The sequence below is a fragment of the Nicotiana sylvestris genome, chromosome 10, assembly GCF_000393655.2.
Source record: "Nicotiana sylvestris chromosome 10, ASM39365v2, whole genome shotgun sequence".
Lineage (NCBI taxonomy): Eukaryota > Viridiplantae > Streptophyta > Magnoliopsida > Solanales > Solanaceae > Nicotiana > Nicotiana sylvestris.
This window is the reverse complement of record NC_091066.1, coordinates 117,908,501-118,052,679: the sequence shown is the minus strand read 5'-3', so window position 1 is coordinate 118,052,679 and position 144,179 is coordinate 117,908,501. Positions and strand designations below refer to the sequence as shown.

Sequence of the window (144,179 nt, the reverse complement as noted above, 5' to 3'; positions counted from 1 at the left end):
CGAGGGTGACCCACCATCACTCAGCCAGTTTCCGACCCCATAGTGCTTAGTGTGCCTCAGGGAGCCCCTAAACTCTATTCTATGTTCTTTTGCATTGGGGACAATGCATGCTTTTTAGTTGGGGGTGGTAGCCTTGTATATATTTTCGTGAAATTGACAACTATTGTACATGTTTATGTTATAAGAAAACCTATGTACTCATTTGTGTTTTGTGATTCTGTATATATTGGTGTTTTGTGATTTCCGTACATAAGGGTTGTTATCCTTGTGTATATAAATAAAATGAAACAAAAACAAGTAGATAGTTGTCCATATTTAGTAATTAGCAATGAATTTCCCTTGGCTTTTCTTCACCCGGTTCTTTTCCAAGGGTCTAATAGTAGAACCAGGACAATAGAATGAAGCATGTTGACCGGTTTGGTATACTTGTGCAGGTTCAAGCATGTGTGTCTATATATAGCATTTACCCTTCCATCAATAAAAAAAAGAGATATCAATTGTGTCAACTTGAGGCTCGCTCTGTGACTCTATGTCTACCTAGAGTTATATATGTATATATGATGAAAGCTTTGAGTTGCCAAGTGTTGACTCGAGGGCTTCAAACTATGTAAGCCAAACAGTTCGTGTACCATGTGTGTGAGTTCTTTGTGTAAATAATTCTTGTGTTTACTTCTGCCATCTAGAACTTGCCCGGTTGGTTTTTTGATGCTTTTAATAAGTACATTTGGTTGGAGAAATGACCTTAGGCAGTCTTTGTGATTTTTGGAAAACCAGTTAGCCTTTCAAGCCACCCGTTGTTCAGATAGTATCACTAGTCACCACATTTGAGCCTTTAAACTTTTCTTTAGCTACCTCATTACAAACATTTCCCTTTTTGTAAAATAATTCCCTCTTTTGAACTCGTCCCTCCTTGATCATTGAGAATGAGGCTAAAAGCCTAAGTTGGGGGTGTGTGTCAAGGCGGAAATTATCAAGGTTGTGCAATGAGCATAGGAAAGTGTACCTCAAAATGTGAAACTACTCAAGCTCCAAAAGCAAAAAAAAAAGAGAAAAAAAAGTATATGAGTTGTGAGTGTTTATACATAAGGAGCCTTGAAGAGAATAAAAGAGGCAGTTGAGGTGGCTAAATGGTGTAAAAGTTGATGCTAATGAAGGCTTTGTGGTTTGAAAAGAAGCAAAGAGCACAAGAAAGAAAAATGTGATTAGTGTTCAAGGAGGGTGTAGTCACTTGTACCCAAATGCTTATCCGACCCTTCCCTAAACCTACATTACAAGCTTATAAAGTCCTTATGGGATATCCAACCAAGCGTTCTTAGAATAAAGCGATGAATTAAAATAAGGGCAAGCCTATGGTATGGTATGTTGTAACACTTGAAACTTTCTTTTTGAGGGTGAGTGTATTTGTGAATTCGTCCATTTTGCTGTCATTGTGAATGTTATGATTTTGGGACTTTCTTTCTAGTGAGGGCACATGAATTGTGCGGTTGGACAAAAGTTATGTTTTTGAGTCAAATGCAAGTGCACTCAACTGAGGGTAACATTTTGTCACATTGTTTGAGGCTCAAAGTTTCACAAGTTGATTAGTTTCCTTGTATATATTGATGGTTAAGGAAGGGCAAGACAATCAGCAATGCATGCTTGTAGTACCAACAACAAACACCGTCCAAGGTCAGTATTGTTTCATATCTTTCAGATGGAATCTAGAATAGGATAGTGTTGTCTTAGTTGCTTGAGAGCAAGAAAGAGTTTAAGTTGGGGTTGTTGATGTGCCGAAGAATTTCGGCACATTTGATACAAATTGCTTAGATTTTAGCTTGTTTTAGATGCAATTATCTTTTATACTTATGTAATTTTAGTGTTTTTGCAGAGTATGAGGTTTAAGGACTTAAGAGCATGGAAATGAATTCAAAAAGCCACAAAAAGACAAGAAAAGAGCAAAAAGGCATCACAAATGTGGATATGCGATCGCAAAGATAACAAGCGAGCTGCAAAATGAACCATGAAATCGCAAACCACAACAGTTTTCTGGGCAAAGTCCAGCGCACGAAATGCGGTCCAGTCTGCGATCGCATAACGTGTTTGCGAACCTCAGAATTCACCACAAACTTAGCATAAGGGTTGCTGAAGTTAGAAAATGCGACGCAAAATGCGATCGCATTACTACAATGCGGACCGCAAACAATAAATGCGATGAAGTCCTGGAAACTAGGGTTGAAATATGTGATGGCCATGTCAAGAATGCGAACCGCATGTCTGTTATGCGACAGACATGCGGTCGCATATTTAACCGGAAAGGGTATTTTTGTCCAAATTTTATCCCGAATTTTGACCCACTATAAATAGAGTTATTGGGGTTTTGTGGGGGCATCTTGTCTGATTTTGGGAGCTACAATACAAGGCTTTAATATTCCTCTCTTTTTGAAGCTTTTGGTTCAAGAATCTTTTACTTTGTAAGATTTATGGCATTAAATATTCTCTTCCTTTTATATTTTAGTATGTGTAGCTAACTTTAAATACTAAGGTTGTGGACCCTAAATGGGTGTTATGTTAATAGATATTTAACATTGAATATATGTATAATAGTTGGTTGATATTTATTCACTTCTCATTCTTCATTTATTGTTGGTGGTTGCAAACATTTACAAGTGCCATTAAATTCTTACACTGCTTGGGAAAGTAGGTTGGAATTTGGTAGAAGTAAATATCAAAGACTCAAGGCTTTAAACCTTGTTTAATAGAATCACTTAGGAATAAGTGGGTTTTATTTGGCATATATTGATTATTCTTAATTGCAACTCTTTTATATTTGGAAAAATCGTAAAGAGGAAATACGACCCAACTATTAGAAGAAATCATTTGGGAAGGCATGATAAACTTGGCTCTTTTATATCTGGTGCAACTCCTTTATATCTGGTTCCTGTGCTGCCTGAGCTGCAGAAATTGGCTCCTCCAAGAGTAGGTCTAATGGGATGTCTCCAACTGATCTAATCCTTTCAACCTCCTTCCTTAGCAGCTTTACTGACTCCTTTGAGCCCCGAGTCTTCTTCATTTCCTTTGTTTATTTTCCCAAGTCCGTGATTGCTTTTCCTTGTACTTCCAAAGTGGCCATGATAAACTTCTAGTTGTCCAAAAGCTTCTTTTGTTTGTCCATAAGCTCCTTTAGCGATTCCTCCACTGAAGTAGGCATCTGAGGCTATGCCGGAACTGACTGAGCTACCACTGTGCTAGATAGGACAAACAACTTTGATGTAGTAGCCTACATCCAGTTGTTGATGTTGGAAAAAGTCTGATTAACCCTCTGTGCAGTCAGAGGGTATGCTAATGAAGAAGGCATCGAAGAAGGCAACGAAGTAGATGGTCCGGAGGGAGGATATGGCATGGTAGTGAAAGGCTCGGAACCAGTGGCCACCACCCCTGGATCTTCAGACTGGCCAGTGGAAGTGGTTTCTTTTCCCTTGGACTTGGGGTTGTCTGTACCCTAAAGGATGTACCAGGAGAATGGCCTCTTTGGTTTCACTTTAGTGTCAAAGTCCCTTCCTTCGACTTCCTGATCCTTCGCGTACATGGTGAGGAAGTTTGGGAAAGGATATGAACTCTCATTCTTGTTAACCACTCTGGTAATCACCTTGGCCATAATATTCCCGACGTTGATCGGGTAACCCGTGTATACGGCGAATCCGGGGGCCCGATCTCTCTGTTATAAGGCCGTCTCACGGTCATGCCCCTTGAAGATCTAAGCCAAGGCCGAGACGCATCCTCAGGGTACGACAGATATCGGTCCGAAGGGCATCGCATTCCAACAAATATAGCGGTCTACAGTAGGCGAGGGGGGAGTCTCCAAGGCACGCAACTTAACCTGACAAGGCTGGCCTATCCAGGGCCTATTTTCAAGATATCACGTCTAATCATCTTATCTCCACACCTTCATGGTTAATACATTTTATATTATAACGGATTCCCCTCCTATATAAAGGGGGTCCCCTTCACTTTGTAAGCCCTCGATTGATGTTGCTCCATCTATTTATCTACAAGATCAATAATATCTCTCTCTCTTCTCTCTAATTCGCTTGCTCTCACTAGCTTGAGGCCACTTTAGCATTTATCTCTCTCTTACTTGTTCTCTATTTATCGCTTGGCCTTGGCCATATAGAGATTTGTTTGATCATAACCTTACTTTTATCCCATTCCCGAATATCCCCGATAGCTCGAGCTCGATCCGAATATCGACCCCGAGGTCCTCCATCGACCAGTCCTATACCCAGGCAGCAGGCCTCTCAGTTTGATTACTGCCTCGTTTTAGATTGCATTTCATCATTAAACTCCATATTCCTAGCATCATCTGCTCTAACAACTAGCATAAAAATAGATCACGTATTTTTAGAATGCCATTTACAAATTTAATTGTTGCTACCATTTTCACGGTAAACAGTTTCGCACCGACCGTGGGGCTAAAAATAATAGTGATTATTTTCTTGTTGGTTTCATTGAAAAAATGCAAGTTATCTTTCACACTTTTTCTTGCCCAAGATCTTCGATTTTAGGACAAAGCGCTTGGCTCGGCTAGTGAAATGGGAAATCGGAACCTCAAATGCGACATAGAAAAGGGCACAACTTCCCTAGCGGCCACTACACCACCGGGTTCAACCCAGATGGAAGGGAAGGTTCTCCATCATAATGTCCACATGATTATTGGGGGAACCAATGTTCCCCGAGGGCCCATGTCCAAACGAACGAGAACGTCCCCTATAGAAGACGGACCGACCCGAAAACACTTACTCGAATAAACCTTCATATTCAGTGAAGAGAATCTCGAGGCTATGATGGAACCGCACAACGACGCGCTAGTAATTTTGTTTCTCTTAAGCAACACCAGGATAAAGCGCGTGCTCGTGGATCCAGGCAACTCGACAAACATAATCAGGTCAGAAGTAGTAGAACAGCTAGGGCTGATCAATCAAGTTATTCCCACCCCTCGAATCCTCCACGAATTCAACATGATCGGAGAAGAAACGAAAGGATAGATCACCCTCCCGATCGACACGTCTGGCACAATCCAGAACACCGAGTTTCAGGTCATTGACGGCGACATGATATACAACGCCTTACTTGGCATGCCTTGGATACACAACATAAGGGCAGTGCCCTTGTCCTTGCACCAGGTGATAAGGTTTCCCACTAGGGATGGCATCACGACCATACATGGAGAACAGCGGGCAGCGAGGGAAATGTTCGCGGTCTACCACAAGAATCCAACCCCCACATGCCCAGTCTCGGACAAGGAGGGAAGCGTGCAGACCCTTGAAGACGATGAGGAAGACTTCTTCGCCCCCCGAACCTTTGTCGCCCCCGAGGAATCGGACACGACCAAGTCAATAGTCGAAGAGCTGGAGCAGACCATTTTGATCGAGTACCTCCCGGATCGCAAGGTATACCTGGCAACGGGGCTGACCTCCGAACTCAGGATAGGTTTTATTCAATTTCTCAGTAACAATATCGACTGTTTCGCCTGGTCCCACCTTTATATGACATGTATCCCACCAGAAATAACCTCTCATAGGCTAAGCGTTGATCCCAAATTCAAACCCGTGAAGTAAAAGAGAAGACCACAATCCGAGGTAAAACATGCCTTCATCAAAGAGAAGGTAGCAAAAATTCTTCAAGTAGGATTCATTAGGGAGGTAAAGTATCCCGAATGGCTAGCTAACGTAGTGGTAGTGCCGAAAAAGGGGAACAAGTTAATGATGTGCGTAGATTATAAAGATTTGAATAAAGCATGCCCCAAAGATTCCTTCCTGTTGCCTAATATCGATCGTTTGATTGATGCTACGGCCGGCTACGATACTCTTACTTTCCTCGATGCCTACTCGGGGTACAATCAAATCCAGATGAACCCCAAGGACAGGGAAAGGACCTCATTCATCACGAAATATGGTACATATTGCTATAACGTAATGCCCTTCGGGCTAAAAAAATGTGGGAGTAACATACCAACGCCTAGTTAATAAAATTTCCGAGCATCAAGTAGGTAAATCAATGGAGGTATATATTGATGATATGCTAGTCAAATCCTTGCGCGCAGAGGACCATCTGACCCATTTGCAGGAAACTTTCAACATCCTTACAAGCTACAACATGAAGCTCAATCCTAAGAAGTGTGCCTTCAGAGTAGGCTCGGGCAAATTCCTGGGCTTCATGGTTTCAAACAGGGGGATCGAGATGAACCCCGACAAAATAAAGGCCATCGAAGAGATCACAATTGTGAACAACGTAAAAGCCGTCCAACGGCTGAAATGGTACCTGTATAGCCCGCCTTTGCTGCACACACCCAAGGAGGATGAAATGTTATACTTGTACTTGGTCGTGTCCGAAATAGCGATAAGCGGCATACTGGCTCGAGAATAGCAAGGTACGCAATTTCCTATTTATTATGTAAGCCGAAACTTGGGGGACGCCAAAACCCGGTACCCCTATCTAGAAAAATTAGCTCTCGCACTGATAAGCACTTCGCGCAAGCTAAAGCCTTACATCCAGTGCCACCGTATATGTGTCCTGTCAACTTATCCCCTCCGGAGTGTACTGCATAAACCTGAGTTATCGGGTCGATTGGCCAAATGGTCCATTGAACTCGGGGGGTATGATATCGAGTATCAACCTCGGATGGCCATCAAGTCCCAAATACTGGAGGATTTCGTAGCTAATTTCTCGCCATCCATCGTGCACGAGGTAGAGAAGGAAATTTTATTAAAATCAGGCACATCATCCGAGGTATGGACCCTGTTCACATATGGTGCCACAAACATAAGAGGATTTGTACTTGGTATAGTCCTAAAGCTGCCTGTCGTCTGCATAATCAGGTAATCCATAAAAACCACAAAGATAACTAACAATGAAGCCGAGTATGAGGCTATGATTGCAGGTTTAGAGTTGGCTAAAAGTTTGGGAGCCGAGACTATCGAGGCAAAATGCGATTCTCTCCTCGTGGTAAGCTAAGTGAACGGAAGCTACGAAGCCCGAGAGGACATGATACAAAGGTACTTGGACAAAATCCAAATCACATTACGTCGCTTCAAAGAATGGACCTTAGTTCATGTACCTCGAGAGCGATACAGCAAGGCCGATGCCCTCGCAAACCTGGGGTCCTCCGCTGAAGAAGAAGACCTGCTCCCCGGAGATATCGTCCAACTGTTCAAATATGTGGTCGAGAAAGGTCACGCAGAAATTAACTCCACGAGCCTAACGTGGGATTGGAGAAACAAATACATCATTTATCTGAAGGACGGGAAGCTACCCGCAGATCTAAAAGAATTGAGGGCCCTACGAACTAAGGCGGCCTGGTTCTCGCTCGACGAAAATGGGGCTCTCTACAGGAGAACATTCAATGGCCCCCTGGCGATATGCTTGGGACTGGGCAACACAGATTATGTGCTCTAAGAGATACATGAGGGCACCTGCAGAAATCACTCCAGGGCTGACTCCTTAGTCCGAAAGGTGATCAGAGCGGGCTACTATTGGGATAGCATGGAAAATGATGCCAGGGAATTCATCCGAAATTGCGACAAGTGTTAGAGGTTTGATCCCATAATCCACCAGTCTGACGAACGACTGCATTTCGTTTTATCACCGTGGCCATTCATGAAATGAGGAATGGACATCGTCAGCCCTTTGCCGATGGCACCAGGTAAGGCTAGATTCATTCTATTTATGATTGATTACTTCTCAAAATGGGTGGAATTGCAGGCCTTAGAGAAAATAAGAGAGAAGGAAGTCATAAATTTTATATGGGAACACATCATATGCCGGTTCGGGATCCTGTCCGAAATAACATGCGACAACGGGAGGCAAATCATCAGTAGCAAGGTAACACAGTTCCTTGATGACAATAAAATCAAAAGAATCCTGTCAATGCCATACCACCCGTGTGCGAGCGGCCAGGCCGAATCTACGAATAAAACCATCATTCAAAACTTGAAAAAGAAATTGGAGAGCGCCAAAGGAAAATGAAGAGAAATGATGCTCGAGGTGCTATGGGCATATCAAACAACTCCAAAATCAAGCACCAGGGAGACACCCTCCTCTCTAGTATATGGCGCCGAAGCATTGACACCAATGGAGGTCGGGGAACCAAGTGCCAGATTCCGGCACACCAATGAGGGATCAAACAACGAAGCCATGGCAACAGCCCTCTAGCTCCTCGATGAAAGACGGGAAGCCTCGCTAGTTCAGATGGCTACCTAGAAGCAGAAAATCAAATGATACTACAATAGAAGAAGAAATCTCTGATACTTCGCGATCGGAGACTTGTTCCTAAGGAAGGTTACTCTCAACACCCGAAACCCTTATGATGGGAAGCTGGACCAGAATTGGGAAGGGTCGTACCGTATCCTTGGGATAGTTGGAAAAGGATCCTATAAGCTTGCCAACATAAAGGGCGAGCAACTTCCGAGTAACTGGAATGTATCGATGCTTAAGCGATATTACTGCTAGGGCATCCGGTTGTAAAACCCCACAAATATCCTCGAGCAAACGTCGCACTCTTTTCCTTCGACCGGGTTTTTTATCCCTAAACGGGTTTTTGCCAGAAAGGTTTTTAATGAGGCAATGTCCATGCACTTCCCAAGAAGGATTCAAAGAGCCTACAAGACTTCCTTTGCAATCAGCCTCTCCTCGGGAAAATGACGCACGAGGCTCCAATAAGAAATAATGTTTCGAATCAAACGGTCCAAGGAGCCGCGTCTGCTCGAGCCGAGATCACAACAACGAAGCAGCATGTACTTATGCCAAGCAATAAAAGAATATCTTTTAGCATCTCATACTCCAACAAAGGAAATCTCAGTATACTCTCGACAGGTATCCCTCCATCAAATGCGTCCTGAAATACGTCAACAATTTGCTACCCGCACGACCCCAGGGTCGAAACTCCGGGCTCATAAGGCCCCAACAAGGCAACTTCGAGCTCACGAATAGTGGCCTTCGAGCCTAAGAAAACTTGATGACTCGGAGACTGTCATCAATCGCCATGTATTGGAAAACCCAAAACTATAAGACCTCGAGCGGGCAGACTCGGCGTAACCAGATATATTCTACATAGCAACAAAAACTTTAAGACCTCAACAAGCATGACTAGCTGTAAGACCTCAAAAGGCATGACAAACTGTAAGACCTTAATAGGTATGAAATTTTTTTAAGACCTTACTATAGGCATAAAACTCAAAATCCGGAAGTTTAGGCTAGACGTCGCATTTGTAAGAATCCCGAAAGGGCATACCCTCGGTGTAGATGCCTAAAATATCACTCAGGATCAAAATGGCTCCGGAAAAACACATATGACCACGATTAAAATGGCTGATCCAACAACGCGACTCAGAGACACCCGACTGTCGCTAAACAAAATTGCAGGCCATTACTTCGAATATACTTCGGAAAGAACCGGTTAAAACAGGCTTCCCTCAATAGGAAAACGAGCTTCGACCATATCAGCTCCAAATCACAAGGCTTCGATCTACTCGACCTACAAGCTAAAAACCTTATGAGGTGCTCAAACATTGCCTCTAACGACTTGAGATCAAGGTTCTTCCCGAACCAACGACGGGTCAGGAAAAATTATTTCAAAAAAGGCCTTAACGAGAGGAATACAAAGCCTACAAAATGCATATGGGAAAAAGCGTAACAGTCATTGTCGCCAGCCAAATAAGCCTCAGGACCGCACATCAAAAGGTCTCAACGACCAAAATTACGTAAGAGCCACTATCGCCAGCATAGAAATTGAAAACTTGAGGATTAAAATGAGCTCGAGTCATAACCCGATTCGTAGATCAGATCCAAAATAGTTAAACTACAACATGCCTAAGGGCAGCGTAAGTGCCATTGTCGCCAGCCAAACGAGCCTCCGGGCTACCCAAGGAGCAAGAACCATCGCCATCCGCCCATGCAGGCACAAAAATCTTGAGGGTCAATTAAAGCTCGAGTCGCAACACGACTTGGAGACTGAAACCAAAAACAAGCCAAATACAAATGCCCAAGGGCAAGGGATAAGAACCATTATCATCCAACCGCGCAGGCACAGGAGAGCGGAAATCAATAAGGTTTGGGACAAACTTGGCCCCGAAACTCAACGTAAAAAGGCTGAGCAAAAGCGTAAGGTCCCTCACGGAAGCTCACACCATAGGCTGCATCGATCAGCCATATGACTACTCCCGAACCAGCCTAAACGGGCCACAGAGCTATATTACTAGTCTAAGGTTCTTTGGCCAATCCTTGTTGGATTCAAAGTAGAAAGGGGAATAAGGGAAACGAAGCCACATAATTCTCTTCATACATATGCCAAAATAAAAGTACTATATACTAATAGGGAGATCAATAGGAAAAAACAATAAGTCCTAATCTATTGCTAAACCGACATCCTTAAAGGTTGCTTTCAGGCGATTATGAGTCCCCTGACGGCCCCTTCTCGAAGGCGTCCCCTCTCTCCAGGGATCCACCCCTATTTTTAACACCGCTCGAGCTGCCTTCCAATGTGCCCCTGATGGTCAGCCTTCGGGACCCCGACCAAGTACGATCCGTGGCTTGAGGTAAAGTTAGGACAACCCCTCGAACGTCCTCTCAGTGCAAGAATCTGCAATGACCGTTCCTCCCCTATACAAAGATACAAGCGTCTGGGCCTTGGATTTGATCCGAAACAATGCAACCACTAGCTAAGAATGGAGGCCCTTATACTTGCCACTATCCTCCTTCGCATCCTGTAGCTGGCGCTCGATCAAGGTAGCTCTCCCCCAAGGTTGTCCCTCTCGGAAGCCACCTCACTCACATGTCGACTAAGCTTGGAGATTTCAGCATCTCTGGCCCGAAGCTCCCCTCTCAGTAGGGCTTTATCCTTTTCAAACTGCACAAATCGAGGCCCGAAGAGTTAAAAGCGATGGAATTTCACAAGGGCTCAAATGATAGTAAAAATAGGGGATGAATAACCTATTTGGTAAACTAAGCTTTCTCATGTTCATGACGGATCACCTCATCCTAATACTGGGCAAGAGCCTGGTTATAAAGCACATCGGCCTGAAATCGCATAAAAAGGTTAGGAGAATAAAGGCCGGAGAAGCCCAAAACAGCAAACAAGGCTAGCAGAAGTTACCCGCTCACAAAGCCTGCCCATCTCGCCAAAAATGAATAAGGCATTGGCCTTGGATTTATCCTCAAAAATGATCGCCGGTCTCTCTAGTGCATCTCCGTTTTTGATCAGTGCTCCTGCTATGGAAGGCTCCTTGTAAGACTCGTCTAGCCTTCCGTAAAATGGAAGGATCTCCCCCTTATGAGAATCAAAAATAACCAACGGGACAATGGGGTCAGCTGAAATCTCTGTCCTCTGTTCATCCCAGGTCCTAGATAGAGGCCCCTCCAAACTGCTTGCCAAAGGAGTCCTGGCTCAAGGAGGACTCAGGCCACCTGCCAATTCAAGCGTAGTGCTCGATACCCCATCCATTGTATTACCGCCATAAAGCTGGGCCGCACCAACATCAAACTCCTATCTGGAAGCATCTGTCCCTACGACTCGAGGATCAATCGATCCCAAACACTCTTCGGGAGGTGTTGAGAAGAAAGATTTCCCATCACCCCGGAGGTCGGAACCAATGCGTCAACCTTCGAATCCTCCACTTTGATCCTCTTGGGCTCCAGTGGCTCAGCCGATAGGCTCTCCTGCCTTTTCATCTCCTCGTCAAGCATCAGAGTGTCCCCTCCAACGGACGACACCTCCTTCGTCAATAGGATTCCTCCCAGACCTACAAAGATGCAGAGGTGAAATGCACGGGACGGAAAAAGCTACTAACAGCAAGCTACGACAAAATGCACGGATGCATCAAGGCTCAAGGCTCATCGTGCTCTTTAGCTTCCCACCTGGCTCGGGATAAATCCCACCATGCTCGATCGGTATACGAGCAGATTGAGTACACATGACCAACCTAACCTTGGAGATCCTACACCACACCAGGATAGATTGCTATGGCTAAAAAGACAAGAAAAGCAGAGTTAGACGCATAAGGAGAAATCACCAAGAATGGGCAAAGGCACCACATTTACTTATGCCTGACGTTCCACTTCTTAGAGAATGACATCTTTTCCACCGGGATCAAGTCAGACGTCCTCACTCGGACGAATCAGCTTAACCACCCGTCGTCCCCAAACTCCTCAATGGAGGCAAAAAGGGATCTCGAGGCTTGACAACGAAGCTTGATTAATCCCCCATGAAGGAGACGAGGACTATACATTCGGATCAAATAGTTTAGGGTGAAGGGCATTCCCTCTATCATGCTCGAGTAATGCTTGATCATATAAACCATACGGCAGAATGAAGGATGAACTTAACCCAGAGTTACCTGGTAACTCCAGCAGAAATCGAGAATCACAGGGTTGATTAGGGGCGAGCATGGACCCACCGGCTCCAAAGTGATGGGTAGGTGTACACACTCAGAAAGTCGTCCTTATGGGCTGTAATATCTTCATCCCAAGCAGGAATCTCCACGAGCACGGTATCTCCCCAGCAACAGTCAGCCTTCACTCATTCAATATCTATTATAGAGTTGATATAGAGTTACAGGCTCGTGGCACCTAACTTCAAGGAGGGTCTCTCGACCCTAAAATCGGAGGTCATCACAAAGGGTTCTAGGACGCACTCCTCGGCACGGGGGGGGGGTGTCTACTTCGTCTTGAGAGAAAAATGAAGAAGATGAGCTTGCAACCTCCTGTGAAGCAGAAGTGGAAATATTCGTCATCCTGTGCACTGTGCACATAGTGCCATAGTCAATGCTGAAATCTGCAGGAACTGTGCACATAGTGCACCTCGACATCTCGTAACCATTCGCAAGGACACCAGATGAAGCAGGAGTTCAGAACCATTTCTTATCATTTCTTGTCACGTTCACTCTAAGAAACGTGGAGACTATATGTATATGGCTAATCCGGGGGCTCGATTTCCCTTCATAAGGCCGTATGGAGGTCATGCCCCTCGAAGATCGAAGCCAAGGTCGAGACTCATCCTCGAGGTTCGACAGATATTGGTCTGAAGGGCATCGCATTTCGACAAATACAGCGGGACACAGTAGGCGAGGGGGAGTCCCCAAGGCACGCGACTTAACCTGACAAGGCTGGCCTATCCGGGGCCTATTTTCAAGATATCACGTCTAGCCATCCTATCTCCGTAACTTCACGGTTAACACGTTTTATATTATAACGGATTCCCCTTCTATATAAAGGGGGTCTCCATCACTTTGTAAGCCCCCGACTGATGTTGCTCCAACTATTTCTCTATATGATCAATAATATATCTCTCTCTTCTCTCCAACTCACTTGCTCTCACTGGCTCGAGGCCACTTTAGCATTTATCTCTTTCTGACTTGTTCTTTATTTATCGCTTGGCCTTGGCCATATAGAGATTTGTTTGGTCATAACCTAACTGTTATCCCATTCCCGACTATCCCTGATAGCTCGAGCTCGATCCGGATATCGACCCCGAGGTCCCCCATCGACCAGTCCTATACCTAGGAGAAGGCCTCTTGGTTTGATTACTGCCTCGTTTTAGCTTGCATTTCATCATTAAACTTCATATTCATCGCATCATCTACTCTAATAACTAGCATAAAAAACGATCAAGTATTTTTAGAATCCCATTTACAAATTTAATTGTTGTTACCATTTTCACAGTAAACACCCCGCCATGATAGCCACCACAATAATAGCCCAGGAGACCGGCATATCACTGTCATGCGTATTACGATCTAACCAGCTGCAAACAAAGGTTTCCCAACCCTTCGACTCGAAGCTCAAAGTGTTCCTGTAGATTGGGACCCTAGGTGTCAGCCAAGCTGGAGTAGTCCCCGGAGGAGCAATCACTGATGCAAACCACGGGCGGGATAACTCATCCATAGCCACCTGCTCCAGATACAAGAACTCATCCTCGTCATTGAACCCAACATAATCATTCAAAGTCTTGCCATCAAACTTAATCTTCTTATTCCTGACTTTGGTAAAAAATCTACCTTTTTGATGTGGGCGACATTAGCGTAAAACTCCTTGACCAAGTGTTCATTCGCATCTGGTAGGTTGCTGGTGAAGAACTTCCACCCCACTCTCTCATTGAAGTGCCTCTTGACATTCGGTTTGTGAGGTAGCAGATCTTGCTCAATAAAAAGCCTTTCATGTGTATGTGACCTCTGAGGCCACCACTCCCAAAACTTGTGGTATGTTTTTTCACTCACAAAATGGTCTTACCATACCACGGGTTCCTTCATCTAGTCAACCCTCTTGTCTGGGTGTCACCACCCCTCCCATTGTCAGGTACCTCAGCATCTACATCAATAGGGCCCATTTGTGAGGACAACAGTGAAGTAGGTGGAGAAGCTGATGCTGAAGCATCACTACTTTCCTCCTAGTCATCAAACGACTCAGAAGAAGTAGGGGAAGCTGGGGGTGTAAGCTCGTCTCTCAACTGAAATTTCCCTTGGAAGTCTACAGGAATATGTATTGGCCCCAAGTCTCCTTCTAAAACTTCCCTGTGAGGGACATACTAACTTCCTTTATAATGGGATGCGGCTTTGTCCGCAACTTTGATGGTCTTCCGCAACTTCCCTATAGATTTCTAGACCGCTAGTGGTAATTTGGTCATTCCTTATCCTCATTTTCCCCTGCCTCGAGAGGATTCAACCCTCCCTTTTTGTGTATCACCGACACATCTAGATCGGACTATTATCAATTATGAGATGTATAGTAAAAGATTAACTCTTGAGTAATTGATATGGAAAGACCACAATATGAGGATGAACAGTGTTTTTAGGTTCAGTGGGCATCTAGGGTTCGAAAAGGGTAAAACGGCTAATGAATTTCTATTTATACTAAAAACTATAGGGACCCATAGACCTTACCTGGCGTAGCTGCGGAATTCCACCGCGGACCGTGCTTTTACCTTTTTGAAGTACTGTTACGAAGAAGGAACCACTGAGAGCGGAAAAACTAGAGCGACCACAAAAGAGTGGTGTGGACCGCAAAATTTCAAGCGCGGACATGAATACAACTTCGAAGAGTTGATATTATAGACTTTTCAAGTCCGTGACCATTGGCTATTTATGCCCCTGCGAAAAACAACCGCTGACCACGAAATTCTGCGCACGGCAGCGTAATTCTCATGCTTAGGCAACTTTTCCTGCAACAGTCCTGCACGGCACAACAATTCCTACATAAACTTCACAACCAGTTAGTCCAAAACAAAGCCTAGACTAAGAAGAAAATCAAAAAGAAAGAAGAACACATGGGTTGCCTCCCAGGAAGCGCCTGATTTAATGTCGCGGCACGACGCATGTTACCATTATCATTTGAAGTTGATCAAGGCCACCAGGTGGCTGTCATCAAATTTTCCCAAGTAGTGTTTGACTCGGTGACTATTAACTTTGAAAACTTCTCAATTTTTATTCTTCAAATCAATAGCACCAAATGGAGTTACATGCACCACTTCAAAATGGCCACTCCATTTCGACTTGAGCTTTCTCGGAAACAGATGTAACTGAGTGTTGAATAGAAGAACCTAGTCATCCTCCTTGAATTCCTTGCTCCGGGCATATTTGTCATGTAAGTACTTCATCTTGTCCTTATACAAGGACGATCTGGAATAGGCATGAAACCAGAACTCATCTAGTTCATTAAGCTGCTCTACCCAAAGATTTGTTGCAACATCCCACTCAAGATTTAATCTCTTTAGAGCCCACACAGCCTTGTGCTCTAACTCAACCAGAAGATGGTATGCTTTAACAAAGATCAACCGGTACGGAAACATGTCAATCGGGGTCTTGTAAGCAGTCATGTAGGCCCAGAAAGCATCATCTAGTTTCCTGGACCAATCAGTTCAGTTTTCATTGATAGTTTTTGATAATATACTCTTTATCTCCCTGTTGGAGACCTCGACCTGTCCACTCACCTAGGGATGATAAGGGGTTGACACTTTATGATTGACACCATACTTAGACAGTAAAGTATCAAAGTCTTGTTGAAAAAATGAGACCCCCTATCACTGATAATCGCCCTTGGAGTGCCAAACCTTGTGAATATATTTTTCTTTAAGAATGCCACTGCGCTTCTTTCCTTATTGTTGGGCAAAGCCACAACTTCAACCCGCATAGAAACATAATCAACAACAACCAGAATGTAAGTGTTACCACATGAACTCACAAAAGGCCCCATGAAGTCTATGCCCCACACGTCAAAAATATCAACCTCAAGAATAGTGGTGAGAGGAATTTCATCCTTCTTGGAAATTCCACCAACTCTATGACACTCATCACATCTCTTAATAAGCTCACCAGTATCTTTATATAGAGTTGGCCAATAAAAACCACAGGTAAGAACCTTGAAGCAATTCTCGCCCCACCATGATGACCACCGTAGGGCAAGGGGTGGCAAACATCAAGAGTACTCATTTGCTCCACTTTTGGAACACATCTCCGGATCACACCATCAGTACAAATCTTTAAAAGATAGGGCTCATCCTAGTAATAATCCAAGCTGTTCCGTTTAAGCTTCTTCCTTTGGTTAGAAGAAAGCTCACTCGGGATAATACCGGTCTTAAGAAAATTGCCCACTTCGGCGAACCAAGGCATACTACTAAAAGACACTAAGAAGAGTTTTTCATCCGAGAATGCATCATTAATTTTGAGACCATCTTTGGGTCTCCCCTCCTCTTCCAAGCGGGACAAGTAGTCCGACACTTGATTCTCACTTCCTTTCTGATCAACAATCTCTAGGTCAAAATATTGAAGCAAAAGAACCTATCTCATCAACCTAGCCTTGGAATCCTTCTTTGTCATCAAATAATGGAGTGGTACATGATCAGCATGAACAATCACTTTGGCATCCATGAGATAAGGACTAAACTTTTCCACGGCAAACACAAATGCTAGCAACTCTTTCTCCGTCACCGTATAGTCAACCTGGGCATCATTCATAGTCTTGCTTGCATAGTACACCGGATGAAATGTCTTGTTCACCCTTTGCCCCAAACCACTCCTACTGCAACATCACTAGCATCACACATGAGCTCAAATGGCAAGCTCCAATTGGGTGAGGTGATGATGGGAGTGGTAGTAAATTTATACTTGAGAAGCTCAAAAGCTTTCATGCACTCATCATTAAAAACAAACTTTGCATACCTTTCCAACAATTTGCACAAGGGATTCACCACCTTGGAGAAGTCCTTGATGAACCTTCGGTAGAACCCTGCATGCCCAAAGAAAGCTCTGCACTCCTTTGATGGAAGTAGGAGGAGGGAGTTTTGAAATCACTTTAATCTTCGTTGTGTCCACTTCGATACCGTTCTTTGAGATCTTATGGCCGAGGGCAATGCTCTCCTCGACCATAAAGTGCCATTTTTTCTAATTTAGCACTAGATTTGTGTCTTCACATTGGGCCAACACATTGTCAAGATTAACAAACATTCTTCAAAAGCGTCACCCACAATACTAAAATTATCCATGAACACTTCCAAGAAGTACTCCACCATGTAAGTAAAGATAGTCATCATACGCCGCTGAAATGTAGCCGGTGCATTACACAAACCAAATGCCATCTGTGAGAATGCAAAGGTGTCATACGGACATGTGAAGGTGGTTTTCTCTTGGTCTTCTGGTTCAATCAAAATCTGGTTGTAATGCCCAGCAAGTCTATCCAGTATTTGGTCAAGAAAGGGCAATGAAAAATGGTCTTTGGTGGGTCACTTTGTTCAGCTTCCGGTAGTCCATGCATACCCTACATCCGGTGACAGTCCTAGTGGGGATCAACTCATTTTGCTCATTTGGGACCATTGTCATAACCCCATATTTTGGGCACACATTGTACCGGTGAAGTCCAATAAATATCTGAGATAGGGTACACAACCCCTGCATCTAACAACTTGATAAATTCCTTCTTGACGACCAAAGCCTCGTCCAACCTCCTTTGATGTTCCACAGAGGGTTTTGCATCATCCTCAAGTATAATCTTGTGCATGCAAAAGGTGGGGCTTATCCCCTGAATATCAGCTAGAGTCCATCCAATTGCCTTCTTTCTTCTTTGGAGCACCTCAAGGGTGGCATTTACCTGCACGTTAGTTATGCACGTAGAAAGAATAATATGTATATTTGAACAAGGGACTAAGAATTCATACCTAAGGTGTGGAGGCAAAGGCTTCAACTCCAATATGGGAGGTTCCTCGATTAAGGGCTTTGTTGGTGGAGTCTTTTTGTTCTCAAGATCCAAGGAGAGTTTACGGGGCTCATAGGAGTAAGAACCCATTCCTTGCAAGGAATTGACATACTATACCAAGCCTTAATTCCTCTACCACATCATGGTCCAACTGTACAGTTTCCAAAGGATCCTCCACATTGATCATGGCAATCGTGTCATCAACTATCACCTCCATCACTAGATCCACAAAAGAACAAACCTCAGTACTATTTGGATGCTTCACTGATTTGCACACGTGGAAGACAACATTTTCATCACCCACCAGGATGGTGAGTTCCCCTACTTCCACATCAACCAATGCCTTCCCTGTTTCTAGTAAAGTCCTTCCCAATATTATCGGCACCTCATAGTCTACTTCGTAGTCGAGAATCACAAAATCAGTAGGCAAAATAAACTTGTCAAACCGGACGAGAACATCATCAATAATACCAAACGGCCTCTTCATTATTCTATCCACCATTTGCAATATCATTCAAGTAGCTCTCGGTTGACCAATACCCAATGTTTTGAATACAGAGTAAGGCATCAAATTTATACTTTCTCCCAAATAACACAAGGCCTTTGCAAAATCCGCACTCCCAATGGTACATGGAATGGTAAATGTGTCGGGATCCTCAAGCTTTGGAGCAATCGAGTGCACAATAGCACTCAGTTGATGAGTCATTTTGATGGTCTCACAATCTATATATCTCGTTTTAGTTACCAAGTCTTTCATAAACTTAGGCATATCCTGGCATTTGCTCAATAGCTTCCACTAAGGGCACATTGATCAACAAACTTTTCATCATCTCAATAAACTTCAGGAACTGGTTTTCATTCTTCTGCTTTGCAAGTCTTTTAGGGTAAGGTTGAGGAGGCCTTGGCAAAGGAGCCTTGGTTTTAGGCATTACCATTTCCGGTATGTCTATCACGTATTCCCTAGACGGGTTCACGTCATTTTGAGTCTCCTCCTCATTGTAATGAATATCAATCCTCAACTCACCATCCAACATCTCTTCACTCACTTGCTCATCAACTATTGGATCATCGTCATTTTGCACTTCAATCTCATCACTCACAACTTCCTTTTGCTTGGAGGTACTTGTTTCACCACCTCTACCACTCCTTGTGGTCACCACCATAGAATGGCCAGTGTTGTTCCCTCCCTTCGGGTTTACTACCGTGTCACTATGTAGTGCCCCCTTAGGGCAAGTGTTCAAAGCTTACGAAATCTGGCCAAGTTGGACCTCCAGGTTGCGAGTAGAAGTATTATGGGACGACAATTGGGCATCGGAGTCGGCGTTTTTCTTCATCATTTTCTCAAATATTGACTTAATCCATCCCATCTCGATGTTCGACGAGCTAGGACCTTGGGATGTAAATGGAGGTGGATTGTTTGGTTGTGGAAACATTGGAGGCCTTTGAAAACCCGGCCCCCAATTACCTTGATTACCATTATTCCAACCCCCTTAGTTGTTTTTGCCACCCTAATTGCTATTGTTACCCCAATTCTTGTTATTGTTCCTCCCAATTGTTAGAGTTGTTATTGTTATTCCAATTTCCTTGGACTTGGTTTCCCCAATTTTGATTATTCCCTTGTGATCTCCATTGTTGATTTGGAGCATTACTCTGTTGTCCTTGATAGTTGTTGGCACACAAAACCTCTTCACTTTTCTCACCAAACCCATCATCTTGGTTGTAACCTCTAATACCTTGCTCATATTGATCTTGACTGCCTTACTTTTGTTGCACATGATGTCTCCTCTTGTTTACCAATAGATTAACCCCTTCTATTGCGTTTACTTGCTTTGGTCCCTAAATCTGCTGAAGCTGTGCTTTGGCTAACTGGTTCATAGTTGTTGTTAGTGGTCTTGAAGTTCTGTGTGAAGATTTATGACATGAGGGTCCCCCTGAGGAACATTTGCCCGACTCTGCCTATTTAAGGAAGTGTCAGCCATCTCATCAAGAATGTCAGAGGCCTCGGCATAAGGTAGCTTAATAAAATTACCCCCAGTTAGCTGGTTTATCACACATTGATTGTTCATGTTTATACTCCGATAAAATATCTATTGGATCATTGCTTCCATCATATCATTGTTAGGGCATACCTTGACCATAGTTCTATATCTATCCCAAATTTCATAGAGGAGTTCATTTGGTTCCTGTTTAAACATTAAGATCTCATCCCTTAATGCAGCCATATGTCCCGGTGAGAAAAACTTGGCTATAAACTTGTCGGCCAACTCATTCCATGTAGTGATAGAATTGTTGGGGAGTCTTTCAAGCTAGTCCAAAGCTTTCGCTCTAAGTGAAAAAGGGAACAATCTCATTCTCAATGCATCCTCCGAGACATTTTTTGTTTGCTTCCCCAGCAGGAATCCATAAAGCCCTTTAGATGTTTATATGTTTGTGATGTGGAGCACCTGTAAAGTACCCTCTTTGCTTCAATAAGGTCAGCATGACATTTGTAATCTAGAAATTGCCCTCCCGAATCCGAGGTGTGACAATTGCACTTGCGTACCCTTCATTTGGAAGCACCCGAGGAGCTACTCGTGGAGGAGCTAGGGGAAGGTATGGAATGTTTTCATTTTCCTGGCGGCCTCTTGTTTGAGCTTGAGGTACTAGAGGCACCTCATCTTCAACATTATCATCTACCTCCTCCCTCGGTAGAACATTTCTGATAAGATCATTATTTGCCATTTTTTACCTGAATCGATTAGCCCACACTAGTTAGTAAAATAGAAGGACTAAAATTGGAGAGTCTGATTTTAAGGTCATTATGGCGCTTCGTGAGACCACCCCTTGAAGCCCCGAGGCCCAGCTCATGGTTAGACCCCAAGGGTTCTCAATGATCGACCTCGAGGTAGCGCCAATCAATGTTTATGATGGACAAGCAGGAAGTTCCCAAGGCACGTGATTAAAGCTAACCAAGTCTATTAGGCTAGTTCAAGCCCGCACTGTGGCATTAAATGGTAGTACCAACCATATATCTTTGTAATAAATGCATTCGTACCATGTTGGGATTCCCCCTCATATATAAAGGGGACCCTTGTCATTTTGTAAAGAGGATACAATATACAATATTCAATACAAGAACATTCTCTGGTCTCTAACTTAAACACATTCTCCCTTGTTTCTATTATTTACATTTATTGCTTACATTTATTGTGTTTCATTAAGTGTTCTTCATTTATTGCTCATTATTGATCGTAAAGAGCTCAGATCAAATATCTTAGAATTGATAGTCCTTCATCGACCATTCACAGCCTAATGCTTAGCTCGACCCCGAGTCCCCGTATAGGCTAGCTCGAGGCTCTGATGCTCAGTCACTCGGTTTGCTTAACATACTACCTTCATGCTCTTATCTTATTTTTTAGTCTTACACTTAGCATCTACTGTCTAACAACTAGCATAAAAATAAATCACGTATTTTTAGAACCACAAAATCAAATCTAACTGTAATTACCATTTTCAAAGTAAACAGTTTGGCGCCCACCGTGGGGCTATAAATAATAGTGATTATTTTTTTGCTAGTTTACTACATAATGCAAGTTATCTTTCACACTTTTTCTTGCCCAAGAATCTTTGATTTCAGGTCAAAATGTCTAACTAAGTGAATTCACATGAAAACAATGGTCTTGAGGACCATGGGGAGAATAGTGTAGTTGTTCCAGGTATTGGTGTACCACCACGAAACCTTGAGGATGCACCAGAGCAGATGTGGTCTCACGCGATGCCCAACACGTCGACATAAGCTCCCACACTAATATGAGGGTACGCCAAGGAAACCAATAAGAAGCCCAGAAAACCCCAGCTCGGGAGGAACAAGAGGTTAGCCTTCAAGTTATTTTTGAGATGTTATAGGCACAGCAGCTGGCAATTGCTCAACTGCAAAGCCACCAAAAAACCCCAAGCACAGCGGCACCGAAAATAGCCTCTCGAACTGAATAGGTACCTAAAAGGTCAAGCAACAACGGGTCAGCAGCCGACCTCGCTATTATGAAAATGCTCAAGGACCTCATAAAGAAGATTGAGTCGGGAGAAAAGATGATAGAAGCTAATGACAAAAAGGTGGAGACCTATAATTCAAGGGTCGATCAGATCCCAGGTGCACCCCCGATCCTAAAGGGTGTTGATTCAAAGAAATTCGTGCAAAATCCATTCCCATCAAATGCTGCTCCAAAGCCCATCCCGAAGAAGTTCAGAATGCACAATCTTCTGAAGTACAATGGAATCTCGGACCCCAACAAGCACGTCATTGCTTGTACTTGTGCGGTGAAGGGCAATGACCTGAAGGACGACGAGATTGAATCTGTCCTGCTAAAAAGGTTCGGAGAAACACTTTTGAAAGGGGCCTTGATGTGGTATCATAACCTAGCCCCGAATTTGATAGACTCATTCGCCATGCTGGTAGATTCTTTCATAAAGGCACATGCCGGTTCCATCAAGGTTGATACAAGGAAATTCGACGTCTTCAAAATAAAACGATGGGAAAACGAGATGCTGCGGGAGTTTATATCTCGCTTTCAAATGGAGCGAATGGAATTTCCACCGGTCTCGAATAACTGAGCAATACAAGACTTCACTCAAGGTTTGAACGAGCGAAGCTCGGAGGCTTTGAAGCAGCTGAAGCAAAATTAGGTTGAATATCCCACCATGACTTGGTCGGATGTCCACAACCGATACTAATCAAAGATCATGGTCGAGGATGACCAACTAGGAGCCCCCTCGGGCTTAGTATATCCTAGCAGACTTCCGGCAAAGGAACCAAGGCCAAACAAGGAAAGGTACCAACCATACACCGAAGATAGGAGAAATACCCCAAGGCATAACATACCCCGAAATGATCGAAGGATAGATCGAGGTCAAAATCCTTGGGGACTCATAAATAGAGCCGGGTTTGATAGATACACAGGGCCGACTGAGGCACCCTGGTTATCCTAGTACAACTACAACGTCAATGTTTTGCACATCGTATTGGCCATAGGTAAAATCAAAGACACCAGATGGCCAAGGCCCGTACAATCAGATCTGTCACAGAGGAACCCTAACATGGTGTGAGACTTCCACGGTGCACACAGTCATAGGTCCGAAGATTACAGTCACCTTCGAGAAGAAGTAGCCCGACTACTTACCAAAAGACACCTCCGAGAGTTCCTCAGTGACCGAACCAAAAATCAATTTAGGGAAAGAGAGGCGAAGAGGAAAAATGTAACAGAAGAACCAAAACATGTCATCCACATGATTGTTGGGGGAGTCGACATCCCACAGAAACCCATTGTCAAACGAACAAAAATATCCATCACCAGGGAAAAGCAAACTTGAGGTTACATACCCGAGAACGCTCTCACATTCAGCGACAAGGACATTGAGACCCTGTCTTAGACTCATAATGACATATTGGTGATTTCTTTTCTTGTGAATACATTTAATTTAAACGTGTACTTGTGGATCCAGGTTGCTCTTTTGAACTGAGCTATTTTCACGGGAGTTCCAGAGTTGTACCTCGAGGGCAGAAACCTTGGCCAAAGCATTTTTCTTGGCCGCAATATGGGCATCTATCTGAGCCCTTAGTCCGTTACACTCATAGTTGGTCTAGCCAATCTCACCCCAAAGGCATTCCAGATCCTCTACTTTGCTCTGCATCCGAATTATCAAAATATTAATCTCTCAGGATATAAGAAGGAGAATGCATTCCCTTGGAACTAAGATTACCTGTTTCTCAAGATGGATTTCGTAGTTCAGGCTTCAATTCCCCTCGTACCGCAAGAATACCAACTCCTCTCCCTTTTTGTCACAAAGAAGCCTGAGGGATTTCTCCCCGTTCAAGGCTTTTCGCAACCTGACTTCACGGTGAAGCAGCTCGTACTTAAGCTTGTCAAAGGCCTGCAAAAAAAGAGCTCAATAAGGAAATGAAAATGCAAAACTAAAAAACCAATACAATCGGCCAAAACTCACCATGGAACAGAGCCGCTGAGCCTCCTCAAAAGTCGAACGCACACCTACCGGTCTGGTCTCATCGGCTCCATCAAAACCGCTCCCAATAGGAATGTGATCATTCGAAACCTTGCTTGAGTTAGGTGGCCCCTAGCCTCGAACACCCCTCAAAGTACTTTCAACGAGAAAAGAAGATGGCGGCAGAAAATATTTGTCCCTCGAAGTACCTTCGACAGGAAAAAAAGACGGCGGGAAAAGAGGAACCATTTTTCTAAGGCTAGAAGCCTCGGGTGTTATAGGCTCAGCCGAGACATTTTCTTTGGGCCTCCAGGCAGGACTTGTCTCGCTATGAGCACCTTCGCCCAGCGAGGGTTCCTTCCGTTTGTTATTATTCCTCAGTTCCGAAACCGATGACCCTTCCTCCTCTCCGAGGGAGCACGATCTCACCTCAGGGAATTATCCAATGCTTGCGGTGGCGGGATTAACACACATAAAAGAAAGTACTTTTCAAATAGAATAAGCTATGCAACACGTACCATGGTGTTTTGCCTCCCATCTATCCTTCAAAAAGTCTTGCCACTTGCGCTCATTGTAGGTCGAGTGAGCTGCCAGCTTCAGAGCCTAATCCGCTAGGTCGGGGACCTTGTATGGCATCTAACGGATTACTGTACAAAGGAAAAGGAAAACATCTTTATGGAGTCCGCCTCCACTATTAGCAAGATGATAAAAACGTAATTGTACCACTTACATGTGAAATTCCATTCCTCAGGAAATGGCAGGAACTCCACAAGGATAATATCGATAGTCCGCAATCGAATAAATCGATTCATCCACCCTCGGTCCCCATTTTCTTCATTGCGAAAACAAAGGGCCTGGTGGATCGGCATCGCAAAGCTATCAGGCCTCGGCAATGAAAGGGCCAGTACAATCTAATGAGATGGCTAAGGGTGAACTAGAGTCTGGCTTCCTCCGCGAAGAACCTCATCATCAGTACTATCCTCCAGAATGACGGGTGAACCTGTGGCAGGGTAGCCCGATATCTTTGATAGAAGTCAAGCACGATTATATCAAGAGGGCCTAATGTGAAGGGGTACATGTATACATTCAAAAACCCATCTGCATGAGTTGTGATGTTCTCTTCCGGAGAAGGTACCTGCAGTACCACTTTTTCTCCCCATCCGCAATCACTCATCACTGCCTTGAGGTGTCCCTCTCCTAGTAATGAAGTGAACTTTGATGCATGATCCCAATGGCCCTCAACATTGGGAGGTCTCTCTAACAAAAGGTCCCTCTTTCAGGCAAAGCATCTTGAGGTTAGCTCGCCAGACGCCGGTGGTGTACCACTGATCGAGCGGGAAGCAGAGGCGGAACCCTCATATTCTTGGTGAACGGATTGGGGAGTAGCAGACATAGCTATGATAAAACAAGAGAAGGTAAATGAAAATTCAGGCAAAAACATCGAATCAAAATGATGAAAAGGCTGACGAAAGGAAGGAGAGCTCTATAAAAGGATAGCTGCTCAAAGTTGCGAAACCCTCAAAAAAGGGGAGAGAGAACTCATATATAGAGCAAGCGGCAACTGTCCACCTACTCTAAAGTTCAATTAATTCTAACTAGGCCATTATCACTTTTGGGGGAGTATACCGGCGAGACCATCCCGGTCGCTTCATGACCGAGCCATACGAACGACATTGTCATACAACGTTCGAAAGATCAAAAATTTCCGTGCTAATCTAGCCTCGATATGGTGCCTAATCTCGAGGATCTCTGTTACCATAATGCTAAGCTATAAGGAGCCATCAATGCCAATCTAGCCTCGAGATAGCGCCCAATCTCGAGGACATCTATCAAATAAAATTGGGCTCTAAGGAGTTATTCATATAAACCTAACCTCGAGATGGTACCCTATCTCGAGGATCTCTGCTTTTACAAGTATGGGCCATTCACCTGATTCTTTGGCCCTCGGCCTACCTGAGCCCGAGCCAGTTCTCACTGGAGAATTATCGATAGAGCCTCGAGGCTACCTTCGCCTTCAGATCAATTTAGATGCTCTCTCGCTTACTTTAGCCCAGGGGCCACCCATGTTCGAGAGTATCCCCGCTCAGGGGCCATCTATAACGCCTTAGGGCTATCTTCACTCTAAAGCTCAAATCAAGTTTTTGAGGCCGCCCGAGCTCAAGCAAACTCTCACTCGGGGACTGTCTGTGAAAGTCTAAGGGCTATCATTATTCTTAGATAATCGAGCAAACTCTCCCCCGAGGATTATCAACGGGGCCTAAAAGGCTGAGTTTCGTTCTGAAATTCGAGGCCCCACTCTCACTCAATTCGAAGTCAGAGGCTCCGGTGGCCTAAGTTTGTATCAAGTCAATCCGGACATAGTCCGAGTAATGGCAAGGGGTTTCAGGGAACATCATAATAACCAATCAAAAACCAAGGGAATACCTACGCCCGAGTCCAGTATTCGGACTGATCGACAAAGTCACATGCTCAGATTTTTTACAAACGCAGACGAAGGGAAATCCAGCACAAATCAAAGACAAATTGAAGAAACATTTTGTATTAATGAACGATGATTACAAAAGCTCCCGAGGGTTCCTTACACAAAAACAAAGAAGCAAAAAATAACAGCTAAAAGGCTAATCTATTCTCGGAGGTTCATCCGCTGAAGCAATATCTGTGAGAACCATTTCCTCGGTGACCCCATTTCGATCTTCCAAACGGCATCTTCAAGAATCTCTAAGAAGAATAAAAAGATGAGGAAGATGTTCTAGCCTATCAAAGAGCAAAAGCTTTTAACAGGCAGGGAACATTGTGGCTTGGTGAAAAATTTAGCGGGTCTCGTCAGCACTGCTATTGGGAAGCAACTTCTTGAAACATTGCACTGGTGTGGGATGCAAAAGTTAGTAGAAGACATCGCCTCACTCCATGGAAAGCAAAAGGAGTGAAGCGCCACACCAGGTTGAAGTTAAGGGAGATGAGCAGCAGTTCATGGACCACATGTCCTCTAATACGGGGATAATTTAAAGCCCTCCTCTCATTATTTTGGGCCAACAACAAGAACAACAACAACAAGAAGCCAGCACGATCCCACTCAACATGGAAAATCTCTAAAAAGAGCCATGGCATAACTGGAAAACCCATTGTCGTGTGACCTTACAGTCACGGGCTTGAACCATAGAAGTTAGAGTTTGGATGAAGATGAAGAGAAGAAAAGGGTAAAGGCTGATTGAAGAATGGCTGGGTGGAATTTTGGTTCAAGTAATCTTCCATTTATAGAAGTAAGTACCGTAACCAACGACGCAATCAACACCTTTGGGAAACACATTGATAGGCGCAATCAATATTTTTTGGGAAACAGATCGGTGGCGATATTACCACTTTTTGGAAAATAAATCAGCGGTGCATTGAATGCTTCTGGAAAGATGAACCGATGGGATGTCTCAGTTATCACAAAAGCTTACGTCATAAGCATGATGTCATCGTGAGAAGATCAAGGAGATAGATGTCAAGGTCATTTCTTATCGTTTCATGACTCTAAAAAACGCGTGGACTATCTGTATACGGCTAAAATCGAAGAGTCTGATTTTAAGGTCATTATGGCGCTTCATGAGATCGCCCCCTGAAGTACCGAGACCAGCTTGAGGTTCGACCCCAAGGGTTCTCAATGATCGACCTCGAGGCAGCACCAATCAATTGTTATGATGGATAAGCGGGAAGTTCCCAAGGCACGTGATTAAAGCTGACCAAGTCTATTAGGCTAGTTCAAGCCCGTACCGTGGCATTAAATGGCATACCAGTCATATATCTTTGTAATAAATGCATTCATGCTATATTGGGATACCCCCTCATATATAAAGGGGGCCCTTGTCATTTTGTAAAGAGGATACAATATACAATATTCAATACAAGGACATTCTCTGCTCTCTAACTTAAACACATTCTCCCTTATTTCTATTATTTACATTTATTGCATACATTTATTGTGTTTCATTAAGTGTTCTTCATTTATTGCTCATTATTGATCGTAAAGAGCTCAGGTCAAACCTCTTAAAATTGTTAGTCCTTCATCGGTTGTTCACAGCCTAACGCTTAGCTCGACCTCGAGGCCCCGTATAGGCCAACTCGAGGCCCCGATTCTAAGTCACTCGGTTTGCTTAACATACTACCTTTCATCTCTTATCTTATTTTCTAGTCTTACACTTAGCATCTACTGCCTAACAACTAGCATAAAAATAAATCACGTATTTTTAGAACTACAAAATCAAATCTAATTGTAATTACCATTTTCAAGGTAAACAAAAGAAAAACAAGACACATAACTAGTCAGATAGATAGCCAAAACCATTTAAATCCCCGGCAACGGCGCAAAAAATTGATCAGCTCCAACCCTACACTAGTATATAATAGCACGGAGTGTTCGAATGCAGCTTTTACCCAAAAGGTCGGGATCGATTTTCACAGGGAGTTAATATTAGTTGGGAGTTGGGTTTCTATCTAATCTAGCTATGTGTATTGCTTTTAATTGCACTTCTAACCATGCTTGGATTTATTTATATTCTACTTTTAATGCTATTGATTATTGACAATAATCTAAGTACAATATTTTTGTAAGCGTTTTCTCAAATGATAAAAATCACTAGAGAAGTGACTTACAACTAGGTGAGTATCTAATGGGATCTAAAATTTAGGAAAAGCTTGTTATATTTGGGGACGTGATATAACTTTTACCCATAATTATTCACTCTATACCTCTCAGTAGTTTGAGTGACTTTTCCCTAATTGCCTTTCTCTAGCCCAATTGGGTGTTCAAACAATACAAGTAAAATTGGCTCAAGTCGGGTATTACTATCTCTAGTTTTAACCCTTTAATTGGGGATATCAATCTCTTGAATGCACCCCAATTCCTTGTTAGCCTAATTTTCCTAGACTTAGTCCCTCTTTCTCAAGAAGAGTCTAAGTCATAAAGGCACGAATCAGTGTTTGCAACCACCAATTCTACAATTAAAGCATGAATCAAGCTAAATATCACTAACCTATAAACAATTAAGCCCTAAAATTGAAGACCCACTAAATACCAACACTAGGGTTGGGTCACAACCCTAGATAATGGGTTTAGCAACTCATAATAAAGGTAGAAATCAAAGATGAAGATGAAATATAAGCCATAAAAGTTGATTACAAGAATAAAATCGAAGAATATAAGCTAAAGATGCTCTAAAATTACTCTAAGTGGTAAAATACAGTTGTTCAGGAGCTCACTGATACAAAAGATGACGTAAAAATGTGAAAAAGATATACTTATACATAGCTAAAATTATTGGACAAAAATGACCCTACAGAGGTTCCACTATCAGCGGATTACTGGGCGCCTCAGTGCATGAACTTTTGAGACCGCTCAAAAACAAGCGCGGACCGAGTTTCTTCAATTTTGGACTAGAACGGGGCGTGATTTCGCAGGGAGCATAAAAATTACTACCTCAGCGTTAGCATCAACCGCGGTCGTGCAATTTGGACGCGGACTGCACTCCTCAGTTGGGGTCACTTTGCAGAGTCTCTAAACCTTGATCGACGCTCTCATCGGAATTTGCACCGTGGCTACTTCAGGTATTCCGCTGCTACGCTAATTCACCACGGTCAGCGGTCTCTGTTTTACCCCAAAAAATGCCTTACGCGGCCACTCTAATTATGGCAGCTTCAGTGGTGGACCTTTCGTGGCTGCTCTTTTCTTTTGCGGTCAACGCTTTTATCTCAGCTTTGAACTTGTGCAATTTTAACTCCTTCATGAGTTGGCATGGCTTTCTTGCCTCATTTATACCAAACCCTGCAAACAAGCACAATAAGTCAGTTTTCGAAAATAATTTTACACATTTTTTATCCAAAACCTAAGCAAAAGAGAGAATAAGATAGGCTAGAATCCATAGTTATCAGCATGCAGCCCGATCCCATAATTGTCACTCATAATCAGGATCTCGGCCTCACTCATTCATCACTCTCCAGTCTCACCCACAAGCTCGCAATATCATGAAAACTGACCCAGAACAATGATATGATGTATCAATAAGCAACAACTGAGACTGAGATATGATATGAATGCATGCGACTGAGTACGATATATCAATAAAATCAATGAGATAATAGCAAGAAACGACCACTATGGGTCCTAACAATATCAACATAAAGCCAAAACATGATATTTAGCATGATGTACAGCTCAATTACTTTATCACATGGTGAAAAACACAATTATCAACAATGTGGGCCACTAAACAGTACCCTGAAAATAATAGAGTCACAACTCACAGGGTGCACGCCCACACGCTCGTCACCTAGCAAGTGTGTCACCTCAACACCAATCATATGACACATAATTCAGGGTTTTATACCCTCAGCACTAAGTTTAGAAGAGTTACTTATCTTAAACAAGCCAATTCTGGCACCAAGCAAGCCAAGTGATGTGATAAGAATGCCATCACATGAGTAGCAACCTCTAAACGGCTCAACACTAGCTAAAAGCAACTCAAATACATCAGTTAAAACCCAAAGGAAGCAATTACAAATGATACAGATCGAATCCGAAGTCAAATTCCAAATCCAGCCAAAAATCACCCCCGAGCCCATGCCTCGAAACTCGACAAAATTCACAAAATCCAACAACTCATTCAATTATGAGTCCAACCATACTAGTTTCACTCAAATCCGACTCCAAAATCGGTGTTCAAAACACAAAAACTCATATATGAAACTTTAGGCCAAAACCCCCAATTTCCTCTTTGAATTCATCAACCAATTGCTATAAATGAGGATAGATTCATGAAATATAATCAAAACTGAGTGTAAAACACTTACCCCAATCCTTGTGATGAAAACTGCTCCAAATATTGCCTCAATCCGAGTCCCACATCTCAAAATATAAAAGAAGAACAAAACCCTCAATTTTTATAACTCTGCCCAGCACTTTCCGTATTTTCAGTAAAATTATCGCATCTGCGGTAAAACTCCGCTTATGCGAAAATAACATTGCTAGAAATCCCCCGCACCTGTGGATGCCAAATCCCGCTTCTGCGAAGCCTTACGCACTTGCGTTTCCAGATTCTGCATCTACGCGCACGCAGGTACGCTTAAAAATCCACTTCTGCGGTCTTCCTCACCTAGCCACTTCTCGCTTTTGCGACTCTATGAACGCTTCTCCGACCATCGCACCTGCGTAAACCATCACGCAAATGCGCTTAAAAATCCACTTCTGCAGTCTTCCTCACCTGGCCACTTCTCTTGCGACTCCACGAACGCTTCTGCGACTATCGCACCTGCGCAAACCAGCCATAGGTGTGGTCATACCAGAATCAGAAACCTTCAGCTATGCAACATGAAATGAAATAATCCGAAATCAATCTGAAACACACCCGAGGCCCTCGGGACCCCATCCAAACAAACCAACAAGTCACATAGCATCACATGAACCTACTCGAGGCCTCAAAATGCACGTGACAACATCGAAATGATGAATCACACCTCAATTCGAAATTATTGAACTTTGAAACTTCAACTTCCACAATCAATGCCGAAACCTATGAAATCATGTCTGATTGACCTCAAATTTTGCACACAAGTAACACTATACATTAAGAATTAGCTCCAACTTTCGGAATAAAAATTTGACCCCAATATAAAAAAGTTCATCCCCGGTCAAACATTCCAAAATATCACCTTTCGCCATTTCAAGCCAAATTCTACCCCGGACCTCCAAATCACAATCCGGACGCGCTCCTAAGACCAATATACCCAATTGAGCTAACGGAACAATCAAAAATCAAATCCGAGGTCAAATACATAAAAGTCAAAACTTGATCAAACCTTTCAAATTTAAAGCTTATAGCTGAGAATCATTCTTCCAAATCAATCCGGAATAACCTAAAAACCTAAACCGATAATTCACATAAGTCATAATACATCATACGGAGCTACACATGTTCGAAAACTACCAAGCAAAGTGCAATTGCTCAAAATGACTGGTGGGGTCATTACATCATCCCCTACTTAATCACACGTTCATCCTCGAAAGTGCCCAGAGTTGTTCCAAAAACCATCAAATCACCGTGTAACCTTACTATGCACATATCCAAGGGTGTTATCACATCACCCTATCCATTATAGGTTTTATAATACAACATGACCGAAATTCCTTAATCCAAACTAACCCATAAGCCTTAGAAACAAATTTTTCACATCCGAATTTTTTTTAAAGATCAGAATCTCACATCTACACACTGTATAAGCTTGAACAAGCTGTATCAAACCGTATCAGTACCCCAAGATGCAATCACATGATATATCACCGTTTACCTTGAAAATGGTAATTACAATTAAATTTGATATTGTGGTTTTAAAAATACATGATTTATTTATATGCTAGTTGTTAAGAAGTAGATGCTAAGTGTGTGACTAGGATATAAGATAAGAATTGAAAACAATATGTTTAAGCAAACCGGATGGCTGAGAATCGGGGCCTCGAGCCAGGTTATACAGGGCCCCGAGGTCGATCTAGGCACTAAGTTGTGACTGACCGATGAAGGTCTAACAATTCTAAGAGCTTTGATCTGAGTTCTTTATGATCAATAATGAGCAATAACTTAAGAACAATCAATACAATACAATAAATGTAAGCAATAAATGAAAATAATAGAATTAAGAGAGAATGTGTTAGAGAGCAGAGAATGTTCTTGTATTGAATGTTGTAAGTGATATATATGTTACAAAATGACAAGGGCCCCCTTTATATATGAGGAGGAATCCTAACATAGTACAAATGCATTTATAAAAAGGATTTGAGGTTAGTACATCCACTTAATGCCACGGTACGGGCTTGAACTAGACTAATGGAATTGGTCAGCTTTAATCACGTGCCTTGGGACCTTCCCGTTTTTCCATCATAGCCATCAATTTGCACTGCCTCGAGGTCGATCATTAGGAACCCTCAGGATCGAACCCGAGCAGAGCCTCGAGCCTTCTAGGGGCGGCCTTACTAAGTGCCATAACAATCATAAAATTGGACCCTTTGATTTTTACCGTATACAGATAGTCCCCGCATTTCTTAGATTGAAATGATAAGAAATGATTTTGACATCTATATCCTCGAACCTCTCATGATGACATCATGCTAATGACAAGAGCTTTTGTGATAACTGAGATGTCCTATCGGTTCATCTTTCCAGAAGAATTCAATGTAGCGTTGGTTTATTTTCCCAAAAGCGATAATATCGCTGCCGATCCGTTTCCCAAAATGCCTTGATTGCGCCTGTCGATACATTTCCCAAATTGCATTGATTGCGCCGTCGGTTAATCTACCGCCTTTCTATAAATAGGAGCTTTATTGAATCACAACTACATCCAGTCATTCTTCAATGACCTTCAACTCTTTTCTTCTCCTCATCTTTATCCAAATTCTATTTTCCATGCTTTAAGACAGTGACCGTAGGGTCATACGGCAGCGATCTCGGCAATTATGTCATGGATCTCTCTCAGAGCTTTCCCCTACTGAGAAGGATCGTACTGATTTGTTGTTGTTGTTGTTGTTGTTGGCCAAAAATAATGAGAGAGAAATCTCAAATTATCTTCGTATCAGAGGATATCTGGATTGTAAACTGCTGCCCATCTCTCTTAACTTCAACCTGGTGTGGCGCTTCACTCCTTTTTCTTTCCATGGAGTGAGGTGGTGCCCTCTACTAACTTTTTAATCCCACACTGGTGCAATGTCTCAGGAAGTGGCTTCTTAATAGTAGTGCCGGCGAGACCCATACTCGCCAAATTTTTCACCCAACCACTTTTTCATCTTTTTCTACTTCTTAATCTTTTTCCTCTTCTTCATCTTTTTCTACTTCTTCATCTTTTTCCTCTTTGGAGGAGGTTCTCAAAGACGTCATTTGGAAGGTCGAGCTGGGGTCCCCGAGGGAATGGTTCTCGCAGAGATTTCCCCCGAGGATGTACCTCCGAAAGTAGATGAGACTTTTAGCTGTTATTTTTGTTTCTTTGTTTCTGTGTAAGTATCCTTCGTGGGCTTTGGTACTCATGTGTAAGGACCCTTCGTGTGCTTTTGTAATCGTCGTTTATTAATAAAAAATTATTTCTTCAATTTGTCTCTGATTTGTATTGGATTTCCCTTTATTTGCATTTGTGAAGAATCTGAGCACGTGACTTTATCGATCAGTCTGAATACCGGGCCTGGGCGTAGGAATTTCATTTGTTTTTAATTGGTTAATATAATTTTCCCTGAGACCCTTTGCCGTTTCTCGGACCAAATTTGGGTTGACTTGATACAAACTTAGGCCGCCGGAACTGGCGACTTCAAATCGAGTGAGAATGGGGCCTCCATTTTTAGAACAAAACTTATCCATTTTAGACCCCGTTGGTAGTCCTCGAGGGAGAATTTTCTCAAATGCCTAAGAATAAAGATAGCCCTAAGACTTTGATATACAGTCCCCGAGTGGGAGTTATCTCGAGCTCGGGCGGCCTAAAAAACTTGATTTGAACTTATAGTGAAGATAGTCTTAAGGCGCTATAGATAGATCCCAGATGAGGATATGCCTGGACTCGTATGGCTCCTGGACTAAAGTAATCGAGAGAGTGTTTAACCTAATCTGAAGGCGAAAACAGCTATTGTTGATACCCAATTTTCCTATGTATTTTAATATACAAAATACTTTCAAAATAGCATGTACATACATATATAAGTATGCCCAAGAGTTTTGGTATTTTTTTCTAATTTTTAAGATTTTAAAATCAATTTATTGTCTATTTTTAGCAGTACAAAATCCAATAATTATTTCCAAGATTATCATTTTGGTGAATAACATATTTTATTCTCATATTTACACCAAAATATAACTAAGGTGATTTTTGTATATTTTTTACAAATCTATTTGGTATTTTTAAGATAAATTGCATGTAATTGCAATTATAGCCTATTTCACGATTAGTAGCATTTTATAATTATAAAATTATTTCCAATATTTTTAAATTAATATTTATATAGTATTTGTTGGCTCAGTGTTTTAATTACTTTTAAAATTATTATTACTATTTTTATAAAATAAAAAGGGAAAATAAGCTATTTAACACTTAGCCCATTTCTATTTCAATTACAGCCCTTTCACCTTGCAATTTTGTCCCTCAATTTGACCCAATTCCGCCCCCAAAATTAACCCAGCCCAATCCCCCAAATTACCCGACCCCTGACCCGATTTAAAAACCCACCCGGCTCCCCTTAGATCCAGGTCGTTGATCATTTTGATCAACGGCCATAAACTCCCCTTTCGTTTTTTAATTCCCAAACCACCTGTAACCTAATTCATTTCACCGAGACGCCACCTTTGAACCCTCTTCGTCTCTCAAACTCTCTCGAACCTCTCCGAAACCCTAATCGTTTCCCACCTTATCTCAACATGTTTCCACCGGAATCTATGGCGTCTTTGGCCATGGACGGTCTGTACTCATCCTTTCTCACCATCGGACCTAATCTATTCAAGGTTTGAAGCCCGACTTCAATGGAATTCTTTATATCCTTCTCAGATCTGTAGATATATGGCTTCTCCGGCCATTATTCCGGCATGTTCAAGCAATATGAGTATTTTCGACTTAGGACCTGACTTTCCTCAAGACCTTTCTCATTGCTAGGGTTTTCTCTGCAACTCTAAGCCGTCTGAGGTTCTGTACCCGCCTATTTTCTTAGATCTGTGATATGTCTGGGCTTTATTTTACATTTTAAAGGTTTTCCCCAAATTTCCTTTTTAAAATCGTTCAATTTCGATTTTAAGGTTTCTGAAAAACGTTTCTTCAAATATCTTTCTGATTCTTTCAATTATTTCTTTATGTGTGTTTATCTATGTTAGGCTCGTATGTTTTATTTTCTACTACGCATGAGTTTGCTCTCTTGTTTCTTTTCTATTATGCGAGACTCTTCTATTTTGTTGTTAGTCTTATGCTCTCATGTTAATTCGTGTTGTTAATCCTTATTATTTGCTATATGTGTTTATGGTTGAGTTCTTTGATTTTGTTCACTTTACTGAGTTCTATTTGTGTTCCTGCTAAGCATATTTTATCTACTTTTGATTAAAACTCGTATCATCTTTTTCTTCTAAACTTGTTTAAACTCCAAGTTTTCTCGAGCATGTTCTCATAACTTTGAATCAGAGTTCTTTATATCGTGTGTGTTTGTCTCTCATAAGTCTTTGGAAGAGACTTCTGAGCCCCTCTCAAGTGGCCTGCCTTCTCATCTCTATTGTCTGACTCAATTTGAAACCCTAGGATTTGGGGGTTTCTTTGGCAAGTGGTATTAGGGACCCTAGGCTTTCAGACTCACTATGAGTCTGTAACTGAACTCGAATCCCTTTTGCTTGTGGCTCTAAGACTTTCAATGTTAGACTCTTTTTCTGAGAAACCTGATGATTTCTTTTGCTTGATCTGTGTGTTTATATATGAGAAATTCCTCTTTCAAAATTTTTCACCAATTAAGTGATTGATTCTGAAATCCCTTTAATAAGGCTAATGAATTGTCACTGATTTTTCTTTGATTGAACCTCTTTTACCTTTCTTGACTTGGTTCATTCGAAATGAACTTGTAATTTTGGTTTTATGGTTGTTTGATTGATTCCCTTGCCATATTTGGAACAAACAGTATGCCATTGATTGTTTTCCTTAAATAACTTCTATGTACTTACCCCTTTTATGCTACTTTGAAAAGGTTTTAATTAAAACTTTTTTCCTTAACTAATTTTTACCCGTTGAAATCAGAATCCCTTAACCAAAGGGAGGTTGATTTCAATGATATTTCCTTGCCTTTCTTACTTGCTTTCTGCACTATAAAAGGAACTGCCCTTCTGCACTTTTAATACACCTTACACCTTTAGTTCACACGACCTACACACTACTAGTCCTTAACTCTCATTCAATACTTGCACACTTGCAATATTGCTTTGAATTCAATACTCTTTCAACACTCTGCTTTTGCTTGAGATCTTTTGGAATTGCTTGGCTTGCAACTTGGCCTTTTCTAAGGATACTATTTTTACTTGTTTTCCCCTGAAACTGGTATGTTCTGATTTAACGTTTCTGCCTCACCCCTATGTGCTTATTTACCGTCTTCTGCAATCCTGTTTACTTTACTGCTCATGTTCAATGATTTATGCTAAGTATGTTCTTTCCATGCACATGTTTCTATTGTGAATCCCTACCCCCTATTCCCTTTTATGTGTTTGAGTGAAGGCTCATGGTCTGGCAGTATTCAAACTGCTGCTCAGGTCATAACCTGATCCACAATAGATTCTAACTCTTAAGATTTGGATAACAGGCTGGTCGGGGGTGTGCCAGCATTCCCAATTGCTGAACATGGCCACCAGCCTGCCATGGCTTTCCCCTAATTCCCCCATGCACTTACACTTATTCTTAGTCTCTTAAGTTCTGCCCCCCCCCCCTCTTATGAGCCTACCTTTGGGACCTTGAGTTCCCTCTGAACTTCGACATCTGAGGGTTGGCCCTTCCACACTACACTATGATCTCAATTCTGCAATGTGCTTTGGGTGTAAGCACTGTCCGAGGCCCTTTGAGACTCTTGGAAACTTTGACACATCCCAAACATGAGAAATGCTTTTGGAAATACGATCCTGGAAGTTGGTTTATCTCATATTATTGGACTTTGAGTCTGAATTAGGCTGTTTGGTTGTAGCTGGAATTTCTGATATAATTTTACTTTTTTCTGATTCATTCGAGTGTGTAATATTTTGTAATAACTATTGGGGTTGGCTAGTGAAAAGGGATGGGGGTGAATGTATGCAAAGGGTAGAAAACTTGCCTATAGGATTTTTTTTATTTCTGCTTTCTCATCTTAGAACTCATGCCTATAAGATTTTCTGATTTCTGCATTCTCATCTTAGAAACCATGCCTATAAGTTTTTCTGATTTCTGCATTCTCATCTTAGAAACCATGCCTATAATTTTTTTCTGCACTTCTGCATTCTCATCTTAGATACCATGCCTATAGGACTCTTGCATCTATGTAATTGTTTAAAACCAATAATGCTTAGATAACTTGCCTATAAGAGTAATCAGTTGAATCAGCTTCGTCTATTTCGTGTATGAGTCTAAAATCAGCCATAAGGTCATTTAAAATCTGCAGATCTTTTGTTTATAGAACCAGTAATCCTCTCTTTAAAATCAGTACGCTCCATTAGATATCATGCCTATAGGTCTCATTAGGCAAACCATTAGGTCATTAATTAACTGTGTCAGTTTTGATAACTACAACCAGACAAGGCTAATTTGGACTCCTCATCGGAGAAATATGTGATAAATCAGCCTGTCCTAACGCTTTTAAATTTAATTCAGACTATAACCAGTATTTGAAGTCATGCTAAATAATTTGCTCCTTTAAGTGAGAAGGCCTGTTTGAGCCCTTAAATTGCTATTTGTTTCCCTCTACCTGCTTATGTGTTTTGTTTGTCGCATTAGAATTTTGTCCTTTTAAAACTCTGAAAAGCCCCAACCTCCCTCCTTTTAGGACTAGTAGTCCCAAATGCCTCCGGGACTGATATGATCGGGATGGGTAATAGCATGCAATAAGTAACGATACTATTCCGTGTTTAATACCTTAATAGGGTGGGAAGGGGTAGATATGGACATGATGACCGGTGCGCTAATACCACGTGCGACCCCTCTTCTAAGGAGTGATTGTCGGGTATTGTATTGATGTGATCCATATTGTTTGTAAACCTAGGAGCCCTTCCCTTTTACTTGTTATCCCTTTTTTTAACTGTCCAGACTATTTGCTTAAGATTTCTGTTTTCTTTATCTTTCTTCAAACTTTCAATTCACTTGCAACATTATGTGTAAATCCCCTTTATTTGCTTACCTGTTAGTTAAAGTCACAATTGTAACATGGCCGGGAACCACACTAGTGGATCTTGGGGGGTACCCAACACCTTCCTCTCGAGATAATTTCTAGCCCTTACCCGAACTCTGGTTTTACAACTCGAACTCTTCTTTAGTGTCCTAATGCACTTTAATCATTAGGTGGCGACTCTTTAACCAAAAAATCCCAATTCCCATGAGGGAACGAGTTGTCCTCCCAAATGTCATGAACCCGATTTCGCCTTTAGAAAAAGGGGGGCGCGACAGTTATAAGGCTTTATTAGTAATTCTTGACTGAGAACTGGCTCGAGCTCAGGTAGCTCGAGGGCCAAACAATTAGGTGGATGACCCGCACTTGTAATAGCAAAAACCCTCGAGATAGGGTACCACCTCGAGGTTAGGTTTATACGAATAGCTCTTTAGAGCTTATTTTTCGTTTTAATAGAGATCCTCAAGATCGGGCACCATCTCGCGTCTTAGAATGATATTGATGGCTCCTTAGAGCATATTTTTATTTTGACAAAGATCCTCGAGATCGGGCACCATCTCGAGGCTTAGAGTGATATTGACGACTCCTTAGAGGCTATTTTCATTTAGACAGAGATCCTCGAGATCGGGCACTATCTCGAGGCTTATAATGATATTGATGGCTCCTTAGAGCCTATTTTCGCGGTAGTAGGGATCCCCTCGGGTAAATGGTCATGAAATGATCGAGGTGATCCTGCCGGTACATCTCCTCGAAAGTGATAATGGCCTAGTCAGAATTAATTGGCCTTGTAGGGTAGGCAGACAGTCGCCACTTGTTCTATATATGAGTCTATTTCCTTCTTTTCTGAAGATTTCACTATTTTGAGCCATTATCCATTTTCAAAGAGTTTTTCTTCCTTACATCAGCTTTTCTATCATTTTAATTCAAAGTTTTTGTTGAGTTTTCATTTTCCTTCTCTTGTTTTATTGTATCCATGGCTGTCATGCCAAAATCCGTTCACCATTAAGAGGAGGGATCCACTTTTTCTCCTTGCTTAATCGGTGGTACACCGCTGGCGTCTAGCGATCCAATCTCAAGACGCTTTGTCTCGAGGAGGGACCTTTCACTAGAGAGGCTTCCCAATGTCGAGGGCCATTGGGATCATGCATCAAGGTTTACTTCATCAATAGGAGAGGAATACCTCGAGGCAGTGAGGAGAGACTGTGGATGGGAGAAAAGGTGGTACTGTAGGTACTCTCATCGGAAGAGAACAGTACGGCTCATAAATATGGGTTTTTACACGTATACATGTAGCCCTTCACATTGGGTCCTATCGATAGAGTTGTGCTTGAATTCTGTCGAAGATATTGGGCTACCCTGGAACAGGTTCACTCGTCATTATGAAGGACAGTGCTGATGATGAGGTTCTTTGCGGAACAAGCTAGGCTCGAGTTCATCCTTAGCCATCTCATCAGATTGTACCAACCCTTTCAATGTCAAGGCCTGATAGCTTTGCGATGCCAATCCACCAGACCCTTTGTTGCTGATGATGAAGAAAATGGGGACCGAGGATGGATGAATCTATTCATCCGAGTAAGGATTGTAGATGTTATCCCCTTGGAGTTCCTACCGTTTTTTCAGAAATGGAATGTCACACGTAAGTGGTACACTTGTGTTTTGTCGTTTTTGCTCATAATGGAAACGGATTTTGTAAAGACGCTTTCATTTTTTTTTCCAGCAACCCCGTGGATGCCGTACGAGGTTCCTGACCTGGAGGATTGGGCTTCAAACCTGGCAGCCCATTCGACCTATGACAAGCGTAAATGGTGAGATGTATCCAAGGGTAGATGGGAGGCAAAACACCATGGTACGTGCCGTGTGATTTGCTTTCTTTGGAGGGCACTTTGTGTGTAGTAACCTCATCACTGCAGGTATTGGAGAGTTTCCTGACGTGAGATTGTTCTCCCTCGGAGAGGAGGAGATGTCGTCGGCTTCAGGACTGAGGCGTAATAACAAACGGAAGGAACTCTCGTGTGGTGAAGGCACTCATAGCGAGATAAGTCCTGCCCGGATGCCTAGAGAAGATGTCTCGACTGAGCCTGCAACACACAAGACTTCCGTCCTTGGAGATATGGTTCCTCCTTTTCCATAATCTTCTTTTCCCGTTGAAAAGATTTCGAGGGACAAGGATTCTTTGTCGTCGTCTTTTCTTCCCATCAAAGGTACTTCGAGGGGTGTTCGAGGCCAGGGGCCACATGGCCCAAGTGAGGTCTTGAACGATCATGTTCTTATTAGGAGCGGTTCTACTAGGGCCGACAAAATTGGGTTGGTAGGTGTGCATTCGACCTTTGAGGAGGCTCAACGGCTCTGTTCCGTGGTGAGTTTTGACTGATTGTATCAATTTTTCAGTTTTGCACTCCCACTTTCTTATTGAGGTCCTTTTTCATAGGACTTTGACAAGCTCAAGTCCGAGCTGCTCTGTCGTGAAGTCAAGTTGAGGAAAGCCTTGGATGGGGAGAAATCCCACAGGCTTCTTTGTGACAAAAGGGGAGATAAGTTAGTATATCTGCGGTAAGAAGCGAATCGGATCCTGAACTACAAAAGGCACCTTGAGAATTAGGTAACCTTTGCTCCGAGGGAATGCATGATTCTTCTTTTATCCTCAGGGATTAATATTTTGATACCTTAGTTGCAGAGCGAGGCAGAGGATTTGGAACGCCTTTGGGGTGAGGTCGGACAGGCCAAGCATGAGTGTAGCGATCTAAGGGCTCAGATAGATGCCCACGTTGCGGCCAAGAAGAATGCTCTGGCCAAGGTTTCGGCGCTCGAGGTGCAGCTCCGAAACACCCATGAGAATAGCTTGGTTCAGATGAGTAGGATCGCAAGGCTCAAGTCTGACATTTTGGAAATGAAGGTCGAGGTCATGGATGCCCGCACTGAAGCTGAAGAGATTCGGGCTAAGGCCGACAAGAAAGTGGTCGTTTATTTAAAAGACATTGTTGATGTTCGAGCAAAGTTGAGAGTTGCTTCCGATCGAGATAGCAGAAGCAATGAGTATGCCTGATGCATATCTCGGAGGGAAACCCTCGAAGAAATTCATGCCAGGGGATTCGATCTCTGGGAAGAGATAGCATAGGCCAAGGCAAATGAATACGATGCCAAATTCCTCTTGTCTGATGCCGAAGATAGAGGAGAAGAGGCCGATGGGGTTGCAGTCCCTGAGGGGAAAATTGACTGGGCTTTTTTATTTTTGATTTTTTGTACAGTATTCTTAGAGAACTTTGTAAATGTAGCCTTGCAATATTCCATGCATGCGTATATGTAATAAAACCTTTCGGTTTTCTCCTTTCATGACTTTTTATTTGCTTGTGTATATCTTTCTTTGTCTTGAGTTTTGACAGTTTGTCAATGATTAGCCACACGAATTGGCCTTTGAGTAAAAACCCTTAGGTTTGTAACTTAGCCCTGAGGCTTGTTGGTATGGCTCGTAGGCTCTTACGCGTTGGGTTGGTACGACCTCTAATGTATGCTAGCATCTGGGCTCTTACACATTTGCCCTTAGGTATTTTTAGTTAACCGTTTCAGGCTCAATCTCCGAGTCGGATTTCGATTCGAGCTCATTGACCCTTAAGTTTTTAAGTTGTCCTTTAGGCTCTTACGCATTGGGTTGGTACGACCTCTTAATATAGGCTGGCGACAATGGCTCTTATGCTTTGGGTCGGTAAGACCTTTAATTTTAAACTGGCGATAGTGGCTCTTACGCATTGGGTCGGTACGACCTTTTATTTTAAGTTGGCGATAGTGGCTCTTACGTATTGGGTCAGTAAGACCTTTTAGTATAGGCTTTATTTTCCCTTGCTAAAGACTTTTTGAAGTTTTGTGTTCGCCCGACTCTTAGACTATTTGATAAGAACCTCGATTGTGAGCTGTTAGGTAGCGATAATTGAGCACCTCGGGAGGTTTCGCTCGATTGATGAATTATTTCGAAGCCTATTGTTTGGAGATGATATGATCGAAGCTCTTTTGCTTATGCCTAGGGTAGCCTGACTAACCGGTTCTTTTCAAAGTTTTTTTTGGATGTAATTGAAGGCCTGTGATTTTATAGCAATGGTTGGGCATCCCCAAGTCGCGTTAGTTTGGCTGGTACAGCCTTATTACCGTAGTCATTGTATTTGGCCATAGCCTTTTAGTCCCCACGTGAAGTAGTTTTGGCGTTTATATCGAGGGTATGCCTTTTTAGGGGTCATACAAGTTCGAGTATATAGCCTTAACTTTAAGATCGAGATTATGCCTTTTATAAGGTCTTATAAATTTGAGCATGCCTTGCTTGAGGTCTTACAGATAAGTTACATGGTACAAGTATAATTCATGCCTAGCTTGAGGTCTTACAAATAAGTTTTTTGGTACAAGTATAATTCATGTCTGGCTTGAGGTCTTACAGATTTGGTGTTGCCTTATGAAGCTCTTATGAGCTCGATGTGGCCCATATAGGGTGTTATAGCATCAGGTTTTTGACAAATCAATGGGGGTAACAGTCGATTGAAGTCCCCAAGTCATCGAAAGTTTCTTGGCTCTGGAGTCGTTCCTTGTAAACTCGGTATTGCCTCATTGAGCACCTCAGGAGGTTTTGCTCAATGGCTGAATTGTTTCGAAGCCTATTGTTTGGAGCTGATATGATCGAAGCTCTTTTGCTTATGTCGAGGGTAGCCTGATTAACTGGTTCTTTTCAAAGGTTTTTTGTAAGTAATTTAAGTCATGTGATTTTATAGCAACGGTCAGGCGTCCCCGAGTCGTGTTAGTTTGGCTGGTACAGCCTTGTGACCGTAGTCATTGTATTTGGCCGTAGCCTTTTAGTCCCCGCATGAAGTATTTTTGGCGTCTATATCGAGGGTATGCCTTTTTAGGGGTCTTACAAGTTCGAGTATATAGCCTTAACTTTAAGATCGGGATTATGCCTTTTGTAAGGACTTATAAATTTGAGCATACCTTTCTTGAGGTCTTACAGATAAGTTACTTGGTACAAGTATAATTCATACTTGGCTTGAGGTCTTAGTTGGTACAAGTATAATTCATGTCTGGCTTGAGGTCTTACAGATTTGGTGTTGCCTTATGAAGGTCTTATGAGCTCGAGGTTGCCCACATGGGGTCTTATAGCCTTGGGTTTTTGATAAATCGATGGGGGTGACAGTCGGCTGAAGTCCCCGAGTCATCGAAAGTTTCTTGGCTCTGGAGTCGTTCCTTGTAAACTCGGTATTTTCTCATTGAGGGCTTACGATTTCAAAGTTTCCGACCTAGAGGTCATATGGCCTTGAGTTTGGTGTCAGTCCCCGAATGTTTGGGATGTTTTTGGCTTTGGGGTCATTTCTTGTAAAAGTGGCATACTTCTTTGAAGCGCAAAGCATTTTGATGGGGGGAAATATTCTTCGATTGCTTGGTACAAGTATACATGTTTTTGCCGTCAAGGGCTTAATTATTCTATGTGGACACGGTTCATTCAACCGTTTGGCCCGATACATCATTTTCCTGTTGAGACCCTTTTCAGCTCGTCTTGACTTCTTCGAGAAGGTGATATCCCGAGGGAATGCACCCCCCACCCTAGTATTTGAGGTTGATTGAAGAGAAACCTTGAATACTCGTTGAGTTTTTCTTAGGCAGAATATAGATGTTGCCTCGTTAAAAACCTTGTCGGTAAAACCCTTCTTGGGATAAAACCCGATCGAAGGAAAAGAGTTCAACGTATGCTTTGAAACCTTAAGGTTTTCGAGCTGGACAGCGCTTCGACTGTTCTGATCGAACATCTGCACAAAGGTTAGTGTAAGATGTAAATAAAAGGGGAGATGGTTATACCTTAGTGGTGATGGAGCTTTGAGCCTCGATATGCTTCCAACGTTTGCTCCGAGGACATGGCACGATCCTTTGCTTGTTTTATTCGGGTATAGCCAAGAATGTGTCTCGTGATTGCTATTTCACTTTTTGCTTGTCCTATGGCTCCTTCGATGTCGAAGGCGTCGATGTCGGTGCTACGTCGTGCACCGTGAACATCTCTCTTGCTTCGTGTTGTTCTCTGTACATAGTTTTTATTCAGTCCTTTGTCGGAAACTTCATCATTTGATAAAGGGTTGATGGTACTGCTCTCATGAAGTGTATCCATGGCCTTCCGAGAAAGGCATTGTACCTCATGTCTCCGTCGATGACATGGAATTTGGCATTTTGTGTTGCTCTAGCCACATTGATCGGGAGGATGATTTCCCTTTTGGTTGTCTCGCTCGCCATATTGAATCTGTTGAGGACTCGAGAGGCGGGCATGATCTGGTCAAGCCGTCTGAGCTGCTCCACGACCCTTGACCTGATAATGTCGTGTGACTATGTGTGCCGTGAAATTCGGACACAATATTGGGGTTCCTCTGTGACGGATCTAATTGTACGGGCCTTGGCCACGTGGTGTCTTTGATTTTGCTTATGGTTGACACAATGTTCGAAACATCAACATTAAAGTTGTACTCGGATAGCTGGGGTGACTATGTTAAATCCAGCTCTGCCTACGAGTCCCCGAGGATTCTAACCTCGATTTGCCCTTCGGTCGTTCCAGGGTATGTTTCGCCTTGGGGCGTTTCTTCCATCTTCAGTGTACGGTTGGTACCTTTCCTTGTTTGGCTTTGTATCCTTTGCTAGGAGTCTGCTTGGATATACCGAGCCCGATGAGGCTCCCAGTTTGTCTTCCTCTACCCTGATCTTTGATTAATATCGATTGTGGACATCTAACCAAGTCACGGCGGGATATTCAACCAAATTCTGCTTCAGCTACTTCGACACCACTGAGCTTCGTTTGTTCAAGACTGGGGTGAAAGCCTGTATTGCCCAGTCATCGTAGATTGGTGATAACTCCATTCACTCCATTTGAAAGCTAAATACGAACTCCCACAGCATCACGTTTTCTCTTTGCTTGATTTTGAAGACGTCAGATTTCCTTGTAGCCACCTTGATGGCACCGGCATGTGCCTTTATGAAAGAATCTTCCATCATGGCAAACGAGTTTATCGAATTTGGGGGTAGGTTGTGGTACCATATCATGTCCCCTTTCGAAAGTGTTTCTTCAAACGTTTTTAGTAGGACGAATTCGAGTATGTCGTCCTTCTGGTCGTTGCCCTTTACCGCACAAGTGTAAGCTGTAACGTGCTTGTTGGGGTCCAAGGTCCCATTGTACTTCGGGAGATCGGGCATTCTGAATTTCTTTGGGAAGGGCTTCAGTGCGGCATTTGACGGGAATGGCTTTTGTACGAACTTCTTCGAATCAACATCCTTCAGGATCGGGGGTGCGCCCGGGATTTGGTCTACCCTAGAATTGTAGGTCTCCATCTTTTTTTCGTTATCTTCTATCATCTTTTCTCCCGATTCGATCCTCTTTGTGAGGTCCTCGAGCATCTTCATAATAGTGGGGTCGGCCTCTATGTCACGCCCCGAACTTGGGGGCCGAGACCGACACCCAGTGCCTCACCTATCCTTACGTACCAACTTGCAACTAAGGGGCTCTGAACATATGATGTCCTACTTTGGCCATGGGCTACATTATAAAAGGATTGCGAATGCTGACTAGATGTCAATATAAAACTGAGCCGGCAAGGCCGTTATAATAAATAAAGCTGACAAACCAACCAAATATACATACAAGGCTTGGAAGCCCAACATACTACAGTAACTGACATGATATGTCTACAAGCCTCTGCTAATGGATATACTGTGATCGGAACAGCTCCCCGACCTATTCATAACATATATACATATATATACAAGATGTACATAAGGCTATAGACACGGAAACTCTGAAAGGCATGGAGCTTACCGATCAAGCTGAACTCGGGCAACACGTATTGAAGAGGCCTACCCGTCTGTCTGTCTGACCTGCAAGCATGAAATGCAGTGCCCCTAGAAAAAGGGACGTCAGTACGAAATAATGTACTGAGTATGTAAGGCAATATACTAAAATCTGAAACTGAACTGATAAGATAATAACTGCAAGTAGCTGGAAGTCAAAGATAATCTGAAGATAAGCTTACCTGCTGATACTGAGTCAACTCTCTCAATATAGTAAGTAAAATAGTTGTTGGCCCTATAAGGCTCGGTATACATATATATCTTCTCGACTGTAGTAGGCTCACTCATAAGCGCTCGGCCATACTAGGCTCTGTATCACGACCAACTAGGCTTGCTCATATGCGCTCGGCCATAATAGGATCTTCATATAACTTACCATCTGATCAGAGGTTGCCCAATCGGGGCCTGCCCATCGATTATAGCTCGATGGTAATGAATATACTTTTAATATTGTATATATGTAACTTCTCTGCTCTCTTGACTGGAAGAAGGAAATACTCAACTGAATATGAAATCCCGATAAGGAGAATATTATAACTTACAACACTAGGAAAATATACGCAATTTGTGAGACTAGCAAAATATACGTAAATTTTGGGATATAAATGTAATGACGAGATCATACCAAATGAAAGAAGAGATTAGCCTTAACATACCTGAGCCTATCAACTAGTGTCATTATCCAGATTTCTCTCAACCATTTACAAGACATCTGAACAAAATAAAGAAACTTCATATATACAGCAATACAACATTTGAGTGGCTATGGTTTGCACCATCATCTATACATTGTCAAAAGGATCCTCTTTACTTCATGCAAAACTTTTCTTCAGAAAATTGTGGATGTATCAATTCCTTGGAGATTGCTTCAGAAGTTAAAGATTCTAGAGTGGAAATGGGAGAGGATCACTATATATTTCGTTGTTGGGCTCCCATGGACTCTGAGGAAGTTCGATGCAGAATTGGTGATTGTGGATTGATTGACCAAGTCAACTCATTTCATTCCAGTGGTGACTACTTATTCTTCAGAGTAACTGGCTCAGGTTTATATTCGTGAGATTGTCAAGCTTCATGGCATGCTAGAATCTATCATCTCTGACAGGGGTACGCAGTTTACATCGTGATTCTGGAGAGCCATAACACTTGAGTTGGGTACTCGGGTGGAGTTGAGTACAGCATTTCACCATCATACGGACGGACAGTCCGAGCGCACTATTCTGATATTGGAATATATGCTCTGTGTTTGTGTCATGGATATTGTGGGATCTTGGGATCAATTCTTACCGCTCGTGGAGTTTGACTAAAACAACAATTATCAGTCGAGCATTCAGATGGAACCGTATGAGGCCTTATATGGTACACAGATTCGGTCTCCAGTGGGTTGGTTCGAGCCAGGCGAGACTAGGCTATTGGGTATAGACTTGGTTCATAATTCTTTGGAAAAGGTTAAATTGATTCAAAATCGACTTCGTACATCCCAATACAGACAGAAGAGTTATATGGATCAGAAGGCTCACAATGTTGCATTAATGGTTGAGGAGCGGGTCTTGCTCTGAGTTTCACCCATGAAGGGTGTTATGAGGTTTAGAAAGAAGGGAAAGTTGAGCCCTAGGTATATCGGACCTTTTAAGATTCTTGAGAGAGTTGGAGAGGTGGCTTACAGACTTGCACTACCACCTATACTCTCTATAGTTCATCCAGTATTCCATGTTTCCATGATCTGGAAGTATCACAGCGATCCGTCTTATGTGGTAGACTTCAGCTCAGTCTAGTTGGACAAGGAGTTATCTTATGTTGAGGAGTCGGTGGCCATTTTGAACAGGCAGGTCTGAAAGATGATGTCGAGGAACATCGCTTCAGTGAAGGTTCAATGGAGGGGTCATCCGGTCGAGGAGGCAACTTGGGAGACCTAGCATGATATTCGCAACCATTATGTTCATCTTTTCACCACTTCAGGCATGTTTCTCTGCTCGTTCGAGGACGAATGTTTGTTTTAAGAGGGGGATGATGTAACGACCCGGCTGGTCATTTTGATTATATTAGCCCCGAACCCCTAATTATTGCCTTCTCTGTGTTATAATTTGGTTACGTGACTTGTCGGGAGGCTTGGTTTTTGGTTTCAGAGTGAAATAGGGCACATAGTCCATAGAATGGAAGTTTAAGTCGTAGGAATTGACCGTAGTTTGATTTGTGTGAAAATGACTCTGGAATGGAGTTTCAATAATTCCAATAGTTGCGTAGGGTGATTTTTGTATTAGGAGCGTGTCCGGATGTTTATTTTGAGGTCTGTAGGTCATTCCGGCCTTAATTAGTGAAAGTTGGATGATTTTTGGAAAAGTTTAATCAGGAGTGAACTTTTTGATATCAGGGATAGATTTCGAATTCAGAAGTTGGAATAGGTCTGTAATGTCAATTGTGACTTGTATGCAAAATTTGAGGTCAATCGGACTTGATTTGATAGGTTTCGGCGTCGGATGTAAAAGTTTGAAGTTCTAAAGTTCATTAGGCTTGAATTGATGCACTGTGATTTGAACGTTCGACTAAGTTTGTATGATGCTTTAGCACTTATTGGTATATTTGGACGGGGTCCCTGGGGCCCCGTGTGATCCAGATTGAATCCGGAACAAATTATGGATTTGTGCAAGTGCTGGAGCTCCCAGCTTCTGGTGTCATCGCACCTGCAGTGGGGTTGGCTGCAGGTGCGGACTCGAAAAAGCGAGCGTTTAGCCGTAGGTGAGAAACTGGCTTGGCCCAGCTAGGATCACAAGTGAGAGGCGAGAGCCGCATCTATGCTTCCGCAGAAGCGGGCTCGCAGGTGCGATCCCTGGTCCGCAGAAGAGGAAGTCATGCCATAAGTTTAATCCGCTATGACGATGGTTTTTCCGCAGGTGCGGCATCGCAAGTACGACTTAGAGACCCTTGACGCAAAATCGCTGTGCAGAAAAAGGCCAAGTTCGAGGTTTTTAACCTAAAGAGCTCGAATTGAGGCGAATATTTGAGGGGGGTTTCAGAGGAAATATTTGGGTATGGATTCTTGACTCATTTTTTATTAATTTCCACTAATCTATCATTAATTTCTTCATTTAATTAAGGATTTGGGTTGAGAAATTGGGGGGAAAAGGTGTAAAGTTCTTATACCAAACTTTTGGGTTTTGAAAGGCCAAATAAGGTCGGATTTGGATAATTATTGTATGGTTGGGCTCGATATCGAATAAGTGTTCGATTTTTGTAACTTTGGTCGGGTTCTGAGACGTGGGCCCCGGTCGATTTTTTGGAGTGATTTCTCAATTCTTTTCTAAAGTCGTAGATTTATTATTTAAACTAGTTTCTTATAGTTATATTTATAGTATGAAATTATTTTGGCTAGATTCGAGCCAATCGGAGTTGGAAAATCAAGGGAAAGGTCTTCTTATCGATTGATTGAGCGAGGTTTGAGGTAAGTGACTTGTCTAATCTTGTATGAAGGAAATTCCTCTTAGGATTTGGTACTGTTATGGTATTTGCAAACGATGCGTACTCGGTCTAAATGTTGAAAAATCGGGGATTTTTTTTCTAAGTAGTTCCTTTTTAGTTTTCCTTAATTGAGTTATTCTAGCATGTGTAGTCATCATGTTTAGCCTAATGTTACATGTCTACGTGTCTTATCTCTTACTTGCAATTCGTGCAACATGCTTAGTTGAAATTCATGCCTTCTTTGATTTCGTACTCATTCTTTAACTGTAGAATTCCTTGCTTGAAATTTCATTGTTCCATTTGTTATGTGTTGTTTCCATGATTTTTGTTGAAATAGCTGTTTGGTTGTGGCACGAGATTTCTACCGTGCGGAGTGTTATTGTGGCACGAGGTTTCTTCTGTGAAGAGTGTTATTGTGGTACAAGGTTTCTACCGTGCAGAGTGTTATTGTGGCACGAGGTTTCTGACGTGTGGAGTGTCATTATGGCATGAGGTTTATGCCGTGAGATTAACATTGTTTTCACGAGGTTTCTATTGTGCCGTTGTGAGATATTTACTTTTGGGACTACGAGGTTGTACCTCGGGAGTGTCCCTTGTTGTTTACCTCTATTTGCTATATTGTTGTTGTTGTTTCTCAACTCGTAACATTCTTGTTTCCTTACGTTTTGTAATTGCCTTCTTAAATTCCGTGTTATTATCTTCTGTGAATTTCTATTGTTACACTTCTCTATCATTCATCACATTATTATATCTCTGTCCTATTTTTTTCTATTATTTCTAGTAGGGCCCTGACCTGACCTCGTTACTAGTCTACCGATGTTAGGCTTGGCAATTACTGGGTACCGTTGTGGTGTACTGATTACTACGCTTCTACACATCTTTTTATCCAGATCCAAGTACGTCCTACCATACCAGGTACTAGTGAGTTAGTCGTGCGTGGAGACTTCGAGGTATATCTGCCAGCGCACACAGATCTCGGAGTCCCCCTCTACCCTTATTATGTTGTCTTCCCTTATTCTCATTAGACTCTGGTGTATAGAGATACTTCACATTATCTTTAGAGCTTGTGACTTATTCCTACTGGGTTTTGGGAATTGTATTTATTTTTTTGGATCGCAGTTTTTATTTATTTCAGTTTTTGAGGTTTGAGTTTCAGCTTTGTATTCAGTTATTCTGCATTGTTTCTAGGATTAGCTAGTCTTAGAGACTAGGTACCGTCACGACATCCTACAGAGAGAAACTAGGGTCGTGATAGAACGGCCCAATCCACAAGAGTGTTTTATAAAAATTCTGTGGCGAACAGCCTGATCCCATCAAAATGTGTTCACTGCCAAGGGTAAAAAACAATGAACCATAGATGCATCTATTATACTGCAGAGGCGAACGACCCACTCTCATATGAATGTGGTACGTAATCCTACCGAGGCGAATTGTAAGCGCCGTGAAATTTCTACTCAAAAACCCGAATCCATTAGTGCCAAGTTAGGATCATGTGTTAGAAATTCATAAAGTTCTTTAGCTCGTTGTGGTTTGGACTCTTTGGATTGATCTATGCATTAAATAGTTAAGGTATAATGGTTTCCAGGAAAATGCATTTCTGCGGTCCATTATGTGATTGCATAATAGCTATGCGGACCGCATAGTCGTCGCAGAGCCACACAATTTGTTGGTTAAATTGAGGTCAACTATGCGGCCAATTATGCGATCACATAATCAATATGTGGGCAGCATAGTCATCGCATAATCCCCTAGGAATTTTTGTGGGAAGCAGTTCTGCGGTGCATTATGCGACCACAGAACATGTATGTGGACCGTATTTTTGTCGCATACCCAGACAGTCTGTTCAGGTTTCGGGACCATTGTTGTGGTCCATTTTGCGGGCCGCATGTCAATTTTGCGATCGCATATGCGACTGCAGATCTGAGTCAGGGCTCCAGATTTCTAAATTTTAAACTCGACCCCCAAGTTGTTATATCCTGTGCAATAGCTCATTTTGAGCCTACTTTCTTGGTACTTTTAGAGTGAGAAAGAGGGTCTAAGATAAGGGAAGTGCCTTTCATCAAATTGCTTCACAAATCCTTCTTAAACCATTGAAAATAATCAAGTGAGTCACCTAAATCTTCATCACAGGAGGTAAGACTTCATCACCTAAGCTCTTAATTTTAATCATATCTATAGGGGCCATTAGTGAGATAATTCATGGGGATAAGGGTGATTACATTGCATGCATGTGTACTTAGAAGATATGGGAAAATTATAAATAGAGAGGCATGGGGAAAGGGCTAGTGTAATCTTGCATAAAAGGACCATAAGGCCTTGATGAACACTCAACGCTTGATAAAATGCTCAAGTGAGCTTAAACTATGATCTTTTCCTGATTATGGGTTCAATTGTGCTACATTGCTTAAATAGATTGAAGTGTGAACATTCCGGACTATTATAGGATTAAGGGAATGCTCAATCGAGGTATGTATGGCTAAAACCCCATCTTTTAGAAATTGAGCTCTGTTGGTGTTTGTGTAAATGCGGCAAGATTAAGGTTGGATTGTTATATTGATTGATGTTTCACATGAATTTGAGTTGCAACCTTATAGGTGTGATAAATGTCTCTCAAAGTGGTCGAAGTGTTATTCTTGATAACTTGAAAAGGTGCAATGAATATGAATCATGTATTGAAATGCCTAGACCTTAAATTAAGATTGAAGTTGCATATGTTGTGCCATCTATGTGAAGTCTCGTCTATGCTTACCATTTTATTTGCTCTTGTGTGCACATATTATCCTAAATTACAAATCCAACATTGGAATTGGAAATGATGTGAGATGTGGCCTAGTGCCAAATATATGACGTGATAGTTGTGGCCCCATGTGCCTATGAAATGATATATGTGAAACAAAGATTGAAATGAGATGATTGATGGAAAAGGGAAAAGCCTTGGTAAGGCGGTCTAGCCGATCGGGCCGAGATCAGACACCATGCCGCACACATGGTGGTATTGCTTCTATGATTGAAGTGTATGTCTCAAATGAGGCAACCTAGCCGATCGGGTCGAGATCGGACTCCGCTCAAGATAGCGGTGGTATTGCGGACAATGATGAACAGTATGAAATGCTCCAAAACTAAAAGCTATGGGAAAATGATGTGAAAATTGTATGATTCTTTTATTTGATAATATTGTGACCATTTAAAGTGTTTGAGTTATACTTGTGAATTCCTTATTCTTGTATCAAAGTTCTTTCTAACTAGATGGTGTTTAGTTATACATACTAGTACTATTCCATGGTACTAACGTCTTTTTTGCTGGGGGCGTATATTTTTAAATGAATGTAGGTGGCTCTGTAGCGGACAATGCCGATCGCGCATAGCGGAGTGTCCTCCTCTCAAAGTCTTGGTGAGCCCCTTATTCCTTCAAGGGGTTATATTGTATATCTTTTGTTGTAGACTTCCACTTTTGAGGTATAGCCGGGGCCTTGATGTCGGCGTTGTTATAATTTGTCTTTTGTATCCATAGGGGCTCCGTAGACGTTCATGTGGGTTATGTAGGGGTGTTGGACGAGTCTATGAACTAGGTTGAAATCTTAAACTCATGTTTCTCTAAATTGTAACTATATGGGATCTTGGAAACTTAACTACGATTTAAGGTTGTGATATAAAATGAATCAACAATGTTGAATGTACGATTTTGCTATTGGCTAAATAAACAAATACAGGGTTTCTTAATCGTATCGAGCTGGGTAGAACTTGATAAAAAGGCTTGCTCAGTTGGGTTCACTCGATTGAGCACCGGTCACGCCTCCCGAGGTTGGACGTGACAAACTTGGTATCATAGCCTATGGTTTTAAAGTGTCTTAGGATGTCTCGGAGCTGTGCCTAGTAGAGTCCTTCTTATCGGTGTGTAGTCGACCACATCTATAAGTTGGAGGCAACTTGGGTATTTAGGAATAACACCCTTCTTTGATATTCTGGATCGTGCGGCAAAACTTGTTATGAAACTATTCCCCCTCTAACTAGTGCATTGTTCTATCTTTCAGTAAATAGCACTTAAGAAGAAAGCGAGAATTGGCCAAGGAGCCAATGCCACCTCAGGAGTGGCTGATGAATCACTTCTTGATACTACGGGTGAGGGTATTCGCCCTGCTATCACCTTGCTTGGTTCTTCTATTCCAGAGCAGACTACCCCAGTTCCTACACCTGCGGAGGGTACCACTATCCCTCTCATTGATACTCATATTCTGCCTCCATCCCCAGCTTCCGGTTTTGGTATTTCTGATGGGGATCTTAGGGGAGCTATTCAGATGTTGACCCAGCTAGTGGCCTCTCAGGCCTAGAGGTCCAATGTTGCGCCCAGTTCATCCAGCCAGCAAGGGGATTCCACCAGTTCCAAGGTGAATAGATTTCTTTAGTTAGACCCTCCAGTATTTTCGGGTGCCAATCCAGAAGAAGACCCTCAGGATTTTAATGATGAGATGCACAAGACCCTCAGGGTTATGCGTGCAACTGAGACAAAGGGAGTAAAGTTGGTTGCCTATCATCTGAAAGGGGTGGCCTATTCGTGGTTTGAGTTGTGGGAAGATTCCCGTGAGGAAGGGATCCCTCCGGCAAGGTGGATCGAGTTTGCCAATGCCTTTATAGATCATTTCCTGCCTGCTGAGACAATGGCAGCCCATGTAGCAGAGTTTGAAAATCTAAAGCAAGGTAACAGAAGTGTGTGGGAGTAACACATGGAGTTTGCTCGCCTGTCCAAGTACGTCATTTATATGTTGCCCACGATGGAGGCCATGGTGCGCCGTTTTGTTCAGGGACTTAATACTTTGATTATTAATGAGGCTTCTACGGCTACATTGAATTCTGACATGAATTATGGGAAGATGGTAGCATTTGCTCAGGCCACAGAGAACAGTAAACTGAAGAACAAAATGGAGAGAGAGGGTAACAGTAAGGCTCGGTCTATGGGAAACATGGGAGAGTCATTAGGTAGGGGAAGATCAGCCTTCAGGGGAGGATCATCAAGGCTGTCCAAGTCTGTTGCACCGTCTTCAGCTAGTGCACCATCATTAGGGCCCAGCTAGCAGTAGTGGAGTCATTTCAGGCCCGGTCAGGGAAACAGGGGATCCCACCAACGGGGTTGGTCAGGATAGAGATACCAGCAGTAGCAGAGGTCTACGTGCCCCATGTGCGCGAAAATGCACTCAGGGACTTGCTATTTGGAGTTGCCTATATGCTATGGATGTGGGATGAGGGGTCATATTCAGAGTCATTGTCGTGTATCCTGCCAGGGAGCGGGTAGGGACACAATTCGATCATCCAGTCCAGCAGCTGCTACATCTTCAGCCCCCTCTCCAGCTCGAGGTGCCCTAGCACCCGCAGGGCATGGCGCAGCCAGGGGTGGTGCGCAGAGTTTAGGAGGACCCAACTGGGTCTATGCTATGAGTAGTCGCCAGACTGCAGAGGCTTATCCAGATGTTGTTACATGTATTCTGACTGTCCAATCTCATGATGTGTATGCATTTATTGGCCCTGGTTCCACCTTGTCCTATGTTACACCTTTTGTTGCTATGGAATTTGGGATAGAACCGGATCAGCTTCATGAGCCATTTCGGTGTCTACTCTGGTTGGTGAGTCAATTACGACTGCTCGAGTTTATAGAGGTTGTGTTGTTACGGTACGGGGTAGGGATACCACGACTGATCTTATTGAATTAGGGATGGTCGATTTTAATGTAATAATGGGAATGGATTGGCTTTATTCATGCTTTGCCAAACTTGATTGTCGTACTAGAACCATGAGGCTTGAATTTCCTAATAAGCCCGTTGTTGAATGGAAGGGAGATAATGTAGTGCCTAAAGGTCAGCTTATTTCTTACCTTAAGGGCGTGATGATTATCAAGAAAGGGTGTATCTATCATTTAGTTCGGGTTATGGACACCATGCCGAGGTGCCTAGCTTTGAGTCCATGCTAGTTGTGAATGGATTTCCGGATGTCTTTCCAGATGAACTCCCTGGATTCCACAAGGCAGGGAGATTGATTTTGGGATCGATGTGATGCCAGGCACACAGCCTATATCAATTCCACCTTACAGAATGGCACCGGCGAAATTGAAAGAGCTAAAGGAACAATTGAAGGATTTACTGGAGAAGGGTTTCATCCGGCCGAGTGTGTCATTGTGGGGCGCACCGGTCTTGTTTGTAAGGAATAAAGATGGATCGCTACGGATGTGTATTGACTACCGGCAACTCAACAAAGTCACAATCAAAAATAAATACCCTCTACCAAGGATACATGACTTGTTTGATCAATTGTAAGGTGCTACGTGTTTCTCAAAAATTGACTTGCAGTCCGGGTATCATCAATTGAAGATAAAAGAGCAGGATATTCCAAAAACAGCTTTCAGGACTCGGTATGGGCACTTTGAATTTCTGGTGATGTCTTTTGGGCTAACAAATGCCCCGGCAGCTTTCATGGATCTTATGAATCGAGTCTTCAAGCCTTTTCTAGACACATTTGTGATAGTGTTCATTCACGATATTCTTGTGTATTCCCGAAGTCGGGAGAACCATGTTGACCATCTCAGGGCAGTTCTGCAACATCAATTGTATGCAAAATTTTCGAAATGTGAATTTTGGCTTGAATCTATCGCGTTCTTGGGTCATGTTGTCTCCAGGGAAGGAATTATGGTAGATCCACAAAAGATTGCAGCAGTGAAGAATTGTCCTAGACCTACCACTCTAACAGAGATTCGTAGTTTCTTGGGTTTGGCTGGGTACTACAGGAGATTTGTGGAGGGGTTTTCTACTCTTGCCTCTCCATTGACTAAATTGACGAAGAAAGTAGTTAAATTCCAATGGCCTGATGCTTGTGAAAGGAGTTTCCAAGAATTGAAATCAAATTGACTACAGCACCGGTGTTAACCCTGCCAGAGGGTACAGAGGGATTTGTGGTGTATTGCGATGGTTCAAGGATCGGGCTTGGGTGTGTGTTAATGCAACACGGCAAGGTTATAGCTTACGCTTCTAGGAAACTCAGGAATCATGAAAAGAACTATCAAACCAAGACTTAGAGCTTGCGGCAGTGGTATTTGCGCTAAAGATTTGGCGACATTATTTGTATGGGGTCCATGTGGATGTATTTACGGATCATAAGAGCCTTCAATATATTTTCAAGCAAAAGGAGTTGAATCTGAGACAGAGAAGGTGGCTAGAGTTACTCAAAGACTATGACATTGATATTCTCTATCACCCGGGAAAGGCTAATGTTGTGGCGGATGCTCTCAGTCGAAAATCTATGGGAAGTTTGGCTCATTTGAAGGCGTTTCAGAGGCCTTTGGCCAGGGAGGTTCACCAGTTGGCTAGTTTGGGAGTTTTCCTTGCGGAATCTAATGAAGGAGGAGTGGTTGTGCAGAATAGGGCTTAATCATCGCTTGCAGCGTAAGTAAAAGAGAAGCAATTCAACGATCCATTGTTACCACAACTAAAAGAGGGGATTCATAAACACAAGACCACAACTTTTTCCTTTGGCATGGATGATGGTACCCTACAGAACCAAGGCCGCCTATGTGTTCCGGATATTGACGGTCTTCAGAAAAGGATCATGGTAGAAGCTTACACTTCCAAGTATTCCATGCACCCAGGTTCTACAAAAATGTATCATGATCTCAAGGAAATTTATTAGTGGAACAACATGAAAAAGGATGTGGAGGCCTTTGTGGCAAAATGTCCGAACTATCAGCAAGTGAAGGCCGAACATCAAAGGCCCAGTGGATTGGCCCAAAGCATAGAAATTCCAATGTGGAAATGGGAGATAATTAACATGGATTTTGTGGTAGGGATGCCGCGCACTCTGCGCATGTTTGACTCAATTTGGATAATCATGGATCGACTCATGAAATCAGCGCACTTCTTGCCAGTTAAATCTACCGACACAGCGGAACAGTATGCTCAGTTGTATATCAAAGAAATAGTCAAATTGCATGGCATTCTAGTCTCAATCATGTCAAATCGAGGGGCTCAGTTCACAGCCAACTTTTGGAAGAAATTTCAGCAAGGTTTGGGTACGCAGGTAAATCTTAGCACAGTTTTTCATCCTCAAATTGACGGGCAAGAAGAGCGGACTATTCAGACCCTTGAGGACATGTTGCGTGCTTGTACTCTCGATTTCAAGGGTAGCTGGGATGATCACTTGCCACTCATAGAATTTTCTTATAACAACAGCTTTCATGCTAATATCCAGATGGCACCATTTGAGGTGTTGTATAATAGGATATGTAGATCTTCCATTGGGTGGTTCGAGGTTTGAGAAGCTAAATTGATAGGGCCAGACCTCATGCATCAGGCTATGGAGAAAGTCAAGATTATTAAAGAGAGGTTGAAAACTGCTCAAAATCGCCAAAAGTCTTACTCTAACGTTTGTCGCAGAGATTTAGAGTTCAAAGAAGATGATTGGGTATTTGTGAAGGTTTACCCTATTAAGGGTATCATGCGGTTTGGAAAGAAAGGAAAATTGAGTTTGAGGTATATCGGGCCGTACAAAATCATTCAGAGGATTGGTCAGATGGCGTACAAGCTCGAACTGCCACCCGAGATATCATTGGTACACCTGGTCTTTCATGTGTCTATGTTGAAGAAGGTGGTGGAAGATCGTCCACTATTGTGCCAGTTGAAACTATTGAGGTTAATGAAGAGTTGTCTTATAAAGAAGTTCCAGTTGCCATTCTTGACAGAAAAGTCCAAAAATTGAGAAATAAGGAAATTGCCTCCGTAAAAGTGTTATGGCGGAACCAGCAGGTTGAGGATGCCACTTGGGAAGCAGAGAAGAAATGAGAAAGAAGTACCCACATTTGTTTGTATAGCCATGTAATAGCTTTTTATGCATTTGGTCCCTATGAACTCTTATCTTTTGATTTGATCTATGTAAAACTGTTCTAATTTGGCTATATGTTTCCTATGCGGCCATGGTTGGTGTTGTACAAGTTACGTTATGTCAATGGGACATATATATGTTGTTAGGATATGTTTCTAGGGCCCTCTGACAGGTGGATAGGCCTAGATACAAAGGAAACGTTGGCAAAAATTTTAGAAATTTAGGGAGTTAGCCAAATTTGGGGTTGTTCATATGTTTCATGTTGTGAAAAGCTGAGGTTGTATCAAGATTGTTGATGAGTGAACCTTGATCCTCATTCGAGGACGAATGATCTTAAGTGGGGGAGGATGTAAGGCCCCGTGAAATTTCTACTCAAAAACCCGAATCCCGTAGTGCCAAGTTAGGATCATGTGTTAGAAATTCATAAAGTTAAATAGTTAAATTCATGTGTTTCTGACCCTTTGGATTGATCTATGCATTAAATAGTTAAGGAATAATTTTTTCCAGGAAAATGCGTTTTTGCGGTCCATTATGCGATCGCATAATAGCTATGCGGACCGCATAGTTGTCGCAGAGCCAGACAGTTTGTTGGTTAAATCGAGGTCAACTATACGGTCAATTATGTGATCGCATAATCAATATACGGCATGCATAGTCATCGCATAATCTCCTAGGAATTTTTGTGCGAAGCAGTTCTGCGGTGCATTATGCGACAGCAGAACAGGTATGCGGACCGCATTTTTGTCGCATACCCAGACAGTTTGTTCAGGTTTTGGGACCATTGTTGTGGTCCATTCTGCTGGTCACATGTCAATTCTGCGATCGCATATGCAATCGCAGATCTGAGTCGGGGCTACAGATTTCTAAATTTTAAACCTGACCTCCCTGTCGTTATATCCAGTGCAATAGCTCATTTTGAGCCTACTTTCTTGGTGCTTTTAGAGTGAGAAAGAGGGTCTAAGATAAAGGAAGTGCCTTTCATCAAATTTCTCCACAAATCCTTGTTAAAACATTGAAGATAATCAACTGAGGCACCTAAATATTCATCCCAAGAAGTAAGACTTCGTCACCTAAGCTCTTAATTTCAATCATAGTTATAGGGGGCCATTAGTGAGGTAATTCATGGGGATATGGGTGATTACGTTGCATGCATGTGTACTTAGAAGATATGGGAAAATTATAAATAGAGAGGCATGGGGAAAGGGCTAGTGTAATCTTGCATAAAAGGACCATAAGGCCTTGATGAACACTCAACGCTTGATAAAATGCTCAAGTGAGCTTAAACTATGATCTTTTCCTGATTATGGGTTCAATTGTGCTACATTGCTTAAATAGATTGAAGTGCGAACATTCCGGACTATTATAGGATTAAGGGAATGCTCAATCGAGGTATGTATGGCTAAAACCCTATCTTTTAGAAATTGAGCTCTGTTGGTGTTTGTGTAAATGCGGCAAGATTAAGGTTGGATTGTTATATTGATTGATGTTTCACATGAATTTGAGTTGCAACCTTATAGGTGTGATAGATGTCTCTCAATGTGGTCGAAGTGTTATTCTTGATAACTTGAAAAGGTGCAATGAATATGAATCATATATTGAAATGCCTAGACCTTAAATTAAGATTGAATCTGCATATGTTGTACCATCTATGTGAAGTCTCATCTATGCTTACCATTTTTTTTGCTCTTGTGTGCACATATTATCCTAAATTACAAATCTAACATTGGAATTGGAAATGATGTGAGATGTGTCCTAGTGCAAATATATGACATGATAGATGTGTCCCCAAGTGCCTATGAAATGATATATATGAAACAAAGATTGAAATGAGATGATTGATGGAAAAGGGAAATGCCTCGGTAAGGCGGCCTAGCCGATCGGGCCGAGATCGGACGCCATGCCGCACACATGGTGGTATTGTTTTTGTGATTCAAGTGTATGTCTCAAATGAGGCAACCTAGCCGATCGGGTCAAGATCGGACTCTGCTCAAGATAGCGGTGGTATTGTGGACAATGATGAACAGTATTAAATGCCCCAAAACTAAAAGATATGGGAAAATGATGTGAAAATTGTATGATTCTTTTATTTGATAATGTTGTGACCATTTCAAGTATTTGAGTTATACTTGTGATTTCCTTATTCTTGTATGAAAGTTCTTTCTAATTAGATGGTGTGTAGTTATACATACTAGTACTATTCCATGGTTCTAACGTCCCTTTTGTCGGGGGCGCTATATTTTTAAATGAATGTAGGTGGCTTCGTAGCGGACAGTGCCGATCGCGCGTAGCGGAGTGTCCTCCTCTCAAAGGTTTGGTGAGCCCCTTCTTCCTTCAAGAGGTTATGTTGTATATCTTTTGTTGTAGACTTCCACTTTTGAGGTATAGCCGGGGCCTTGTTGCCGGCGTTGTTGTAATTTGTTTTTGTATCCATAGAGGCTCTGTAGACGTTCGTGTGGGTTATGTATGGGTGTTGGACGGGTCTATGAACTAGGTTGAAATCTTAAACTCATGTTTCTCTAAATTGTAACTGTATTGGATCTTGGAAACTTAACTACGGTTTAAGGTTGTGATATAAAATGAATCAACAATGTTGAACGTAAGATTTTGCTATTGTCTAAATAAACGAATGCAGGATTTCTTAATCGTATCGAGCAGGGTAGAACTTGTTAAAAAGGCTTGCTCAGTTGGGTTCACTCGATTGAGTGCCGGTCGCGCCTCTCGAGGTTGGGGCGTGACACAAATGGCTCAATTCCATTAGAATAAGAAGCTTTCACTAGTCCTTGACCCCACTCGCGAATAAACGTGTGAGTTATGAATTTTAAGGAAAACTTTTGATGAAAACGTATAGCGTAGGAGAAATCCGTAGAAGGAGCACAGTTATTCTGCGGCTAATCATGTAGCTCGTCAAATCTCTATAATATCGAGTCTACCACTCTACACAAGTCTAGTCTCAAGTCGTAACATAAAATAAAGGAATTTAATAGGCAAGAAACATCTCAAATAGTACAGTTATAGCATGGCGTGAACCTAAGTCTACCCAAACATATCATGAATCTTGCTACGTACGGACTCTCGTTACCTCCTGTGTACGTAGCCCTCGCAACAAGTAGCACATATCAAACACATCACCTAGGGGTAGTTTCCCCCTCACGGGATTAGACAGGAGACTTACCTTGCTCCGAAGTTCCAAACCGGCTCCAACACAACTCTAACCAAACTGATGCCCGTCGCTCCAAAACTAGTCAAACAATGTGCAAACCAATAAAAATATACTCTAATACTCATAATAAATCAATGCATAACAATTCCCAACTGCGCTCAAAAAGTCAATTAAATCAACCCTTGGGCTCACGTGCCCAGATTCCGAAAATATTCGAAGATAAACTTTACCCATAACAATACGAACTCAAATATATGATTTATTCTCAATTCTATGCCCAATTTGATTGTCAAAATCCAAAAATACCAAATTCTAGGATTTTTACCAAAATCCCAAATTTCTATTAATTTCCATGTTTAAATCCATAAATAAACCATGTATTTAACTCCCAATATGCTGGAATAACTTACCTCGACATGGATGATGAAAATCTTCCCTCCAAGAGCTCCAAAAATTGCCAAAACAAATGAAAATGGGATAGAAAATCTTCCCGCATTTAATTCATTTTGCCCAAGCCTGCTCCTCTTCGCGATCGCGGAAAGACTATCGTGATTCCATCAGCCCCTGCTTCATCACTACGCGAACGCATGAATCCATTCGCGAATGCGGTTGTCCAGCCCAGGACACTATGCAATCGCACCCCTTAGCCCACGAATGCGAAGAACAATTCAGCATCTGCTTCCATTTACCTTCCGCGATCGCATCTCCCTCTTCGTGGTGGCAAAGCATGCCAACGACACTAGAAACCAGCAACTGTAAATCACCCAAACTTTGGCCAAAACTATCCCGAATCACACCCGAGGCCCCCAGGACCCCGTCCAATTACACCAATAAGTCCCAATATCTTATACAAACTTATCCAAAGGCTCAAAACTCCACAAATAACATCAAAATCTTTCTTTCAACTCTCAAACCTCCAATCTTCGACGAACGCGTCCGAATTATATCAAAACATTTAGGAATGACGCCAAACATTACACACAAGTCACAAATCATGATAAAAACCTATTCCAAGGCTCGGAACCCCAAACGGACATTCATAACACAAAATTCCACCTCAAACCAAACTTAGGAAAATTCAAAATGCCAAATTCCTACAATAAGCGCTGAAATGCTCCCGGGCGACCCGATACTCAACCCGAACATATACCCAAATCCAAAATCATTATACGAACTTATTGGAACCTTCAAATCTCGATTCTGAGGTCATTTACTCAAAAGTCAAACCTTGGTCAATTCATCTAACTTAAAGCTTCCGAAATTAGAATTTTCCTTCTGAATCGACTATAAACTTCCCGAAATTCAATTTCGGCCACGCGCACAAGTCATAATACTTGAAGTGAAGCTACTCAAGGCCTTAAATCGCCGAATGACATGCTAGAGCTCAAAACGACCGGTCGGATCATTATTCTCCCCCACTTAAACATACATTCGTCCTCAAACGTGCCAAGAACTGCTCCGGAGTTGTCCATAATCGTTGTTTAACACCTCGTGCACCTACCCGCGCCACCACAACCCATGTGAGCACATTATCTTAGGCCATACTGAACATCCTCCCTATTACCTTAGCTAACAAGCCTTAGAACCAAATTACAACATCCAGAATTTTCCATGAGACCCGATTCTAACATACGAACACTACGTCAATCCCTACACACTGTACCTAACCCTGGTCATGCACCTATGCTGAAATCACACACTACACCACTTAAGTTATTTTCCCATAATAACATCCTTCGACCACAATAGATGCACTTTAACGAATCTGATGCCCGTAATACACCCCATCACACATATAAACCATGTTCCAACTCTCGTAATGCTGCCACGACGAAAGAGATGTGTAGAAACTCATAATCACCTACCAAATCAATAAATCATGGAGTCTCTCCACATGATAGGGGTCACTACCTTGTTCTAAACTGGATAACGATATTTCTCTCTAATATACCCCACATAAATCAGATCGTACCGATTTCAGGTCCAATAAACTCGTCTCACCCAATACAAGCTGCTCGGCAATAGGCCACCTCAAACACTGACCAAAATCTCATATGATGCCATCAATGCACCAACAAGATAAAACTTGAATATGACATATAAGGAAGAATGAACTCCAAAAAAATAACTACCCAGCCTACATAATGAATAAAATGATCGAACAGACGCTATGAACCCTTCTTAGAGGATGAGAAACCAAATACACAAGAATGGATATAGGGAACCGTACTTATCATCTAACTATTGTGGCGTGCAACCTTATCCATACATGATACAGTTGTTGTGTGCAACTCGATCCAAGCAGCGTGTCTGTGATGGGGTGACACCTGATCCACACATAACAGTGAATAAGGGAATACCCATCAAGCCATAATGCTTATACTTACGACATACCGAATATCGACCATAAGAATGCCAAGTGCAAAAATACAACCCTGGGGATATGGATAGCGCCATACGCTACACAACCCAAGCATAATTAAGGTGCGATAAATGACCTGCATTTCGAGAGCCATCCTGCTCATATATCACCATAAGCTACACGGGACCTCAACAACGTGTGAATAATCAAGTTGTCTCGCAACCCACATGACACAGTAGAGTATTGACATCCAATTCCCGATGACTCCCCCGTAAGCAATGTTATGACGACTGAACACATCCGACCTGACGTAGAGCACATATTCACTTTAGGTCCACCAACAGACCTCAAATAGATTCTGATCATACCATACTGGGCCAATAACATTTCAAGGATCCACAATGGCCATATTCATGACACACAAGCATCCATCTAATCTGAAAAACACTTCAACAGTCCACAACCAAATGAATAGAGCCCCTTTCAGGCATAAGCTCTCACATTAGAGATAGTACCAAAATCTCCATTCTTGGTTTCAATCCTTATTAATAAAGTGACTAACATGTCACAATTATAGAAATTTCCCCATGGGATATGCTCCCACAACCTTACGCACCAGGTAGCAAGGTCTGCATCTCCATACCACCAACAGTACTAATGCTGTAAAGCAAATCAAGAATCCGCAAGTCAGTACACAAAACCTTACACAGGACATTGTTCTTAAGTGACACCAAAGAAAATGCCAGCTTACTCTGAACATCTGAATTCTTCCCTGCTCATCTGAGCTCGTGACATTCTTTTCAATACCGAACCGCAGCCTTGATCCTCAACTCCCAATTCCCATATCGCTCACTGCACCTATCGTGCTTCTACATGAGAGTACAAGAATTCATCATAACCTATAAACTACTAGTAGAATAAACACTTCATTTTCTAGAAACCTTTTTCTTGACTCATTTCAGAAGAATCATTGCAACACGCAACTGAATTTCAAACTACAAAAAATACAAACCTCAAGTCGTGATCTAAACCGTCGTATCTCTTTCAGAATCCATTTACACAATAAGGCCATTTGACCCAAATATCTCCCAAATCAATCAAGTTATGACGATTGTCAAGCCTGCACGTACAACCACAAACCACATGTATAACTTAACACGCTGAAGGAACTGATCATTGCCATAATCATGCTGATTCAACAATTACTAACCGAACTAACTTCATCTAATTTACTCTTGACTTGCCTTAGAAATAATAATAGATTCATTCAAAAACATAACGAACTCAATATGCACTCATCCTGAGTGACCCGAATCATGAGGCCACATTGACTCAACACTTGTGAACCATCTCATACCCTCCTCAAGTGCACAATAGCATCTCCAACTAGTACACCTATTCTGCAAGACCTTCCGCAAATCCGAAGCTACTTCTCACTTTCCTCTACTACTGCACCGTAGACCTGATGATAACATAGAAAACTCCAAGCCCCTTTCATAATCCACTACACGAACTCAATCCTGAACCACACAACGGACCCGAAATCCTTAGGCACTGCACTTTAATTCTTGAACCCACTAGGATCATTGTTGAGAGTCACCCACTCTGACCTAGTCTCGAATATAACCAAACTCCAATGCTATGCTAGTACATGAACAGCCCTCAAAGAAGCAACCGGTTGAATTCCTTTCCTTGTACATCACATCCATGTTTACCATGAAAATGGTAATAATAATTAAATTTGATATGGGACGCTAAAAATACGTGATCTATTCTTATGCTAGTTGTTAAGTAGTTGATGCTATATATATGAGACTTAGAAATGAAATGAGAATTAAGGATAGGGTGATAATCAAACCGATAGGCCAATTATCGGGTCCCCGACGTCAATTCTGGAGCTCGGCAGGGAATTGTCAAAGGTGGTCAAAATGTGGTTAATAGTTATGACAAAATCAATAAAGTCTCTTTATGGCCAATGATAAGCAATAAATGAAGAAAAAATATGAAGATAATAAATGAAAGAAACAATATCAAGAGAGTATGTTGGAGAGCAAATGGAATGTTCTTGTATATTTCGTGTAGAGCAACTGAAGCAACAGGGAACTACAAAGTGATAAGGATCCCCTTTATATATGAGGGGAATTCTAACATAGTACAAAATGTATTAATTACAAAGGAAAAGGGAAGGGATATCTATATGACACCCTGATTCATGGCTAGGGTACCACTAGTCTCCGTTAGTCCTAGCCGTGTACCTTGGGAACTCCCCATCTCTATCACAGTCGTGGTCAACATTGTCCTTGGATCGAGTGTCGACAAACCTCGAGGGCAGAAACTCGACCATAACCTTGTAGCTTCGAGACTTTGAGATGTTCTTCAGAGGTGCCTCGATGATGAGAAATTGGACCCTCCGATTTCACCGTATACAGATAGTCCCCGCATTTCTTATAGAGGAGCAATAAGAAATGATTTTGACATCTGACTCTTCGGACTTCTCGCGATGACGTCATACTGATGACACAACCCTTCGTGATTATTGAAACATCTGATGGACTTGTCTTTTCAGCGTTATTCAATGCACTGTCAATTCCTATTTTTCAAAGTGACAGTACCACTGTCGATCTGGCTTCTAATAACACAGTGATTACACCTGTCGATCTGTCTATCAAAGGCATTAATACCGTTGTTGGCCATACTATCACCCCCTATAAATGGGAGCCTTCCAGTAATTTCTTTTTATTTAAGTGCCTTTCAATGTCTCTCTATCCCTTTATTCCCATTATCCTCCTCCATTACTACCTACCATGTTTGGGGTCCATGGACTTTTGCCTGGGCTCTCCTTTGTCAAGCGAGATTATATTGTCTTGTCGTTGTTGTTGTTGTTGTTATGGTCATCACTACTGTCGTCGTTGGCTCAAGATGATGAGATAAAGGGGGTCAGACACTTTTGACTTAAGAGGACGTTTGGACTCTACACCACTTCTCAGGAGAGTGTTCCGGCTATACACCACTGCTCACTCTTCTACCCTGGCCTAGTGTGTCACTTCATCCCTTGGATTTTCCAAGGGATAAAATGGCATAGCCGGCCGTTAATCTTTCACGGCATGATGTCCTAATAAGGAGGACTCAGAGCGATCATGCAAGTAGGGTCGATGCTCACTGAATCTTCAACCTTTAGCTTCGGTGAGCTATGTCTCTTTTTTCTACTTTTTCTGCGTCACTTTCCTCTTCTTTATCTTCGCCTTTTCCTCTTATTCATCTTCGCCCTTGGAGATACCGTTCTAGAGGACTGAGATGAACCCCCAGAGGAGATGGCGGTCGAAGATGCTTCCGCCGAGGATGCATGTCCAAGGAGATGATGCTGCCGAGGAAGAACCTCTAAGAGTAGGTTAAGCTCTAGGTTTTTACTATACGTGTAACTTTTTTCTTCTTTGTTTTTGTGTAAGGACCCTTCGTGGGCTTTTGTAATCATATGTTATGACCCTTCGAGGGCTTTTGTAATCTAGTGCTTTCTGAATACAAAGAAGTTTCTTCAATTTTGTCTTCGATGCTTTCTGTATTTGCCTTTATTCATGTTTATGGAGATTCTGAATGTATGATTATACCGGTTGGTGCCAACATCAAGCCCAGATGTGAATGATTTTTCCTGATTTTTGATTGATTAACATGGCTTCTTGTGGAACCCTTCACCGTTCCTTAGGTCTAGCCTGGATTTGGCCGATAACTCGGGTCTTTGGGACCCTTACATCGAGTTGAATGAAAGTAACGCTTCGAGCCTTGAAACCGTGACTTATCACTTAGGTTTCGTGGTAACCTTTGAGGGGAAATTTGCTCAGAGGCCCGCAGACAGGGACTGCCTTTGAGCTTTTCGAAGGTAGTCCCTAAGTGGAGGTTCGTTCAAATTCGGACCACTTGGAAACTTGCTTCGTACTTAGTGTAGATAGCTTTAAGGCACTGTAGATAGATTCTGGAAAAGGGGTCATCCGAACTCAGACAGTACCTCGGGGCCAAGCCCATACGGATGGAGTTTAAGTGCTTATTTCTTTGGGTACCACCTCGAGCCTTGTAATGATGTCATTGGCTTCCTAGAGCCTAACCTTTTTCTGATGGAGGTCCTCGAGGTCGGGTACCACCTTGGGACTGGAGAAGGTATTATTGGCTTCTTGGAGCCTAACCTTCCCTTTGATGGAGGTCCTCGAGGTCGGGTACCACCTCGGGACTAGCGATGATGTTGTTGGCCTTTTAGAGCCTAACTTCTTTTTGATGGAGGTCCTCGAGGTTCGGTACCACCTCGGGATTGGCAAAGGTGTTATTGGCTTCCTGGAGACTAACATTCCCTTTAATGAAGGTCCTCAAGGTCGGGTACCACCTCGGGATTGGCGATGATGTTGTTGGCCTTTTAGAGCCTAACTTCTTTTTTATGGAGGTTCTCGAGGTCAGGTACCACCTTGGGACTGGCGAAGGTGTTATTGGCTTTCTAGAGTCTAACCTTTTTCTAATGGAGGTCCTCAAGGTTAGGTACCACCTCAGGACTGGCAAAGGTGACACTGGTTAGTGTTTCTAATCGGCTTTGAGGCAGGCGGATCGTCACCGTTTTTTCCATGTATACATAGGGTTATTTCTGCTCTTTTAGAGATCCCACCGTTTTAAGCAGTTGCCCTTCTCTTTCTGAGTCGAACCTTTCATTATTTCAGTACTAACGTACTTGCACAGATTCCCGCTTTAGTTTTCCAATTTTTCCATAGCCATGACTACTGCATCGGGGTCTGCCCGGCAAAGAGGGAAGAGCTCCGCATCTGGAATCAAGGACCAACAAGAGTATGCCTTGAAGATTGCTTCTTTGATAGGAGAAGAACATATAGGGTTAGTGAGAAAAGACTGCAGATGGGGGGAAAAGATGGTGTTACAGATACTTTCCCTGGGTGAGGCCCCCTTGATAGGGTTGTGATCGACTTCTGTTCAAAGTATCGTGTTACCTTGGCGCAGATCCACCCGTCATTTTGGCGAACAGTGTTGATGATGAGATTTTTCGCGGAGAAGGCGGGGCTTGAACTTACGCTCAGTCATCTTATTAGACTCTTACGACCCTTTCACCACCGAGGTATGCTAGGTTTGTGATGTCGATCGACCACGCCCTTCATTGTTGACGATGAGGAAGATGGGGATCAGAAGTGGATGATTCACTTTATCCCAGTGCGGACCACTAACATTATCCCCATGGAGCTTATGCCATTCCATGAGGAATGGACTATACACGTAAGCGGAGCATTTCGTGCCTTTTCAATTTTATCTATGGCGCAAGCTAATTTAGTAATTGTGCCTTCTTTTTCTTTTACTGTAGCTGTTTTGTGGGTGTCGGGCGATATTCCTGATTTGCCAGATTGGGTTCGAAAGTTGGTAACCCGCTCGACCTATGGAGAGCGCAAGTGGCGAGCTTTGTCCCGGGGTAGATGGGAAGCAAAACACCATGGTGCATGTTGTGCTATTTTTTCCTTTCCCTTTCCTCATCTAGAGAGGCATTTTCCCTTTATGCGTATTAATCTTGTTATTATAGGCATCGGAGAGCCTGCCAAGGTGAGTCCATGATCCTCTGGAGAGGGGGAAAGGTTGCCGGCTTCCGGTCTAAAGGATGACAAAAATAAGCAAGAGATGCTTTTATAGGGCGATGGTACTCAAAGAAAGGAAAAACGAGACCAGGGCTTTGGAGAGGAAGCATCGTTTGAGCCTGCCGCATCCGTGGTTCTTGATTCTGGAAAGGTGGTTTCCCCATTGTCGCCTTATTTTATGTCAATAATACTTTGAGGTATACCTGAAATTTGGGGTCGCATACACCGAGCGACCGTGCCTTGATCGGAGTCAACCTTTTCAGAGCTGGGAGAACTGGGTAGGTAGATGTGCGTTAGGCTTTCAAGGAAGCCCAGCGGCTTCACTATGTGGTGAGTTTCGGCATAGGTCTTTCGAGCTTCACGCCTACCCTTCCTTATTGGGTTTTCTTTTGCAGGCATTCGACAAGCTTAAGTTTAGGTTGCTTCATTGTGAAGCCAGGCTACGGAAAGCTTTGGATGAGGAGAGATCCCTTAGGCTCCTTTGTGATGAAAAGGATGTCGAGTTGGTATACTTGCGGTATGAGGTAGGTCGGAGCTTGAATTACGAGAACCTCTTGAAGGAGCAGGTAATTTTCTATTATGGGTGAGCATGCACTCCGCCTTCTAGTTTCCGAGGCTAACGCTTTGTTTATTTCAGTTGTAGAAAAAGACGGAGGCCCTAGAGCACCTTTGGGATTAAGTTGGTCGGGCCAGGCATGAGTATTATGAGCTAAAAGCGCGGGCGGAGGCTCAGGCTTTAGAGGGAAAGGATGCTCTGGCAAAAATTCCCACTTTTGACGCTCAACTTTGCTTAGCTCATATAATGTTTTGATTCAGACAAAAATGATTACAAAGCTCGAGTCTGAGCTTTCAAAGGTTAGGGCTGAGATCGTTGATGGCCAAGCTGAAGCTGTAATGCACCAAACTAGGGCTGATCAGGAGATGGCGATCTATTCAAATTATGTTACCAATGCCCAAGCTGAGCTGAGAAGGATTCTCGACCACGAAGAGGGGGTTGGAGAATATGCTCATTGCAAGTCTCGAAGAAAGACTCTCGAGGAGATCCGTACCAGGGGTTTTGTTCTCTCGAAAGAGTTAGCGCAAGCGAGGGCAGACGATCGTGATGCTCGGCTACTTCTATCTGACCCCAAAGAAAATGAAGATGAGGTCGTAGCCCCAGGGGGCGTAGATTTCTCCATTTGTATGCAGCATTTTCAAAGAATGTTTGTAGATGGAGATTGTGTTTTCTTCGCATATGTGTATAAAAGAAAACTTTGCGGCTTTATTTATTTTGTATCACTTTCTGTCTTGAATTTGGCCAGGTGAACTGGTCTTCGAGTTGGTATGAATCCTTTGAGTCGCGATATGGCCATGGGCCTCATTAGGCTGGCTCGTAGGCTCTTACGCACTTGTTCGATGTGACCTTTTATGTGTGCTGGCGACAATGGCTCTCACGCCTTGGGCCGATGTAGCCTTTTATAGTGTGGACTGGCGACAATGGCTCTTACGCCTTGCTTTTAGGAATATTTAGTTAATATCTTAGGTTTAGTCTCTGAATCGGGTTACGACTCGAGCTCATTCGACCCTCAAGTTTTGTATTTGTGCAGGCTGGCAACAGTGGTTCTTACGCCTTGGGTCGAAGCGACCTTTTATGCATGTGGCCTTGAGGCTCATTAAGCTGGCAATGATGGCTCTTACGCTTTAGGTCGAAGCGACCTTTTATGTATGTGGCCCTGAGGCTCATTAAGCTGGCGACAATGGCTCTTACGCTTTGGGTCGAAGCGACCTTTTATGTAGGCTTTATTTTTCCCTCGATAAGGATTTTTTTAAATAGTGTTTGCCTGACTCTTCGACGGCTTAATAAAAAACCTCGATTGTGAATCGTTATATGGCGATGATCGAGCACCTCGGGAGGTTTGGCTCGGAGGCTGAGTATCTCAAAGCCGATGTTTAGGAGTTGACATGGTCAAAGCACTTTTGCATGTATTAAGGGTAGCTTGTTTAACCATTTCTTTTTGAAGTAAATTCAAAGTAATTGAAGACCTGTGATTTTGTAGCGACGGTCGGGCATCCCCAAGTCGCGTTAGTTCGGCTAGTACAGCCATGTGATCGGAGTCACTTGTGTTTGGCTGGAGCCTTTGAGTCCCCAGTGAAGTAGTTTTAGCATCTATATCGAGGGTATGCTTTTTTAGGGGTCTTACAAGTTTGATATATAGCCGAAACTTTGAGATCGGGTTTAGGCCTTTAGTAAGGTCTTACAAGTTTTACATGTTGTTGAGATCTTACCATTTTGGATACTTGGTACAAGTATTGTTCATGCCTTGCTTGAGGTCTTACAGATATTGTCACTTGGTATAAGTGTGGTTCATGCCTTGCTTAAGGTCTTACGGATATTGTCGCTTGGTACAAGCGTGGTTCATTTCTTGCTTGAGATCTTACAGATATAGTTGCTACCTTATATAGGTCTTACGAGACCGAGTCTGCCCTCTCAGGGTCTTATGGCCTCGAGATTTTTAACAAATGGCATTTGGCAACTGTCCCCGAGTCATCGAGGGTATCTTGGCTCGGAAGCCGTTACTTGCAAACTTTGTATTGCAAACCTTTTTGAGATTTTGACGCCAGTCCCCGAGTATTTGGAGCACTTTCATCTTTGGATAAGTTTTGCGCTTTTCATGTTGCCTCATTGAGGGCTTATGAGCTTTGAGTCCCGACCCGAAGGTCGTTCAGGTGTTGAATTGTTGACGCCAGTCCCCCAGTGTTCGGGATGTTTTCGGCAGAGAAGTCATTTTTGCGGAAGTGCCGAGATTCTTTTAGAGTGTGGGATGCTTTGATAAAAGATATTCTTCAATTACTTGGTACAAGTGTACATGTTTTCGCCATTGGTGGCTCAGGTATACGGACATAGTTTGTTCAACCGTTTGGCCCGGTACATCATTCTCCTATTGGGGCCCCATTTGGCGTTTCTTAGCCCTTCCAAATGGATGACCTTCCAGGGGATACCCCCCAGTGTTCGAGGTTGATTTCAAAAGAAGCCTTGAATACTTGTTGGATCTTCCTTAGGTAGCATATGATGTTGCCTCATTAAAAATCTTGCCAGTAAAACCCTTCTCGGGATGAAACCCGGCCGAAGGAAAAGAATGCAACGCATGTTTTTGAAACCTAAGGCCTTCGGGCTGGGAAGAGCTTTAGTTGTTTCGGCCGGATACCTGCATTCAGGTTAGTATAAAATGTAACTGAAAAAGGGAAACGATCATACATTAGTGCAGTCGGTGCTTCGGATCTCGATGTGGCTCAATCATTTATTATGAGGACTCAGTACGGTCCTTTGTTTCCTTAAGTCGGGCGTAGACAATAATGTAACTTTTCATCGCTATTTTATCGTTTTCTTATCCTTTGGCTCCTTCGGTGGTGGAGGTATTGGCACCGGTGCTATGTCATGCACCACGAACATTCCCTTTGACGCATGCTGCTCCCCGTAAATGTTTTTATCCCATCCTTTGTTGAGAATTTCATCATTTGATGGAGGGTGGATGGTACTGCTCTCATGCAGTGTATTCATGGCCTTCCGAGCAAGGCATTGTATCTCATGTCTCCATCGATGACATGGAATTTGGCATTCTGGGTCGTGCTGGCCACGTTGACTGAGAGGTTGATTTCTCTTTTCGTTGTTTCACTTGCCATGTTGAATCCATTGAGGACTCGAGTGGCAGGCATGATTTGGTCAAGCAGTCTGAGTTGCTCTACCACCCTCGACCTGATAATGTTGGTCGAGCTACCTGGATCCACGAGTACACATTTTATTTGAAAAGAATTTACAAGGAAGAGATTACCAGTGCGTCATTGTGGGGTTGAGACAAGGTCTTGGTGTCCTCTTTGCTGAATGTGAGGGCATCCTCGGGTATATACCCCCGGTTTCGCTTTTCTCTGGTAATGGATATTTTTGTCTTTCTCATCACGGGTTCCTGCGGGGCATCGATGCCTCCCAAGATCATATGGATGACGTGTTGTGGTTCATTTGTTTCGTTCTTTCTAGCTGCCTCTCTTTCTTGGAACCAATATTTGGCTCGGTCGCTTAAGAATTCTCGGAGGTGACCTTTATTGAGCAGTCTGGCTAATTCCTCTCGGAGTTCGTGGCAATCCTCGGTACTTTGGTCGTGCATGTTGTGAAATTCACGCACAAGTTATGATTCCTTTGTAAAGGATTCGATTGTATAGGCCTGGTCCACCTGGCATCTCTGATTTTACTGATGGCGAACATGATGTCTGACACGTCGACGTTGAAGTTGTACCCTGATAAGCGAGGTGCCTTTGTCGGCCCCGCGATCCTATTGAATCCAGCTATGTTGATGAGTCTCCGAGGATTCTGTCCTCGGTCTATCCTTCGATCGTTGCGAGGTGGGTTGCGCCTCGGGTCGTTCCTTCTGTCTTCAGTGTACGGTTGATATCTTTCTTTATTTGGCTTTGGCTCCTTCGTCAGAAGCCTGCTTGGGTATACTGAGCCCAAGGGGGCTCCTAGCTAGTCGTCTTTGACCTTGATCTTCGACTGGTATCGATTGTGGACGTCCGACCAGTTCACAACGGGATACTCGACCAGATTTTATTTCAGCTGCTTCGAATCCACCGAGCTTCATTCATTCAGCCCCTGAGTGAAGGACTGCACTACCCAGTCATCGGAGACTAGCAGTAGTTCCATTCGTTCCGTTTGAAATCGAGACACGAACTCTCGCAGAATTTCATTCTCCCTCTGCTTGATCTTGAACACATCAGATTTCCTTGTTGCTACTTTGATAGCACCGGCATGTGCCCTTATGAAGGAGTCTACCAGCATGGCAAATGAGTCTATGGAGTTAGGATCTAGGTTGTGATACCACATCATGGCCCCCTTCGAGAGTATTTACCCGAACTTCTTTAGTAAGACGGACTCGATCTCGTTGTCCTTTACTGCGCAACTGTAAGCAATAACGTGCTCATTGGGGTCTGAGGTCCCTTTGTATTTTGGGAGTTCTGGCATTCTAAACTTCTTTGGAATGGGTTCCAGGCCTGCTTCCTCTAGGAACAGCCTTTGTATGAACTTCTTCGAATCCACGCCTTCAGGACCAGGGGTGCGCCCGGAATTTGGTCGACCCTGGAGTTGAAGGTCTCGACCTTCTTGTCGTTGGCTTCTATCATTTTCTCGCCTGATTCGATCCTTTGGTGAGTTCCTCGAACATTTTTATGATGATTGACCCGTTATTGCTCAATCTCTCCGGTACCTGTTCGGCTGGGGGCGTTGTTCCCGGTGCTACCGTGCTAGGAGTTTTTTGGCGACTTTGCAACTGAGCAATAGCCAACTGTTGTGACGGCATCATTTCAAAAATAACATGAAGGCTGACCTCACGTTCTTCCCTGGTTGGGGTTTTCTAAGCTTCTTGTTAATCCCCTTGGTGCATGCCCCTGTCAGTGTGGGAGCTTATGTCGATGTGTTAGGCGTCGCGTGAGACCGCATCCACGAGGACTTGCTCTGGTGCATCCCCATGGTTTTGTGATGGCACACCAACACTTGGAACAGCCACACCATTTTCCCCATGGTCCACAAGAATATTGTTTTCACCTCCATTTACTGAGTTAGACATTTCGACCTGAAATCGAAGATCTTAGACAAGAAAAAGCGTAAAAGATAACTTGTGTTATGTAGTAAAACCAACAAGAAAATAATCACTATTATTTTTAGCCCCACGGTGGGCGCCAAACTGTTTACCGTGAAAATGGTAACAACAATTAAATTTGATTATGGGACTCTAAAAATATGTGATCTATTTTTATCAAGTTGTTTAGAAGTTGATGCTATGTATATGAGACTTGGAAACGAAATGAGAATTAAGGATAGGGTGATAATCAAACCGATAGGCCAATTATTGGGGCCTCGAGCTTGTTGATTCGGGGCCTCGAGGTCAATTCCGGAGCACGGCAAGGAGCTGTCGAAGGTGGTCGAAATGTGGCTAACAGTTATGACAAAATCGATAAAGGCTCTTTATGGCCAATGATAAGCAATAAATGAAGAACAAATATGAAGATAATAAATGAAAGCAACAATATCAAGAGAGTATGTTGGAGAGCAAATGGAATGTTCTTGTATATTTCGTGTGGAGCAACTGAAGCAACAGGAGCTACAAAGTGATAAGGATCCCATTTATATATGAGGGGAATCCTAAAATAGTACAAAATGTATTAATTACAAAGGAAAAGGGATGGGACAGCTATATGACACACTGATTCAGGGCTAGGGTACTACTCGGCTCCATCAGTCCTAGTCGTGTACCTTGGGAACTCCTCATCTCTATCACAGTCGTGGTCAACATTGTCCTTGGATCGAGCGTCAACGAACCTCAAGGGCGGAAACCCAACCATAACCTTGTAGCTTCGAGACTTCAAGATGGTCTTCTGAGGTGCCTCGATGACGAGAAATTGGACCCTCCGATTTCACAGTATACTATCCACAAGAAGCATAAACTCTGAGTCTTCCCAAAACCTTCACATGGACCAATAAGGAAAAATATAGCACACATTTATCAAGTTCTTTGCTCGAATTACCCATGATGTTTTCCTTTCTTAGTCATAATTATCCACCAATGCACCGATAATCAGAAACCGTAGGTAGACAACCACACGATTCAATCGTAGACGGTGGGCTCCCCCACTTAGCTTTAAGCTACCATCACATAATGTAAAACACACAAGGACTTCTCCTTCTCTATTAATATAATCTCACACCATTAACTTGCCAAACATCTCGAAATCTATTGTTAGACTCTTCATAAAACATCCCGAATTATCAGCCACAATTGCATACTCGACCTCCTACCGAGAATTCTTCGTAGAAAATTCATTAGCATCACGTAACCGCCAACCTGTTCACTAGAGATAACCCACATGTAGAAATTCCATACTGACATCTTCTAGCAATGCTGCATTGGGTACAACTACCACGAAATCAGTAAACCTTCTTGAGCCTATGCTCGTCCACCAGCTTTATAAGTCTGTTCACTCCCCATTAACATCAACTGAAAAAATCTAACAATACATTCCAAACTCGAAGTCACGTTGCATCCAAAAACGATAATCAAGTCTTCACACCCCTCTTAATTTCAAGAAAACTCCTCTTTGCCATATTCAATCTCCATTGGTAGAGTAGCCGCCATCCCAAATAAAATATGTAGACCAAATCACCTTCTATCACGATTCCCGTATCGCCCTAAACTTTCTAAAGGCGCGTAGCTATCCTACCATAGAATCTATACGCTACTCTGCCACTATCACTTTGGTTAACCCATCTCCTTAATTAACTTCTCGACCTCTATGTTCCATATTTGACCTGCTAGCAATTCAACCACCGTGAGACGCTTACCACCATGTTCTTGCTCATCCTTAGATACTCAAATGCTGCCTCAGATCGAGATCTATCCCTGTAGAACTTGAACTAATAAATTTCCACCAGCTCTAAGCCTCCTCGAAGATCATCTTTCTCGATCCATCAGCATTAGAAATGCCGATTTGATTCTAAAATCGTCATACACCGCCATCTCTGACAACCGCTTCTCACGCACCATTTCCCAACACCTTGCCCCAAAGGAAAATCAAGAAGACCATAACACCAGTGAATCTTAATACATTCAAACAAGGATGATGACACCAAATCTCAAAATGGGAATTCCACCATGCTCGAAAATATCATGTCTTGTTACTCCATCAACCAAAGCTTGAATATCTATAGTCCAATTGCCTTTCCTCCGCTGGAATTACATGCATAACATCTAAGTCAAGCACTGATAAATCCTCCTTTCAATTCATTCATTGCCTCGACACATAAACAAGCACCCTACCATAACACCAACACTATGTGGTAACAATGCATGAACATCATAGCAATATGTGCATAGCCTCAAAACCATAGGAACTACAAATACTGAACTGAAATGACAGAACACCTTCTACAAGGCGACAATAATAGCCTGCCCAAATACGAAGGGAAAACATACTGCAACGCGTCTGCAGTACAACTACAACTCCTCGATGCCCAATTGATAACAAGCGCTCCATGTCGAATAAGATTAAGTAAGAAGGAAATAAAGGCATGAGCCTCAAGGAATCAATTGCAAGATAAGAAACCAAGAAAAGAAGAGCTATTAATAGTCTTGTAGCCTCTCGAATATAAGTAAAGATGTCTCCGTACCAATTCGCAAGACTCTACTAGACTGGCTCATGAATCATGAGACCTAAGGAACCTAACGCTCTGATACCAAGTTGTCGCGACCCAAAATTCACTATAGGCCATGATGGCACCTAACGACGTTGTCAGGCAAGACAGCGGTGATTTATCGACTTAATTACTCATTTTTATTACTTTAAAATTGAAATTCCCATTAATTAAATAGTATAAAAGCTGGTACTCCTAGAAAATCCCTGATTTTATTTTCCAATTTCTGTATGAAAAATATAAATTTCAAGGTGAAATGATAATAATTACCCCGAAAACCCGGTGTAACAAGTGCATGAGCATCTACTAGGGAGTACAATAATAATACAACATCCGTCTGGAATACATTAGATGGGGAATATAAGTAACTCTGACAGAGACTATGTATGATGCAGATCGTAACAGGGAAATGCAGCTCATCGTAAAGTCCCTGCAATAGTCGTGCCTCTGCACCCAGAGGACCACCGAAAACATATATATACCTGCACAATAAGTGCAGCAAGTGTAGCATAAGTATGTAAATCAAGGCGTACCCAATAAGTATCTAGCCTAAACCCAGAGAAGTAGTGACAAAGAGTCGACATCGACACTTACTAGTGGTCCAATAAGATAGATACAGTAAAAAGAAATTGGAGCAGAGCAGATAAATGATATGAACAAATATAAATACGAGGTACAATCCTCCTCTGAACGGTAAACTCAAGCTCTCACTAACTAGTTACCTCCCCAACCGGAGTATCTATAGAATGAACGTCACAAGATTTACATTTCAAATCAGGAAAAATATACAGATGTGTTGGTTTCTTGCTAGATAATACCTACGACGCTGCCGAGGTGAACGGCCCGATCCACAAGAGTGTTTTATAGAAATGTCACGGCGAATGGCCCAATCCCATCATATTATGTGCACTGCCGAAGGTCAAATGGCACGGACCATAGATGCATCCATTATACTGCTGAGGCGAACGGCCCGCTCTCATAAAAGTGTGGTTGTGATGACCCAAGAGGTCATCACTTGTTTTAAAATGAAATTCTACGTTCCGAAATCTTAAAAACTCTTCTAGCATCACCTCGATTTGTGTGCGCAGTTCGGGCGCATAGCCAGAAAGCCTAAATATGAAAATCTGTGAAAAATAAGAAATTTTGACTATAAAATGAATTAATTTGACTTCGGTCAACGTTTTGGGTAAATAGACCCGGACCCATGATTTGACTATCCCCGAGGGTCCGTAGAAAATAGGGGACTTGGGCGTATGACCTGAATCAAATTCCGAGGTCCCAAGCCCGAGAAATGAAAGTTTGAAAGAAATTGCTTTCTGAAATTATTTATAAAGTTTGGAAAATTGAATTTTGATTAGAACATGTTGGTATCGGCCCGTATTTTGGTTCTGGTGCCCGGTATATGTCTTATATATGATTTAAGATGATTCTGTGAAGTTTGGTAAGAAACGGAATCTGTTTGACGCGATTCGGACCTTAAATACAAAATTTGATGTTTAAGAAGTTTTGATAAATTTCATTGATATTGAGGTTTAATTCGATAAGTCTGTGGGATGTTTTTGAGGTTGTGAGTATATTTGGTTTGGAGCCCCGAGGGCTCGGGTGAGTTTTGGATAGGCCACGGGGTGCATTTTGAACTTAGAAAAGTTGCAGATTTCAGCGGTGCATGGCTCACAAATGCGATATCGCAATTGTGAGTGGCTGATCGCAAATGCGAAGGAAGACAGGCCAGCTCAATCTCGCAAATGCAAAAATCCCTGTTCCAGTATTGAGTCGCAAATGCGATGAAGTTGTCGCAATTCCCAAGTCGCAAATACGACCAGCTGTTCACAAATGCGAAGATCCTATTTTCCTGAAGGGTTCGCAAATGCGAACCCTGTTTCGCATTTCCCAGCTTAGCAGAGGTCAGTGTTCGCAATTGCGAACACCTGTTCGCATTTCCCATACCTGCGACCTACAACTTTATACTTAGACAATTTTAAACACATTTTTCACATCTTTTCAAAACACAAACTCCTTTGGGCGATTTTCCAAGCACAACTCTTCTTCCAAATCGATTGTAAGTTAATTTTAACTCATTTCCTTCAATCATTAACATCTTTTAACATGATTTCAACTTAAAATCAATGATTTTCATGTGGGAAATTGGGTGTTTTGGGTAGAACCTAGGTTTTTCAAAAATTGGAGATTTGGACTTCGATTTGAGATCTGATTTCAAAATAAATTATATATTTGGGTTCGTGGGGGAATGGATAATCGGGTTTTGGTTCGAACCTCGGGTTTTGACTATGTGGGCCCGACAACAATTTTTAACTTTTTGGGTAAAACTTTAGAAAACTCATTTTTATGCATTCAAATTGATTCATTTAGTGTTTATTGATGTAATTAAGTAACTTGCGACTAGATACGAGCGAATTGGAGGTGGAATCAAGGGGTAAAGTTATAATTGAATCGTGAATTGTGTTCTGGCATCAAGGTAAGTGTTTGGTCTAACCTTAGCTTGAGGGATTAGGAGTCGAGTCCTATTTGCGATGTGGTAATGGTTGAGTACGGCGTATAGGCATGGTGATGAGTATCTATATGTTGGTGTCTAGCATGCTCGTGAGTCTTTATATTGTGATTATCATGACTTTGTTGTATCTTTCATGCCTTGGTGATGGTTTCTATTTGTTGTATAAAGTTTGTGGAAAGAATTATGACCTATGAACATTGAGGAGTATTGGCTCAAGTTGTATAACGAATTGTGAAAGTATAAGTGATAATTGAACTTTTAGAGCATTGGCTTGAGTTGTGAAATGAGTTGTGAAGGTATAAGTGATAATTGAACCTCTATAGCATTGGCTCGAGTTGTGAAGTGAATCGTGAAGTAAAAGAATGAGAAAGAGAAGAGATCATTATGTTGTCACCCTTGCCGGGCTATTATTGATTTAATTGTTATCTCCCTTGCCGGGATGTTGATGTTATTGATGTTGTTCCCTTGCCGAGAATTAATTGTTGACTTGTTGCTCCCTTGCTAGGATTCGTATTGCAATTTCCTTTAGTTTCTTTCCCTATTGTCTGTGATTGTTGTTTGGGTGAGGAAGAAAGTTAAAGCACGAAGGGTGATGTCGTGCATTATTTGTTTTGTGAGGAAAGAGTGTAAAGCACGAAGGGTGATGCGGTGCCACACAATGTACCATTCTGTGCCTATTTTATTGATTCTTATGGTGAGGACGAGATTAAAAGCACGAAGGGTGATGCCGTGCACTTGTCCTTGATTTTCCCTGATTCTTGCTGATAATTGAGTTATGTTGTCCTTTACGTTTATTTACTGATTTTCTGTTGTTACTTGATTTTATTTTGAGGTTATAGATTCACTTAACCTATTTGCCTTGTGATTGTTGTTTGGGTGAGGAAGAGCGTAAAGCACGAAGGGTGATGCCGTGTATTGTTTTGGTGAGAGATTGTTAAAGCACGAAGGGTGATGCCGTGTTTTGTTTTGGTGAGAGAGAGTAAAAGCACGAAGGGTGATGTCGTGCACTTGTCTTTGATTTCCTACCTTTTATTAATAACTGTGTTATGGTTTCTCTACACTAAATTGTTGGTTTCCTGTTGATACTTGTTGTACCCTGCAACATGATTTCCCCTTCCTATTTTCAATTGAACTGTGGTGATTCTTATATTTATTTGTTGTTGTTCTGCTACTACTCGATGTTTTCCCGCAGCATGTTTTCCCCCTCCCATACTTGACTGTTTATGACAGTTTCTTTCTGCACTTTTTTCCGCTTTATATAGTTAAATTGCACAAGTTTATTTGGTAGTTTGGTCCTAGCCTCGTCACTACTTCGTCGAGGTTAGGCTAGGCACTTACCAGCACATGGGGTCGGTTTTGCTGATACTACACTCTGCACTCTTTTGTGCATACCTAGTGTTGTAGACTTTGTACCGTAGTGGGATTGCTGATTCTTGCTCATCAGGCGACCCGAGGTAGCCCTGCAGGCGTCCGCAGGTCTTGGCATCTCCTTCTATCTACTATTCATGTTTCTTTCATGTATTTCCAGAGAAAGTGTTGTATTTATTTCTTTCAGACCTTTAATTGTAGTATTCTTAGACCGTCTATGAAACTGTAACACCAGTTCTGGGTAGTCGAGACTCAAACAGTTGTATTGGATTCATGTTCAGCTAGCTTATTATTTTTCTTTGTTCCTCTTATGTTAAATTTCGTTATTTAAATGTTATTACTTTGCAATTGTTAATGAACATAAAATGGGTAAAAATGGTAAATTATTCACATAATTGGCTTGCCTAGCTCACATTAGTAGGCACCATCACGACTCCCAAGGGTGGGAAATCCGGGTCGTGACAAGTTGGTATCAAAGCTCTAGGTTACATGGGTCTCACAGTTCAAAGACAAGCTTAGTAGAGTCTGAGGGATTGGTACGGAGATGTCTGTATTTATCCCCCAGAGGCTACAGAGTTAGGAAAAAAAACTTCACATTCATCATTTCTTGTCGTGCGATTTTGTTCTCTCAGTGCTAAATTGAAACCCCTACTTTTGTCCTTTCACGAATGGCGAGGTTACGTACCGCTTCTACAGTAGAACAGCAGCACAGACGGTGATGGATCAGCTACGTCTTCGGAGGCTTTATGGAGGTTGGATAGGTTTCACCAAGCTCTTCACTACTACTTTCAGTGGTGCATCTTCTGAGGACCCACAAGATCATCTAGATAGATGTCACAAGGTTCTCAGGAACATGGGGATCGTGGAGACCAATGGGGTCGATTTTGCTACTTTTCGCTTGTCTGGATCCGCCAAGACTTGGTGGAGGGATTACTATTTGGCTAGACCAGTCGGATCGCCAGCTTTGACTTGGGAGCAGTTTACTCAGCTATTTCTGGAGAAGTTTCTCCCCATCACTCAGAGAGAGGCCTATCGGAGGCAGTTTGAGCGTCTCCAGCAGGGTTCCATGACTGTTACCCAATATGAGACTAGATTCATCGACTTGGCTCGACATGCTCTTATCATACTTCCCCCTAAGAGAGAGAGTGAAGAGGTTCATTGAGGGACTCGCCCAGCCCGCTCAGTTAGCTAGAGGCAAAGGTATTATAGGTGGAGGTAGATATGATAGAGGTAGAGGTAGAGGTATTACAGGTGGAGGTGCAGGTACTGTTCTGGTTTGTAGTAGAGAAGCTTCGGTTTTATTTTGCGTCGTATCTGGTCATGCCTAGTTATTCTTTGAGTGCCCCTGTTTATGTGTCTACACCGGTGGGTGATTCTATTATGGTGGATCGTGTCTGTTGTTCATGAATAGTGGTGATTGGTGGTCTTGAGACTCATGTAGATTTTCTTCTTCTGGACATGGATGATTTCGATGTCATATTGGGGATGGACTGTTATCACCTTACTATGCTATCTTCGACTGTCATGCCAAGACTATGACCTTAGCCTTACGGGGTTTACCTCGTTTAGAGTGGAGAGAGACTCCTAGTCAATCTACCCAAAGTATTATCTCTTATGTGAAAGCTCGGCGTATGGTCGAGAAGGGGTGTTTAGACTATTTGGCATATGTTCGTGATTCTAGTGTTGAGGTTCCTTCTATTAATTTTGTGCCTGTTGTTCGTGAGTTTCCTGAGGTAGTCCCTTAAGACCTGTCGGGTATGCCACTCGATAGGGATATTGGCTTTTGCATTGATTTGGCTCCGGGCACTCAGCCCATTTCTATCCCGCCGTATCGTATGGCCCCTCCTGAGTTGAAAGAGTTGAAGGACCAGTTGCAAGACTTGCTTGAGAAAGGTTTATTAGGCTGAGTGTTTCTCTTTAGGGTGCGCCAGTGTTATTTGTTAAGAAGAAGGATGGATTGATGAAGATGTGTATGGATTACCGGCAGTTGAACAAGGTTACAATCAAGAATAAGTATCCATTGCCGATGATTGATGATTTGTTTGATCAGCTTCAGGGTGCTAAGGTATTTTCAAAGATTGACATCTGATGTCCCTAAGACAGCTTTCTACACTTGGTACGGGCATTATGAGTTCTTGGTGATGTCATTCGGGTTGACAAATGCCCCAGCAGCTTTTATGGATTTGATGAACCGAGTGTTCAGGCCTTATTTGGATTCATTCGTGATAGTCTTCATTGATGATATTTTGATATATTCCCACAGTCGGGAGGAGCACGAGCAGCATCTTAGAGTGGTTCTTCAGACCTTGAGGAATAGCCAGTTATATGCTAAGTGCTCGAAGTGTGAGTTCTGGTTAAGTTAAGTTGCATTTCCGAGTCATGTTCTGACAACAGAGGGTATTTAGGTTGATCTGAAGAAGATTGAGGCAGTCAAGAACTGGCCTAGACCAGCATCAGCTACAGAGATTCGGAGTTTCTTGGGATTGGCAAGCTACTAACATCGGTTCGTGGAGGGGTTTTCATTTATCGTAGCCCCGATGACTAGGTTGACCTAGAAGGGTGCCCAATTTAGGTGGTCAGATGAGTGTGAGGCGAGCTTTCAGAAGCTTAAAATAGCTCTGACTATGGCATCGGTGTTGGTTTTACCTACAGGTTCAGGGCCCTATACAGTTTATTGTGATGCATCTCATATTGGACTTGGTGTGGTGTTGATGCAGGATGGCAAAATCATTGCCTACGCTTCGCAGCAGTTGAAGATTCATGAGAAGAACTATCCGGTTTATGATTTGGAGTTGGTAGCCATTGTTCACGTGTTGAAGATTTGGAGGCATTATCTGTATGGTGTAGCATGTGAGGTGTTCAAGGATCACAAGAGTCTTCAGTATTTGTTCAAGTAAAAGGAGTTGAATTTGAGGTAGAGGAGGTGGTTGGAGTTGTTGAAAGATTATGATACCAATATCTTATATCACCCGAGAAAGGCCAATGTGGTGGTCGATGCTTTGAGTAGGAAGTCAGCCAGTATGGGTAGTCCTGCTTATATTCTGGTCGGTGAGAGACCTCTTGCTTTGGATGTTCAGGCTTTGGCCAATCAGTTCGTGAGGTTGGATGTTTCTGAGCCCAGTCGTGTGTTAGCTTGCACCGTCGCTTGTTCTTCATTATTGGAGCGTATCTGAGATTGGCAGTATGATGATCCCCATTTGTGTGTCCTCAAAGACATGGTACAGCACGGAGGTGCCAAGCAAGTTACCTTGTGTAATGATGGAGTTTTGAGATTGCAAGGTCGAGTTTGTGTGCCTAATGTGGATGGAATCCGAGAGTTGATTTAATTAGGATTTGTGGCAGCATTATTGATGGAGGAGAATGAAGAAGGATATCGTTGCATATGTGGCTCGGTGTTTGAATTGTCAACAGGTTAAGTACGATCATCAGAGGCCCGGTGGTTTATTTTAGAGGATTGAGCTTCCCCAGTGGAAGTGGGAGCGGATCACTAGGGATTTCATTGTTGGACTCCCACAGACTCAGAGGAAGTTCGACGCAGTATGGGTCATTGTTGATAGGCTGACCAAGTCAACGCATTTCATTCCTGTGGCAGTCTCCTATTCTTCTGAGAGGTTAGCTATGATCTATATCCGAGAGATTGTTCGCCTTCATGGTGTGCCCGAGTCTATCATTTCGGATCGAGGTACGCAGTATACCTCCCATTTCTAGAGAGTAGTTCAGCGAGAGTTGGGCACGCGGGTTGAGTTGAGCATAATGTTTCATCCCCAGAAGGACGGACAGTCCGAGCGAACTATTTAGATTTTGGACGATATGCTCCAAGATTGTGTCATGGACTTTGTAGGCTCGTGAGATCAGTTTTTGCCTTTAGCAGAGTTTGCCTACAACAACAGCTACCAGTCGAATATTTAGATGGCTCCTTATAAGGCTTTGTATGGTAGGCGGTATCGGTCTCCGGTTGGATGGTTTGAGACGAGAGAGGCTCGGTTATTGGGTACGGATATGGTTCAAGATGCCTTGGACAAGGTCAAGATCATTCAGGATAGGCTTCGTACAGCTCAGTCCAGGCAAAAGAGTTATGCCGACTGCAAGGTTCGTGATTTGGCATTCATGGTCGGTGAGCGGGTATTTCTTCGAGTGTCGCCTATGAAGGGCGTGATGAGATTTGGGAAGAAGGGTAAACTTAGCCCTAGGTCCATTGGCCCGTTTGAGATTCTTGATCGAGTGGCAGAGGTGGCTTATAGACTTGTATTGCCGCCGAGCTTATCAGTCGTGCATCCAGTGTTTCATGTGTCCATGCTTCAGAAATATCACGGCGATCCATCCCACGTGTTAGATTTCAGCACTGTCCAGTTGGAAAAGGACTTATATTATGAGGAGGAGCCGGTAGCTATTCTAGACTGGCAGGTTTGTCAGTTGAGATCGAAGAGTTTTCCTTCTGTTTGTGTTCAGTGGAGAGGTTAGCCTCCTGAGGCATCAACCTGGGAGTCCAAGTCCGATATGCGGAGCCGTTATCCCCATCTTTTCCCCGACTCAGGTACTTCCTTCTTCTGTCCGTTCGAGGACGAACGGTTGTATTAGAGGTGGAGAATGTGATGACCCAAGAGGTCATCACTTGTTTTAAAATAAAATTCTACATTCCGAAGTCTTAAAAACCTCTTCTAGCATCATTTCAATTTGCTTGCGCAGTCTGGGCGCGTAGCCGGAAAGCCTAAATATGAAAATCTGTGAAAAATGAGGAATTTTGACTATAAAATGAATTAATTTGACTTCGGTCAATGTTTTGGGTAAATAGATGTGTGCCTATGATTTTACGGTCCTGGAGGGTCCGTAGGAAAATAGTGGACTTGGGCGTATGCCCGGAATCGAATTCCGAGGTCCCAAGCCCGAGAAATGAATTTTTGAAAGAAATTATTTTCTGAAATTGTTTATAAAGTTTGGAAATGAATTTTGATTAGAACATGTTGGTATCGGGCCCGTATTTTGGTTTCGGCGCCCGGTACAGGTCTTATATATGATTTAAGATGATTCTGTGAAGTTTGGTAAGAAACGGAATCCGTTTGATGCGATTCGGACCTTAAATGCAAAATTTGATGTTTAAGAAGTTTTGATAAATTTCATTGATATTGAGGTTTAATTCGATGTTTCTGATGTTATTTTGGTGATATGAGTACACGAATAAGTCCGTAGGATGTTTTTGAGATTTTGTGTATATTTGGTTTGGAGCCCCAAGGGCTAGGGTTAGTTTTGGATTGGCCACGGGGTGCATTTTAAACTTAGAAAAGTTGTAGATTTCAACTGTGCATAGCAGGCCTGCAAGTCGCAAATGCGATATCGCAATCGCGAGTGGCTGATCGCAAATGCTAAGGAAGCCAGACCAGCTCAGTCTCGCAAATGCTAGATTTCTTTCGCGAATGCAAAAATCCCTGTCCCAGCCTTGAGTCGCAAATGCGATGAAGTTGTCGCAATTCCCAAGTCGCAAATGCGACCAGCGGTTTGCAAATGCGAAGATCCTATTTTTCTGAAGGGTTCGCATCGCATTTCCCAACTTAGCAGAACCCCAGTTCGCATTTCCCATACCTGCGACCTGCAACTTTATACTTAGACTATTTTAAACGATTTTCCAAGAACAACTCTTCTTCCAAATCGATTGTAAGTTAATTTTAACTCATTTCCTTCAATCATTAACATCTTTTAACATGATTTCAACTTAAAATCAATGATTTTCATGGGGGAAATTGGGTGTTTTGGGTAGAACCTAGGTTTTTCAAAAATTGGGAATTTGGACCTCGATTTGAGGTCCGATTTCAAAACAAATTATATATTTGGGTTCGTGGGGGAATGGGTAATCGGATTTTGGTTCGAACCTCAGGTTTTAACCATGTGGGCCCGGGGCCGATTTTTTACTTTTTGGATAAAACTTTGGAAAACTCATTTTTATGCATTCAAATTGATTCATTTAGCCTTTATTGATGTAATTAAGTAACTTGTGACTAGATACGAGCGAATTGGTGGTGGAATCAAGAGGTAAAGCTATAATTGAATCGTGAATTGTGTTTGTGGCATCGAGGTAAGTGTTTGGTCTAACCTTAGCTTGAGGGATTAGGAGTCGAGTCCTATTTGCTATGTGGTAATTGTTGAGTACAGCGTATAGGCATGGTGACGAGTATCTATACGTTGGTGTCTAACATGCCCGTGAGTCTTTATATTGTGATTATCATGACTTCGTTGTATCTTTCATGCCTTGGTGATGGTTTCTATTTGTTGTATAAAGTTTGTGGAAAGAATTGTGACCTATGAACATTGAGGAGCGTTGGCTCAAATTATATAACGAATTGTGAAAGTATAAGTGACAATTGAACTTTTAGAGCATTGGCTCGAGTTGTGAAATGAGTTGTGAAGGTATAAGAGATAATTGAACCTCGAAAGTATTGGCTCGAGTTGTGAAGTGAATCGTGAAGTAAAAAAATGAGAAAGAGAAGAGATCATTATGTTGTCACCCTTGCCGGGCTATTGTTGATTTAATTGTTATCTCCCTTGCCGGGATGTTGATGTTATTGATGTTGTTCCCTTGCCGGGATTTAATTGTTGACTTGTTGCTCCCTTGCCGGGATTTTTATTGCAATTTTCTTTATTTCCTTGCCCTATTGTTTGTGATTGTTGTTTGGGTGAGGAAGAGAGATAAAGCACGAAGGGTGATGTCGTACATTGTTTGTATTGTGAGGAAAGAGTGTAAAGCACGAAGGGTGATGTCATGCCGCACAATGTACCATTCTGTGCCTATTATATTGATTTCGTGGCGAGAAAAGAGTGTAAAACACGAAGGGTAATGTCGTGCCGCACAATGTACCATTCCGTGCCTACTGTATTGATTTTTATGGTGAGGATGAGAGTAAAAGCACGAAGGGTGATGCCGTGCACTTGTTCTTGATTTTTCCTGATTCTTGTTGATAATTGAGTTATGTTGTCCTTTACGTTTATTTACTGATTTTCTGTTGTTACTTGATTTTGTTTCGAGGTTATAGATTCCCTTACCCTATTTGCCTTGTGATTGTTATTTGGGTGAGAAAGAGCGTAAAACACGAAGGGCGATATTGTGTATTATTTTGGTGAGAGAGTATTAAAGCACGAAGGGTGATGCTGTGTATTGTTGTGGTGAGAGAGTGTAAAAGCACGAAGGGTGATGTTGTGCACTTGTCTTTGATTTCCTACTTTTTATTGATAACTGTGTTACGGTTTCTCTACACTAAATTGCTGGTTTCCTGTTGATACTTGTTGTACCCCGCAACATGATTTACCCTTCCTATTTTCAATTGAACTGTGGTGACTCTCATATTTATTTGTTGCTCTTCTATTACTACTCAATGTTTCCCCGCAGCATGTTTTCCCTCTCCCATACTTGATTGTATATGACTGTTTCTTTCTGTACTTCTTTCCCGCTGTATGTAGTTAAATTGTAGAGGTTTATTTGGTAGTTTGGTCCTAGCCTCGTCACTACTTCGCCGAGTTTAGGCTAGGCACTTACCAGCACATGGGGTCGGTTGTGCTGATACCACACTCTGCACTCTTTTTTGCATACCCCAGTGTTTTAGACTTCGGACCGTAGTGGGATTGCTGATTCTTGCTCATCAGGTGACCCCAGATAATCCTGCAGGCGTCTGCAGGCCTTGGCGTCTCCTTCTATCTACTATTCATGTTTCTTTCATGTATTTCCAGAGACAGTGTTGTATTTATTTCTTTCAGACCTTTAATTGTAGTATTCTTAGACCGTTTGTGAAACTGTGATACCAGTTCTGGGTAGTCGAGACTCAAACAGTTGTATTGGATTCATGTTCAGCTAGCTTATTGTTTTTCTTTCTTCCGTTTATGTTAAATTTCGCTGTTTAAATGTTATTACTTTGCAATTGTTAATGAATATAAAATGAGTAAAAAGGGTAAATTGTTCACATAATTGGCTTGCCTAGCTCACATTAATAGGCGTCATCATGACTCCCGAGGGTGGGAAATCTGTGTCGTGATAGCGGTACATAATCATTCCGATGCGAACGGCCCGATCCCATTAGAATATGAAGATTTAACGGGTCCTTGACCCCACTCAGGAATAAACGTGTGGGTTATGAATTTTATGGAAAACTTTCGATAAAAATGCATAGCGGGGGAGAAATCCGTAAGAGGAGCACAATTATTCCACGGCTAATCATGCAGCTCGTCAAATCGCTATAATAGAAAGTCTATCACTCTATGCAAGTCTAGTCTTATGTCGTAACGTAAAATAAAGGAATTTAATAGGCAAGGAACAACTCAAATAGTACACTTATAGCATGGCGTGAACCTAAGTCCACTCGGACATATCATAGATCTAGCTACATACGGGCTCTCGTCACCTCATGCGAATGTAGCCCCTGCAACAAGTAGCACATATCAAACACATCACCTATGGGTAGTTTCCCCTCATGAGATTAGAAAGAAGACTTACCTCGCTCTGAAGTTCCATAACCGGCTCCAACGCCACACTAACACCTCAAACTGATGCCCATCGCTCTAAAACTAGTCAAACAATGTGCAAACCAAAACAAATATACTCTAATACTCGTAATAAATCAATTCATAACAATTCTCAACTCCGCTCGAAAAGTCAATAAAATAAACCCTCGAGTCCACGTGTCCAGATTGCGAAAATTTTCGAAGAAAAACTTTACTCATAACACTACAAACTCAAATATATGATTTATTCCTAATTACATGCCCAATTGCGGAAAGACCATCGCGAAGGCCATAAAATCACTACCTCCAAAAATGCCCTACACAATCGCATCTAAAGACTCGCGATAGCGATGCATGACCATCCCATCAATTCCAAACGTAGGACAACTTCGCGTTCGCGAAGGCCAATTCTATCAGCCCTACTTCACCACTATGCAAACGCGTGACTCCATTCGCGAACGCGGTGGTCTAGCCCAGGACACTACGCGATCGCACCCATTAGCCCCCGAATTCGAAGAACAATTCACCATCTGCTTCCATTTACCTTCCCCGGCCATGTCTCCCTCTTCGCGACCGCGAAGCATGCCAAGAACACTAGAAACCAGAAGCTGCAAATCACCCAAACTTTGTCCGTAACCACCCCGAATCATACTCAAGGCTTCCGAGACCCTGTCCAATTACACCAACAAGTCTCAATACCTTATACATACTTATCCAAACGCTCGAAATGCCACAAATAACATCAAAATCATGACGATCAAAATCTTCCTTTCAACTTTCAAACTTCCAAACTTAGATGAACACAACCTAATCATATCAAAACATTTCGGAATGGCGCCAAACTTTACGCACAAGTCACAAATCACGATACAAACCTATTTCATGGCTCGAAACCCCAAACGGACATCGATAACACAAAAGTCCACCTCAAACAAAACTTAGGAAGTTCTAAAACCTTCAAAATGTTAACTGCCCACAATAAGCTTCAAAATGCTCTCGGGCGACCCGATACTCAAACCGAACATACACCCAACTCTAAAATCATTGTACGAACCTATCGAAACCTTCAAATCCCGATTCTGAGATCGTTTACTCAAAAGTTAAGCCTTGGTCAATTCCTCCAACTTAAAGCTTTTAAAATTAGAATTTTCCATCTGAATCAACTATGAACTTCCTAAAATTCAATTCCGACCACACGCACAAGTCATAATCCTAAAGTGAAGCTACTCAAGGCCTCAAACCGCCAAACGACACGCTAGAGCTCAAAATGAACAGTCAGGTCGTTACAATATGTAGAGTATTTGAGCACTTGTGGATTGGATCCACAAACAGCCTTTGATCCTAATTTACTCCGGCAAAGATATGGTGCACTCCTTTGGAACAATGCTATGCGGAAGTTAGATGCCGATGTGATAAGCGACAATGAAGCACCGGCAAACATTGTTAGGTAAATCACAGAATCGGATACTACCGTGAAGATAGTTGTAGAATAGTTCTATGTTTTCCAGATTGTATTTTCAGCTTATTACTAAATTGTTCATGGCAACCTTTGTTTTGAATACATGAATGTGTTTTTTGGTTACAGCAACTGTTATTATGAATACATGCATTTTTTTTGTTCAACTTCTGTAATCAATTTCCCATGATTCAACAATCCATTTTATTTTTACTATTTTTTTAAAAGTGCTTAAAATAATGTATTCAAATGTAGTTGTATTAACAGTATTTTAGATATTCTGAATACATGAATATTTAGATATTTCTAAAATTAATGTATTCATATTTAGTTGTATCTATCCATTTTTGAAGTCTAGTAAAAACTTTTTAAATACACTGACTATACAGGAACCACTTACTGTATATAGATACAATCCACTTTTTGCTACACACACACATACATATATATATATATATAGACACACACACATATAGGAGTATATGTGGATACATGTCATATTATAAATTTACGATACATTGTTATACATATACCTACATATATGTACATCAAATATATACAACCTGCTTTAATTAATACATCATTTTTTTTAATGCATCAAGAAACTTAACAGTAATGTATATAGTCATCTACCTTTAAAAAATCATTTAGGAACAATAAAATACATCTACAAACCAATAGGTAATACAAAGTCTTTAGCACATCCACAAACAGGAATTGAAGGAATAAAAATCAGAATATCAACTAATTCCTATGTGGGTTATTTCTACAAGTGTGCTTATTATGTCCACCCTTCCCACGTATACTATACGAATGTTGACTCTTATTTTGAAGTAATTCACTTAATGGCTTATCGCACTTCTTCTTTCGCCTTCCAGGAGGTCTCTTCCATTTGGGTTGTAAGACAACTTCCTCTAATAGATGTGCTGGTATATTTCATTCAATCAGTTAGGGAGAGGATACACGGGGACCTCATATGTTATTACAACAATCTTTGGTTTGTAATAGTCCGAGAAATAATCATTCGGCATTAGAAACTTGCTTTTCAAGACAACCCAAGCATGTGGGCATGGTACTTGTCCACTTGGAACCTCCCACAACTATAATTTTTCTTTTGGATGCAAATGGTGTAATGCCTTCCTTCATTATTCATCATGTGAAAATGTTCAGTCGATAGTACAACGTACATTAAAGGGAGAAACTTCAGTTTTGAACATTTGTACAAAACATGTATTTGTCCATGAATACATGCAGTACATATTGTATGCATGAATACAGGCAGCATGTATATATCTACTGTATCAATATATTATACACATATAGTCGGGATGTATCCAAACAATTTATATGCATGTATCAGAAATTACATGTATTTATGTATGTATTAATCTATCAAATTGCAACTTTATTATACATTATACCACAAATAACATATACATTATACCGATTGAATACATGCTTTCAATAAATAGGCAATATTACAGTTTGTATTCATGTATTCATCCTGAATAAGTACATGATGTATTCATATATCATAATTTCAGAAATGCAAGTAGTTACAATAAACTTATGAAAACTTACAGTCATATGTATAGAAAGTGCTTCATTTAATGTAAGAACCTCTTGATATTTTTTTCCAAGCGTTGTGTACGTGTGTGAAGCTTCTTTTCGATTGTTGCAATTCCAATGTCCAAGCATCTTACTAACTTCTTCTAAGAAGTCATATATTGGCAATTCTCTTGTTGATACAAGTGCCGAATTGATTGATTTAGCAATATTTAATGTCATAGTCCTTCCCCGGTTAGCATATGCATACAACCTAGCCCACTTTTCATATCCAGCTAATTTCACGTAATCTTTTACCCGAATATCCACATTTTCTATTAGACTATCAAATTCATCATGGGTGTATGCTTTTTCCATTAAAAAAGTATACCTCGCTCAACTTCTCGAGACTCTTTTTGAATTTCTTGTATACATTGTTCCATAGATGCCATATACAAGCAAAATGGGGTATGGTAGGATATACTCTGGATACAGATTTGATGATCCTATCACTCTTACTTGTAACAATGGACATGTTTTCCTATTCACCATAAGCTACCTTGAATTCCTCGAAGAACAACAACCAAGCAGTATCATTCTCTGAATCATATATAACATATGTTAGTGGCAGTATATGTCCTGTAATTACAACTGCATAAAAACAAAAACATCATTAAAGTTGTTTTAAATAATTAGAATAGCAATTTTTATGTTAGTGTAAATTGTATGTATTTTGTTTTATTGACTAACCTGCACCATCCAACGTGCTAGTCAAAATGAATGTCCATATGTATGCTGATTATATGTGGCTGTCATCCACAACAACGATGGGTCTACAATAATTGAATCCCTTTATAAAAGCATACATCAATATATACAAATACATTAACCCATTTTTAGGATATTTTTCCATTCTAGTATGTGAACCAGGATAAGTTGTATCCAGTGTATATAAGTACCCTGGTAATTTATTGTATGAATCAGCTGGTTCACCCTTCAGGAAATTTACTGTCTTTTTTCTAGCACGGCATGCCAACATGTAACTAACATTGACACAAAGTCTAATTTCACATCATCAATTATATCCTTTGGCGTGTATTTCCTCTATATAATTAGTAAAATTGGACCTAACCATTCCCCCAATCAACCTATTGATTGCTTGACATTGCTCATACACCTTATCCTTCAACGGCCATATATGCTTATCATTGAACTCCCTCACTTTGAACATTTGTGATTTGGTAACATTAGAATCCTTAAATTTCTATTCACAATGCTCAGAAACACATAACAAGGTATAGATGCACATAAAATGTTGATACATATATAATCGGTTATATTGGCATATGAATACATTATATACATATCACAGCAGGATAATGTTGAATACAGTATATAAATGGGGCATTATACATATTTGAATACAGCTGGAGCATTACTCCTACAACTGATTCAGCATATAGTTTTCCAACCACTGATACACAACATTTACCTTTAAACAATGTTTTGAATATAGAAACATGAATATAACAGGAAAATATTAAATACAGTGTATAAAATAGTGTATTACGAATACATGTATATAAATAGTTCATTACTCCTTCAACTAATTCAGCACATACTATTCCAACCACTGATACATAAACATACTATGAAAGTTATATATATTACGAATACAACATAATATATGATGTTTCATAATATGATGGTATGAATACGATTGTAACGACCTGATCGATAATTTTGAGAATTAGCATCCCATTTTGTGGCTTGAGGTCGTGAGTAGCTTCTTATTATGGCTTGCATGTGTGGTCGAGTTCGGATGATTCGACATTGATTTGGAAGAAGGATTCTTGTTTTAGAAGCTTAAGCGGTAAGAGGTGACTGGAGTTTGGATTTTGTGTAGACAACTCTAGAATAATAATTTGATGATTCCAATAGCTTCGTATGGCAATTTTGAACTAGAGAAAATGACCAGATTTGGATTTGGAGGTCCGTAGATTGATTTGATGTATTTTGGCAAAAATTGGAAAGTTGAAGGCTTGGAAGGTTAAGAGGTTTGACCGGAAGTTGACTTCATTGATATCGGGTTTGGATTTCAATTCCAAGAGTTATTATATCTCCTTTGTGTCATTTGGAACTTGCATGAAAAATTTGACGTCATTCCGGGTTGATTTGATATGATTCGGCGCGAGTTGTAGAAGTTGAAAGTTCATTAAGTTCTATTTGAAGCGCGATTCATGATTTTGATATTGTTTGATATGACTTGACGCCTCGAGCAGGTTTGAGTTATGTTATTGAACTTTTTTTATATTCTGACGGGGTCCTGGGGGCCCCGGGTGTGTTTTGGATAGGTTTCGGGCCATTTCGTCATGTTTTAGAGTTGCTGGTTTTCTGATGCTTCAAGTATCGTATGCAATCAAGTGTATGTTGTCGTGTTCGCGATGTGTTGTGGGAGCTGGATATGGTTCTTCTTCACGTTCGCATAGTTGTTTTTGCATTCGCGATTCTTGAGTTGGTTGTAAGTCGCGTACGCATCATGAAGATCGCGATCGCATAGTGTTGTGGAAGGAGGCAGGCTCGTTGGCTTACGCGTTCGCGGAAGGTGTTGCGCATTCGCGCTTCTTTGGATCACTGGCCTTCACGATCGCACTGTAGTCCAGTCGATCGCGTATTGCATTTTTTGGGCAGTTATTGTTTCCCCTTCGCGATCGTATTTGTATTTCTGCGATCCCGATGTGCAAATGTCTAGAGCAGAATATAAGAACTCTATTTTGAGGGTTTGGCCATTTTGATCATATCTTGAGTTGTAGACCTCGAATTTGAGAGATTTTTGAGGGGGTCTTCACGTGTTAGTTTGGGATAAGTGTTCTTTACCCGGAATTGATTTTATTTCATGATTCCATCCTTTTTTTATCATTAAATTAGTGGTTTGAGTTGGGAAAAAGTGAGAATTTTGTGAAAACATTAAAAATGTAAAATGATGATTTGAAAGACGAATTGATGCCGGAATTGGATAAATTTGGTATGGTTGGACTCGTATCAGAATGAGTATTCGGATTTTATGAATTTTATCGGATTTCAAGGTGCGAGCCCAGGGTTAACTTTTGGGTTGACTTTTTAGTTTTCATTAAAGATCGAAGTTTTATTATCGGAAATTGTTTCCTATAGTTTTTATTTATAATATTAAGTTATTTTGGCTAGATTTGAGCCATCCGGAGGTTGTTTCACACGAGAAGGTCATTTTAGCATATCGGTCTAGCTTCTTTGAGGTAAGTATCTTGCCTAACTTTGTGTTAGGGAACTACCCCATAGGATTTGAGTCGTTTGTGATATTTGTGTCATGGGAAAGCCGTGTACGTGAGGTGACGAGTACATACTCGGGCTTATATGTGAAAATTGACTGGTCTAGACTCTAAGGCATCATTTATGCACTTATTTATTGTTAGAACATGTTATATGTTTTATTCGAATGTCTACTATCACATGCTTTATTTGAAGTTGTCATTACATGTGACATTCTTTACTTGTCGAGTTTACTCTTATATGCTTTATTTGGAGTTGTTATAACTTTTATCATTATGTGATTTATTTTATTGTGGATATACTTGTCTACCGTAAAAATGGTAATAACAATTAAATTTTAAATGGGATTCTAAAAATACGTGATCTATTCTCAAGCTAGTTGTTAGAGCAGATGATGCTAAGAATGTGAAGTTTAACGATGAGATTCAAGCTAAAACAAGGCAGTAATCAAACCGAGGGGCATGTTGCCCAGATGAAGGACTGGTTGAAGGGGACCTTGGGGTCAACGTCTGGGTCGAGCTCGAGCTATTGGGGGCAATCAGGAATGGGGTAACAGTTAGATTATGATCAAGTAAAGCTCTATATAGCCAATACCAAGCGATAAACAAAGAACAAGTAAGAAGACGATAAATGCTAAATGGCCTCAAACCAGTGAGGGCAAGCGAGTTAGAGATGAGAGGGAGAGAAGATATTATTGCACTTGAGTAGAATAGTTGGAGCTCTGCCTTTATAGGGTATTAGCAACGCCCATTTTATAGAAAAGGGGGGAGCCCAAACTTAGTACAAGATATGTTGCGTAATAAAAGAAATGGGATGGGACAACCGGCTAGCTTTACGATGTACGCGCGGGCTGAAGTCAAACCGCTTGAATAGACCTGATCGACCCTGGGTGCATTCCTCGGGAGATTTCTGCATTCGTCGGGGCTTCGGTCGACATTATCCTTGGCAGGGTACCGGCCGATCTTGAGGGAAATGACTGGCTCGAGATCCCGGGCTTCCGGGATAACCCTTCGAGGTATTTTGTCGAGGAGAAATCGGCCTTCCAGATTTCACCGTGCACAAATAGTCTCCGCATTTCTTAGAGGGAAGTGATAAGAAATGATTTTGACACCCTACTTCTCGGTCTCCCATAACGACGTTGCGCTGACGGCACAACCCCCTTTTTCAAGGTGTCGAGGCACTTCGCCTTTCCGCTTCTCCAGGATCACCCACAATGTCGCGACCCTTTGTTCTTTGAAGTTACACCGTTGCTATCGGTTCAGCTTCTATGAATGCATTGATTACGCCTATTTTTACGCTTTACGAGGGCGGTAATGGTGTCGTTGGTTACTTTACCCTACTTATAAATGGGGCTTTTTCGCTGTTGGCTTTTTATTCAAACTTCCTTTGATACCCATCTTTTCTTCCTTTCCTACTATCTTGAGTTTCTACCATCTCGTTATGTTTGAGGCCCGTAGCCTCAAGATATTACGCCATGTGCACCTTGGCCCAACTCTCAATCCCCTTTTGGTTGGGCAAAGTTGTGTCGCTGTGATGTTGTTGTTGTTATTATTGTTGTTATTGTTGTTGCTGCTATTGTTGCAGTCATTGTAGTCGCCATTGGCCCAAGGTGATGAGGTAGAGGACCAATTTCCTCCAACCCCGGGGATACTTTGGATTATGCACCGCTACTCAAGAGGGGGCTCGGATTATACACCGCTGCTCACCCTCCTCCCTCAGCTCGGCATGCTACACCCCTCTTGGATTCTTGGGGGTGTGGAGGTGGTCTCTGCTGGCTGTTGCCTTCCGGGCTGAGGCAACGTCTCAAGAAGTGGCTTCAAAATGGCAGTACTGGCAGAGTTTGTACTAGCCAAATTTTTCACCCAACCACTTCTTACGTTCTTTCGGTTTCTCCTTCATCATTTTGCTCTTCTCCCCCGCCTTCCTTTTCTATACCCTCCCTTTTGAATATGCCATTCCGGGAGGATTAGGATGAGGTCCCCTAGAGGATCGGACTTGGAAGATATTGTCTTTGAGGTCATATGCCTGAGAGGATGATGACGGAGATGCAGCATGAATAGGCTAGGTCCTTAGTCTCTTGTTGTATGCATACCATTTGTACTTCTTTATTTTTACGTAAGGATCCCCTGTGTGCTTTTGTAATCATATATAAGGACACCCTGAGGGTCGTTGTAAGCGAACACTTGTATAAATACAAAGATATTTTCTTGATTCCTTCCTTCGACACTTGTTGTATCTCTTTATATTTTTGGCAGCTTCGAATGCATGATCTTGTTTTGTCTCCTGTGATACTGACCTTGGGCGCGAGTATTCTTCCCATCCTTTGGTTGATGAAACGGCTTCGCGTGGTGTCCTTCGTGACTTCTCGGACTAAATCCGAATTAGGCCAATAACCTCGGGCCGACAGGACCCTTTCTCTGCGTGAAAGCATGGATAATATCTTTGGGCCTCATAATAGCCTTCGAGAAGAGACTTGTCTGAGGTCTCACGGTCCCGGGATGCCGATGACTTCTTGGAGGCGATCTCTAAATGGAGGCATGGCTGTGCTTTGGGCCACCCTGGTCATTACCCGAAGCCTATTTCGCATGGGTATTTGTTATAGACGCCCATTTCTTCGTAAACTAGCCTTCTTTGGCAAAAGCCTTTTGAAGTTGTACGCCAATCTTGTGTTGGTGAAGGCATTGTTGGCTTGCTGGAGCGTTGTCTTGCTATGATGGAGGTCTTCGGGATTGAGCATTACCTCAAAACTGGAGGCGGTGCTGATGGTTGGTGCCTTTTGTTGGCATTGAATCGTTCCTACCCTTCTCACATGTAATCGTGAGGTTGCTTCCACTTCCTGGGGATCCTCGGGGTTTGCTGATTTCATGGTGCCAGTGGGTCATGCCCTTAGTGGCTATTTATTTGGGGAATGGTAGAGATCGGGCACGGTGATAAATGAGATGTGCGCTTTATAATTATGAAAGAGCTTTCATCGGGGCGAGACGGGCCCGTGCTTCTGAGGAGAGTGCATCATTCGAGCCTAGCATTCCTGAAGTCCTTGGTTTCGGAGCAGTGGTTCCTTTGGGTCAATAAGGGTTGGGCCACCAGGAGGGTGCTCGGTCGTCAAGTAGGTTTGCCGGCTTCACTTCGTGGTAAGTTTCGGTATGATTCCTCAGTATCTCGGATCTTCCATTTCTTATCAGGTTTTCCTTTGTAAGACTCCGACAGACCCAGGCTTCGAGCTGCTCCGCCAAGGGGATATACTTCTGGGGGCCCTGAACGAGGGTAGGCCCCCTAGGCTTCTTGGTAAAGGGAAGAAGGGGTCGAGTCAGTGTACTGGCGGTTCGGGACATATTAGAGCTCGCATTACAGAAGACTTTTGATGAGGTAGGAGCCTTCTTGTTGTAAGCGTTTCGACTTTTCAACCTTTGAGTTTAAACTTTGCTTATTTTTTTAGCTGTAGAAAAAAGGCGAAGGCTTAGGAGTACCTTAGGGACGGAGCCGATCGAGCTAGGAATGCCTGAAATATCAAATGCAAGCTCGAGCTTCGATCTGAGTGGACATGATTGTGAAGCTGTAGCTTGATTCCTCAAAAGTCCGGATTGAGAATAACCGGTGCCTGAACTGGTATAGTACTAAGTCAGACCGAGGATGATGAAGGAGTGGTGACCTGTCGCTGATGACCGAGCCGGGTTAGAGCGGGTCTTCGAGGGATACGTTCGTCGTAGATCTTTGGGACAGGCGCTTGAAGAGACCCACGCCAGGGGTTCTGTCCTTCTAGAAGGATTTTCTTGAGCGAAGGTGGTCGAGTGTGATGCTCGGTTGCTTATTATCGATGCCACGGAGAGCGAGGCTGGGGCCGGTAGGCCATAACCCTTTTGGGTAGAGCGTGGATTTTGTCACTTTGTATTTTACTATTTATAGAGCATGCTTGTAGATGGAGAGCGCACCTTTCGTGCATATATAAAATGAAAGAAAGCTTGAAGTTTTACCTCCTTTGTATCTCTTCACGTATTGCTTTTGACCAGGCGGGCTGGTTTCCGTGTTTTGGCGGGATCCTCATAGATCCGAAAATGTTCAGGTAGGCCTAGAAGCTTTTAAGTGCAATCCTTGACGCGAGCATGCATTATGGCCTCTATGTTTTGCCCAGCTATTTAGGCTCAGTTTCTGAGTCAGGCCTTTATTTTAGCTTGCATGTCCTTCAGTCTTTTGTGCCCGTGCGGGCGGATGGCAATTTTTCTCATTTTCTTGCCCTTGGGTATTTTGCTGTTTCAGCTATTTTGGGTCCATTCTCCGAGTCGCATTGCGATTCGAGCTTTAATTGACCCTTAAGTTCTTTCCTGCCTGCATGGGTAGACAATGGTGGCCTTTATTTCCCGCCCTCGAGCATTTGTTGTTTTAGCTATTTCGGGTCCAGTCTCCGAGTCGCGTTGTGATTCGAGTTTTAATTGACCCTTAAGTTATTTCCTGCCTGCATAGGCAGACAATGGTGGCCCTTATTTCTGGCCTTCGGGCATTTGTTGTTTCAGCTATTTCGGGTCCAGTCTCTGAGTCGCATTATGATTCGAGCTTTAATTAACTCTTAAGTTCTTTCATGTCTGCATGGGCGGTCGACGATGGCCTTTTGTGTTTTGGGTCGAAGTGACCTTACAAGCGAGTGGCTCGGAGGCTCACTCGACTGGCAACAGTGGCATTTATGTCGTGCCTTTAAGCATATTGCAGTTTTCTTATTTCGGGTCCAGTCTTCGGGTCATGTTGCAACTCGAGCTTTAATTAACCCTTAAGTACTTTCGATTTTCAGACCGGTGATAGTGCCTATTACGCTATTTTGGTCATTGAGACCTCTTAATATGTGGCCCGGAGGCTTGCATAGTTAACTATTTTGGATCCGGTCTCCGAATTGGATTACGATTCCAGCTCATTTTAATCCTCAAGTTGTCAATTTTCAAGCTGGCAACAATGGCTCTTATGCTATTTGGTCGTAGAGACCTTTTAGTGTGTGGCCCGGAGGCTCGTTTGGCTAGCGACAATGGCTCTTACGTTATTTTTCCCGTGGGCTTTTTGTAGACTTTGTTTTCCGCTCATTAAGGTCTTTTGAAACAATTTTGCCTGACTCGTCATTGGTTCCGGAGGAACCTCGATTTCAAGTCATTATCGGCGATGTTCGAGCATCACGAAAGGTTCATAGCTCGTAGGTTGAGTATGTCGAAGCCTTGTGATTTTGAGCTGACATGGTCAAAGGTTGTTTTTTGCCTGTTGAGGGAAGCCTGTTTTAACCGGTTCTTTCCGAAGTATATTCGAAGCAGTGGCCTGCAATTTTTTATTTAGCGATGGTCGGGCATCCCCGAGTTGCGTTAATTTGGTTGTATCAGCCGTTTTTACCGTAGTCATATGTGTTTGGTCGGAGCCATTTTTTATCCCAAGTAATAGTTTAGGCATCTACACCGAGGGTATTCCCTTTTGGGATTCTTACAAATGCAACGTATAGCCTAAACTTCAAGATTTTCATGCATGTTGAGGTCTTACATTTTATCATGCCTGTTGAGGTCTTACAATTTGTCATGCCTGTTGAGGTCTTACAGTTTGTGTTGCTTTATAGAATAGATCTGGTTACACTGAGTCTGTCCGCTCGGGGTCTTACAGTTTCGGGTTTTCCAGTACATGGCGACTGGTGACAGTCTCCCAGCTATCGAGTTTGCTTGGGCTCGAAGGCCATTATTTGTGAGCTCGGAGTTACCTTGCTGGGACTTTGTGAACCCGGAGTTCTGAACCTGGGGTTGTGCGGGTGCCAAATTATTGACATTAAGTCTCCGAGCATTTCGAGATGCATCCGGTGAAGGGGTTCCTACCGGGAACACACTGCGATTTCCTTGTTTGGAGAATGAGATGTTGAAAGATATTCTTCGATCCATTGTCGTAATATATATTGTTGTGTTGAGTCGACCTATATCGGGTCGAAGTCGATCGCTCGGAGATTTGCCTTGCCTGAAGTTTTTTACCATTTCAGAGCTTCGATCTGGAGGCCATCGGAGCGTTTGAACTGCTGGCATCCGTTCCCGAGTTTTTGGGACATTTCTGGTGAAAGAATTTGTTACCCTACTCTGAGAAGGAGTTCCCTCCCCTAATTTAAGGCACTAATAATAGATTGTATATAAATTATAAGCAAACCTTGTTTAAGGAAGGTAATATACAAAATTAGGACAATTTTGATAAATAAATTTTAAATATTGTATATGAAAAAAAATCTTATACTTTTTTCCGAAGAAATGAGGATTATCTCCCAATTTATATGATGCACTTTGATTGGCCCTGAGTTTAAAAAGGAAAAAAACATATAAGATATGTGATTTAAAACAAGTCATAAATAATTATGTGGCTATAAATCATCTCATTAATGATACAATAAAATGTCTAAAATTTAAATTATTTAAATATATGAATAGTATTATTTTGGAAATTGACTGAAAAGGAAGGTGCATTACATAAATTCGGATAGAGGAAGTCTCTATTTGGAGGTTAATACCTTTTTCTTTCTTTAGATGACAAATATAATTAAATAAATTACCTAAAGTGTTGGACAAACTTTTGAGGAAGAAGAACCTCAATAGTTCGAATATCTTCATTGTCACGACCACGGTTCACCCTCTGTGAACTGTCGTGATGGTACCTAGTCTCTACGACTAGGTAAGCCTAACAAATGCGGAACATAAACGAAATTCGTGGAAGAAATAATCAAAAACCAAAATAACTGAATGGAAACAATAGTTATAATGCCGCTCAGCATGTACAACATAACATTCTCAAAACCAAGTACACTATCCCAAAACCCGGAAACTCATGGAAATACAAGCCTTTGGAATATCTAACAGTCTAACTCCAGAATATCTAACAAGAAAGAAAATACAGATGGGCAATGTTTAACAGCTAGAATCGAAAGAGACTCCTCGGTATACGGACGCGGCAGATGTACCTCAAAATCTCTAGAGCAGTTGCCTCCCTCAATGATAGTAGGCCTGAGTAGTGGTACCTTGATCTGCACATGAAAAACATGCGCAGAAAGGGCATGAGTACACCACAGCGGTACTCAGTAAGTGTCAAGCCTAATCTCGGTTGGGTAGTGACGAGGAAGGTTAGGGCCCTACTGAGGTTAAGTAAAATATAAAGATCAACAGTATAGAGAAGAACAGTATAAATAAGTACAGCAGTAAAATAACACAGGATGTACAGGACAACAACAACTATAAAGAAACAAGGTAACACGGAAAGGAAATACAACTCAGCACCAATAATAACGATCGGGGATCTCCCAGGATACCGGCTTGTAGTCCCATGTGTACATATCCAATGGATCTCCCATCCCGTAGTCCAACTCATAGTGCACGGGGATCTACCGGAATCCCATTTTGTAGTCCCAAATGTAAATACTCAGTATTGGGGGAATCTGTCGGGTGCTTTCCCGTAGTTCCACATAACTATGCAGGGGGATCTACCGGAATCCCACATCCGTAGTCCCAAAATAAATATACAGCAGCAACAGGAAAATATACATAAATGGCAAAATTTCATGTTAAAGCAACAAGTGATCTAGCCTAGCATGCTGCACAAAATTCAGGTAAGGTAGGTTGAGCAAATAAAGTAATTAAGTCACTTAGACATGCTTTCCTAAGTTAACAACAGGCTTAATAGTGCAAGTAATAGAAACATGAAAGGAAACATACTAGTAATTACTTAAAGAAAATCGGATTTCCGACAATTAGCACAAGCACGCACTCGTCACCTCACATACAAGGCATTTCAATTACCAAATATACCAATCCTAAGGGGAAGGTCCCCACACAAGGTTAGACAAGCCACTTACCTCGAACCAGCTCAAAAATCAAAATCCGAAACCATGCTCTTGCCACGAGTACTCGACTCCAAATGGTCCAAATCTATCCAATTCAATTGCATAATATAAATAACACTTCAAGTAACTGATTCTACAAAGAAATTCTAAGCTAATACGTGAAATTAGGTAAAATGACCAAAATGCCCCTCGGGCTCACGTCTCGGAATCGAGTAAAATTTATATATCTAGAACCCTCGCACTCTCACGAGTTCAATCATATCAAAAGTACCAAAATCAGACCTCGATTTGTCCCTCAAATCATCATTTAAAGGTCTCTAATTAGACAAGCCCTAACCCCTCAGTTACCACTGATTTTCCTTAATTTTTCATGCTTAAATTGATAAAAATCATTCCAATAAGGAGTTTAGGGACCAAAGACCTTACCCCAATGAACTCCTCTGAAAATCCCTCTTGAAAAGTGCTCCCCAAGCTTTTTCCCATTTTGAAAAAGATGAAAAATGGCTAAATTTCGTGAAGGCAAGAATTTATATGTTCTGCCCAGTGATTTCCACATAAGCGGCGCACTTCTGCGAGGACTTCATTGCATCTGCAACTTTAACTTAAAGGCCAATTTCCGCATCTGCACCGCTTCTGCAGTGAATTACCCGCATCTGCGGAACCTGTTGATCCTCCCCAAATTCGCATACGCACTTGCTCCCCCGCTTCTGCGGCTCCGTACCTGCGGGACCCAAACCGCAAGTGCGGTTATGATAGTAAACCAGCTGTTGCAGCAAACTTCAACTCCAAATCCTTCCGTCAACCATACGAATTCATCCCGAGGCCCCCGAGACCTCAACCAAATGCACCGACAAGTCACAAACCACTTTCCAAACTTGTACCAATCCTTAAAACACCTAAAACAACATCGAAACCTCGAATTAACCATGGATTTAAGCCTAAGAACTCCAAAATTCTCAAAATACGCTTTCGATCAAAAAGTCTATCAAACCTCGTCCAAATGACCTGCAATTTTGCACACACGTCACATTCGACACTACTGAGCTACTCCAACTTCCGGAATTCCATTCAGATCCTCATATCAAAATTTCACTATCGGACTGGAAACTTCAAAAATTCAACTTTCGGCGTTTCAAGCCTAAATTAGCTACGGACCTCCAAAACACAATCCGAACACGCTCCTAAACCCGAAATCACCCAACGGAGCTAACGGAACCATTGGATTTCCATTCTGAGGTCGTATTCACAATGTTCCGACTATGATTAACTTTCCAACACTTAAGCTTTCATTTAGGCACTAAATGTCCCAAATCCCTTCGAAATTCAAAACTGAACATCCCGGCAAATCAAAATAGTAGAAATAAACTTGGGGAAAGTAGTTAATAGGGGATCGGGGCATAAATTCTTAAGACGATCGGCCGGGTCGTCACATCCTCCTACACTTAAACATTCGTTCGTCCTCGAACGAGCATAAAGACATACCTGAAGTAGTGAAAAGATGAGGGTAACGGCTGCGCATATCCTGCTCGATCTCCTAGATAGCCTCCTCGACTGGCTAGCCCCGCCACTGAACCTTTACTGATGCAATGTTCTTTGACCTCAACTTTCTAACCTGCATGTCCAATATTGCCACTAGCTCCTCAACATAAGATAGATCCTTGTCCAACTGGACTGAACTGAAATCCAACATGTGCGACGGATGACCGTGATACCTTAGAGCATCGAAACATGGAATACCGGATGAACTCCGACCAAGCTGGGAGGTAAGTCAAGCTCATAAGAAACCTCCCCAACATGCCTCAATATCTCAAAAGGGCCACTAAATCTCGGACGCAACTTTTCTTTCTTCCCGAATCTCATGACGCCCTTCATAGGTGAAAGCCGAAGCAGAACCCGCTCTCCAACCATATAGGAAACATCACAAACCTTCCGGTCTGCGTAACTCTTTTGTCTGGACTGGGCTATACGGAGTCTATCCTGAATCACCTTAACCTTCTCCAGAGCATCCTGAACCAGATCTGTGCCCAACAATCTAGCCTCACCTAGCTCAAACCAACCCACCAGGGATCTACACCGTCTCCCATATAAATCCTCATACGGTGCCATCTGAATGCTGGACTGATAGCTGTTGTTGTAAGAAAACTCCGCCAATGGCAAGAACTGATCCCAAGACCATCCAAACTCAATCACACACGCACAGAGCATATCCTCAAGAATCTAAATAGTGCGCTCGGACTGTCCGTCCGTCTGAGGGTGAAATGTTGTACTCAACTCCACCTGAGTACCTAACTCATGTTGAACGGCCCTCTAGAATCGTGATGTGAACTGAGTACCTCTATCTGAAATGATGGACACTAGAATACCTTGCAGACGAATAATCTCCCGGATATAAATCTCCACCAACCGCTCCAAGGAATAAGTAGTACACACAGGAATAAAGTGACCAGACTTGGTCAGCCGATCCACAATCACCCAAATAGAATCAAACTTTCTCAAAGTCCGTGGGAGCCCAACTATAAAGTCCATGGTGATATGCTCCCACTTCCACTCCGGAATCTCTATCTGCTGAAGTAACCCACTCGGTCTTTGGTGCTCACACTTCACCTGCTGACAATTGAGGCACCGAGCCACAAATCTAACTATATCCTTCTTCATCCGCCTCCACCAGTAATGCTGCCTTAAATCTTGATACATCTTCGCGACACCCAGATGAATGGAATACCGCGAGCTATGGGCCTCCTCTAGAATCAACTCTTGAAGCTAATCCACATTGGGTACACAAATCTGACCCTGCATCCTCAATATCCCATCATCACCAATAGTCACCTCCCTGGCATCACCGTGCTGAACCTTGTCCTTGAGGACAAGCAAATGAGGGTCATCATATTGCCGCTTCCTAATACGATCAAATAAGGATGACCAAGAAACCACGTAGGCTAAAACCCGACTGGGCTCTGAAAGATCCAATCTGACAAACTGGTTGGCTAAGGCTTGAATATCCATCGCCATAGGCTTCTCCAATGCTGATAAATAAGCCAAACTCCCCAAACTCTCTGCCCAGGGACTCAAAGCATCGGCCACCACATTGGCCTTGCCCGGATGATACAAAATAGTGATGTCATAGTCCTTCAGCAACTCTAACCACCTCCTCTGGTGCAAATTTAGATACTTTTGCTTGAACAAGTGTTGTAAGCTTCGATAGTCAGTATAAATCGCACAAGGCACACCGTATAAGTAATGGCGCCAAATCTTCAGGGCATGAACAATGGCAGCTAACTCAAGGTCGTGAACAGGGTAGTTCTTCTCATGTATTTTCAACTATCTGGACGCGTATGCAATCACCCTGCTATCCTGTATCAACACCGCTCCGAGGCCAACCCTCGAGGTATCACAATAGATTGTATAAGACCCCGAAACTCTAGGCAGTATCAAAATTGGGGTTGTGGTTAAAGCTGTCTTGAGCTTCTGAAAGGTCACCTTACACTCCTCCGTCCACTGGAACGGAGCACCCTTCTGGGTCAACCTGGTCATAGGGGCTACAATCGATGAAAACCCCTCTACAAAACGACGGTAGTAGCCCGCCAAACCAAGGAAACTGCGGATCTCGGTAGCTGAGGATGGTCTGGGCCAACTCTGCACAGCCTCTATTTTTTCAGATCCACCTGAATACCCTCATTCGATAGCATTTTGCCTAAGAATGCCACTGAATCCATCCAAAACTCACATTTCGAGAACTTAGCATATAAATTCTTCTCTCACAAAGTCTGAAGTACAATCCTCGGGTGCTGCTCATGATCTTCCCGACTCCAGGAATACACCAGAATATCATCAATAAAGACAATAACGAACGAGTCAAGATACGGCTGGAACACACTGTGCATCAAATGCATAAAGGCTATTGGGGCATTGGTCAGCCCAAATGACATGACAAGGAACTCGTAATGACCATACTAAGTCCTGAAAGCAGTCTTCGGGATATCTGGCTCCCGAATCTTTTAACTGATGGTAACTTGAGCGCAAATCAATCTTAGAAAACACTTGTGTGCCCTGAAGCTGGTCAAATAGATCATCAATATGAGGCAAAGGATAATGGTTCTTCACTATAACCTTGTTTAACTGGCGATAATCAATACACATGCGCATAGAACTATCGTTTTTCTTCACAAACAAGACAGGAGCACCCCAAGGTGATACATTGGGCCAAATAAAACCCTTATCAAGCAATTCTTATAAATGATCATTCAACTCCTTCAACTCAGAAGGAGCCATACGATACAGAGGAATAGAAATGAGTTGAGTGCCCGGCAACAGATCAATGCCAAAATCAATATCTCTATCAGGCCGCATGCCCGTAAGGTCAGCTGGAAACACATCGGGAAAATCTCGTACTACTGGAACTGAATCAACTGAAGGGGTATCAATACTGACATCTCTCACATAAGCTAAATACGCATCATACCCCTTCTCAACCATATGCTGAGCTTTAAGAAAAGAAATAACTCTACTGGGAGTGTCATCTAAAGTACCCCTCCACTCAACACACGGTATATCTGGCATAGGCATCGTCACGATTTTGGCATGACAATCAAGAATAGCATAATGGGGAGACAACCAGTCCATGCCTAAGATAATGTCAAAATATACCATGTTGAGCAACAATAAATCGGCTCTGGTCTCAAAACCACTCAGAGCAACCAAACAGGACCGATAGATGCGGCCCATAACAAGAGAATCTCCCACGTGAGTAGAAACATAAACAGGGGAACTCAAAGAATCCTGAGATACACCCAAATGTGGAGCAAAATAAGAAGAAACATAAGAATAAGTGGAGCTTGGATAGAATAGAACTGATGCATCTCTGTGACAAACCAGTATAATACCTGTGATGACAGAATCGGAGGCAATAGCCTCAGTACGGGCAGGAAGGGAATAGTATCTGGTCTGGCCTCCCCCTCTAGGGTGACCTCTACCTCCCCGACCTCCACCTCTAGCTGGCTGAGCAAGTGGGGTAGCAACTGGAGTTGTAACCATAGCCTGAGAACTTTGCGGGGCACGCTATAGCTGAGAAATCTGTGGAGGTGCACCCATCCCAAGTCTGGGGTAATCACTCACCATATGACATGTGTCGCTACACTCAAAACAAGCTCTGGGAGGACGTGGTGGCTATGACTAGCTCGGGCCAGGTCTACTGGACTGACCTCTGAAAGCATCCCGCGTGGAAGGCGTGCTAGATATCGGAGATGCATAATAAGGCTCCTAAGGTCCAGGAGGAGCTGTAATACCACTGGCTGCTGGAAGAGCTAAATGAATAGAGTGGCTCATATAACCCCTACCATGACGACCTGTTGGTGGGGCACGGACACCAGAGAAATGGCCCTACTCTCGAGACCTCTTGGCCTCCCTCTCCTCTCTCTCCCTAGCATGCATACCCTCAATCCTCCTAGTAATGCTCACCACCTGCTTATAAGAAATATCCATCTCCAACTCACGAGCCATGCTAGACCTGATGCTGGGAATAAGGCCTTCAATAAACCAGCGAACCCTCTCACGAACAGTAGAAATTAAGGCTGGTGCATGCCTAGCCAAACTGGTGTAACGGACAGCATACTCTGAGATAGTCATAGCACCCTGGCGCAAATGCTCAAACTCTATGCGCCATGCGTCCTTGAGGCTTTAAGGAACATACTCTCTCAGGAACAGATATGAAAACTGAGTCCAAGTCAGTGAAGCAGCCTCATCTGAAATGTCTAACTCATAGGTGCGCCACCACTCATAGGCGGCTCCTCAGAGCTAGAAAGTTGTGAAGGAAGCCCCGCTTGAACCTGATATACCCATGGTACGGAGAATGCGATAACTCTCATCCAGAAATCCAAGAGCATCTTCCGATGCTAGACCGTTGAATACAAGAGGCTTGTACCTCTTGAACCTCTCAAGCCTCAGTTGCTCCTTCTCGGAAGCCGCTGCCCTATCCTAGGGCTGAACTGGCATTGCAGATGGTATAGGAATAATCTCAGGGACCTGCTCAACATGTACTCACTGCTCAGGAGTGCGGGCGGCGGGAGTGTGTGCTCTTCCCCCGGCCTGAGATGTAGCTGCAGCAAGGGGAAGGAACCCTGCCTGAGCCAGAGTGGTGTACATGCTCATGAATTGTGCCAAAGTCTCCTGAAGAGTTGGAGTAGTAGTAGCAGTAGGCGTGTCAGGTGCCTGGACTCACCACGTGCGCATCCTCGGCCTCTACCCCGGCCCCAGCCTCTAACGGCTGCAGTAGGGGGCGCTGGTGCCTGATCATCTCGGGTAGCATGTGTCCTCACCATCTATGAGAGAATAGAAGACTGAAGTTTAGAATTGCGATGTCAAAATATCGCACGACAAGGAAATCAAATGAAGTGGAATTTTCCTAACAGTTACATAGACTCTCGTAGATAAGTACAGACGTCTCCGTACCGATCAGCGAGACTCTAATAAACCGGCTTGTGATCCATGAAATATGAACCTAGATCTCTGATACAAACTTGTCACGACCCCAGTTCGCCCTCTGTGAACTGTCGTGACGGCACCTAGTCTCTACGACTAGATAAGCCTAACAAATGCGGAACATAAACGAAACTCGCAGAAGAAATAATCAAAAACCAAAATAACTGAATAGAAACAATAGTTATAATGCCGCTCGGCATGTACAACACAACATTCTCAAAACCAAGTACATTATCCCAAAACCCGGAAACTCACGGAAACACAAGCCTTTGGAATATCTAACAGTCTAACTCCAGAATATATAACAAAAAAGAAAATACAGAAGGGCAATGTTTAACAGCTAGAATATAAAGGGACTCCTCGTTCTGCGGACGCGGCAGATGTACCTCGAAGTCTCTAGAGCAGTCGCCTCCCTCAAGGATGGTAGGCCTAAGTAGATGAAAAACATGCACAGAAAGGGCATGAGTACACCACAGCGGTACTCAGTAAGTGCCAAGACTATCCTCGGTTGGGTATTGACGAGGAAGGTTAGGGCCCTACTGAGGTTAAATAAAATATAAAGATCAACAGTATAGAGCAGAACAGTATAAATAAGTACAGCAGTAATATAACACAGGAAGTACAGGATAGAAACAACTATACAGAAACAAGGTGACACGGAAAGGAAATACAGCTCAACACCAATAATAACGATTAGGGATCTCCTAGGATACCGTCCTGTAGTACCATGTGTACATATCCAATGGATCTCCTGGGATCTCGTCCCGTAGTCCAACTCATAGTGCGCGGGGATCTACGGGAATCCCGTTTCGTAGTCCCAAATGTAAATATCCAGTACTGGGGGAATCTACCTGGTGCATTCCCATAGTTCCATATAACTGTACAGGGGGATCTACCGGAATCCCACATTCGTAGTCCCAAAATAAATACACAGCAGCAACAGGAAAATATACATAAATGGCAAAATTTCATGTTAAAGAAACAAGTGATTCTAGCCTAGCATGTTGCACAGAATTCAGGTAAGGCAGGTTGAGCAAATACAGCAATTAAGTCACTTAGACATGCTTTCCTAAGTTAACAACAGGCTTAATAGTGCAAGTAATAGAAACAGGAAAGAAAACATACTAGTAATTACTTAAAGAAAATCGGATTTCCAACAATTAGCACAAACACGCACTCGTCACCTCACGTACAAGGCATTTCAATTACCAAATATACCAATCCTAAGGGGAAGGTCCCCCATACAAGGTTAAACAAGTCACTTACCTCGAACTGGCTCAATAATCAATCCGAAACTAGGATCTTGCCATGAGTATTCGACTCCAAATGGCCCAAATCTATTCAATTCAATTGCATAATGTAAATAATACTTCAAGTAACTGATTCTACAAAGAAATTCTAAGCTAATACGTGAAATTAGGTAAAATGACCAAAATGCCCCTTGGGTCCACGTCTCGGAATCGTGTAAAATTTATATTTCCAGAACCCTAGCACTCTCACGAGTTCAGTCATATCAAAAGTATCAAAATCTGACCTCAATTTGTCACTCAAATCATCACTCAAAAGTCTCCAATTAGACAAGCCCTTACCCCCCAATTACCACTGATTTTCCTTAATCTTTCATGCTTAAATTGATAAAACTCATTCCAATAACGAGTTTAGGGACCAAAGACTTTACCCCAATGAACTCCTCTGAAAATCCCTCTTGAAAAGTGCTCCCCAAGCTTCTTCCCGTTTTGAAAAGGATGAAAAATGGCTAAATTTCGCGAAGGCAAAAATTTATATGTTCTGCCCTGCGATTTCCGCATTTGCAGCTTTGGGGCCGCTTCTGCGGTCCCGCTTCTGCAAGGACTTCGTCACATCTGCGACTTTCACTCAAAGGCCAATTTTTGCATCTGCGGTTACCCTTCCGCGGGTGGGGTACAGCTTCTACAGTGAATTACCCGCATCTGCGGAACCTGCTGATCCTCCCCAAATCCGCATATGTGCTTGCTCCTCCACTTCTACGGCTCCGCACCTGCGGGACCCAAATCGCAGGTGCGGTTATGACAGTAAACCAGCTGCTGCAGCAAACTTTAACTCCAAATCCTTCCGTCAACCATCCGAATTCATCCTGAGGCCCCCGGGACCTCAACCAAAGGCACCAACAAGTCACAAACTACTATCCAAACTTGTACCAATCCTTAAAATACCTAAAACAACATCGAAACTTCAAATTAACCATGGATTTAAGCCTAAGAACTCCAAAATTCTCAAAATACTCTTTCGATCAAAAAGTCTATCAAACCTCGTCCGAATGACCTGAAATTTTGCACACACGTCACATTCAACACTATGGAGTTTCTCCAACTTCCGAAATTTCATTCCGACCCTCAGATCAAAATCTCACTATTGGACCGGAAATTTCAAAAATTCAACTTTCGGCATTTTAAGGCAAAATTAGCTACTGACCTCCAAAACACAATTCGAACACGCTCCTAAATCTGAAATCACCCAACGGAGCTAACGAAATCATCATATTTCCATTCCGAGGCCGTCTTCACAATGTTATGACTACGGTCAACTTTCCAACACTTAAGCTCTCATTTAGAGACTAAGTGTCCCAAAACCCTCCGAAACTCGAAACCGAACATCCCGGCAAATCAAAATAGCATAAATAAACTTGGAAAAAGCAGTTAATAGGAGATCGGGGCATAAATTCTTAAGGCGACCGGTCGGGTCGTCACATTCATGTTAGTGAAAGGCCCCATTAACCATCTATATATACCGTCCACGCCACCTATACATTGGTCATCTTTAAAAATTATACTACCTTCGTTTCAATTTAAATGACACACTTTCCTTATTAGTCCGTTTCAAAAAGAATGACATATTTCTATAGTTAGAAATAATTAATTTGAACATTTTATTTTACTCACTTTACCATTAATGAGATGCTTTTATACCCCACACAAATATTATGGCCCCACAAAGCTTTTACCCCTTAAGTTTTTAGGACCACATGTTTCAAAAGTCTTCTTTTCTTTCTTAAACTTTGTGTCAAGTCAAACTATCTCATCTAAATTGAAACGGAGGGAGTAAGTTAGGGGTGTTCTTCGGTCGGTACGATACTGTAATTAGACATTTCGATTTGGTATTTTCGATATTCAATTTCTTAAAATGCTCTACCAATACTGTACCTAATTAAATTCGGTATGGTTCGATTTTTCTCTTTTCGATTTCGATTTATTCGGTTCGGTAACTTTGGTTTATTCGGTTTGAATACTAACTACTGCGTAGAGTCATAACTGTAATATTCTTTATTAAAGTACTCAAAAGTACAAAACTAAAAACATTTGTTGACAAAAGTTTTGTCCAAAACCAGCAAATATCAACCCAAAGGGAGAAAACTATAGATAAAGGAATAAATTTGATCATTAGAAATGTCTTGTTATTTACTTAGAGTTAATTGATGAACTTAGAAAATAAAGGAAAGTAAAATTTTAGATTTTTTTATATTTATGTTATAATCAAATATACGTGTATTGTGCAATATAATATATATTTCGGTACGGTATCAATATTTCGGTATTTTATTTTAAAATACAAAATACCATATCTAATACCAATTCTTTTTTAAAATTAAACTAAATGCCATACCGAATACCAAATACCAAATTTTTTTATTTCGGTATGATAATTCGCTATTTATCAAATTATGCACAGCTCTAGAGTAAGTAGTTTATAAGTCTTTTCTAAGTATAAAAAAAAAGACTATTTGATGATGACAAAAATGAACAAATTAATCAAATACTACTAGCTATGTCATTCTATTTAAAGCTCGGCTGCCCCACTTCTAACAACCAAGAGTGAACAAATAATTTAAATACTAGCCCTTTCCACCCAATAATGGCAACCATGGCCAAGGATACAGAGGTGCCACTTCTGACACCAATAGGAAATTACAATGAAGATGATGAGTTGCACAACCCAATACTGAAACCATCAAATTGGCCTTTTACTAATTCATCATTCAAAGCTGACGAAGATGATATCCAACAAATCCGTGGAGTGAAAGATTTAATCCGAGAGTTTTCTGTGGAGTCCAAGAAACTATGGTACCTTGCTGCTCCAGCCATTTTCACTTCTGTTTGCCAATATTCCATCGGTGCCGTAACTCAAGTATTTGCTGGTCATGTTGGTACCATTCAACTAGCGGCCGTCTCCATCGAAAACTCTGTCATTGCTGGTTTTGCTTTTGGTGTCATGGTATGATGCATCTCTACCCTATACATGACTTTAAAATATATTATTGTTTTAAAATACATAGCTCTGCAAATATGTTACTCCTACTACTTGATTTACAAATTTATTTTCATCATACCATAATCCATAGTCGATTTAGGTATGAAAGTAGATTGAATTTGATTTTTGTCTATAGTATCATTTTAGGAGGGATTAATAAGTATGGTTAATTAGAGCTAGATGAATTTTAGGATGAACATTGTAGATTTTGGCTCGAACCATATATACATATAATGTATAGACATAATAAAATCACGCTCATTCTGACTGGGTGACTGACTTAGGAAATTCTCGATTCTTTTTTGGTGTTAACGAGGTTTATTGTGATCACAGTTGGGCATGGGAAGTGCATTGGAGACACTATGTGGACAAGCATTTGGAGCAAAACAACTTGAAATGCTAGGAACTTACATGCAACGATCATGGGTAATCCTCACTACCACAGCCCTGGTTCTAATATTTCCTTACATTTTCGCCACCCCACTTCTCAAATTCATCGGTCAAACGCCAGATATATCGAAATGGGCAGGTATACAGAAGCAGTTAGAATAACTCATTTTTTATATATGCGTATGCAAAAAAAAAAAAAAAAAAAAAAGGAAATTATATACATACTAAGATACTCAATATCTTACTTCTTCTGAATTCATTAACTCTAAATCTTGAATTCGCCGATTTACAGGTATGTTTGCTGTGTGGATGATTCCACAGTTGTTCGCCTATGCACTGAACTTTCCGATACAAAAATTCTTGCAAGCTCAAAGCAAGATCATGGTGATGGCGGCCATAGCGGCAGTTGGTCTAATCGGACACACATTGTTCAGTTGGCTGTTGATGCTCAAGCTAGGGTGGGGACTGGTGGGTGGTGCGGTGGTGCTGAATGGTTCGTGGTGGTTCATAGTGGTGGCTCAGCTGGTGTATATTTTAAGTGGGACTTGTGGACAAGCTTGGTCTGGATTTTCTTTAAAGGCTTTTCAAAATCTTTGGGATTTTGTTAAATTATCTTTTGCATCGGCTGTCATGCTCTGGTGAGTTTCTTGATTGAAGTCGTTTAGATTATAAGTTTAATTTATATGCACATACATAACATACAAGATTTTTTTACATTATAAGATTATTTAAAAGGTAATTGTATATTCATAATACCTGCAACGAATAAAATAAGGCATGTGATCTTCAATAATAGATTAAGTTATAACTCTTGTGGTCTAGTTAGATTATTCAGCTTTTATTAGTAAACGCAATGCATTCATGATTTCATACTTCAAACCATTTTCAACCCCAGAAAAGAATACTTAGAACCATTTTACTTATAATATTACGTTATGATATATATTGATGGTCCTTATCCAATAGGAAAGACCCAAAAAGGACTTAATTAATTACTTCCGAAAGTTGGTTAGAAGTTAGTTGAAGAACAAACATATACACAAATAAAATAAAATTACATAGGTCACACATGTAAGTTATAATTTTGATCATCCAAGTTTTGAAGCTTTTACTAGTAGATCCATCACTATCCAAACTATTTATTTAAAGGAATTTAGGTTGACGATAATTTTAAGAATTATGAAACGTAAGACGTAAGTTTCATGTATAAAAGCTGTCTTATACTCGTATGATGTTATCAACAATTTCATCTTTATAAGTCTCGGCCGTAATAACTAGACGTGATCATTTCTTGTTGACCTATCTTTGTTTTAATATTCGAAAGACTAAACACCGTTCATCCTCCTCTCCTTCAAACAAGAAAAGGAAATGACTGAGAGGACTTTAATTACGCCCATGTTCTGTTGTACGTCATAATATAAAGAAACTTAGATCCCACAATTTCGCTATTCAACGGCAATAAATGAGGCGAGCTAGCTACTGCATTGATTGAAAAATAAAAGAATATAATAACGCTGTGTAGCCAACTGTGACAAAAGCTTCTGGAATCTCGGCACCATTTGGGCAGAGTGTTGATCATCTGAGTAAGACCTATTTAGGGTTTCTAGATACCCTCGTAACTAGCACATAGGATTATATATGTATATATTCCAAGTCTAACCGGCTAATAGTATGGTAACAAAGGGTATTTCAAGATTTATTGCAGCTTAGAGATGTGGTACTTTATGGCACTAATTCTCGTTGCTGGATACCTCAAGAATGCTGAAGTAGCTGTGGATGCAATTTCTATTTGGTGAGTTCACAATTTTCTATGAGATATTGACATAGTTTTATTTAATTTGACACGAATCCTTATTTGAAAATGACCTACTCTTTCGTACTGTGGACCAAAAGCTAATACGAAATTTTCCTGTTGAATTAATTTATTTAGCATACTAATAAGTAGCGATACCAGTTGACTAAGGAATTTTCCAAGTTTAGCGTCAACTTGGCGTTTATTAGCCTCAACCGTATTGTTCGCACGGAAAGTACAACTAATAATTTTCTTTATATATTTTATTAATAGATATCAATCCGTGAATAATGGGGGACGGAGAGCTGGAAGAGAAAATCTTTGGAATTAATAGCTTTCATTTTAATAATGCGTTAAAAGTTGAAAGTAACTAGGCTTAATCTATACTATACTAAAAGAATCCTTAATGAAATGTCGTTCGTCTTTTTTACCCCTTAAAAATAGACTTTACACTAGACAAAATAGTCATTTAAATTATTTTCCTAATATATAGGAGTTTGAAATTAACTAGAATTTTAATTATTAAATCTTCCCTTATTTGAATTATGTAAAATATTATAACATTAAATTTAATTGCACTTTTCACAACATTTATATTCGGCAGTATTTTAGTTGTCCTACACACCTTCTCTTTTCTGCTTTTTTTTTTTTTTGCCTTTTTTTTTCTTCTATATCCTTAGGAATTAGAATATTATATTAAATAAATAATATTATATTTGATAAATTTGTTAATTATCAATTTTACAAACAATTTCACTTTTCCAATTGAATCAGGGCACCAACTGAAATTCTAACTTCTCGTACAGAGAAAGCACCAACTCATCAACATAAATAATTGAAGGCTTTGTCATATAAGAGAGATTTATGAGAAGAATACTAATCAACCTATCTAGAGAAAATGGTGAAAAAAGAACTATTTAAAAAAGATAAAATAAGAAATTTATTCACTATTTATTTAATTACTATTATACAAAGTAAGAAGATTATAAGAATCAGTTGATAGATCTAAATGTCCATGAAAATTCCAAAGATCATTTTACTCTTCAATCAATATTATTCCTGCAATATTTTTGTATTACAAAAATAATTTTACATTCCAATAAATAGTACTATTAGATATAATCATAGAGTAAATAACTGATCCTACAATTTTATGCTAATAGTTAAAAGGGAACATTAAAAAAAAGTGCATAAATAAATATAATTTTGATTAATAAAATATGAAAGCATTAACGATAATTCATATTTGATAACATGGAGGCATGGATTTAGATTTTAAAGAGCAATTAGGACGTTCTTTTTTCTTTGAACATGCTCAAATTCTTTGTCCACTTTTATTGTTTAAATATTGAAAAATAATCAAATTATAGTCTTTTTTTAATGTAAAATCAGTTATAAACGATAAAAGAATGATTAATATTTCGTACAAAGGAAAAAGAATAGGAAAATGAAGCATATATGTAATTGTCTCGAATAAAAGAAGTACTTTAGAAAGAAATTATGGGTAGTATAAAATAACGATCGAGCTAATAATTTACAAGAACTGTTAATAATAATTGAGTTTGGATGCCTATATGATTACAAACGTATGGATAGAATAGAGTGGATCAAACTCTTAAATATGATTAATATCTATCACTTTGAAACATGCAAATTTTTATTAATTTTTATATTATAATGTAAATACATCTTTTGAATTTTTTTATATTATATTTAAAAATTTATTTTCATTAACACGAAGAACACGCGCAATGCGCGTATGGTAAGACTAGTTTTGTTAAATCCCCTTAACTATGCTCATATTTTGTGTCACTTTGAGAAAGAAGTTTTTAACTATATATATGATCTTAACGAGGATATGCATATGTACCATAATCAAACACCAATTAAAAATATATACAAAACTAAAACGTAGTATTTATTTAGGACAAAATGTGAAGTCTTAAAACCTTTATAATATAATTCTAAATTTACTACAAGCTGAATTGTTATAACATTGTTAAAGGAGTGATTCGAGAAGGAGGCAGGTGGCTACAAGGGTTTTTTGGTCTATTTAACAGATAGTTAGTAGAGATTGTTGTGTAACTAGTTAGCTAATTGTGTATATAAAGCAGTTGCGTATACTGGAAACAATTCAGTTTTCTCATTTTCTCCATTTTTCTTTCTTGGTCCTAAACTTTGCTCTCAATTAGGGTTCCACAATTGCTCTCAATACAATAATTTAACATGGTATCAGAGCCTTTGGGCTAGAGATTCTAGCTCTGATCAAAAGCTTTTGCTTCTCGATCTCTGTTGTGTTTGTGTGGTTCCTTCTTTCTTCGTTTTGCGTAGTCAATTGCTCGCAGTGGGAAACAATGTCGGACGCAATGAAGACGATAAATTCGAGGTTAAACTCTGTCACAATCATCCACTTTACTTGCATGCTTCTGATGCGAGTGGATCTCTTCCGATCTCAGTTCAATTGATTGGAACAGAGAATTATTCTCTTTGGAGTGGCTCGATGAAGATCGCACTCATAGGAAGCAACAAGCTAGATACCATTGGGAGCATTACAATGTTATTGTCCTTGTGTGGTTGATGAACTGTGTGCCTAAGGAACTAATTACTGGAGTTATCTATGGATATGATATTTTTGTGGTCTGGACAGATCTTCGTGAATGCTTTGACAAAGTTGATGCCTCCAGGTCTTTCTATTTGCACAAAGAGATCGCCACTCTTACTCAAGGTACATCATATGTCTCCGTTTACCACTCAAGGCTTAAGGACCTTTGGGATGAGTATGAGACTCTAGTACCTTATCTTGGTTGCGATTGTGTGAAATAAGAGAATACTTAGTACGTATGCCTAGCTAGAAGTTGTTTTAGTTTCTGATGGGGTTCAATCAATCTTATTTCCAAGCTAGGTGTCAGATTCTGCTGATGGCTCTGTCACGATCCAAAACCCCACCAAGTCGTGACGATACCTAATCTAACCCATTAGGTAAGCTTAAACAGTATAAGTTACTACTATAATAAGAAAGCATCAATATTATGAATAAAACTGCAAATAATTCGATACTAACCCAAGTACTGGTAGTACAAGTCATGAGCCACTATAATTTAAATTTACAAAACTAATGAGAGAAATAAATACAATATATGTCTAGCATTTACATAAACAGAAATAAAATCCTAAACTACCATGAACAAAAGTAGGGGTGTACATGGACCGGGTTGGTTTGATTTTTATTAAAACCAAACCGAACCATTTATATCGGTATGGATTGGTTCAGTTTTGTCGGGTTTTTCGAGTTTTTTTGTTACATGAAGTATATGTCAATATTACTTTTTAAAATTTTTTATGAGTAAATATATGTTTAATAAAAATTGAAAAATTGACAAAGCATGATAGTTATTTTTATAGTTGTCTGACAATAAATTTTCATTGATGTACACTTTCAAAGTTAACCAAATTTAATAATTAAACATAAAAACCAATATGATACCTAAATAATGATATGTTCTATTTAATTTTTAAAAACACCACTTCAAATTTGAAAAAGATATAAGAATATAATAAATATGGAAAAAAAGTGATTGACACATTTCAATAACACTTGATAAGAAAGCGATCATACAACACATTGTTTAAAGTTAATAAAAATTAAGCATTTCATATTCTATTAAATATTACATCCCATAAGAGAATCCCAAACATTTCTAGATATTTCGGTTTGGTGCGGTTTTTCGGTTCGGTTTGTACACCCCGAAACAAAAGGTAGCTTGAATCTGGAACGTTGGTACGTCTCAAATGAAAGGCTTCGTCTTCCGCAGCTACTCAGCTCTAGAATTTGCACGCAAGGTTGCAAAAGTGTAGTATGAGTACAACCGACCCCATGTACTCAATAAGTATCTTGACTAACCTCAGAGAAGTAGTGACAAGATTTTTAAGTCAAAAGATAACGTGTGCAACTTAATAACATGTATAATACAAAGATAATATTCTAGACGGGAAATTACAAAATAAAGAACATCAATAGTAAAGGTGCACAAGCAGATAGGGTAATTAACAAACACTACCAATTAGACATGTTCAACAATTATAACTTGCACCAACCTCGCTCACAAGAGGTATGCACGATATGATATCTATGCCCAATACCCATACACATCTATTAAATCTAGGCCCAACATGATCCGATTTAGTATCAAATACCAAATAACATGTGCTAGAGAACCTTTCAAAAATCAAATATATCAATGCATGATGACAACTTCCTTATCACGTCAATCTGATATGCTACCAATAACTCAACAAAATATGAGATATCAACTCTATGTAGGTTAATTCATCTTGAAAACCAAATTATCAAGAAATAACATAGGAACAGATTAGCATGTTAAATGCAATACAACAAAATATGTAAAAATGCATGACACACGTAAAGAAGGCGCATGCACATTCAAGAATGTTACTCTCGTACCACCACATAAGTATAAACAATAAAATCGTCCCCAAGCAATCACATAACTTCCCCACAATGCCACCCTTTTTTCACCGAATGTGCAATATCAATAAAGACTATATTTATTTTGCCACATGTGCATATCGCCACCTTATTTCGCCACGTGGACAACCCAAGCAAAACACTACCCTTATTTCGCCCTACACGCACAACAATAGATACAACCGTACGGAAAAGACCTCGTGCTGACACCCCCAATCACAATTGCATGGCAAAGACCTCATGCCACAATATCATCACAATCAATTTGTTCAACATGTCCACAAGTACAATAATCACAACAATGCAAGATCACAAATTATCAGCAAGAGGCACATTCTCGTAACTCATCAATAAAGCGCACAAGGACATGATAACAATAAAAATGCGGATAAGGTATGACTACGACTAAATCAATTACTGCAACCAAGTTCAAGTAGTCATACAAAAGAGTATATATGTATCACAGAATGTACATGTCATAATCAAAGCATAATACAAGAACAAGTACATATGTGTGTTCATAACATACATGCATCTACCTCCGAGGCAAGTATAGCATAAGTCTCAAGATTTACTCAACGTGTTCAAAATAAGGTACCAATAGTCTCAACATTTCTCTAGCATGGTTTATTGTGCTCACGTAGTCAATTAATTGAATAATACATAGAATCAAGTAGACACACAACCAAACAAAGCATGGAGTAAGCTAGAATCTTCCCGGAGCATGAATACCTATGGAACATGTATATACGCTCATCACCTCATATATACACCATTCCTATATGTAGCAAACAATACCAATTATAAGAAAAAAATTCCTCAACCAAAGTTAGGCAAGACACTTACCTCAAACAAGCTAAATCAATACTCTAAGAACGCCTCCTCGTGCGAATCGACCTACAAACAGCTCGAATCTAGCCAAAAGCAACTCACTAACATCAAATAATGTCATAGGAATCAAACTCAAACGATAAAGGTTGAATCTTTAATCAAATACTCAATGCCAACAAAAAAGTCAATCGGCCCCACAACCCGAAACCGACAAAATGCACAAATTCCAAATACCCACTCGAATACGAGTTCAACCCCACAGATTTCATCCAAATCCGACTCTAAATTAATGTTCAAATCTCAATTTTCACTTTAGAAAAGTTTTACCAAAAACTCCAAATTTTTCTTTTAGATCCACCAATCAAATGCTAAAATTAAGGATGGATTCATGAATATAATCAAATCCGAGTCAAAAATACTTTTCCCAATCCAAGTGGTGAAAATCGCCTCAATCCGAGCTCACAATCGCACAATGTTATAAAATAAGCTCAATGTCCCGAAAATAATGTGTTGTAATACAACCCAGTTATACACTATGCGATCCTGAAGCATAAGGTAACACTGCCCAGGAGAATGCACTACGTGGTCGCTCTGAGTCCTACGATCGCGGAAGCCAACGAACCACAGAAGCGCGAATGCGGAAGCCAACGAACCATAGAAGCGCGAACGCGAGCCTCTATTGCGAACACGGAAGCCACGATCCAACCTGCCTCCAGCATCACACTGCAATCGCGAACTAACAAGCGCAAAGGTGATAGCCAGCTCCACCACCTTAAGCGAATGCGAAACCTCTCTGCGACCGCGATAAACAAATCGTCAGCTGCCCAACAAAAAAAGGAAAAAAATGAAAAAACAAAAAATTGAAAACACAAAAAACGAAAAAAAAAAGTGAGGGGGTTTGCGGGAGGGGGGTGTAGAAAATCGAAAAAATAGAAAATTGAAAATACAAAAAAAAAAGTAATAAAAACTTTTTAAGAGGGGTTAGGGTGGGTGGGTGGTGCAGAAAAACGAAAAAATAGAAAATTAAAATAAATAAATAAATAAAATTGGGGCAACTAAGTAAATTTCAAGATCCCTTTGTTTTGGGTGAGCTTCATGGGTTGTATTTGGGCTACTTTATGGGTCTGAATAGGCTATAAAAAAATAATGGGTTAAGTTGGGCTCAGCCCAAATAGACCCATGAGCTAAAATATTTGTAGCTCAACCCATTAATATCCGGGCGGGTTGGAGGGGTTTGGGCTCAAATTGCCACCCCTAACTGGAACTGAGGTTGATGAGAGTGTAGCGGTTGATGCTGATGTTATGATGATGTGCCAAAAGTTTATGTTGATGAGCCAAAACTTCCTCACTCTATTCAACTTCTTGTGCCTCAACATCCTGTGCTTCCTTCTGAGGCTCTTTTGAGGGCAAATTCTAGAAAGACAAATCATCAATTATGGATGGAGGACCTTGTAACTTTACCAGTTCATCAGGATGTTCCTTATAATTTATCTCACGGTCTTATGAGACCTTGTCACTATCATATCAGGCTTACATAACGACTGTCTTTGGTTGTGGAGCCATCATCCTATGCTGAAGCTATCAAGGACTCGAGGTGGATTAAGGCTATGCAGTATGAGATTGCTGCCTTAGAAAGCAATCATACCTAGTATGTAATTCCTTTAGCATCATGGTAAACTGCAATTGGCTACAAGTGGGTATTTGAAGTAAGATACAAGGCCACATGTGAGGTGGAGAAGTTCAAAGCAAGACTAGTGGCAAAAGGGATATATTCAATGAGAAGGGATTGACTACTAGAAGACTTTTTCATCTGTTGTGAAAATGGTCACAGTTCGGACCATCTTATCTATTGCAGCTGCACAGTATTGACATTATCCATTAGATGGATATATACAATGTATTCTTACAAGATGACTTGTTTGATCAAATCGATATGAATTTGACTCAGAGTCAGGGGGAGAGAAGAGTATGCAGATTCATAAAATCCTTGTATTGACTCAAGCAGGCCCCTAGGAAATGGAATACTAAGCTTTCAGAAGCTCTTTTGTGCTTTGGTTTCAGTCAACATGACCATTCCCTGTTTGTGAAGAAGACTGACAAAGTCTTTGTATGTATAAATGATATTCTGATTACAGGTAACAGTTTGGAACTTATAAAGAGTACAAAGCTAACCTTCCAATAAACCTTTAAGATGAAGGACTTAGGAGAGCTAAAGTACTTTCTTGGGATAGAGTTTGCAAGGAGTAAAGATAGATTGCTGATGCATCACAGAAAATATGCCTTAGAGTTGATATCTGATTTGAGACTGGGAGCATCTAAACCAATCGGTACTCCACTTGAAGTCAATACCAACCTAACTACTAAGGAGTTTTATGATAGGAGCATCAAGTGGCACCAGAGATGAGTTGTGTCTGATAGGAATGTATCAGAGATTAATTTGGAAGTTACTATATTTGACAATAACCAGCCCTAACATAGCATTCAGTCTGTAATTCTTAACCAAAGCCTACAGCAACATAAGAAGTCTCACATGGATGTTGCCTTAAGGGTGGTAACATATGTAAAACAAAGACCAGAACGAGGAGTGTTGTTGTTAGCTGCAATAATAGAACTGTGACAACATGTTGTTATGTTGACTGAGTAGCTTGCCCACACTCTATGAAGACAATTACGGGATTCTTTATCAAACCAGGAGATTCTTTGATTTCTTAGAAGCCAAAGAAGTAGACCATACTGTCTAGAAGCTCTGCAAAAGCCTTGTCTCTACAGTTGCAGAGCTAACTTGGTTTTTGAAATTAATAAAGGAAGTTGGGATTGAGGTAAAACTACCAGTAAATATCCATATCGACAGTAAGGTATTTATACAGATAGCTGCAAATTTAATTTATTTCATTAGGGAGAAAATTCTGAAAGGCATGGTGAAGACTGAATATATCAATACCAGGGATCAACTAGCAGATCAGTTGACAAAGGAACTTGGCAAGATACAACATGAATGCTTGAGTTCCAAGATTGGTATGCTTTATGTGTTTGCACCACGTAGCTTGATCGGAAGTGTTTAAGGAAGGAGTGACTTGAGAAAGAAGTCGTGGCTGCAATTACTTTTTGACCTATTTAACAAATAGTTAGTTAGTAGATATCATTACCTAATTAACTAGTTAACTAATTGTGTGTGTAAAGCTGATGCATATAGTAAAAGCAATTCAGCTTTCTAATTTTCTTCCGTTCTCTTTGTTGGTCATGAACTTCGCTCTCAATTAGGGTTTCACATTTGCGCTAATACAATAATTTGACAAATAGATCAATATTGCTTATTAAAATCCTGATGTCAATAATGACTACCATGCACATATATGGGCAATCAAGTTGTTTTCTTTTTTTCTTTTTTTTGGTTAAGTTGATGTTATTTCAAATATTGCAGCATGAATATAGAAGGCTGGATGTTCATGGTGGCACTTGGATTCAATGCTGCAATAAGGTGTGTGTGTGTGTATACGTATATATTTATGTATGTATATTATCCCATTTACATTCTAATGACCGTCACTTAATCACAAGTTGTTATTAGAGCAAGCAACACCCTTAAAATTGTTATCACTTTGATGCAGCGTGAGAGTGTCAAATGAACTAGGAGCAGGGCATCCAAGAACTGCAAAATTTTCAGTAATAATAGCCTCCATCACTTCGCTTTTAGCCGGCGTCTTCCTCTCATTGGTTCTACTTTTTTCTCGGAGTTGGTATCCTCCATTGTTTTCAAATAGTGCGGAAGTCCAGCAGGTTGTATATGAGCTCACACCTATGTTAGCAGTCACCATTATTGTTAGCAGTCTTCAACCTACTCTTTCAGGTACTCAACTTACCTTCTCTTTCAATCTTCTCTTTGATCTTTTTTGCACAATTATTTTATTGGCTGATAAAGCGGACGGAATATAGAAGATTTGGGATAATTTCATGGTCACCTAACTTTTAATATATCGCGCCAAAGTCATCAAATTAATATTTGTAAAGAGAACTCTTTTACGCAAAACTCAAGTAGACTACCACATGTATATACAATTGTTAGATGGTCTAAGCGTGAAGGTTGGTGACTTGGTAGATTTCCTGTAATTGCAGGGGTGGCCATAGGAGCAGGGTGGCAAGCATACGTCGCATATGTGAACATAGCTTGCTACTATTTGTTTGGTATTCCCATAGGTCTCATACTTGGCTTCCTCCTTGACATTGGCGTTAAGGTATGAGTTCCTTTATCTCACTTGCAAATAAATTGTTAATACCATTCAGAATCAATTCCCATAGGAACATCAGCTCCAAGATTCTTATTATTTACAAATGTTGTGCATGAAATTCTCAGGGAATCTGGTATGGGATGCTAGCAGGTATGACTCTTCAAACTGGTGTCTTGATCATGATGGTCCTTCGAACTAATTGGAACAAGGAGGTAAGGCACACATCAAGAATCAAACTCTTGTTTTTTCAAGTTATATATATGGACAATATGAAGATTTTTATATTATCATTATAGTTTAACCCATGATAGAAGTTAGTTATCATTTATATCATGTTTTTTTATCAAAGTTTATTTACGTATAATTACCTTAACAGTAACCCAATAGTGTATATATTTGTTATCCCATTAATGCATAGAACTAATCTCATATTTAAAAGACGTTGACTATTTTCACTTCGGTTATCTGGTACAGGCTTCCCTTGCCAGAGACAGAATAAAACAATGGGGAGGAGACTCGGAGGCCAAAGAAAATGGTGAAAACCTTGTTAGCTGAGTGCAGGCCAAATTGAAATTATACTGCCTGTTTAATCTGAATGCCACAAATGATTATAGAGAACAAAGTATAATAGTTTGCATTTATGTCAATTCTTTCAATATTCACACAGAGGAATCTAATGTTTGGCGAAAAAAGAGGGCTTTTTTCGCTTTTAACCCTGCCAGACTGTAGGGAGGAGAAATAAAAACCATCAAACATGCAAACAGATGATAAATGCGAAGTCTAGTGCATGGCAGAATCGATATTTGCTAATAATCATATTAAAGATGGTAATATACAACAGGCACTAGAATGGCAATACACATCAGACTATATATACCAATAAAGAATAGAAAGCTAGACAATAAACAGCTTTACTTGTATATGATTCACTTTTGCAAAAAGAGTGCAGCTCCAACCAAAGCTATCCATATTGTTAAAATTGCCCAGAATGATTGGCTATTCTCCATACCAACTGCTGGTTTCCACACCATAAAGTCCCCCAACCAGTCCCTGCTTGATGGAAGCTGAATTGTTGTTGACCGACTTTGTCTTTCATCTTTGTCCTTGTTTTTGTCAGTCCATGTTCCAGCATAACTGCACCAAAGAAGAACAGGAAAAAATGAAGGGAATTCCGCACTGATCTTCAACGATTCTTGGAATCAGTCACCCACAGGAAGCATGATTCTTAAAAGAATTACTTCATACGAAAGTTATCATGAATAAGGAATTGTACCAAAAGTAGCGAAAATGAGTCAACAGCCTAATATTTAGTAAAAAGAAGAAAACAATGTTACCCACCTATTCATCAATTGTATATGTTAAACCAATATGCTCAGAACTCCATACTAATGTGTTACAACTGCTGATACATTTACACCAGATCGTGGCATCGCATAGCCGCATACTATTCAAATGTTGTCATTCAGTTACTGCTAAGCTTCTTGCATGGGTAAATGAGTCTAATATGTTTCATTCAATCAATTTCTAACTTCAGTAGGTTTGTCTACAATACAACTAGTCAGATTATCCAAGCATCAACAAGCTTCAGTTTCTTAGAAAGGTCTCATATCTGATCATACCCCTTAAAAACTGGCACATTAGGAGCTGAAAATCTACTTCATATTAAAAGGTACCCTCATTCATTTGAGAAGAAAGAAGAGATTCCAAAGGTCCGACCAGGAAAAGGCACCCTCAACCATGAAACAAAATACTTCAAAAATGAGAAATGAAAAAAGAAAGAAAGAACGAGAGAAGGAAAGGAAGAAGGAGAATACAACCCCTAAATAATTCATTCATCCAAAGCGTCAACACAAGAAAAAGTTCTTGTTAATCATCTGAAGTCACATTCCAAACCTGACCCTTGCTATCCACTGCCGCAAAAAAATTACATTTATCGGCAAAAGAGGGAGGAGAGAGGGTGCATGGCAGAATAGCACATTAAAAAACTTCAATTGTTCAACTGCTCTGCTACTTCTATGCTTTAACCCGTACATATCTTGGAGGCATTTTCATATTTTCCAATAATCCATGGATGCTAAAAGTAGCATGCAAAAGAACATAAACTATTTTAATTACATTATTGTCACAATTATATTGATGCTAGCTAGTAACATTATGCTTAAGTCATTATCATATTAAAACAAATGCAACACTAGCGAACCATATTGATTTCCCCAAGCACTTGCATATCACGCCCTCTGCTTAGAGGCAAGTAATTGATACTGTCTTAATAAGCTAACATATGCAATATAATATTGCATGACTGGAACTTACCTATCATAGCTAGAACCGATTAGTGGTATGGTAACCATTTCTTCTTGAGATATCTTCAGCTTAGGTGCTTGCAATATATAGCGAAGCTCTGCAGCTTGACGTCGGATACTGATACTGGGATGTTTCCTTTCTAATTGCTTATACAAATCAATGCAGTCAGCATGGCGGTTATTAGCTTCATAAGCCATAGCAAGCCATATTTGTATCTGAAAGTTCAATTTGTAAATGCAATTAGGCTTAGAACAAAAATTAGCACATCTTGTGTGTGGTTATTCGGGAAGTGGTCGCCACTAACCTCTCCACCAAACAAGGTTGGTCTAGGAATGATAGTAAGAGCACCCTCGAGGAATTCTATTGCACGTCCATACATGCCCTTCCCATAAGCCTTCTGGCCCAAATCAAACATTAATTGAGCAGTTTTTCTGCGTTCAGATTGCTCTTTTGCCACCTAAATTTCAAACCAAAACAAAAAATGATAATTTAAAGGATCTGAAATTTTTCATCAAACCCGATTTTTAACCAAGTCATTTAAAAGATAATTTCACCCATATCAACATCATCACGACAAAGCTTCACCACATACAACAGTAAGTATTTTACGAAGCATGCAAGTGAAATATATATGCAATAATAGTTGTTAAGAGTAATTTTCAGTAAATTTCAGCTCTCCCAGAGTTGCTTGGTTGCGAATAAATACCTACTCAAATTAGAAAACCATTCCCAATTACTTAAAAATAGGTTATAGCCTCTGATGCACTACAAAATGTGGCACTACAGATGATCCTGAAATAATTCTCTCATTTCTGCTATTCCAGATACAATTTTGCAATCGTATGTCACCCACCTTAGTTTCCCTTCTTTTGCCCCTTGTCTACCATGCTTCAAAATTAAATTAGCACTTAGTCAAACCTAGACGAAAGATGAATAAGACTATCACTAGTACATCAGAAAAGGCCACACTGCTCCTTTTATCGGTTGCTTCAATAGCTATTCATCTCCAAATTCTAATACGTAAAACAGGTTACCATGGTATGAAGAGAGAAAGCATCTTATGGGCGGAGCTAGGTGGGCGAAGGGCGCTCGAAAATTACATTATATATATAAGGTTAACATTTTTTTCATATACAATCCTGCTTCCGCCCCTGCTTATGGATACACATATATAAAACTTTCAGGTTCCTTTAGTTCATTAGGTGATCTCTTCTTGCCTGCCTAAACCTAGATGGACTAAGTTAAGTAGCAGCTACTCAATCGATTAATCGTGAGCGCACAAACTACACCAAACATCACCAATATAAAAACACAGTAATACGACAGAATGATAAAACATGGATTGTTATAACAAAGCCTGACCTTTTCGAGCTCCCTTCGAACTCTCTCCCGCTTCTCCTCCTCAGTCTCTTCGCTACTTTCACCTTCCTCATCAAACTCCTCATCGACCCGATTCTGCAACTCCTCAGCTTTCTTCTCCAACTCCTTCATCTCTTCTATTTCCTTCACTCTCCTCCTCATCTCTTTCTCCCAATCAAACTCTTCTCCACTTTCTCCTTCATCCTCAAACCCATTTCCATTTTCATCATCACTTAAATTCTCATAATCCACAGAACCCACTTTCGAAATCACTTTTCCTCTAAAACCCACTTTCAGATTTACTCTATCTTTCTCAATTTCAAACCCGCTAGAAGTGTACATGCTTTGATTCTGACATGGGTCTTTCTTTACAAAAAAGTTCAAAAGAACGTCTTTTGTTTTGCGATCTGGTAACACGACAGCAGCACGTGGGGTGATCACGTGAGTTCCGTCGAGTAATAGTGCTATGTTTCCGACCACTACCGCCATTTCCGATTATGGACTGTTCAAATGAGTGATGGAGGAATAATGGAGTTGGAATTTTCAAAAGTGAGGAAGCTTTGAAATGAAAAGTAGATATTTCTAGCATATCAGTACGGAAATGACGAAAAAGACCGTTCCTTTGTGGTTTTGTGATGCTGAGTTTGTTGTAAATATTTGGAAATTGTTTGGGCAATAATGGGTGCAAGAAAATGGAAGACGTGGCCCTTCGTTAACGAGAGCCGTGTGGCAGCAAGTGCAAAGGGTCTGAAGAATTTTCAGAGTTTGGGGCTCTATCACGGCACGAGCCTTTTCTGGTTTCACGGGTGATCCACCGTTCTCCGCCGTTGATGAGGCAGATGAGAATGCCATCGACGGCGTGGAATAAAACACGATGAACCGTCACATTATGCAACTCGTAAGGAAGTCGTTATATGAAGGGCGGCTCTAAAGGCTTATCGATTTTGCCTATCGGTTATCGGTTATCGGTTATCGATTAATCGGTTATCGATCATTATCGGTTCGGTTATCGATTTGCCCAATAAGATAAAACAACTAAAATATTTTCACAATGTATAAAACTGTTCGCAATGTATAAAATTGTTTTGCTAAAACAGTTTTATAAGATTAACAATGTATACAACAGTTTCGGTAAATTTAGTGTTCTTAAGATCTTCTTTGTTCAAACGACTAGCAGTAACTCTTTGTACATTGATATCTACTTTTTTACTGTAGTACAGAATTATGTATATAGATTAAAAAGTTTATTAGTTATGAAATGCAAATTTTATAACAACTGACACAAGATAACTTTGTAACAGCTCAACAATTAAAGCACACGACAAATCTCACTTCAACTTTCAAACAAACTAAGTAAAATCCAGAGCCAGAATGCTTTCAAACAAACTAAGAAATAGATGAAGATGAAGCAACTAAAAACTTACACGAAGAATCAAGATGAAGCTGAAGAATGCGGCTGAGAAATGCGACTGAAGAGTGAAGTGAAGATGTCACTGAAGAATCTGATGGATCTGAGAAATGAAGTGAAGATGCGACTGAAGAATGGAAGAAAGAAGCTGAGAAATGCGACTGACGCCGACCTGAGTCTTGACAGACTGACTGGTGAGGGCGTGAGGCGGAGAAACTGAGAAAGAATAAGGAAATCAAAGAGTGAACTATGAATTATGAAACCCTAGTATGTATCTACTTAAGGGTAAACTAGTAAATTAGTTAATCCTTATTGGGTTATCGGTTTTACCCAATAACAGAATTGCCAAACCGAGTCCGAACAGATAACCCAAACAAAAAAAATTAACCCGTTACCGAACCGTTAATCCAATAATCCAATACCGATAACCCAATAAATAATTAACGGTTCGGGTTATCGGTTTTACCCGATATATGCCCACCCCTAATGAGGGTCATTGCCTTAGGCCCTGAAAATTTGAAAGCCCCAAAATTTATTTTAAATTGGGGATTTGCAGTCGTACCTTATATTTGTGCCACGTTTTAACTTGTACCATATTTTTAAAAATTATTGATTTGGTAGTGAGCTGACAAAAAATCTGTAATAATATGACAATTACACTCCTGACAAAAGATATAAAACCTGCATCACGCATTAATCGCTTGATCTGCAACCTCATTCGTGAAAAAAGATCTACTCCTCTCCTCTCAGCAGCTTGATCAAAAAATTAGAAACTTATCCAGATTCATCTTCAGAATCACACTTGCATGAAGTTGTTTCATGTTGAAGCTAAAACTTCATGTGAATGCATGCTGAAGTTATATATCCTGGAGTCTACAGTTTTGTTATGAGTTTTATCTGAAACTTCAGTCTAAACATGCTGAAGTTATTTAGTTCATTTGCTAAAACTTCAGACTAAACATGCTTAGGTTTTTTAGTTCATTTGCTAAAACTTCAGACTAAACATGCTTAAGTTTTTTAGTTCATTTGCTAAAACTCCATGCTAAACATGCTTACGTTTTTTAGTTCATTTGCTAAAACTCCAGACTAAACATGTTTAAGTTTTTGTCTTTCAGTATGTAATTTTCTAATGAGTTTTTGCTAATGCATGCTGAAGTTATATATTTAGTTCATTTGCTAAAACTTCAGATTAAACATGCTTAAGTTTTTGCCTTGCAATATATAATTTTCTAAAGAGTTTTTGCTAGTGCATGCTGAAGTTATTTAGTTCATTTGCTAAAACTTCATACCAAAATATGTTAAAGTTTTGTAATGCAGTCTACAGTTTTGTCCTGAGTTTTATGCGAAACTTCAGTCTAAACAAGCTGAAGTTTTTTAGTTCCTTTGCTAAAACTTCAGCCTAAACATGCTTAATGATGTGTAAGATATTGCAACCATTAAGTACCAGATGGTTGGTTAAGAATTTGTTTAAGCTTTAGTTAAGATTCGATCATGAGTGTAAATTGTCTGATGTACACAAAAGTTATTGACCTGAAAAATAATTTAATGCAAATTGTTAGTATATACAGTTCTTTTTTGTATGGTCTAAATTGAATCTTAGTCTTCTTCTTCATCTTAATGCTTCTAGGTTATGGTATAAACTATAAAACTGAAGAAGTTTTTCTTTTTCTATTTATTTCAGGATTCAAAATTCTTTTGTTTCTTTTAGTTACTCAATAAGTCGTGTAAAACGTGAATTTTTTATTTAATATAATTAACCCTTTTCATCATTTTATAACCCCTTCTTATAGCCTGTTTGGCCAAGCTGGAGAAATCAGCTTATTTTGAGAAGTGCTTTTGAAAAAAAATACTTAAGCGCTTTTGAGAAATAATTTGTGTTTGGTCAAGCTTTTTAGAAAGTGCTTTTAAGTGTCAAATTACGAATAAGGACATGAATAGATTTACTTAATAATTAATATTATAAGTAAATAAATAATATCAAAATTTTGTTATTATATGCAATAATTAAAAAAAAATTATTTTATTTAAGTAAAATATGAAAATAAAATTAAAAAGTACTTAATTCTTTTAATATAAGTTAAATATATTAAAATTCCTTCAACAAATATAAAAGCATTCACCCCTAAAGACACTATATATTAGAAAGTTTCCTAAAAATAAGAAGAAATATTTATAAATTAATATCCTAAGTATTAGGTTTAAGGGTTATTTTGGTATATACTATATTTTGTTAAGGGTATTTTAGGTAAGAAGAAAAGCCAAAACTGCTTCTGCTTCTGCTTTTGGAAAGAAGCTACTTTTTTCTGTTTCTCTGAAACTGTTTCTGCTTCTTCCCAAAAGCACTTTTTTCCCCAAATAAGTTTGGCCAAACACCTCAAATTAGGGAAAAAAGTGTTTTTGGGAAAAAAAAAATTTTTTTTTTGTCTTGAGAAGCTTGGCCAAACAGGCTATAGTACTGGTTGTACTTTTTCTTCCAACATTATTTTTCTTTTCAAAATTCTAATAGTAGTTGGATCATTCCTTACAGTATAACTTGAATTTTGGTTTATTTATTATCCATGTCAGAAGAAATGATGTTTTAATACTATTCAAATATAGATAAAGAATTTTGTAACTTTAAATGAGTATTATTTTCAGTTGTATACGCTTTTGATATTTCTTTTCTTATATTTAGATTTCTCTATAATTTGAAGGGATTCTCGAAATGAGACAAAATGAAGGGTCATTTGCCTTCAAATTCCAGATTGAACGTTAATTTTTAGACACACTAAAGACGCTATTAAACATTGCGTCTTTAATATATTTTCAAAAAAATAACCAAAGGCGCAATGAAGGATCATACTTTTAGTCTACTTTGAAAAACAACTAAAGGTGCGATTCTGGATCACACATTAGGTTTATCATTGATATGTCAAGATTCTGCACATTGCAGCTTTTAAAATACAATGAAAGCTCTGTGTTAGTGGCGAGATTTCAATTGTATTTCTCATAGGCGCGGTATTTTCACGCGCTTATTATTTTTGAGTATTAGGCATTCAAGCTCTATATAACCAGTGCAATTGCTTTACATCACAAAGTGCATAAAATATAATATATATTATTCTTGAATATAGTTAATCAAAAGATAGCAACATACGAGATTAGCGAAAAGGTTAGTAATTTTTCTTGTTTTTCTAATTTAATGGCCAAATGTATTTTATTATTTATTAATTGCTGTAATTTTTTTATATAAGTGAAACGTGAAAGGGTTTACTTCTACTGGGGCGGCAAAATGTTATGTGACACTGATACAGCCAGATATAACTGCGGTGCTTGGGTCATTGTTAAACTTTCGCTAGATGTTGAGTATGGTTAGTTAGTTAGGAACTTGCGTATTCGAATGGAAGCTAACCGATGAGTTAAGGCTTATTATTTCCGATAGATGGCCATATTCTATTGTTCAGGTTGTTGCTCATTATTCAGAAATTCCCATAGAGAATAGTGAATCATTGCAAAAAACATTGAGGGCGCCTGAAACAATGCGGTATATGATGAATTTTGATTTGCTTGACATGTATATTAAAACTGAAGTGTTGAGATTGTTGAGCCCCCCCGTAATTTTTATAATTACTCTCCGATTTCTAATGCGTCATCTTTGGATCTTAATGATCCATGACTGAAGTGTATGTGCCATGTTACTGATCCAATGAGTATTTATTTGGAATTTTATAGTTTTTTAAGTTTGTTATCATAAAGTACAACAACATAAATTGACCAAACACCTAGTAGATATGGTCATGGATGTAATAATCTTGCACGCAATTTTCAAATAACTTGACTAGTTCATTCATGCATATCTTCTCTATATGAACTATTCACGGTTATTTGATATGTCATGCATATTGTTTAACCAAAAATTTGAGTCTTTGGTCAAAGCTAAAAAGAAATTCGGGTTACTGATAATCAGGAAACGAAAATAAAATACTTTTGAAAATGATGGTAAAACAGCAAATAGTTTTGTATTTCAATGAGTTCCCAATAGTATTCCGTGTCCTTACAAATGATGATACTTCTTCCTTTTATAGGTAATTCTAGGTAAAGGAATGAAGCCTCAGTTTAATGATATAATTATGAGTAATAAATGATATTAAATAAGCCGTTATACAATCATTCCTATTAAATACCAATTTTCTAACGTATCAGGTATTTAATAATGAATTTGGACTCCTTTCTGTCATCAAATCTTTGTCTTTAATGCCTTTTAATCCGTTGGCTGTAAATGACTTGAATTGGTACGAGACTCGTATCTGCACTTCGTCTCGTGCCTATTTAAATTCCTCTTCCCGTGGCTGTCTCCATCCGTGCCTCTTAGTCAATTGTTGCACTTTGACCAAACCACGTGTCATGCCACGTCATCTTTAATATAAACTCAGTTTTTTCCCAATACAGATAGTCCCTCCACTTTCTATTTATTTATCAATTAAATAATTGGGAAGTGGATCTTCATAAAAAAGGAATTTTCGCCACAATTAATGCTTATGACAGTATTAACGCCTCAGTAGTCTTTTCCATTTAATGTTCTGCCCATGTGTCATTTTCTGATTGATTCTGCTATTTACACCCTTTTTCAAGACTTCTTCATTCTCACTATTCACGAAGTGATAGTTGCCTTTATTATAGGCTTTCCATCATTACACTTCTAAGTTTGACGGTTCCCATTATATACATAACTTTTTCTTCCTTTGTCTTCTTCACAAATCTTCAGCAAACATTTTCTTCTTTATTTCTACTTTCTTTCGACTTATCTTTCCTAACAATGTCATCTTCAAACCCTAACCGTAAAAAAGTTCCGATTCTAGACCAATTCCCCAACGCCCCTGTTAGACACAGAAGAGGCGGAGGAGGTAGGCTTCGAACAAGGTTAGAATCTACTCGAGGCGGCTCCTCTGGTTCTTCTTCAAGGAGTTTTATCCCAAAGGCCCCTTCTTCTAGAAGTAGAGAAATTCTTGATTCTTCTCTAGAACCCTTAGTTGATGAGATAGTTCCCAGCGATTTGTCTTTTGAAAGTGACAAAACGTCTCTTCAAAAGCAAATTGCAAATTTGGAAAAAGCCGATACTTATCCTACAATAGTAACCGAGCTTACAATCCCCACCATAAGAAGAGATTGTAACTGGAAGGATAGTCTTCGAATGTCAATTCCTTCCCCAAATCAGAGAATTTCCTCCTTTAGAAGTGGGTATTCTTTTGTTTATACTTACCCCTTCACTTTAGGTTTTAATCCTCCGATTGACCCAGTTATTCTTGATTTTTGCCGTTTCTTTACAATTTGTTTGGCCCAAATCGGTCCACTAGTGTGGAGAACAGTGGCTTGTTTGAGATACTTATCTTCCAAAGCCAATGTCAATTTCACCTTCTCTCACCTCATTCATTTATACCACCCTAACTTAATACGCCATGGGGTTTTTACCTTAACTGCAAGGAGCAAAAAAGTTCTGGTAAATCCTGAAGATGACAAAGATCGTGGATGGTACATCCGTTACGTTGCTGTTCGTACGGTGGACTTGATTGGCGAAACAAATATTCCCTTCCCTGAGAAGTGGAATTTTGCATGTAGGTTTCCTTTTACTTACCGTACCTACTCTTGAGAATTTCAAAAGAAATTTGTTTTTAACCTCGTCTCTTCTTGGTTTTTTGTAGCAACCATGGGAGATGTGGAACCTATTCCCAACTTTCGTGGTTGGGTAGACTCACTTTTGAAGATTGCTTCTAGGGAGCAAAGAACTTGGAAATCGATTTCTTCCTTACATGGCTGGAAGGTGAAAACACATGGTATGCCCCTTTTTATATGTTTTTTTACATATTAAGCATTTTTTCCTCAATTTTGATCATGTATATCCTTCCTTTAATCAGGATTTGGCGTTAGAGGAATGACGACTGAAGTAGCTATGGCCATTCGCATGTCTGCTAATGCTGCTCTTGATTTGGATAAGGCTCGAGCCATGCTGCCAAAAAGGAAAGCTATAAAAGAAAGTTCTGATGAAGAGGATGGTACCTCCCTAATTACCAGGCCAAGGGTCAGGAGGCGAATAATCATTGATGATGAAATTGAAGACACTCCTGCTCGAACCTCAACCACCGAGCCTGCTTTGATTCATTCTGACGAGGATACCGAACCAAGAGATAATAATGAGTCAATTCAGCATCTTTTTTATAGTGGTTTCGAGAGTGGCGAGCTCGGCCCTGTTTTTGATGAAGCTCCTCTTTCCTCATTCGTTCCTATTTCCTCCATTCCACTGCCAACCGTAAGTATTTCTTTACCAGTTTTGACGACTTCCGTTCTTTTGCCAGTTTCTACCGCTCCTATGTCCGTTCCCTTGGCAGTTTCTACTGCACCTGCTTCCGTTCCTACGTTGGTTTCTACATCTTCTCCTTCTATTCCTGTTTCTGCATCTTCTCCTTCCATTCCTTCCATTGCTCCTCTTCCCTCTGTTCATCGTACAGAGACGGGTTCTAGCAGTGGAAGTATGACTATGAGAAGAGTTACTCTTGAGGTTCCTGCCAACCATAGCCTCTTGAGAAAGACTGGTAGAGCCGATGTTTGGCTCAAGCCCCTAATTAGAGATATTGAGAAGAAGAAGACGGAGAGCCATAGCTGCTTGACTCTGATGAATGATGTCACACCTCCCTTTTGCGCGCCCCACCCCGAGGGGTAAGATGCGCGGGTGGAGTTTTTCCAATTTAAGTGACAATATTCGAAATGGGATTATCTATTTAATTCAGAGTCGCCACTTGGGAAAGGTTTGGCTTTTGGTGTCCCAAGTCACCGGTTTATCTTGAATCCCAAATCGAGGAGATTTTCGACTTTTCCAAATGAAGTCTGCGAACCAGAAATTCTAAGTAAGGAATTCTGTTGACCCGAGGGAAGGTGTTAGGCACCCTCGAATCCCGTGGTTTTAGCACGGTCGCTTAAATTGTTATAATGGCTAAATATCTGATTTAAATACATATTATGACTTACGTGCTTTTATTAAGTTTAGAACCGCTTTTATTATTATCACTTATTTTTTATAGAATTGCAACGTCGTGAAAACGCATCTCGAACCACGTCACAATCAATGCACCCGTGATCGTCGACACATTTGGACTTCGTTGAGATTCGGATTTGGGTCACATCAATGTGCACCCGAATTTAAGAATGTGATTTAATTAAGCCGCGCCTACAGAGTCTAACGCGTTATTATCTTTGTATAAGGCCATGAAATTTATTAAATGGCCTATCTTGAATTCTAAATAATTATCATGATTATTTATTGAGAGCCCCGCAATTTTGCATCTTTATTTGGCGAGGCTCATCTCTATTTTAGAAAAGGATATCCTAAAATAGCTACATTTCTAACGCATTTGTCTCTAAAACTAGAAGAAAAGGTACATGCTGATTCAATTAAGGTTTTTGTCTAATCCGGATTTTTGTCAGTTTCTGATTAACTACTTATAAAGTAAAAAAAACGTCATGCCTCGCGAGGATGTTTCAGTCGAACAAAAAAACTACATATGAGATTGATGAAATGCAATACCTAATCCGAATATTTCTTGAATTGAACTTAACTGAACTTATTTGGACTAGATTAAAGGATAACTGGCAAAGTAAAATACTTTAGTTTGGCAAGAAATCCTGTACGAGCTAAACGAAATGCAACACTTAATCCGAACACTTCTCGAGTTGAACTCAACTAAGCTTATGTGGACTAGTCTTAACTAAACAAAACTAGTGAAACCAGAACAATATTGTATACGGTCGAAATATACATGCCCACAAACAACTACAGAGTTAAAATACAACAGGGCAAACTCAGTCAGATATCAATACATACTTTCAAACTGCTGGATTATAAACTAATCAATTTTCACAAGCCCGTTAATGTACTATGAATATTACAGCAAATGCTTGAACTTCTTCAACCTTTTTCATTTCATGCTTTCAAACTGTTTCAATTACATCAATATGGGCTTGAAATGTGTACCTGAAAATGCTGAATGTGCAAAGGAGAAAAAGAAGAAGATGTTGAAATCAGCAGCAAAAGAAACAGGACTAGCAATAGCAGCAGGACAGGGCAGCAGCGAAACAAAACGAACAGCAGAAAGGGCTCAAGTGCAGAAATGCAACTATGGCCAATAGAAAGAAATAGCCAAAACGAGAGCACAACCCAGTGGAATAGAATCAAGAACTCCAAGCAGACCAAACCAATAGTGAACCAATGGAAAACACTTGACTAAATAGACACAGCTGGAACTTCAAACAATCAGAATTGATTTCAGCGAGTTAAACAACTGAAAACCCAAATAACAAATAGGAAGAAACAATTTCTGATTGTAGATTGTATAATTTCTGTATCTCTTTGTATGTCTTTCAAGCTTTCTCTTTCAACACTCCTCACAGTGTGTTCCCCTTTCCTTTATTTTCTGATCTCCTCTCCCCTCTAATTCTGTCTATCTCTATCTCCTAATTCTGTCCCTCTCTATATCCCTGTGTGTATCCCCTCCAGAACTTCCACTCTCCTCTATCTATGCTTTTTCTGTGTATCTCTCTCAGATGGTCCTCCTATCCCCCCTTTTATAAGCCTCAAACTCAACCTTTTAACAACCTGTTTTCAGAATATCACCATGCCCCTCCCATGTGCATTTCCATTTCAGATTCCCATTAGTTATTTAAGTATTAACCTCCATCAACATTCCCTGGCAGATTTAGCTTTTAAAAGGTTTAATACTTTTTTTAAACTTAAAGCAAGGTATGGGCAGTAGAATCTATCTGACAGCATATGCTGTCAACACATTTTAAATTTAAAAGCCCCTTTTATGAAGGAAACAGGCTGTGCACAATGCACATGCTGTGCACAAGTGCACATGCCATCAACTCAGATTTCAATTAACAGACCAAGCCTTAGGTTTCTGAAATCATATTAACAGCTATAAGTAACTGGACTTGGTTCTTAATTGTTTCAGGCAAATGTTCATCAGAAGCAAATTGATTTAACTTTGTTCGGGTAGCTGAAACTAATTGACGACATATGTCGACTCGACTATATTAGCATTAACATACACAATCGAAGCCAAAAATCAGACATTTAAAGTATGGGACACATGGTTTGAATTATACTGACTAAACAGAAATACCCTCGAGGAGTCAAATAATCAGTACAAATTTGGAATACAACCCAATACATATGTCTTATCAGAATATGAGGGGTTCAAACAAACATAGTGGTTCAAACAAGGTGGACAAACGGAAGTTGGTAAAAATTCAAAACACAAATTGACACAAAACATGAACAGACATCTAATCCCTCACATGGACCAAACAAATAAGGGAAGAAGGCAGACTCACCTCAAATCTTGAAAAATCGGAAACCTTGAACCGGACTTGGACAGACTTTCTTAAGGCTGAACGGACTTTAATCGAAGTGTTTCTCAGATGAGAAACACTTCGATTAAGGTCCCTTGGACCTTAATTTCTTTGGCTCGAACGGGTATGAACTAGTGACGAGGAACTACAAAGTTCCAAAACTCAGATCCGGGATTCATGTTTCCCTGGTTAGATTCGGACCAAACCAAGTATGGTTTGGTCACGAGGGGGGTCTGGGGAGTGTCTGGTGTGAAGCTGGGGTTGGTTGGTGTAAGCCGAGTTTTAACTCGAATCTTCAAATGAAGATTCGAGGACCTAGGGGATGATTCGAACTACATGGTTAGCAGATCCATGTTCAGGATGGCAAGGGGGTTCTAGGGTGTTAAGGGGAAGGTCACCGGCGTTCAGGCCGCCGGGTTTCTGGTGAAAGTGTGCAGGGGCGGCTAGGGTTTGAAGGGGATGGGTTTGGGTGAAGACGACGAGGCCGGGGTATTGGATAGGGGGGGTAGGGTAAGGATTTGGGCTTATATAGTTAGTGGGTGGGTCGATCTCAACCGTTAGATCAATCTAGATCTACGGTTTGGATCTGATGGTCTTAAGTGAAACGGTGTCGTTTCAAATGTTGAGGGTTTGGGTTTGGTCCGGGTGTAAACGGGTCGGGTTTGTTGATGGGTTATGGGGATTGATCTTGGCCGTCGATCACTCTGAGATCAACGGCCCAGATCAGGCACGACTCAAACGACGTCGTTTGGACGTCCTGGGCATCAGGTGACCTGGGCTGGGCAGGCCTGGGTCTTGGGCTGTTTGTTTGGGCCAATTTTGTTAAAATTGGCCCAAGTCCGGAAGGGGTCTTTTCTTTATTTTTTTTTTTCTTTTCTTATTTATTTTAAAACAAAGCTAAGCCAAAAAATCAAATTAAAATTAAATACACACTCAAATACAATTATTTGCACACATACTAAAATATTTCAAAACCGGTAAAGTCAAACCAAATAAAATCACGGACGAAAATGCCTATTCACGATTTTCTATTTAACGACCGAATTACGGTTTGAATTACGCAGGACACATATATATTTTTGAATTTTATTTTAATAAAGTAAATAAATAAGAATGGGCCAAAATCACAAATAAATCCACAAGGTGCCGCACAGAAATCCGAAATTGTACAGCGGGGCCAATTATATATTTTTTTATTTCTTTTTGGAGCGATTGTCGTGTGAAGCAAAAATCACGTGCTCACAGCTGCCCCTCTTTGTTCGGAAACACGAAGGGTTTTCGTGCAAAGATCAAGTGAGCGTGTATGAGCGATTTTTGCCTATAGACCACTCCGTATGAAGCATTTTTGAAAGATCTGACCGAATCTTGCTTCAAAGATTTCCTACATATCCTGGGCTAAACAGGAATCAGGTCAATGTAGTTCGAGAAGTTTTGGTAGCTGGGGCTACCATGGGACTGCAATGCTTGCCGCTACTGCTGCTGCTGTTGTCACTGCTACGTCACTGACCGCCTTATTACAACCAAGCGAAAATTGGAAACTGAACTAACTACTTTTATGCATGTCAACTGCTAGTTACAAGATTCCTATCTATGATTCTTTTACGACTTGATCTTGGGTCTTAGCTGATTCTGCTTGTAGACTCTGATCTGAATCTTGATGCTTGCGAGTTGCGGCGACTTGTTTTTTTAATCTCCGGGATACCGAATAAAATGTGACCGGCAGAGGTCAGGACCTTAGTCAAATGTTGGAGTCGATTTGCTTTCCCTTTACTCTGATATCTCGGGATATCTCTTTTTTTGTCTTTTTCTTCTTTGATTCCGAACTGGGATTTATCTCGTGGGTCATTTCGATCCATGTGGCTCGAGGTCAGACCTGCGGGAGAAAAGAAACAAACAAACGAAATTTTCTGCCCCAGTTTCACTAGGAAAATTTCGTTACTTATTCACCAGGAAGTTCATAAAATTGATGAAAGAGGATATGCGTGCTCAGTTCAGGGTTGGAGCCCTAATATCGACTAGCTGGGGAAAGGTTCAGTGTAGGGTTTAAAACCCTTACGCCAAACAAAGGAAGAATTCAGTTTAGGGTTTAAAACCCTAATGCTGCCTAAAAGGAAAAAAGTTCAGTTTAGGGTTTAAAACCCTAATGCTGACTAAAAAGGAAAATTCAGTTTTAGGGTTTAAAACCCTAATGCTGATTGG

At 41.0% G+C, this 144,179-nt stretch overlaps 5 protein-coding genes across 5 annotated transcripts; 2 read left to right on the top strand and 3 right to left on the bottom strand.

Moving 5' to 3' along the window:
- Positions 1–15,562: 15,562 nt before the first annotated feature.
- Positions 15,563–18,712, bottom strand: LOC138879857 (uncharacterized). Its single transcript, XM_070159497.1, has 8 exons — positions 18,323–18,712; positions 17,900–18,105; positions 17,464–17,690; positions 17,127–17,247; positions 16,857–17,040; positions 16,592–16,757; positions 16,073–16,340; positions 15,563–15,866 (listed from the first exon to the last, which is right to left on the bottom strand). Exons 1-8 carry the CDS (start codon positions 18,710–18,712, stop codon positions 15,563–15,565), a joined length of 1,866 nt encoding a protein of 621 aa, XP_070015598.1.
- A 39,975-nt stretch (positions 18,713–58,687) lies between these two features.
- Positions 58,688–59,172, top strand: LOC138879856 (uncharacterized). The gene is made up of 2 exons (XM_070159496.1): positions 58,688–58,823; positions 58,976–59,172. Exons 1-2 carry the CDS (start codon positions 58,688–58,690, stop codon positions 59,170–59,172), a joined length of 333 nt encoding a protein of 110 aa, XP_070015597.1.
- Positions 59,173–75,781: 16,609 nt separating this feature from the next.
- On the bottom strand, positions 75,782–94,292 carry LOC138879855 (uncharacterized). Its single transcript, XM_070159495.1, has 2 exons — positions 93,951–94,292; positions 75,782–75,937 (listed from the first exon to the last, which is right to left on the bottom strand). Exons 1-2 carry the CDS (start codon positions 94,290–94,292, stop codon positions 75,782–75,784), a joined length of 498 nt encoding a protein of 165 aa, XP_070015596.1.
- Positions 94,293–115,379: 21,087 nt separating this feature from the next.
- LOC104238564 (protein DETOXIFICATION 30) lies at positions 115,380–128,200 on the top strand. Its single transcript, XM_009792962.2, has 9 exons — positions 115,380–115,767; positions 116,137–116,332; positions 116,486–116,831; positions 117,899–117,985; positions 126,724–126,780; positions 126,911–127,149; positions 127,416–127,534; positions 127,654–127,740; positions 128,003–128,200. The coding sequence occupies exons 1-9, from the start codon at positions 115,408–115,410 to the stop codon at positions 128,081–128,083; spliced, it is 1,572 nt and encodes a 523-aa protein (XP_009791264.1). The 5' UTR covers positions 115,380–115,407; the 3' UTR covers positions 128,084–128,200.
- Positions 128,201–128,316: 116 nt separating this feature from the next.
- Positions 128,317–131,812, bottom strand: LOC104238565 (uncharacterized). Its single transcript, XM_009792963.2, has 4 exons — positions 131,195–131,812; positions 130,137–130,289; positions 129,842–130,047; positions 128,317–128,662 (listed from the first exon to the last, which is right to left on the bottom strand). The coding sequence occupies exons 1-4, from the start codon at positions 131,678–131,680 to the stop codon at positions 128,455–128,457; spliced, it is 1,053 nt and encodes a 350-aa protein (XP_009791265.1). The 5' UTR covers positions 131,681–131,812; the 3' UTR covers positions 128,317–128,454.
- Between the last annotated feature and the right edge of the window lie 12,367 nt (positions 131,813–144,179).

Bases quoted from the DNA above. Each gene is read 5' to 3' on its own strand.
- LOC138879857 (XM_070159497.1), bottom strand. From the start codon at position 18,712: ATGGTGGATAGAATAATGAAGAGGCCGTTTGGTATTATTGATGATGTT. The intron at 16,758-16,856 runs GTACCACTCCAT...ATTGTTGATCAG, and splicing joins TGATTGTTCATGCTGATCAT to AAAGGAAGTGAGAATCAAGT. The intron at 16,341-16,591 runs GTATTATCCCGA...CTCTATATAAAG, and splicing joins GGGCAATTTTCTTAAGACCG to ATACTGGTGAGCTTATTAAG.
- LOC138879856 (XM_070159496.1), top strand. From the start codon at position 58,688: ATGGAGAAAGTCAAGATTATTAAAGAGAGGTTGAAAACTGCTCAAAAT. The intron at 58,824-58,975 runs GTATCATGCGGT...TCTATGTTGAAG, and splicing joins GAAGGTTTACCCTATTAAGG to AAGGTGGTGGAAGATCGTCC.
- LOC138879855 (XM_070159495.1), bottom strand. From the start codon at position 94,292: ATGGAAAAAGCATACACCCATGATGAATTTGATAGTCTAATAGAAAAT. The intron at 75,938-93,950 runs GTAAGTTTTCAT...CTTCGATTTCAG, and splicing joins CACTTTCTATACATATGACT to GTCGAAATGTCTAACTCAGT.
- LOC104238564 (XM_009792962.2), top strand. From the start codon at position 115,408: ATGGCAACCATGGCCAAGGATACAGAGGTGCCACTTCTGACACCAATA. The intron at 117,986-126,723 runs GTGAGTTCACAA...CAAATATTGCAG, and splicing joins GTGGATGCAATTTCTATTTG to CATGAATATAGAAGGCTGGA. The intron at 127,150-127,415 runs GTACTCAACTTA...CTGTAATTGCAG, and splicing joins TCTTCAACCTACTCTTTCAG to GGGTGGCCATAGGAGCAGGG.
- LOC104238565 (XM_009792963.2), bottom strand. From the start codon at position 131,680: ATGGCGGTAGTGGTCGGAAACATAGCACTATTACTCGACGGAACTCAC. The intron at 130,290-131,194 runs GTCAGGCTTTGT...TTTGAAATTTAG, and splicing joins TTCGAAGGGAGCTCGAAAAG to GTGGCAAAAGAGCAATCTGA. The intron at 130,048-130,136 runs GTTAGTGGCGAC...TTGAACTTTCAG, and splicing joins CAACCTTGTTTGGTGGAGAG to ATACAAATATGGCTTGCTAT.